The 144179-nt window shown below is 36.7% G+C and overlaps 2 protein-coding genes and 1 non-coding gene across 3 annotated transcripts; 1 reads left to right on the top strand and 2 right to left on the bottom strand.

The window, feature by feature from the left end:
* Positions 1-4968: 4968 nt before the first annotated feature.
* LOC144257161 (broad substrate specificity ATP-binding cassette transporter ABCG2-like) lies at positions 4969-60634 on the bottom strand. Its single transcript, XM_077803122.1, has 12 exons — positions 60401-60634; positions 52462-52670; positions 45859-45918; positions 44906-45020; positions 44056-44215; positions 41768-41790; positions 35848-35984; positions 31742-31893; positions 27544-27633; positions 26972-27219; positions 21716-21798; positions 4969-5131 (listed from the first exon to the last, which is right to left on the bottom strand). Exons 1-12 carry the CDS (start codon positions 60632-60634, stop codon positions 4969-4971), a joined length of 1674 nt encoding a protein of 557 aa, XP_077659248.1.
* On the top strand, positions 60291-60397 carry LOC144257361 (U6 spliceosomal RNA). Its single transcript, XR_013344443.1, has one exon. It is a non-coding gene; the product is annotated as a U6 spliceosomal RNA (small nuclear RNA).
* Positions 60635-77421: 16787 nt separating the features above from the next.
* On the bottom strand, positions 77422-123868 carry LOC144257160 (broad substrate specificity ATP-binding cassette transporter ABCG2-like). Its single transcript, XM_077803121.1, has 9 exons — positions 123678-123868; positions 119182-119241; positions 118374-118488; positions 117668-117820; positions 104976-105112; positions 100670-100821; positions 98617-98864; positions 85630-85713; positions 77422-77472 (listed from the first exon to the last, which is right to left on the bottom strand). Exons 1-9 carry the CDS (start codon positions 123866-123868, stop codon positions 77422-77424), a joined length of 1191 nt encoding a protein of 396 aa, XP_077659247.1.
* Between the last annotated feature and the right edge of the window lie 20311 nt (positions 123869-144179).

The raw sequence follows: 144179 nt of genomic DNA, 5'->3' as shown, positions 1-144179 counted from the left end.
GACAATCTTTAATCCCTCTCTGATCCAAAACCACATTTCCCCCAGTGAAGGTCAAACCAGAGTTTCCTTTCAGATGTCAAATATTATCCATCCCAAATCCAGAACCCTCACAAGAAAAGTAAAACTAGAGGGACAGAAATAAGAATCTGATTGCTTGTACCAAAGTGACTCATAGGGTAGGATGTCTTCACACCCACAGAGCCTTTCTACAGTGGAAAAGTGAACCAGGGGCAAGCCCTGTGAATGGTCCCTGCAACAAGTGGCCTAGACAATTGTTTTAACTTGTGCACAGGTCTCCATAGCAGCAAGTGACGCAGAAACCATGGCAAAGGTCCTTTCTTCTTGGCTGTCTCACCAAGTTGTTACCAAACCAGGCCCATTTTGAACAACACACAATATGCCATTCACTGCAATGACAAGTATAAAAAAGAAAGAGAGGATTTGTGAATTGACAAAGCATGAAGGGACTGGAGACCACACTAAGGTAAAGTTTATGGGTTTTTCTGGGATAAAGGTACAGGGTAATTTAAGGCACAAGGAAAGGTGACTGGAGGTGAAGTAAGCAGTAGTTTACACGTGTGCAATACAATGCCATGGCTCTTCTCAGGATGCATGTTCAGAAGCTATTGGTGTTAGCAGATATGAGTGAGGAATTTATGGCCCTAAAAAATATCAAAATGTCACCCATTTGACATTTGCTCAGGCCCAAGTGGAGTCATTGGCTTCAACAAAAATGGGCTTCAAATTCCTGGAAAGAAACCTAGGCAAATGATTTCACTATGCCCACACACAGGGACATGGCGAAATCATTTGTCTGGTTTTATCTACAGCAAAGCTACTGGGAGGTTAATAATATATTGCTCAGCTCCATGACTTCCAAATGTAGTCATTTTAAAGTCAACTAAAATTATGAAAAGAACAACAAGTGAAGCTGGAGTTTCAGCTGTGTTTCGATTGAGACTGAATGCCAAAAGTAGAGGAGAGTCTTTGTACACAGTATTTACTCCCTTGGTTCTTCTCACTACTACTGTGGACCTCTGAAGAACTTGAGGAAAGTCCTATATAATGGTTCAAGCAGTGATGAGTAAGTAAAGGAATGGAAACAGCTGAAACAATTCATCCTCTTGCTTTCACTAGTACTAGATAGAGATAAAGTATGGCTGGAGGCTGTCTTGGGGCTCAGAGAAAATAATAATTTGGAGTGAATGTGTGCATGCCAAGAGGAAAAGCCATAGTGATATCTCCTAGGAAACAGAATCCAAGGGTGAAAGGAAGATCAGTAAAGTAAGGGAAGGAGAAAAGGAGGAAGGCCAAGGGGAGGGAAAGTGGGCAGGGAAGGGGGGAACTGGAATTGAAATCAAATTCCAAATATATATGATTTTGTAAAAATGAACCCAACCACTATGTATAACTGTTATGTTCCAATACAAAAAAAGAAAAGGTTTCAAAAAAAGTTGATAGAACCAAAAAGATTATGTTTCTTAGTTCAGATCTATTATACAGACCTGATTGCTTTGTTATTCTTGATATTTTTGTATTTTTCTGGCCTAAGGCACATCTTTTCAAAACCCTCTGTTGCTTAATATTGGCTAAAATGAGGTCTTCTGGCAGTAAATCAAAGTGTCACTTCTCCACTGAATTGAGACCAGTAAGATCAAAGAATGGAACAAAGCTTATGTGGCATGGGACAAATATGTTTGACTAATAATCCAATGTCCTTAGAGGACATCGTTCAGAGACTGGGGAATATTATATGGAGAAACCTGTCCAACATCACCAAAATAACTAGCTGTCAAGGCATGGATGGAGTGATTACACAAACTAACAGTAAAGCCCTTCCCCTAGCTGAAGCTATTAAACAACTCAGAACTTGCTTCCTTTAGGAAAATGCATCTGAGTCTTTAATATTCAAGTTCTGCACACTGATGCTATGATGGACAGCCAGCCAGAGGACATGAAGCCTCAACACTGAAGGCTGACTAAACAGGAGAATTTGAAACTGACTCTCTCTAAAATTAAGGAAATGTATTTAAAATTAAGGGTAATTAAAACTCCAACTGTTATAACTTCTGAACTTCCTCATGCTGAGAACAGAAACTACCCTTGCACTGGCCAGGCATCACTGACATGATGATTTCTGACACAGACTAGCTAAACCTTCAGATGTATTTTTCCTGTCTCTTGCCCACTTCATCACCTTCTTCTCTTATAGAAAGCTTTCTTGGCCCTTGAGTTTTCCTAAGATGGAAATTTGAAACAAAAATGTTTCTTTTATCTTTCTTCAAAGCTGGCTTTGAATAATACCCTTTTTTCCTGCCCATTGGACTCTGAGTATTTGTAGAGCATTATAAGCACTAAATTCTAGATTCTTACTCCTCCAGAGTAAGAATATATAAGAAATTTCTTGGGGATGGACCCAAGATATTTGCACATTGTACACATAATCTGAAGGTATTTTATACAATATTTTTAGCAATTTTGTGCATGATACAAAGTTTCATGGTGTAGAATTTTCCAGTTGTGGTGTCATAATGACCAATCAAACATTCTCAGATTTTCAAGCAATTTCAGATTTTGGGGTTAAGGAAGCTCAACCTGCATAAAGTTTGATGCACCTATAGTCATAATATTCAATTCAAACCTCTTTTGTCTACTTTCTCCATAAAAGATTGAGAGAGGTAGGGTTAACTTTCCAGTTGCAATGTGATTTTGCTAATTCTCCTCATATTACTAGTAGGTATTATTTTCTGTGTTAAAGCTCTACTATTCAATCTGATTCATGGTAATCAAATCCTTGAGTATGGTTTCATTTATCGATATTAAATAATCTTTCAACAGGCCCCAGGTTCATCTTATACTGTCATTTATCAAATGACACTTTTATCAAAATTTATCAAATAACACATTTTTAAAATATTTTGTCCTTCATACATCTTTGTAGATTTATTTTTTAACATTATTTTGAACATGTTTTCAAGTTTCTACAGATTTCTTTTTCATTTTGTACCATTTATTGAACTTGTCATTAATAAGAGCTTAATCCTTTTACATTTCTTGCTTTTGTAAAATATCTACCATCTTATTTTTTCTCTTTTCAACACTCTCCTATTATTTTCTCTATTTTTCTCTTCTTAGATATTTTTTGTTTGTTCTTATTCTAGTGATAATAATTTATATAATAGATATGATTCTAAATATTTTGTATTTGAATTTAATATTTGTATGCACATCTTATTAACAATAAGACAAAAAGAATACCATTAACTATTTTTAAATGACAGACCATGTTTTACAGGCAGCATTTGATAGTTTACATACTGTTTGGCTGCTTGTGTTTTGATGTTTTGTTGTAGTGTAGTTTATGGAAAATTGGAAATTTAGCATTAGAACATTAGCCAAATGGCAGAATGATTATGTGCTCATAGATATATGCATGTTCTTGACCTGATATATGTTATATTCTCTCCTTTCTAGCACTCATTTCAGGTTGTCTGGTTGGTTTTTTTTTTTTTTTTTTTTGATAGCTGTGTTGTTCACAATTTCTTTCATTTAGGGACGGTGGATGCCACCTTCTAAGTGGCACTTTCACTCCTATTGAGGAGTGAAAGAAGAAGTGATGGAACCTTCACATTTTCATCACATTTTACAGTGTGCAAATGTCTTCACATTCCTTTAGTTGGGCTTCACAAAAGTCCTAGATATTGTCGGAGGCCACCCTGAACAGGAGCTATGCACACATCTTTTGAGTCTTGAGTAAAGAGGTACTGAACTGGCATTGCACCCACTGTGATACATGTGGACTTACCTCTGCTCAGCCACGTGAGGTCCAGCTCTGGGATTGGGCATCACCCTATGAGGCTGTTTTACACCCACCTGTTTGTTGTAATACTACCCTTTTCCTTTTTTGGATGGAACATTCCATCAAATGCCCCCCCCCCAATAAATTGGGCTTCAGAACATGCTCCCGCACATTCTCCCACCTGCCTCCCGTGATTTTCTCTTGCCTGCCTCGTGGGAGCTTATATCTGAAGTGGAGAAGTCTTCTTGAACGGCCCATGAAAAAGGTATGTATTGTGTGTGTCACCCAACTGACCCTGGTTCAGTAGTCGGCGCTGGACGGGGGCTACACAGTTGGCACCTGAACAGGGACGGCTCGGCTAGAATTTGGAGGGTTTGGCTTTGGTTAAGCATGCTTAGAATTTCAGAGTAGTGGGTTGGTTTGCAAAAGAAAAAGAGATTGCAGCCAGAAAGTGAGGGGACAATAATCAGTAACATGGGGAATCCTTCGTCTTCAGAAAAGGCACTCTATTTCGCAATCCTGTAAACCATGATGAAAGGGAGAGGAAAAGAAATTAGAAGAGCCCAGCTCAAAACATGTTTGGGTTTGCATTTATGTGAAAAAAAGGGCCAAAACAAGGACTTGTTATAGGTAATTTACTCCAAAGCCCATGTTAGAAACCTGTATTAGAAAATGAGATAGGAGGACTGACGATGTGGCTCAAGCAGTAGCACACTCTCCTGGCATGCCTGTGGTCCAGGTTCGATCCTCAGCACCACAAACAAAGATGTTGTGTCTGCGAAAACTAAAAAATAAATATTAAAATTCTCTCTCTCTCTCTCTCTCTCTCTCTCTCACTCTCTCTGTCTTTAAAAAAAGAAAAAACAAAAAAAGAAAATGAGATAGGAAAGGAGAAGAGGCTGCCTAAGTTGCCTTTGTAGGCAACCACCTAGATTCCTCCTCTGACCACATGAAGGAAAGCATTCCATAATTTCCTATCTGAAAAACATTATGCTGGGACATTGCTGCTTGGCCTTATTCTGCTGGTTATGAGTTCTCACCCTTGAAATGCCCCAACACATTTGCTTGCAAGTTGGGGACCTTACCACATAGAAACAGGACTAAGAGCAGAAACGTGGAGAGAGGTGTGGTGCAGGGTGGAGAAGGGATGCTGTTGGAATGAGCTCAGCTCACATGGAACTGCCCATCACAGCAGCAACCAAAAGTGAAGGTGCACAGAGATGTGACAGCACAACAGCACCTACTTCAGCCCACCCCTCATACGATGCAGATCCACTTATGTTCACTTTAAATCCACTCTGGACAGCTTGAGGGAGAGGCCACTTGTAGTTTCTAGAAAACACAACATGGAGAAGTGTAGAGGTTCAGTGGAACTAGCTGGTTCTCATTGTTGATCATAATCACATTTTTCTACATGTGTCTTTCACCATCCTTTCTAGAACTTCCTCATTCTTGGCCATTGGTTCAGCTGTACTCTAAGCTGCTTTCTGGTAAACTTATCCACACCTTTACTCTGGAAGCCTCAGAGACTTGATTGCAGAGAGAACTGAGTTACTTTTGTGAATTCTCTGCCTATTATACGGCAGTAACCCCAGCCTTCAGGATTACAGGGATGACCAATATTATAACTCCTTTCTCTGCTGCTGTGACACCACTGTGGAAATCCCAAAGTGACTAAGTGGCAGACACTGTTAGATTTCATAGAAAATTTCCTGTATGTCCATGTGCCCCTGTCTACCTACTCTTCAGGATTCAGGACCTCTAATACATCAGGTCCTAAAGGTGCAGAGACCTAAAGCATAAATTCTGCAGATGAGTTCATGAAAATGATGCTGAGAGAGGCTGGTATTGCTTGGTTCATGGACCTAAGTATTCCAACTTTGGGGAACAGTTCCTATAGGTTTAATGGAGGTTTTTGCAAACTTATATAAAGTATCAGTAAATACTTTGGACTTTGCAGGTGACAGTGGTCTTTGTTTCAATGACTTTGCTCTCAAAGGGCAAAAACAGCCACAGCCAAAATAAAAACATCACTCCATGAGGACCTATATCCCAGTGCAGTGGTCCCCAAAGGCATTAGAAATAATCATTCAATTATTGCATGTCCTCATTTTGCCACCAAGTTGCTAGCTGACCCAGTCTCCTGGAAGGACATTACCATACTGAAAGCTCAATATCAGCACCTGCTGCTGCCAGCTCAAGCAACAGGAGTGGCCCTCAGTAGATCTACCTTGGCACCAATCCCAGGCATTGTAGGATCCATTGACAACCTCCAGTCTCCATTCCTGCCCCCTAGACAATTCTCTTCTAAAGCCCATTGAATATACACTGGAGTCAGCAAAAGACATTTAAAAAATCATCATTACTACTTTCAAATGTATATAAATGCAATAGATTCTAATAAATTTGAGGTCTAAGGTGCATGAGAATGGCTTCAAAGACAGAGAAAGTGGTACATATACTTCTTCTTTAATATCTCTCCAAATTACCTACTTTTTCTTCCCTTCCTCCCAACATATTGAGGAACCTTTCATAGCAGCAGTCTTCTTGCAGTCTTAAGCGGTATCCCAAGGGAAATAACTGGAGAATAAATATCAACTGACATTTCATTTATTCCCACATAGTAGATTGGTTCCTTCTATTATATATTAGTTTTGACATCCAAGGAAATAAAAATAAATTATATATGTATACATTCATGTTCTTAAGTAAATTTCTATAAACTAATATTTTATCTTTCAGCTTATGAAAAATAATTCACATTTTGTTAAAGTTCCTTCACTTAGAAGGCAACAAAATTATAATTATATTGTGTATTTGTTGCCACAATAAAAAGTACATTAAAAGGCAATTATAGTGCAAAGAATAAATAAAATATGATCTACTTTATTATTAATTTTAAAAGAAGATATTGATAACTTGGGTTGTTTTCAATCTGGCAGGTGTATATTGTGTATAAATATGGATATATATTCCTCTCTGTGTATTGAAATGTGTATGTAGAGAACTGTAACATACAGATACAGAAAAATTCCACCAAAAATAAAAAAAAATTAATTGACTTTGATATCTACATAATAACCTGGTAAAATAGATGTTAGAAGATGCATTAGTCAAGTGTTATAAAAAGAAATAATATTATTTAAAGTAAAGATAAACATCAACAGCCATGTCCCTATATTGACATTGCAGCAATGTGGCAAGGTACCCAGTGATGGCTAAATGATGTTCCAAAACATCACAGTCGCAGGGGTCTACATCTGGAGATTTCTTAGATCCCTTCATTCCTGTATTTTCTTCTGAAAAGGGGAGCTAGACACATTGTGATGTCCTGAATTGGATCCCAGAACAATAAAAGAATATTAATAAAAAATGGTGGAATCTGAAACAATTATGCAGTTTGATCAACAAGGATGTTTCAAGGTTCATTTCTGACCTTTGACTGGTGAAGCTTGGAATGTAAAATGCTAACATTATGGGAATCTAGGAAAAGGACACATGTGGAAATTTCCACACTATCTTTGCAGCTTTTCTGTAAATATAAAATTATTTAAATATTAAAAGCTTATTAAAAGTGGAAGAGAGACTTAAGAATGTACCTGTGCACAAAAAAGAATCAAACAAACTAGTAACTCACAAACCTGAGCAGCAGTGATATTCTGCTAACAAGAGAGGGGAACATAGGAAGAGGATGCAATGACTGAGAAGGTGCATGTTGGGTCTTCTGTGCTGGTCACATTCTAATTCTTGGCCTGAACTAGTGGCTGCCACATGTGCCTTATTTTGATGCTAACTCAATGAACTGTACTTTTTGTTACATCGCCCTTCAATAAAAGAGAAGTTTTAAAGACAAACTTACAGTACTGGTAAATAGTTTTCTACTACAGGTAAAGAATTAAGGGAGAATACAGAAATAAATAAGTGTACAAATGTTCGGGGGGGTCTTGTGTAGGCACAGATATCCAAGTTATTAAACCATAAGCATAACATTTTCAGAACTGAAAGAACATTGGAAAAGGTCACAATCAGCCCTGACAATTCTTCATGGAGGCACCTCTGCAGGTGCTCCTCTAGTGGGAGGGGCAGGACCTGACATCTGTGTCTTAGAAAAGCTCTCAGGAGATTCTGATGCAGCCAGATTATATACCACTGAGACATGCAAGGTGGTAAAGTGAATGTTCAAAGCCAGAATGTCCCAGAAATGGCACAAGAGCCTCATCCCCAGACCCTGGCCCTCAATTAGACCTGCAGCCCAAGGGTTCCAGTTAAGACCCTTAAACCTTTACAATTCCACTAGAGAATATCTGTAAGTTCAACACCTTCAATTACCTTATCCAAGACGTGATTTTTTATCATCATGGATTTTTTTCATTCCAGAAAAAGCACTGATTTTCCAGAGTAATTCAGGTTTCATACTTCCCATACAACATTTACACATTTTATTTATTTAGTGGTAGATCATATTTAATGGTAGTTTTTACAGATTATTAAAACTGGAGGGCTACTAACCTGCCTACTCATTTTGTGCATGGGGAACCTGATGCCAGAGATAATGGAAAGTTGTTATGAGTTTCTAGAGACAAGTTCTCTTTTTTTCAGGTCAATAAATTAGCCTGAATTCTTCCTAATGCTTACATTCTGGTGAGATAAATTGATACAATATGAAATATCATTAGATTTTGAGTTTTGTTCTTTGATGCATAATTCAGTTTGTTGTTATTTTTTGATTTTCTGTTGAAAATAATTGTTCCTGATGAACAGTGTGATGGAACTGAACAAAAGACAAAAAAAAAAGTAAATTAGGGTGCTTTTTAAATGTGAAAGTAATTCGCAGTAAATGAAAGTGAAATTTAAGAATTTCTTTTAAGGTATAACATTCTTAGGTAGGCAATTATGAGAAAGATAAATATCAGAATATCCAAAGCCAGATGATTCCTCCACAAACCCCAAGGTGAGAGATCCATGTCCTGCATTAACAAGAATTCTTCACCAGAACATCTGAAATTAAGCAGAAAATATAACTTTATTCCTAGCATCTGTGAAGTTTTGGTCAATTTATTTGCTTTTCCTTAAAGAAAACTATGGACTAACAATATCTTCAAAATTATCTCTTCACATACAATAGCTATCAGTCATTGAATGCAGACATGTAACTTGAAACTATGCTAAGCAACTTGCATATAATATCTTACTTAATCCTTAAAATGTATAGCTATCATATTCATTTAAGGGGAAGGGAAGTAGGCTTAATGAGCTCAGCCAAGTTTACAGTCACAGCCCAAGGGACTAGCTGAATCTCACTGCAGAAAAAGGAAAATCCTTATGACACTGGACACACACTTACATTACATAGCCAGGACAGTGATTGCCATTTGTTATATTGAGTGTTGGACAGAAGTTTCTTCCCAAAAACTCATTATGCTGTAAAGCCTATATAACACAAAAAGCAAGGCATGATGATTTTAAATTTCGAAAACTTTTCAAAGAATTGTCACAATTGAATCCTCAAGTGTAGTCTTTATAGTAATTTTTTATTTGTTCTTTTTAGATATACATGGCAGTAGAGTGCATTTTGGCATATTATACATACACAGAGTACAGCTTATTCTAATTATGAGCCTATTCTTATGGCTATACATGATCAGAGTTACCCTGGTCGTATATTCAAATACAAAGCTAGGAAAGTTATGTCCAATTAATTCTACTGTCCTTTCTATTACTGTCTTCTGTCTTTTCTCTTCATTTCCATTTGTCTATTCCAATCGACTTCTATTCTTCACCCCTATTGTCCCTAATAGTGGCTTAGTATCTGCATATTGAACAGAACATTTGGCCTTTGCTTTTCTGGGGTTAGTTTATTAAACTTACTATGATATTTAAAGACAAACCAAGTTTCATATTTGCAGTCTGTCACAACAAAGTGACTGAAGTTGTTAATTAAGAGGTCCAGAGTTGGGATGTTGTTTCCAATTAGCCAAGAAGGAAGAACTCTTGCTAGATAACCTCATAGCCCCTCCCTCCTGCTCTCTCTGTGTCATCCTACAACCTTATAATTCTAATGATACATTGTTGTTCATTAAACACTGAAGACTTATTATAATGACATTTCCTGTTCTTTTCATTAAAACCACTTAAAATGATAGGTAATAGACTCTTGGTTACACTGTATTAAGGCACCGTTTTTTTTTTTTTTTTTTTTTTTTTTTTTTTTTTTTTTTTTTTTTTTTTTTTAGTTGATTAGCTTGCTAAACAGGGTTGAGTGTTACATAGCCTTTGTTTCTTTTATAATTTCCCTTTCAACATGATCTATGTATTCTAGTCTCCCATCTCCTCACTTCCTTATTGAATAGAAACAATGTTTTGCATCAGTCAATCTTTCTGCTTTACTATGAGATTTATTCTCCCCACCCTTTCTCATCCTCAAACAACAGGATGACAGAAGGAAAACCCCAGATGACTCCCTGACCTTGTGGTAATGAAGGCTATTAGAGATTCCCCATCCATTTCTCTTGAAAAAAAAAATTCTTGGGTGGGAGATGGTCCTAAGTCAAACCAGGGAAGGTAAAATGGGTAGGTTTTATTTTCTCTGTTCCCATCTTGGAGACACACTCACAAGGACAGAAAAGGACAGCTTACCATAAAGCCATAATAAGGAATGCTGAAGAAGTGAACCCATGAGAATTGAGTTATCCTGGTTCCAAAATACAATGACAGACCCAAAAGAATCTACACAGAGAAAAAGTATGAATTAGAACAGTCCAAGGATTTCAAGAAGAATTATAAGAAGATGCTTTCTAAGAACTCTACAATCTTCTAAACATTTCTGCTAGGAACAACTCTTGAAATTTTTGCACTTATTCTACACATTAACCTTCATTTGCATGTTCAAACCTCTGCATGACTAAGGCTGTTTATAGTTTTAAGTTAAGGAAAATATACTATAAATATACTATAAACTATACTATAAAATAAACTATAAAATAGGATTCTTAAGTTTCTTAAACTACTTTATAATTATACTATGTCAATTCTTTGTCCTCAACTTCCTCTGCAAATGTATATAATAAAAGATTAAGAAGTATACTTGTCTCTTGGTATCTAAAGAGCCCAGGTTCAGGACCCATGCATACAGATACCCAAATCTATAAATGCTCAAGTCCCTTTATTTTTAAATAGCATAATGCTTGCATGCAATCCCAAGTAAATTGTTTATACTTTAAATATATGTATCCTTCATATTTTAAATCACCTCCACATTTATCATAATATGTAATAGCATAGAAATGCTATGTGTGTAGATTTTACCATATACATATAGCCATATATACTAAGTAGCTTAGGGAATAATGAATAAAAAATAGAAAAAATTGAACATATTTAGTACACACACAATTCTTGTTTTGTAAGTTTTCTGTTTGTGGTTGATTGCATCTTAGAATGCAGAATGCATGTACTATGGGCCTTATTGTGCTCACTATTCTAATTATATCCCTACATTGTGTTGCCCCTAATAATCCTGAAAATCTAGAAACATATACAAGAACATTCCTGAGCATCACATACTCCTCTCTACTCCCATATGTTAATAAGTGTTGTTATTTACAGTGTTTGCATTTTGTATTCATGATGTGAATATTAAATTAGGCTTCAGAATTGCAGGCTTCAGGTTTCCCAAAGGCTAGAACTGATAAACTAAATAATGCAGTGTAGTGCACCAGAAAAATGTGGTAAATGTCTCCATTTAATGCTAGAAAAAAGCAGTATAACAATGCTGACTCAGGAAGGAGTGTTGGAGATGAATGAGAGGAAAGGCTGAGTTCCACCTCACTCTTGTCCTAACTGGTGTGAGGTGTGTGGGGATATGCACACCAATGAGAGTGCTGGTGTGCCTGCAAACATCAGACTTGACCTAACAAGTGCCTGATGGACAATATGGACTCTCTGAATAAAATGCAATTTTATGACTGGCTTTTAAAATTCTACATGGAGAGTTTTAAATAAAAAATCAAAGTATCAATAAATCAAACAAAACATCTCTTTTTTTTTTATATTGAAGTACATTTCCTTTACAGTAGATGAAATATAAACAACACTTATCACTTCTCATTAATTATTCATTGGTAGTTGCCAGATTCGGAAACAGAGAACTAAACTTTGGCAAGAGTATGTGCTAAGCCATGCTTGAATGGTTCTGCCAAAATGAACCCTAATATTATGAATAATTATAATTCAATAATAAGAAGTGTTTAATAAAGAGTATGTGCTTTGTGAGTGTCATTGGAAGACATCTCTTCCTACTGTAGTTTGAGCATGTCCCTATAGCTGATGTTGTAATGGATGGAATGTGGACATTTATTCTATTCATCTGTTGATTCATTTATGTTTGTGCTAATTTTGAGAGCATAAATTACAAAGACTTAGTAACCTATATTTTTATAAAAAAAAAAGATTAAAGAAAAATATATTAATGTAAGAGATCCTCAGGATCCAGGACAATGGGGACCTAAAACTATGGATTTTAGAATTTCCAATAATTTTAAAATATTTTCAAAATGCAAGAAGCATTGGAACTAGACTGTCATTACACTTCTCATGGAGCTTCACTTTCACTTTGGGGGGTAGTGAATCCAACCAAACCTCTGCTGCTTACACAGCCTGCAGTTCTCTAACACCAGCATGAAAGGCAGGCAGAGAGCTGTGTGTTTGTGAGGGAATCAGCTATTTTTTCTGTTTTTTGAAGTTCCAATTTATCAAGATTTCATAATATGTCACCAAAAAGTCTCTATTAAAAGATCATTAGTAAGAACATGGTGCCTAAGTTAAGTAACTAGAAACCAGCAAAAGAGATAACACTCCTTAGGAAAGTGTTATCTTCTCTAATGTAAACTATACTTCAGTCTGTGGCCTCCTGAAAGAGTCCCATCTACCAAATCCCCAAATATGGATTTACATGACAGGAAGGTGAAGAAGAAACAAGGGTGAAAATGCATCCCAGAGAAGCACAGTACACACTCACCATCAGAAATGTAAAATAGGAGTCCATGATACGGTTTGCAGTATTTCCATCAGTGTGTCCTGCTACTATGGCCAGGGTCATGGAAATGGATGAAAAAGCCACAGCCAAGAGGGTTAAGAACATGATGAAGAAAGTCTCTACTCCTGGCTTGGATACTTAAAAAAAGAAGGGATTAGTCCAGTGTAGCTCCCTGTGTATTAGGGAATATTTATTGTGCCAATATCAGTATAACATTGAGAAGATATTTATTGTGCCAATATCAGTATAACAGGACAAAAAAGTCACCCACTATTCCAAACAATTTTATTGTTTCTGTCACATAACTGAGAGGATGTATTTTCAGATTTAAGTCCTTATAGACAAATTGCCACATGGTTCTATGGTTCAGAATAGGAGTCTTAAGTTTCTTAAATTACTTTATAATTATCACTAGTTAATGTTCTGTGTCACATGATCTGAGGATTTGGGAACAGCTACAAGAACACTGATGAGGAATCTAGTGCTCTAGATCTTGTGCCTAATTCTTATGCCATAAGTATTATTTGTAAAACGGAAGGTTGTAAACTCCATTATTGGTTCAAATTCTATAATGTGTTGTCAAAGAAATTTCTGATGTGTGTGAATGTGTGTGTGTGGGGCGAGTATTTATCTGTAAAACATATATAAATGATAATTCAATAAGTCTGGGGTGAAGCCAGAGCATAATGCACAAATGATATTGTCTATTTCGTCAAACAAGTAATTTCATTAAATCAATAAACCCCTAAGTTACCATCTTCCTCTCATTTGAAAAGTGAGCAGGGAGAGAATATATATATATATATATATATATATATATATATATAAAGATTTTTTTTGCATCTCTATGTGTCTCTATAGAAACTATAGATGTTACTGCCTATTTATATTTCATATCTATATTGAGATACATGTCGAGAGAGAAAAACAATAGAAAAAGACAATAAATATTCCAGCTCCTCTAACACAGTTTCAAATACTTTAAAAAAGTCAGTCTATGTTTGTGTAAGACAAACAGCATCTGTATTGTTTTATAGGTGGCAACAGGTAAATTATAGTTTTATAAGTAGTTTTAAAAAGTTCATTTAGAAAGTCTAGAAAAGCATGTACATTCTAACTCGCTATTTTAGAGAGGATACAGTAGATGTGTACTTTCTCCCTTATAGCTTCTTTTTACAGTTTTGGGATCCCAAAACATGTTTGCAAACAGAAGTTAACTTCTCCACATATCCAAGAGTAAAGACACATCCTCTTTTTCTTGTTACTTACCGACCATGAAGTATAGTGTACAAATACATACAAAACTTGTCAACAACATCTCGAGTAGTAAATCAGATAAAAGACTTCCAAAGAAATAAGATGACACTCTGTAATACCCACAGGAGGACTCATGTCTATAGAATATAAATATATACCAACACGCCAGGTTAGTTTACAAAGGCAGAGCCCAGAGGAGATGCTGCTGTGCAGACTCTTGCTGCCACCAGGTCTAACCCTGCAGCTGCCCACAGGCCCTGGGCTGATTTCCCAGGCCCTTCCCACCTCAGGTGCAGCTCCCATGGGGCATCAGCACCTCTCCTGCTGCTGCCCACTCTGGCCCCATATAACCCTTCCAGCAATGCAGAGTCTGCATCTCCTCACTCTCCTCAGAGACTCTGCTTTCCCTCTGAGACTGGCTCTGCCAGAAGAAAGGATTAATCTCAGTGGTACAAGGGACTATCTTTTCCTCACTTTGCAATGTGAAAGTGATGTTGCTACCCTCCAAGCCTCCAATGTAGCTGAAGATCCCCCAAACTCTTTTCAATTCCATTCTCATGTTAAAACATGAAAATGATTTCCTTCTTTAGTGATCATGCTTTCCAACAATACATCCTTATTAGATACCAAATCTTAATCTTTGCTATTCCAAACACTTCTCTTTCCAAATTCCAAACTGTCTCATCCGTGTCTTCATTCCTTTCCTTTCTGATGATTCCTGTCCTGGGAATGTGGGCATGGGCAAGTCTTTAAACAGTACAAGGAATAAAACCATCCTGCTCTTTCCTGTAAGGCTCCCCTCTGGCTCTCTCCACTCTGTGACCCACTCAGGGCTGCGCTTGGCCACGTACTTTGTTAACTTCATATCTTATCTCCAATTTGCTGCTAACGAAACACTTAAATGCCTACCAAATCCCCTGAATTTTTCTTGAGAGGGTCCTTATGATGTATTACTTTTTAAAAACAAAAGACAGATCTTACTCTCTTTACTCCTCACTTTCTCTGAAGAATTGGGATTAGTCGACCACACCTCATCCTTGACATTTCTTTTCCCTGGGTAGCAGCCCTCACATGCTCTTGATTTTCCACTCCATTGAAGACTGCTTTTCTCAGTTAATATTGGTAATCCTTATATATACTTCAAAAGTTTGTGTTGTTCATGATAAATATATTCAATTTAAATTTCAATTTAAATAATAAGGAATGGAATAGTAATGAAAAGGAAAGAAATTTTTCAGTAATCCCCATTTTCAAATCCCTGGCCCAGTACAGGATGGAAACAGTTTGCCCACCAGCCAGCAGTGCCCTTTCCCTGAATAGAGGCCAACTCACACAAAACGCTTCTTCTGGAGCACAAAATGCTGTACCGTCCATTTGCTGAAGCCACACTGGTAGGCCATTAGGTAGAAGAGCATCAGTGCTCTGTCAGGAAAGAATGGGAATAAAAGCAGCTCAGTCAAGTCACACTGTTAGGTTGGTTTCTTCCCACAGAACTCCTTCCAGAGTAGAACTCTTCTGGTTTAAACAGACAGGAAAGCATCACCTCATCAGGTCTCTCCCTGTGTGTTCTCGGTGGGGCCCTAGTTATATCACATAATAGCACATGTTGAAATTTCTGTGTGGTTTGCTGTGCACTGACTTGTATTCATTAATTTTTGTTTTTATTTATGTTAAAGAAATAACCCCGAAGGCCATGGTACTAGGAAGTATGTCCTTAGGGGAGTATAAGGTTTAGATGAAGTTATGAGGGTGGAGCCCCTGTGATGTGATTGGTGCCCTTGTAAGAGGAAGGAACCCCAGACACTCTGTGCTATGAGAGATGCAGAGGGAAGGAGCCCTCTACAGTTAGGGAGGGGACCCTCACAGAAGCCTGACCAGCTGGAAGAGGGCTCTGACCCCAGAATTACAGACTGTACAATTGAAACAAAATGAAGGTTTCTCATGTAAGTCACTGAGTCTATGATGCTTTGCTATTACAGCCTGAGCTAACACTTAGATCAGAAAAATACTCTCATCTTCAGTTTAACTCACAAAAATGCTGAGTATAATTCCTAATATATGAAGAGAAACATTAAGTGAAATAAAGCTCCAATGGGTTAAGGTATTCAATTACCCAATTTGGTTTTAAAGTGAAGTAACAAGAGAATAGGGCATGGGCTGGGGATGTGGCTCAAGTGGTAGCGTGCTCGCCTGGCATGCATGTGGCCCGGGTTCGATCCTCAGTACCACATACAAAGATGTTGTGTCCGCCGAAAACTAGAAAATAAATATTAAAAAATTCTCTCTCTCTCTCTCTCTCTCTCTCTCTCTCTCTCTCTCTCTCTCTCCCCACTCTCTCTTTAAAAAAAAAAAAAAAAAAAAAGAGAATAGGGCATGTGGAGGAAAATGCCAGAGAGTGGAGGGCACACACCCAGGACCATCAGAAAGCCTGGACACCATCCTTGAGGTGGGATAGCCTATGGAGTTTCCAAAGTGATAAAAAGGACATCAAACTGATGTTTATTCATAATGAAAATTGCCGGGTTTCTGTTCACATGACTAAAAGGCTCAGGGGTCACTCTAGTTAAACTGGGCTAACTGGGCTGCACGAAATAACCACACAAGAGACACAAATACCTTTTTCTTTGGGGTCGCTGTGATGGCTCCTCTGACCTTAAGGGTCTGCAGAAAGAGAGAGAGCAAGAGCACGCGCTGACCCCTTTTATTGAGGAGAAGCTATTCAAATGAGGCAAGGGGTCAGGTTTCAGGGGCTGAGTCTATCTTCATGATGTCCACTGTCAGCAGGTTGACTGACACCTGGGTAGGCCACACCCAAGGGCACAGTAAGAGGAGGGGACACACACAAGGCACTTCCCTGGAAGATTCTATCCTAAACAGGGCAAGGGTTATATTACAAAGGAACAGGTGAGCATAGCTTCACCCATGGGGCTGTAGCAAGACACACCCATTTCTGTGACTGAGAGCCTCAGCACCCAGCTGGGGAGTGTAACTCAGTCACCCGTAAGGTTGGCCTCCCACAGAAAATGAATTCAATCACCTGTATGAAGAGTATCAATATGTACATCTCTGTAAAATAATTGAGGGGTAGCAAGCAAAGTGTCAAGTTAATTTAAGCTTCAACAGAAATAAGGATTTCATGGGAGCTTGACAACATCCTTGAAACAGGGATGGGGTTCCCTGCCTAAGCAGAAAACTAAACTGACAGGGAAGATAATGGTGTAAACATGTAAAGAGAGGATGTGTGCATCATTCAAAGGACTTAAAAACAAGGAAACTTTTTTTTTTTTTTTTTTTGGTTACCAGGGGTTGAACTTCTAACTTTCATCATTTTTATGATGAAAATGTTTGAAATATATGCTCACTAATTTTGAATTATACATTATTATTTGCTGCATTCACCACCCTGCTGAATATATCTCAAGGAAAGCAAAACCTATCCTTCTTACCTTACTGAGAGTTGTACTTTTGACCTTCATCACATCATTTCCTGCATATTTTAGTTTCTGGATCCCCCCATTCTACTGTTTTAAGAGTCCAATAGTGTCAGAATTTACATATAAGTGATACCATGTGGGTTTTTTTTTTATCTCTTTGGATTATTTTACTTAAGCATAATGTTCTCTCCAATTTCATCCATGTTGTCAAAAATGGTAAAATTTTTTCCTGAGTCTGAACAGCATTCCCTTGGGCATACACCCATTTTCCTTATTCATTCCTCATCTGATGGACACTTGAATTGATTCCTGAATTGACTGTTGTGCACAGGGCTGCAATGAACACAGGGGTGCAGATTCCTCTTCAACTAACTGAATTAAAACATTTTGTGTAAATACACTGAAGTGGGATTACTAGATTTAAATATATTTTTTAAAAATACATCTTTTTCTTAATTTGTTTAGCTGTCATCACAACCCATTAAGGCTATGAATTCAAAGGAGCTCACAGTCTACACTGGATTCAAACCCAATTCCTTAGTTACACAGTTAGAAGATGTGCTATGACACCACTTGATTCCAAAGAAGAGTACTAAACCACTGGCCTTCACAGCAATTTTAAATGAAGGACTGATAATAATGTTCAAAGGAAGCTCTAACCACTTGGTTCCAGAGAGAAAGCGGAGACATCATTTTCTAATCGAAACAATCAATCACTAATCATCTAATCATTAAAGGAGAGTTAGATGAACCACACACAGAGGCCATTTTCACATAGTCCAAAATCTTCTAAAAATGTAGCAAGCGACTTTAAAAAATGCAAATTCAAAAAGGTTAGTGTCCAATTTCTCCAGAAAACATTTGAAAAAACAACTATATTCCTGTATGTCTATGGATTTTTCTACCAAAACATGTGATGGTCAGCTTTTCACTTTTTTAACACTGCAGTTGATGACAGATTTCTCACTACTTTTCCCACTGGCTTCCTGCTGCACAGTATACCTGGTTCATGGCTTCAAAACCCTGTGATTGTGCTTGGCTTGGTTAAGAAATGGCATCTATGCAGGGCATAAATACTAACAGAGTTGTAAAAAAAAAAAAAAAATCCAGAGATTTCTGCCTTTAGAAGGTAAAAAAGTGACTTAACTCTGGAAAACAGATGTAATAATTGTCTCTTCATAGGTAAACACCATCTACTTCAATAAATGGAAAATTCACTATACCTGAATACAGAATTGAATTTTATGGTTATTCTTTCATTCAAAAGCAAACAACAATAAGTGTTGGCGTGGATGTGGGGAAAGAGAAACACTCATACATTGCTGGTGGGACTGAAAATGGTGCCACCAATATGGAAAGCAGTACGATGACTCCTTGGAAAACTGGGAATTAAACCACATTTTTACCCAGCTATCCAACTCCTCAGTCTATACCCAGAGGACTTAAAAACAGCATACTACAGGGACATAGCCACATCAATGTTAATAGTAGCACAATTCACAATAGCCAAATTGTGGAACCAACCTAGATACCCTTCAGTAGATGAATGGATAGAGAAACTGTGGTATATATACACAATGGAATATTACTCAGCAATAAAAGAGAATAAAATCATGGCATTTGCAGGTAAAGAGATGGAGTTGGAGAATACAATGCTATGTGAAGTTAGTTAACCCCACCACAAACCAATTGTTGAATGTTTTTTCTGATATAAGGAAGCTGATTCATAGTGGGGTAGGGAGGGGGAACATGGGAGAAATACACAAACTCTAGATATGGCAAAGGGGTGGGAGGGGAAGGGAGGAGACATCGGGGTAGAAATGATGGTGGAATGAGATGGACACTATTATCCAAAATACATGTATGAAGACACAAATGGAGTGAATATATTTTGTATAGAAGCAGAGATATGAAGAATTTGCCTATATATGTAATATGAATTGTACTGCATTTTGCTGTCATAACAAATTAGAATAAAAAAATTAAAAAAATACAATTGACCTATATCTGGGATTCATTTTAGATTTTCTTTATGCATCTTGCTACTCAAAAGCAGAAGGCTTATTTTAAAAATGACATTTTTTTCTTTTCCTTCTTTCCTTCCTTATCTGTGGGGAATCAAGAATAATATTCTTCCTGTCTCAGGAATGGTTAATTAACAAGAAGAATAAGAAAATCAGTGTCATTAAGATGTTCAGACCTGGGAACTGGTACCAACAGTTCTGACAAAAAGCTACCTCAAGCACCATGTGTACATTATGCATATTTTTAAGAGGCAAACAATGAGTTTGTCCCAGAATTTTCCTTTAATAGCCCTTTGTTCTCCCTGTACAGAAGACAATAGCTCTGGAAATATTAGTCAACTATTTTCTCATATAATAAAAAATAATAAATTAATTTTTTAAATTTTTCTCAAATCCTTCTCACCAGGTGTAGTGGCCCATGCCAAAATCCCAGTGACTCTAAAGGCTGAGGAAGGAGGATCACAAGTTTGAGACCAGCCTCAGCAACTTAAAAAGGGTCTAAGCAACCTAGTGATCCTCTGTTTCAAAATTTTAAAGAAATAAAAAATGGGAAGTGGCTAGGAATGTGACTCAGGGGTTAGGAGTCCTGGGTTATATCCCCAGGACCGCCCCCCCCCAAAAAAAAACCCAAAACAAAACACCATCTCCTCATTATTTGAATTATCATCAGCTCCTCAGGTAAAACCCAAGCTCCACTGTTCTCAACAGTAAAATGGGGATGAGATCATTCACTACTCTGGCCTTTGGGCCTTGGGAGGTAACACAGCCATAATCATGAAGCATGGAGCCCAGTGCCTATCGAGAAATGGTTCTCCATACATGAAGTATGATGAGAATCCTGAGGTCTGAGATGTTGAGAATCTGTTTAGAACATGAGGCAGCTGTTGAAAATGTCATCAGGGGATGAGTTAAGGGCACATTAGGACCGAAACTAGAAAGGATCATAACACTGACTAGAGTGCTTTGCATAGGAGGGTCAGGAACAACTCATTCCCATCCACATATCCTATACTCTCAGGTCACACAAATACAAAAATTGAGGAAACTGTTTTATTACCACCAAAGAAAACATATCAACTTAATTATTTCAAAATTAAAAACATCTTTGCATAAAGGCATTATGAACTCAGTGAAAAGAAACCTACAGAATGGGATAAAGTATATCTAAATCATATATCTGAAAAGGGATGAAAAACTCCTAAATATAAAGAACTTCAATCATCATCAATAACAAAACACCCAAAACCAAACAAAACAATTTCAAAATTGGCAAAGAACTTAAACCAAACATTTCTCCCAAGAGTCTGTGGACCTGTTTTTTTAAAAAGAAAAAATAGTAAGTATTGGTGAGAATGTAAAAAAAATTGGAACTCTGTGTGCTGTTGGTAAGAACTATACATGCAGTAGAAGAGACTTTGGCAGGTCTTGAAAAAATTAAAAAACTTACAACACGATGCAGAAATTCTACTGCTGGGTATCTGCTCCAAGATACAGTTGAAAGAAGGATTCAAGCAGGTGTGTGTATACCCAAAGCAACATCATTCCAATAGCCAAAATGTGTAAGCAACCCAGATTTTCAGCAGTAGACGAATGGATAAATAAAATATAGTTTATACTTATATACAATTTGGTCTTAAAAGAGAAAGAAATTAAAACATGTTCTACAATTTAGATGAAACTTGAGGACTTTATGCTCAGGAAATAAGGAAGTCATGAAAAGACAAGTATTATATGACTTCCACATTGGTGAGATTTCTAGAATGGCCACATTCAGAACAAAAAAGTTACAGATGGTTGCAGAGGTGACAATGATGGGTGTGGGTAGTTACTCTAAGGTGGGTTGAAGATTCACCTGAGAAGATAAACAAATGGTCAAAGTTGGATGGTGTTGACCAGTGACAACATGCATGTATTTGAGGCCACTAACTGTGCACTCTAAAGTGGTTAGAATGTGCATGTAATGTGTGTAATTTACCACCACACACATATATAAATTTTTGAAACTGAAAATTAACTCTTCCATTCAGTTTTCAGTACACTAATATTACCCCATAATAAAAAAGAAATGTTTACCTTGTAATGTCATAAATTTGAAATCTTAATGGATTTTCATGAACTTAAACAAAATGATGGCATTTTCACAAAATGGAGATCCAAATTTACTTACCTATTGTAGATTTCAGAACAAATATCCCTCAGCAAAAAGAACATGACACCGGTAACCAGTCCCACAACAAATGTAGAAATTATCTATTCAAAAAGAAAAGTGAAAAATGAAAGGAAAGAGTTTCAATTACAGGTAAGGCTTTTTATTACCTAATCAAATCTCTGCACTGAAATATACATGTTAAATGGATTGACCATAGTCACTGAGGAATTATCAAACAGTGATTGTTATTAGATACTTTCTAAGTTAAAATTGAAAATGTAAGGATTCTGTTTTTTTGGGTACTGACAGGACAAGGGAGCAGATGACCAGAAAAGCTAAGATTCTTCCCAGTGTCCACCAGGCACTGTCCATAAATGTCACATAGGTTAATAGCATGAGAAAGTCATTTGAAGAAGATGTTTTGGGAACAATATAAGACTTTTGACTTGAACTGAATTCTCATGTTTCATGCCAGTGAATGTGCACAATTTTATATTTCAAGGAGTTCAAATTAAAACTGGATGACTTCACTCCAATTGTTAGAAATAAATGAAATTTCGGGGTTGGGTATGTAGCTAAGCTACAGAATGCTTGCCTAGCATTTGCCAGACTTAGGGTTTGCTCTCAATCACTGCAAAATGAAGACATAAGTAAAATTTTAATACCACTCAAAAATTTTATCAATGGAATTTTGAATGATAAGTAAGTAGTGATATACACCTATTCAAACTGTTTGGAATTCCCACCTGCACAGGAAAAAGAGCATTGTCATAGTCACCAAAGCACATTGCCACCTGGGGGCATCCAAGTGCTTCAGTGACCATCTCCTCTGACATTGTTGTTTTTCAATACCAACCATTGAGGCCTACAGTAAATATGGCACACCTGACTTGCCAATTCTTTGCCTTTATCACCCATCTTCACTTATTCAGTCTGTGTGCTTGTCTCCCAGAGAAAATGGACCAATATTACATTTGCTCTTAGAATAAAAATCTCTTAAGGATGCTTCAGTGGGCATAAGGTCAAAGGTTATATTAGAATACATGTGAGGAATTATTCTTATAATTATACATGGGTTAACTATAATAATACAGAAGGTGGGAAAGTAAAGAAAACAAAACACCTTTCCAGGTATCTTGGAAATGTAAAAGTTTTTAAAAAATCTCAATATTACAACAATATCAAGCCATGAACTAATTTGTAATGGACAGTTGGAAAAATGGCAGCCAAGATGCAAAGAAAAGAACCATGATCTGTAAAGAATAATTGTAAGGAAAAGACTCAGGAAAGAAAATTATTGAAATCTTTCACATATGAGATATCCTTAAAATTCTTTTGCTAAATAAGATAAATATTTGGGGTAGTTTTGGGAATTCATTTCACTGTCATATTTCCAAAACCCTCAGATTCTGCTCTTTCTTTCAACTAGTCAAGCTTCCAAGATCAATGCTGATGTCTCTACAAGGTTCACATGTGTTGTTTATTCTTGCATGAAGAAAAAAAAAAGACATTGAGCAAAGTGAACATTTCAAAACAGAGTAAATGGATCTATGAGATTTGTGCATCTGTCTTCTGGTCTCTGTTCAAAATAGATGAAAGAAAGAAATTATCCAACTACATTATTCTGCCCTGGTTCAGATATACTTAAATAACATTTCTCATAGTGTGTTCTGAGGGATGTTTGTTAATAATTTAATGCATAGTCAAATATTTAATATGCATGTGGAAACAATGAAGCTTAGAAAGATTAGTGGTAATGTTGTCAAGTAGATATAAAGAACAAAAAAACCTCATTTTCAAGTAATCCATTCATTGCAATATCTTCCCAACATATCATCTCATTAAATGTCAAGTTGGAATCATGGCAATAAATAACTAAAATACAATAAGTCAATAAATAAAGGATTATCAGGAAGTCATTAAAACTTTTAATAGCTCCATTTACAAAAACTTAGAGAAATAAAAATCATGCAAGATTAAGAACCTTATGTCAGAGTCAGAAACAGTGGCATATGCCTGTAATCCTAGCAACTGGGAGGCTGAGGCTGGAGGTTCACAGTTTAAAGCCAGCCTCATCAATTTAGCAAGGTGTTTCCAACTTAGCAAGACCCAGTCTTAATATAAAATATAAAAAGTTCTATGGATGTGTCTCAGTGGTAAAGCCTCCTGGGTTAAATTCTCAGTACCTAAAATAAAATAAAATAAAATAAAATAGTTTTGAACAACTAATAAAAAATAAATTAATTAATAAAAAAACTTAAACCAAGTATCAGTAAACTATGGCTCACAGACCAAAAACAGCCACTTATTTGGATAAGCCCACAAGCTAAGAATATTTTGCCAATTTTTTCAATTGCTGGGGTGGGGTAAAATATAAAGAATAACATTTCTTTAAATATGAAATTCAAAATTCAGTGTCCGTGAATAAAGTTTTAGTGGAATGCTGACATGTTCATTTGCTCACATATTAGCTGTGGCTGCTTTTATAATGAAGTGCAGAGCTGACCTTGTGAGAAAAACACCATGTGTGGCTCTGAAAGCCTAAAATATTTATCTTCTGAGCCTTTACCTAAAAGGGTTTGCCTGCTCCTGAGCTAACATTTCAACATTTAAAATCCTGAACAAGAGTTTGTCCCACTGAGCTCAGGGATCTACCAGGTTCTTCCCTTACTGTAGAGACTACTGCTTCCCTGAACATTGCTGGAATTGCTTTTGGAGAACCGAGTTCAATGATGAGACAAGTAGGCTGAATGTGCTACCTGGAGGCTCTGAGCCTGCTGTTTGACTCTTAAGGAAGCCTAGGGCCCACACATGCACACCTGGTGTAAAAACACCTGTGTTCTAATAACGTCTTGCCCAGAACTACCATATGTTTCTTGGATAAGACACTTAAAAATCAATTTTAGAGACAAGTAAGAAAAGCCTAATGAACAAATCACTCAGAAGAATCAAATTATTACAGTGTCTTCCTGTTAAACAGTGGGCTACCAAAGTTAATGCATATAATTGACCTGACATTGTTCCAAATTACCTCAAGTCTATTATCTAAGAATAAAATATTGCTCTTGAACAACAGGAAACAAAAGTGTTTGAAAGAAATGCTAAAACACAAGGACTAAAGAAGTTCTAAGCAATGAACATCATCCCTGAAATGGGGATGCAGACTCTCATGTACATGTGGAGAGCAACACTTAAATACGAAAACTGTGCTACTCATGCTGAGAAGTCAGTTCACTAAAGCCTGCAATATGTCATATCTTAATACTCCACAGAAATACAATGATTGATCATAAAAATAATAAACCAAAATAACCAGCTAAACTGAATTCTCTAAAAATATTGGATAAATGAACTAAGAGAACCAGTATTTAGTGTGACACAGGGGTTAACACTAACTAAAAAACGGGCTAAAGATGTAGCCCAATGGCAGAGCATTGACCTAGTGTGTGTGAAGTTCTGGGTTCAATCCCCAGTATTGCAAACAAAACAAAACAAAATGAAAACCTTGAGGAATTATGAAAATTACCACAGAGTTGATCAAAAGGAGAATAGAACATCATTGAATCTTATTTAAGGGAGTTAAACCCAATGTGAATATAACTTCAAGTATGGTTATTTTCTGTGCATAAAGTGCACATTCTTGGGTTATGTATTGTTTTGCCAAGCTTAGAATCAATTAATGAGGAGGGTCAATTATAAGGAAGAACATTCTGCCCACTGTCTCTCAGACAGTGGACAGAACAAACTACCTTCAGGAAGAAAAAATGACACTAGGTTGCTTCAACACCTGATTTCAATGGCATATCAATTCTCTTCTTCCCACCTCCAGCTCTCTCTCTCCTTCATTTCCATCTTTTCACTCCCTAAACCTTATGCATAGTTCATTCTACCATCTCACATGCACTGTATTTTTTTTTAATTAGGCTATCATTTGATTCCTTCATAAGGAAATAAGATTCACACAAGTAGAAATTTAAATTTTTAACCCATTGTTCACTACTGTAGTAGAGTATTCAAATGAAACACATGATATTGGAATGTATCTTTGGAATGAATCAATAAATGATAATGGACAGCTCCTAGAAAATACCACAATTGGTTGAAAATTGTTTGTCAGAACATTTTTTTAGAAATAAAATTTTGACTAATATTATCCATTAGAGTTTGTATATATCACCGACTTAAAAGATTTATATGAGTAGGAACTTCATTGTTTTTATCACTGTGACAAAATAATTAAGAGAACTAAGAAAGATGATGTTATGATTTGGATATGAGGTAGCCACAAAAGCTCCTATGATAATGCAGAAACATTCAGAGGTGAAATGATTGAATTGTGAAAACTCTAACCTAATTAGTCATTCCTAGCTGGAATGGACTGGGTTTTAGCTGTAGGCAGGTGGGATGTGGCTGGAGGAGATGAGTCACTGGGGGCAATGCAGGGGATGCCCTGAAAGCACTGTCCTTCCTGTGGTCCCTTCTCCCTCTCTTTCTGCTTCTGGACCCCACCATGAGCTGAGCAGCATTTTGTGCTGGACTCATCCTCCACGATGCACTGCATTGTTCCTGGGCCCAGAACAATGCAGTAACTTCTCTATGAAAGGAAATTTCTGAAGCCATGAATCCCAAATAAATAAACATCTCTTCCTCTAAGTTGTTCTTGTCAGGTAAACTGGTCACAACAACACAAAAAACAATTAAAACAAGAGATAAATTTTATTTTGGCTCACAGTTTTAGAGATGTCAGTTTGTAGTCTGCTGGCTAAATTAATTTTGGGAATAAGATGAAGCAGAACATCATGACATATGGAAAAGGAGGAGGAAAGCTGCTCACCTCATGGCAGCCAGGAAACAGAGAGAGCAAGGAAGGGGTCAGGGACAAGATACATCCTTCCAAGGCATGCAACAGTGACCTACTTCCTCCCACTAGGCCCTGAGTGGTGCAGTTACATCACCTCCCAATAATGACATCAAATTGTAAATTCATGAATGGATTAATCTTTTGATGATGCCAAATGATACAGCCACTTCCAAAGAGCCCCACCTCTCAACATTGCTCCTTTAGAGACCAGCCTTCAACCATGAGCCTTTGGGGGACAATTCATACTCAAGACAATACACTAGATTGATTGGCTGTTTTCAAATTCTGAGTGGGAATGGCAAATAAATGAAAGTATGGGTAGAAAACAAAAGAATCCCGAATAAGTCTGTATTAGAAACAAATTGCTCCCACATGGGTATTTCACAGCATAACTGGGAGAATATGTCACTTACCAAAGTTGCCCAGTACTGGGGATTACCCGTAAAATTTTGGAATGAATGTCTGATGAGGCCAATGATCTGATGGACGAAGGAGGTGACATAGGGAATCTCCTTCCTGACCAAGCATCTTCTATTCTCATCCCTCGAGCGTTCTTCCAGTTCAGTTTTTGTGTCATGGTAGAAAGTGGACTTGGAAAAATGAATAGCTAGTTCTTTTATCTCTGAATCGTCTGTCCTTGAACACATTTCAGTCTTGTAAACTTCGGAATAAAAGTGGATAATAGGCCACAGATTACTATACAGATTACTAACTCACTCTTAACAGATTACTACTGATTTCACAAGTTTTTCTGTGATCTCTTATTTGTATAACTCCCAAATTCTAAAGCTTGAGTAGAAAAAGTAATTCACATGCTCATTCATAAGTTAAATAAAAATACACACAGTACTCACTTTCAACAATATCTATTTGTTCATTGCAAATGACATGCAAATTCACAAAGCCATGTTTTAATGTCACCACATTGCTAAACCTCAGCCAAATTAATTAGGCAGAATTATGTAAATGTGAAGATTTTACATACCTTCATAGTCTTCTGAATCTCTCTTTATTACACCATCAGTGATATCCAGGAACAATTCTGCAGGATTATTGTAGAATTTGCAGGGAAAACCTACAAAATAAGACACCCAAATAACTCAAGCTGATAGTCTTGGAAAGTATAGAAGACTCACCTCAGAGGATGCAGGATATGAGGATGCTGGATGTGAGGGTAGGGAAGACAGACTGAACAACTCTTTCCTAATCTTTTTGCTCTTTTCTGCCCTCACTAACTTATCCTTTCCTCTTTTTTATTCAATCACACAACATTTCAACAACTATCTGTCTCCCAGGCAAAACCCCAACTTATTCCAAACCATTTTTGGACTCTTCAGAACATTTTACATTATTTCTTAACTCTCATAAATCTTCAAACCCCAGGAAGCTATCAGTATGCTCTGGTGCTTATCAGTACTTCTTCAAAAATCTAAATGTAGCTCCAAAAATGATATTGCTCTCTGAATTCACCTAGAGAATGCTGGAATGTCAATAGGCAGGTCAGCACATTGCTTTGCAACCTACTAAATTCAGAGATCCCAATGGTCACCTCTCAAGCTACCATAATTCCAAATAGACAACAAATTTTCAGAGCAGCGTTATGAAGAGAATGTGACCAGCACAGTACATGTGACATCTTACCTCAACTTCCTGTGGCACAATCATCTAAACTTACTCTGACCTCTGAATTTAATTCCTTCTAGTTAGTTTTACATGACAATACAATGCATATTGGCACATCATACATAAATGGAGTATATCTTCTCCTTCTTCTGGTTGTACACAATGTAGAGTTGCACCAGGCATGTAATCAGGTATGTAAATAGGGCTAATGTCCAATTCATTCTAATCTTTAATCCAAAGTACCTCTCTTCTTCCCAAGTGCCCACTGTAAATAGGGGTAATGTCCAATTCATTCTAATCCTTAATCCAACGTACCTCTATTCTTCCCAAGTGCTCACTCCCTTATTGTGAATTAGTATCTTCATATCAGAGACAATATTCGGCCTTCGGTTCTTTGAGTTTGGCTTATTTTGTTTAGCACAATATTCTCCAATTCCATCCATTTACTGGCAAATGCCATAATTTCATTCTTCTCTAAGGATAAGTAATACCCCACTGTGTGTATATATACCACATTTTCTTTATCCATCAAGCTGTTGAAGGGCATCTAGGTTGGTTCCATAGTTTAGCTATTATGAATAGAGCTGCTACAGACATTGATGTGGCTGTGTCACTGTAACATGCTGATTTTAAGTCCTTTGGGTATAAAACAAGGAGTAGGATAACTGGGTCAAATGGTGGTTTCATTTCAAGTTTTCTAAGAAATATCCATACTGCTTTCGAGTATAAATCACCAATTTGACGTCCTACCAACAATATATGAGTGTGTCTTTTACTGTACATCCCCACCAACATTTATTGTTGCTGGTGTTCTTGAAATTGTCATTTTGATGGATGTGAGTTAAAATCTTAGAGTAGTTTTGATTTGCATTTCTCTAATTGCTAGAGATGTTGAACATTTTTTCATATATTTGTTGATTGATTGTATTTCTTCTTCTGTAAAGTGTCTGTTCAGTTCCTATGCCCATTTATTGATTAGGTTATTTGTGCTTTGGGTGTTTAAGATTTTTGAGTTCTTCATATATCCTGGAGCTTAATGCTCTATCTGAATTGCACCTGGTAAAGATTTTCTCCCATTCTTTAGGATCTCTCTTCGAATTATTGATTGTTTCCTTTGTGTGAAGTAGCTTTTTAGTTTAATTTCTTTCCATTTATTGGCTCTTGAATTTACTTACTGTGCTTTAAAAGTCTTGTTAATGAAGTCATTTCCTATGCTGACATGGTGAAGATTTGGGCCTGCTTTTTCTTTTATTTTGTACAGTGTCTCTGTTTAGTGCCTATGTCCTTGATCCACTTTGAGTTGAGTTTTGTGCAGGGTGAGAGATAGGGGTTTAATTTCTTTTTGCAACCTATGGGTTTCTAGTTTTTCCAGCACCATTTGTATAGGAGGCTATCTTTTCTCCAGTGTATATTTTTGGTGCCTTTGACTGGTATGAGATAACTGTATTTATGTGGGTTTGTCTCTGTGTCTTCTAGGCTGTACCATTGGTCTACATGTCTGTTTGGTGCCAATATCATGCTATTTTTGTTACTATGTGTCTGAAGTGTAACTTAAAGTCTAGTATTGTGATGCTTCCTCTTCACTTCTGTTGCTAAGAATTGCTTTGGCTATTCTGGTTTTCTTATTTTCCCAAATAAATTTTGTGATTTTTTTTCTACTTCTATGAAGAATGTTTTGTGTATTTAAATGGAATTTGAGCTGTGACTCTTTTTTTTCTTACTTTTTTTATTGAATGGAATGCATTACAGTTCTTTTTACACATATACAGCACAAGTTTTCATATCTCTGGTTGTATATAAAGTATGTTGATACCAATTCATGACTTCATACATGTACTTTGGATAATGATATCTTTCAGTTCATTGTCCCTGGACTTCCCAGAATCTCATTTGTTTGATTTTTTTTTTAGTGACAGAAATTTAATAAAAATAATTTAAGAAAAATTGATTATTTACAACTATATTTGTGGTCATGGAGAAACATCTATAATCATATGCAAAAAGCGCTAAAATTAAGCAGATAGATAAGCTGTTAAAGAAATCATAATATTCAATCTGAAATAAAAAGAACACGGCATCTCAGAAATTTTGGCCCATTAAGTCTGATTCATGACCATAAATTCTATTGAGTAATAGTCACTTATACCACTCAAGACATAAATCTTCAATCTAATGTTACTAGAAAATGCAGTAGTATCTCCATGAATCCTCACAAAGGCAGAGCAAGACCATGTGTCAGGGAAGTACTGGAAAACCACAATGGGTTTCATGGTCAAAAAGGCAATATTTTTGCAAATAACCCAATCAATACATGGACTAAGGAACAGAACAGATACTTCACAGAAGAAATACAATCAACAAATACATGAAAAAATGTTCAACATCTCTAGCAATTAGAGAAATGCAAATCAAAGTTACTCTAAGATTTTATCTGATTCCAGTCAGAATGGCAATTATCAAGAATACAAGCAATAAGTGTTGGCAAGGATATGGGGGCAAAGGTACACTCATATATTGCTGTTTGGACTTCAAATTGATGCAACATGCTGGAAAGCAGTATGGAGATTCCTCAGAAAAGTTGGAATGAAACCACATTTGACCCAGCTAGCATACTCTTTGGTTTACACTCAAAGCCCACTACAGTGACACAGCCACATCAATGTTTGTAGCAGCTCAATTCACAATAGCTAAGCTATGGAACCAATATAGTTGCCCTTCAGCAGATTAATGGATATATAAAATGTGATACATATACAGCCTTCAAGAATGAAATTATTGTATTTGCCAGTAAATGGATGGAGTTGGAGAATATCATGCTAAGTGAAATAAGTCATTCCCCCAAGAAACAAACTCCAAATATTTTTTTTCTGCTATCTAGGTGTGGATCCATAAAGGGGTGGGGGCTAAGGAAGAATGGAAGAACTTTGGATTGGGCAGGGAGAATAAGGGGAGTGGGTGCATGGGAGGGTAGGAAGGATGGTGGAATGAGTCAGCTATTATTACCCTAGGTACATGTATCATTGAATGAACAGTGTGAATCTGCATCATGTAAAGCCCAAGAAATGAAAAGTTTTGCTCCATTCAAGTACAATGAGTTGAAATGCATTCTGCTGTCAAATACAACTAATTAGAACAAACTGAAGAAAAGCAATGTTTTGGGACTTTTCAAAATCTTTAACTGACAGAATAACTAGCTGTGAGTCCAACATGCTAATTATTGACCTTTCAGGGAAAGGTCACCATAACTGGGAAGGAGAACAGATAAAGGTCCATAAGATACACACACACACACACACACACACACACACACAGAGAAGCACACACACCATGCATAGTTGAACAGGAGAGGACAAGGAGAGAGATGTGAACAATAAGCAAGTGCTGCATAATGAAGAAAAATTCAGGCACTAAACTGACCAAAGATGTTTCAGAGAGAAAACTTGCACCTCAGTTAATTCTATGCAAGGTCAAGGAGCATTCCTGTAGCACTCCTGTGGACTCCTCTGCTCTTCCAGAAGTCTGTGAATGAAGGATCTAGTGCGTGAAAAGGTTAATCGTACCTGCTGATTGGAAGTACTCCAAAGCCTTCTGGGCAGGACCATGATACATTAGTTCTCCTGAGGCCAATATGGTAAGACTGTCAAAGAGCTTGAAGATGGAATAACAAGGCTGATGGATGGTGAAGATAATTGTTCTCCCCTGCTGAGAAATCCTAAGTGAAAAAGGGAAATAATGAATCATTAAACATCCGGAATTTGCACTTCTTGATAGAATACTTACTCCTGCCAGTAGAGCTTTTTCTCTCAGTTCAACTTGATTTTCTCTTACAAAATTGTCATCTTAACTCATTATATATTTGGTAATTGAGGAAAATAAAATTCAATGCTTTTATTAAACAACTAAATATTCTTAAAGTTTGGTGCATCAGTAGTCTAGAATTGTCTATAGAGATTGAAAGAAAATGCATTTTCCTAGAGTCTAACGAGACAGTGAATTCAGGGAAGTTGGTACACAATCTCTGATGGTTGGAATAAGGAATCCATATTATTACCAAGTATCTCAGATAATCTCTTAAGTACACCCACTTTCAAGAATTAGTTAATGACCTGGGAGACTACAAATAATACAATATGGAAAAGTCTACAAATAAAGAGAAAAAATTGTATATTGTTATATTCCATCTTCATTATGTGTAGATTGTTCAAATTTTAATTCTTACAAGTCATTATCCTGTCTTATGTTGGCCAATGTCTAGGTAATTTAATCCTTTAAATAAAATTTTTAGTGAATACATGAATAAAAGAACTACTTAATGATTAAGTATTAAAAAGATGGTCATATAACCAATTTTCATTGATCATTTAATTATGCTGAATCTTTAGTAATTGGTTTTCATCCTACCTTGGTAATACATTAACATTATTTAGCACTTAGAATGCCATATAGCACTTAATTAAATGTTTTAGAGATAAATCTTTATTTTTATAGTAAGGCTGTTATGATACTAGTATTTCCTTCTTTTTACAGATAAGGTCTAAATGTTAAGTAACTGGCTAAGCCCTCACAGTTACTCAGGGGCCCTGTTGGGATCTGAGCTCTGGTCAGATTTTATGGAAGAAACAGTTCTAAACTGCCCTTTATAGGAGTTATTACTTAAGGTTAGAAGAAACAAAGGCCAACATCACTTTCCCAATTTTTAAAAAGTATTTCGAGAAAAGAATCACTTCAATTTAATAATTTGATAAGCACCTCATAAATCTATTGTATCCAAGGGGGTTCTGCCTCATGGAGAAACAGGAAGTAAGATCTATAATTTCAATCTGGCTCCTTGTAAAAAAAAAAAAGGAGAGTGATAACCCGTCTGAAGGTGATATATGTAGAATATCCAAATTCCCAGTGATGGTGAGCTAAGAAAAGAGATACAGTGAAAGAACAAGGTGAACAAAGTGAACAAGTCTACTCTCAAAACTGTAAGAAGCAGTTCCATGTAACACGACAGGCAGTGTTTATGTGTTTGCTTGTGTAGGTGTTGTTTTGGGTGAAGAAGATAACTAAGAGAGATGGCAAAACAGGCCTATGGTGAGCACTTCAGACAAAAAGATGGAAATTCAGTCAATAGGCAATAGGAGCTGGGAAAGGACTGGAAGATGGACACGTGGTTCCTGAGAGCTCTGACACTCAAAGTGTGCTCTGAGGACTACAAGCATTAGTGTCAGTAATTCTTCAAATCTCCTGTGAAGAATTTTGAACACTTCCTGAGTCCTACAGAAACAGGATTTGCATTTCAACCAGACCATAGGTGATGGACATGCACAACAGTGTTTGGGAAGGACTGATCAGAGCTCTCTGCATGACAAAAGTTGCCTGTATGCTAAGCAGTGCAAACCACAAAGAAAATGTATATGAATCAAAATATCATACATGAGTTCTGTATTGGGGCCTGAACTCCAGACCCTTAAGTTGGTATCTTCACTTATATGTGCAAATGGCATTTTAAACTTGTGATGTCTAACTCATAAATATTTTCCTTTCTTGCTGTTTCCTCTCTTCTGGCATAGAGACTTGCTCATAGGGCTATGAGCATCAGAGGAAGCAAGGTTGTGACAGAGAGGGGAAGCCTTGAAGATAGTGTGATTGACATCTTAAAACAATGAGGCAGAGGAGTTTCTAGAGGTGGTAGATAAAGGGAGAGACTAGCACTACTTGGAGACTTGTTCCAATAAACAAATAAATTACTTCAGTAAGCAAGTAAGTAAATATTTTGAGATAATGGGAGCCGAAACTCTCCCTGTCTGAAGTCACTTACAAACATGAAAATGGCAAAGACTAAAAGTAAGACAGAGGTGTTAGTTTGGAGTCAGAAATATTATTATGAATTCATGGGCTTTTCAATGTATACACAATAACAAAACAGCAATAGTTATAGATCTCTGTTCATGCATATATTTTTTAGTAAATATCTATGTATACATATATGTGTACCACAATTAGATGATAAAGGCTGACATTACCTGTGCAGGTTGCATTCTCAGGTGTGTTGCACTGAGAATTCAGCATCCTTTCATTCCTGAGTATCATGTAACACTCACTGGGATGGACCCTGCAGGGGGTCACACCATGAATTGCTCCAGATTGGAAGAAGACAAGAAAAGTGTGTTTCTGGAGAGATACTGACAGACAGGAAACAGACACAGTAGCTCTGATTGCATCCTAGCAACAGATTTGAGTAGCCATGATTGGATCCTGGCAAAGAAAGGCTTATTGACTGGAGATTAAAGATGATGGTGCATTCTCCTGGATTGGAGTTTGTAGTAGGAAGTATTTGGGGTGAAAGGGCATGAAGGCAGAAGAAACTATATGGGAAGTAGCAGAGAGAAAAGGAGGGGCTACAGATACAGTGAAATGTAACAGAGGGAAATCCAGGTAAGAAAAGTAGAATTTCATTTGTATTATTATTGGATATTTCCTTTCAGTTTGAAATATGTTTCTGTATTTTTAAAGATGATGTATAAATCTCAACTATTGAAAAATTTCCTATAAACATCCATTCACATTTTTCTTCTTTATAAAAAGAAATGCATTTGTCTACTTTCATTCTTCCACTTTTTGAAGCCTCAAATGTCAGCAGTCATTGTCTCTATCCTCCCATGACAGGTGGAAATCCTGAGCTGATCCTGTTGGTTCCCTTGAAAACAGATCTAGAATCCACCCTCTGCTCACCAGGACCATCCTTGTTGAAGCTTCATCATCCTTCATCAGCTCCTTCACTGGATCTTCCCTCATCCTTGCCTAACTGCAGTCTTCCCACAGCCATTGCTGTACTCCGAAAATCTCAAAAACCTCCCCATTTCCTCTAGTGACAGGAAAAGCCATACTTCTTACATGACCTCTGCCACCAGCCCAACTCTACTTAACATCCTAATCCACCTGTGAAGGGCTAAACTGGGTCCTCCCCAAACTCAGATATTGAAGCCCTATCCCCCAGGGCCTCTGAATGTGGCCACATTGAACATAGTGCTTTCAAAGAGGTCTTTTTAAATTTAAATGAGGTCATTGAGGGTTCTCATCTGACTATGTCCAGTTAGGAGTTGATTAAGACACAGACATACAAAGGGAGAAGGTGACCATCTGCAGCCAATGAGAGGCCAATGAAGAAACAACCCACAGCATACAATTTTTCAAATTTCGGCCTTCAGAGTCATGACAAAATTAATTTTTGTGTTTAAGCCTACAGTCTGTGGTATTGTTGTGACAGTTCACCAAATATCACTCCTCATAGTCTCTGGGTCTGTCCCTCTGGCCTTGCTGGTCTTCCCGACACATCAGACATGCTGTGCTTCAGAGCCACTTGGCTGCCTTTTCTAACCTGAACTCTCTTCTGAATTATAGCACATCTCACTCATTCTCTCCCAGCATATGTGTCACATGATTGTGGCCTTTTCTGATCCTTCTAATTAAAAAGCTCCCTGCCTTCACCTTAGCCTTCCTTTCCTATATTCTTTCTTCATCTTTCTTGAACCACTTCTTGTTTAATGACTGTATCCTGCTAACAAAGAAGAAACGTTTTTTTTAAAAAAACTTCTAAATCTCCTGCACCAGAAATACCAGTAAAATAGAAGTGATCAAAGAGTAAATGAATGAAATAAAATGTTGCCATACTTTTTACCTTTTTAGAAGTGTAAAGACATCATTAGCTGTTCTCCCATCTAAGCCAGTTGTGGGTTCATCCAGGAACAAGATGAGAGGATCAAGGATCAGCTCCATTCCTATACTAGTCTTTTTTCTTTCTCCTTTAGATTCCACCTGAAACATGAATTATTATCATGTTCAAGAATTTCCAAGGTCACTGCTATTTGGTGAATTAACCAGTACCATTCCTGTTAGAGACACTTTATTTCATTTTCCTCATTATTCTGGACAGGAAATAAATGACATCTGGGGGAAAAAATGTTTATCTCTAACCCCATGTGTAGGCTAAGCCTCAGTGCAGAGTAGTCACCTGATTTGAATCCCATTCTTTTAATAGTCCTGAACATGCCTTGACAGTCAAATATTTTAAGAGAGTAAGTTAAAACACTAAAACACCAAACCAAAACAAACAAACAAACAAAAAAAACCCAAAACTATGATGTAGGGAAATATATTTAATAAAGGAGAGCCTGGCACAGTGTAGTATGCCTGTAATCCCAGTGGCTAGGGAGGCTTAGGAAAGATGTTCTCAAGTACAAAGCCAGCCTTAGCAACTTAATGAGGCCCTAAGCTACTTTAGGAGAACCAATCTCTAAATAAAATATAAAAAGGGCTGAAGATGTGGCTCAGTGTTTAAGCATCCTTGGTACAAAACAAAACAAAACAAAACAAAACAACAACAACAACAAAAAAACACAATAAAACAACAAAAAAAAAGAAAAAGAAAAAAAACTACTTACAATGATCTTTTACTGTATTCTGAACATCTCATACAGACACACCACATCTACAAAATATCCCAACTGGACTGAAAAGAAGATAGTCACCTTGGAGCCAGGAGCATATAATTTCCAACATACCATATTAGCATCTTTTAAATTTCATATTTTTCCCCAAATTGATTTTTTTCTATATGTAACTTACCTCAGAATTGCTCACCCTTCTTTTCAGAAAAATCCAGAACAGGGGATATTTCACAAGGCAAGTGGCACAATATTTGCAGCCAGTAAATGTGTGGGGAGGGGATAAAGAAGATTTAGGGGAGGTAGGAAGTAGAAAACACACAACCTTTGAATGGTTTCTATAAAGAACTGATCTTTAAAAGACATTTGGGTACCCGATCAAAGTATTATATAAATGTATAAGTATGGCACAATGAAATATATTATTTTATATAATTATTATAAGCAGAGAAAAAGGCTTTTGGGAACAATTAGGGACATATTAATAAATATAAACATGTAACAGCTCATAATATAGAGACCTTGTTCCATTTGTTCGATAATGGTATCAGTAAGGTAAGATATATGCTCATTTCCTTAGGTTATTGTGGGAGAAAGGGGATACAAATGACCATTGAAGGGAATAGAGGCAGTAATTCATTGTTAGGTTATCCATCATATCATTTGAGTAATCAGACTATTTGTCTACATTTTTGTTATGTTAAAATATCATAAAGAGCTAAAAAATAAATTACTTAAATCAATGAGATTATATGATTCTAAGAAGCCAACAATTAATTACCTTTGTACATTTCCCCTGGAAATCCAAGAAAGCAACACACTAAAGTGCCTGCTTGGAACTAAGTAAGAGTAAAAGAAAGTGTCTTCCTAGAAAGATAAAATCAGTTTAAAAAGCAGCCCCAATCACTCAACAACAACAACCAAAGGGGGTGAAAGGTGGCTCCTGTGCCATCGTAACTCAGGAGAGATCCACGGGGGGAAAAAAATGATGTTTATCTGCTACCTGTCCAAGCCCCATTGGTATCCCAACAAAAATTTAACAAGATTTTCCTTCACCTTGGCATGGTTTACTATGAATAACTCTAACATCAACTATGATCATTTACATAACTCTTTAGCATGAATGAGTGTTTTAACCCCAATAGCCAACATTGTACCTTCAATCCATTTGAATGTATTTCATCTAATGGTTTAAAGTATTATAAGAATAAATCTTCTTATCTTTGTTTTCATATCTCTAGTTTATACTTGTTCCTCTTACCCCTGATTCATTCTCTTGCATTATCTGCTACTACCTCACATACCCACTATTCATCAATTTTACCTTTGTACCTTAGTGCAAATTATCTTTTCTCTCTCTCTTAATTTTTCTCTTTTCCAATCCTTTAGGGCCTATATTCCCCAATTCCCCACCAATCCCTCATTTATGGTTACAGTAATTGTACTAAATTTAATAACTATTATTGGAGCTATTCCAGAACACTTTTAAAGGTTTACATATGTATTTAGGAAACTGTGGAGAAAAATAGCAACAAGCTTTTCTTTCTTATAAGGTTGAATAATACAAGCCTTGGCTCTGGAGTGGTTATAGTAAATAGGGTTCAGTGGCATCCTTGAAACTGGTGCTGATATTAGGATCAGCAGAGGTCACACATTGACAAAAAAAAATTAGCATCTGAATAGGAAATCATGCTAGGGCTCTTAAGAAAAAAAAAACTCATAAGTAGTCATTCTCTTAAAAAAGAAGTGAGAACTATACAAAGAGATGTGCAGGCATAGAAATGCTATGAAAAAAAATCAAGAAAAAACATCATCCCAAAGTCCCTAATATTTCAACAACGGACTCCATAGATACTACTACACAGAATATGTCAGAAAAAAAATTGGAAAGTTAAAAGATAAAATATTCTATAACCTAAAAAGGTATAAAGTGAAATCAGAGAAAAATACAGAAAGTGAAAGATTACTGCAATAAAAATAAAGAAATTGTAAAAGGGAACCAAATAAGAATCCTAGAAGTGAAAGACTTAGAAAACAAACTAAAAGCTCAATGGAAAGCAACATGAATGGATTATGTCACTTTGAAGATAAATCTTTAGGTCTTGAAAACAAAACATATAATCTAGAATAAAAATTGCATAAAGAAAAGATGTTAAGAATGAATAGAAAATTCAATGTTAAGATGTTAAGAATGAATAGAATATTCAAAAAATATGAGATATCACTAAAACACCAAATTTAGTATTTATTGGGATAGATAAAGGCTCTGAAATATAAGCTAAAGGCATGCACATTTTTTTCAATGAAATGATATTAGAAAATTTTCCAACCCTTAGGAATGAGAGAGAAATTCAAATCAAAGAAACATATAGGAATCCATGTATACAAAATCACAATAGATTCACACCAAGAAACATTATAATGAAAATGCCTAGCATATAGAGTAAGGATAGCATTGTAAAAGCTACAATAAAAAAGGGCTGGTCTCATTTAGAACTAAATCAAAACAGATTTCAACTGATTTCTCAAGTTGGAATCTAAAATCTAGGAGATTTTGGAGTACTATAAACAAGGTTCTGAAAGAAAATGGTGTCAATCAAGAATTTCTATACTCAGCATAATTAAGCTTCAGAATTAAAGATGAAATAAAAATATTTCATGAAAAACAGAAACAAAAGAATTCATAACTAGTAAGCCTGCATTATAAGACATATTCAATGAAATTTTCCATACAGAAGAAATGAAGAGTGAAAATGAAAAGAAACATAGGAATGAAGTCCCTGAAATAAAAGTCAATTAAAGGAAAACAAGTCTGCTTTAAACATTAGAAATAGATCAAATGTTTGGAATTATAAACCATTTCTCAATAACAACATTGAATGTAAATAGTCTAAAATCTTCAATCAAATGACAGATTGGCAGACTAGATTAAAGAACAAGACCCAACAATAGTTGTCTGCAAGAGACTCACCTCAGAGGCAAATATATCCATAGACATAAGGTAAAAGAATGGGAAAAGCTATATCATTAAAGTATAACCATGAAAAATCAACCATAACTATTCTAATATCAGATAAAGTAGATGTTAAGACAAAATTAATCAGAAAAGACAAAGAAAGTTACTTCATACTACTAAAGGGAATCATATATCAATAAGATAATGATTAAAAAGATCAATGCCTCAAACAACAGAGCATCTACATACATGAAACAAACCCTTAGCAATATTAAGAATCAAATTGACCACAATACAATGACACCGAGTGACTTTAAATTTCCTCTTTCAACACTGGATAGATCAACCAAACATAAATTAAGATTCTAGTTCTGTAGAGAACTAAAAAATACCATTAATACATGAACCTACAAGATATCAACAGAATATTTTATCCATCAATGACTGAATTCACTTTCCTCACTAGAGCACATGGGAAATTTTCTGAAACAGACCACCTTTTCAGTCACAAACCAAATCTTTGCAAATACAATAAAATAGTGATAATATTTTGAATTCTATGATAACACAACAGAATGAATTGGAAATCAACAATAAGGTAAAAAGCAGAAACCACTCTAACACCAGCAGATAAAATAATACACATTTTGAAGATGAATGGATAGAAGAATACCTCGGGGGAAAAATTAAAAATTTGAGAAGTAAATGAGAAGAGTGATAAAATATATCAAATTTTCTGTGTCGGTATGAAGTCAGCTCTAAAAGGAATGTTCATAGCATTGAGCTAATACATTAACAGAATAGAAAGGTAACAAATAAATAATCTAAAATTACATCTCAAACCCCTAGGAAAACAAGAACCAACAAACCAATTCCCAAATCATTAGACGATAGGACATAATTAAAGTCAGAGCAGAAACCAATAAAATTGCGAATTCAAAAATTTTCAAAAGATTAATGAAACAGAGTTGGTTTTGGAAAGGATAAATGTTTAGCTAAACTAACTAAATTAAAAGGGGAAAAATGCAAATAAGATTTGAGATGGAAAAGGAAATATCAACCTATATGCTACTGAATCCATAGAATCATCAGAAACTATTTTGAAAATTTCTACTCCAATGAACTATAAAATCTTAAAGATATTGACATATACCTTTTATAATGTTGAGATAAATTTTTTCTATCTGTAGTTATATGTGAGCAACCTAAGGCCAACATTATATTAAATGAAGAGAATCTGAAAGCATTTCCTCTATAAACAGGAACAAAGCATGCCCTCTTTCCCACTCCTATTCAACATAGACCTTGAAATTCAAACCAGAGCAATCAGGCAAGAAGAGGAAATTGAAGACATGCAAATATGAAAGAAGAGCTCAAATTATCTCTGTTTAATGATGTCATAATCCTATATTTAGAAGACCCAAATAACTCTAGCAGAAGACTTCAAGAGCTCATATATGAATTCAGCCAAATAGCAGGATACAAATCAGCATCCATGAATTAACCATATTCCTATAATCCAATGATAAATTGGCTAAAAAAGCAATTAGGAAAACAACCTATTCACATTAGCTTCAAAAATCAATCTGAAAAAAAAGAGACAAAAGAACCTCTACAATGAAAACTACAGAACACTAAAGAAAGAAATTGAAGAAGATCTCAGAAAAATGAGAAATTATACCCCATTTGATTCAAAGGTATGATATGTCAAAAAAAAAAAAAAGAAAAGAAAAGAAAAGTAAATGGAAAGACCTTCCATGTTCTGGAATAAGCAAAACTAATATTGTCAAAATGGCCATTCTACCAAAAGCACTGTTCAGATTCACTGCGATTTTCATAAAAATTTCACTGACACTCTTCAAAGAATTATAAAAGGAAGTTATAAAATTCATTTGGAAAAATAAGAGACCCAGAATAGCCCAAGAAATCCTGAGAGAGAAAAGCAAAGCAGGAGGTATCACAATATTGGACCTTAAATAATACTTCAGAGTTATAGTAACAAAAACAGCATTTTATATGCACCAAAACATCTCACTCACAACCTGCATGGGGAGGGAGTGGGTAACTATGAGAGGTGTGGACCAGCTGGAAATAAAAGCTAGGAAAGTAATATAAAAGAAATAAAAACAAGAGGTAAGAATTATATATATTTTCAAAGTGTGGCTGTGATGGGTGGAACACACCTGATGTGGTCTTACCCTAATAAAGAGAAAAACCTGTGCTTACTTATATAGCGGTAAAGACCAAAGGGCATAATAAGTAATTTCATCAGGAAAAACAGGATAAATGTGGGGGAAAAACAGGTTATTTAGTGCTTAGGTGGTTACGCCCACCTCCTGAGGGCTGTGTTTGATCCTATGGCTGTGAGCTAAGGCAGGGCACCAGCATGATCTGGGCTTTCTAGAACCAAGGAAGTTCACCCAGGAGTTCCCAGAAAAGCAGCTTCCCTGCCTTATGCTGGCTCAAACAAACACAAAATTTATCATAATTTATACATGGCTTCCAACAAAAACAGATATGAAGACCAATGGAATAGGAGAGACACAGACAAAGCCACAGAAATACAGTTATCCCATACTAGAAAAAGATGCCATAAACATATATTGGAAAAAAGACAATCTCTTCAACAAATGGCACCAAGAAGACTGGAAGTCCATAAGGAGTAGAATTAAATTTAGATCCTACCTCTTGCCCTGCACAGATCTCAATTCAAAGTGGATCAAAGACCTAGGTGTTAGATTAGAACCCCTTCACTTGCTAGAAGAAAATGTTGGCCCAGCACTCCAACATATTGGCACAGAAAACCTCTTTCTTATTAAGACTCCTAGAGCACAAGAAATAAACTCAACATCAATAAGTGGGATGGCATCAGATTTAAAAGTTTCTGCACAACCAAGAACTAAGAATTTGAAGAGAGAGCCTCAGAAAGGGAGAAAACATTTCTTACCTATTTCTCAGATAGGGCATTAATTTCCAGAAAATACAAATAACCGCCCCCCCCCCAAACACCAAATAAACAAATGAACCAACCATTAAATGGCAAAAGAATTAAATAGACACTTCTCAAAAGACATAATACATGAAAAAAATGTTCAATATCTGTAGCAATTAGGGAAATGCATATTAAAACTACACGGAGATTTCATCTCATTCTAGTCAGAAAGGTGATTATCAAGAATAAACATAACAATAAATGTTGGCAATGATATGGGGGAAAAGGTTCGCTCATACATTGTTGGTGGAGCTCCAGATTAGTTCAACCACTCTGGAGTATGGAGATTTCTCAAACAAACTAAGAATAGAACCACCATATATCAGCTATCTCACTCTTTGTTTTATATATATATATATGTAAACAAAATCCACATATTACTGTGATGCACAGCAATGTTTATAGCAGTATGATTCACAATAGCCAAGTTATGGAATGACACTATAAGCCCAGGCTCTTGCCCAGACAGAAACAGGGGAAACCTAAAAGGCAAAATTGCTAATACCTGGAAATCACTAATACCCTTTAACAATTAATGGGTAAAGAAAAAAATAATATATATATATATATATATATATATATATATATATATATATAATGGAGTATTTCTCAGCTATAAAGAGAACAACTTTGTGTCATTTGCCAGTAAATGGATGGAGCTGCAGAATATCGTGCTAAGTGAAACAAGCCAACGTTTAAAAAAGACAAGGGCTGATTATTTTCTCTGATATGTGGAAGCTAATACAGAATAAAGGATGAGGGGATAAAAATATAGAAAAATTCAGTGGAGTCAACAAAGTGGAATGAAGTGAAGGGAGGGAAAATTAGATAAGTAAAGACAATAGAATGAATCTGATCAAACATTTTTTATGTACATATATGAATATATATATATATATATACACACACACACACACAAGAAATAATGTTAAAAATACTGTAAGTAAATAGACAGATCAGTAGAGGAATAGGAGCAGAGGAGAGAGTGAGGGGAAGAGAAGGGAAGTACCTGGGAATGAACCAGAACAAATTATATTTTCTGCTTTTATAATTATGTCAAAATGAATCCAGTGTTACATATAACTAAAAAAAAACTTTAAAAAAGAATACTTGGATTCTTTTCATTTATGAAATCCAGAAGTATACCTCAAAAAACATGTAACAATATTTCCTGGAGGAAGAGTTGAAGAAGAGCAGCTAAAAGAGGAAAAAGAAGAACAAGAAAAGTCAGTGCAAAGACATCAAACAACCTGTGTCTTGAACAATGGGGGTGGGAGGACCATGGAAACGGCCATGTGAGGGGCTCTCTCCACATAGACCTACTCCCTCTTCAGGACTAGACCACAGGTAAGATTGTTCTCCACGTATTTCCCTCTTCATACTATGTAACTCGTTACCTTTCTCATCACTACAGAAAGCAGCCAGTTTTGACACCATACACATTAGGAAACTTCTGAGCTCCTCTTTCCTGGTTATGACTCTATCAGATTTTACACATTACCTTGGAATCTGCCACTTCCTCCAGACCTAACTCTTTAATGATGCTGTTGATCCTCTCCTTCTTTTCCTGTTTTGTCATAGTTGTTGGAAGTCGAAGAGCTGCTGAGAACCATAAGTTCTCTCTCACCGATAGTGTGTCCATCGCAACATCATCCTGAAGGCAAATGTGATTTCATTGAGAAACGCTGAGTTTTTCTAAGACCATCACTTCTGTGTATGTAACTTAAAATATGAAAATAATAAAACCAGGCCTGTGGTTGTGGCTCAGTGTAGAGTGCTCGCCTAGCATGTGTGAGACATGGGGTTCAACTCTCAGTACCACGTATAAATAAATAAAATAAAGATTCATCAACAACTAAAAAAATAAATAAATAAAACAAACCCAAAGGAAAGTTCTAGCTATTGTAAAGTTTCAACACTAAGGATTTCAGAAATTCTATACAGAGAGCTTTAGAGCCCAAGGGAAGCTATTTGCATACTCAGATGGAGCACACATAATTATGATAACTTCTAGACATTTACAAAATGCTTTCTATGAGGAGTTGCTAAAGTCATCCTTTAGGAGAAGAAGAGAGGTGAATGAAGAGCCAAAAAGACAACAGTAGATGGTTTTGAAAATGATATAAAAAACTAGAATTGATACCAATGCCTAAAAGTCTATATTTCAGGTTCTTTCTGCCTCTCCTTTTGACTCCTACCTCAGTCTTAAAGGAGATTATGTAAAGGTGGTATAAATAAAGTTGGTACTGAGCATCTTCAATTGGAAGCATGCAAAACTATAAGCCCAGTCTCTTGCACATACAGAAACAGGGGAAACCTAAAAGGCAAAATCACCAATACTTACCTGTACCACATACCCTGTATTATATGGGAAATTGGAATCCTCAGGTACTTCATGTACCCAAACATCTCCAGATATACCACTTGGATCCTTCCTTGCAGCCAATATATCTAACAACCTATAAAAGGACACACATGTTCAGAGATTTTTTCCTTCCTACAACGGCCACATCTCTCACCTACTCAGAACCAAGATTCTGTTCAAGTTAAAAATTGAGCTAGTCAAAAAATTCTATGGTTTAACATATGTGTGTGTTTGTGTATGTGCATGCACACATAGAAATTCTTAGCATCCTTTTCTTCATGTGCTATAAGACATTCCAAAATCATTAAAGCAAAATAGTATTGGCTTATCCAGTATAGACTCCCAGTGACCCTCACCTTCATGGTCCCAACCCAGGCAACAGTCTCCTTTATGTCTGATGCATGATCTCCCTGAGAACTTCAGCTCCTTCTGTTCACTTTTAACATTATTCCCTTATCTTCTTTCCACATTAGTTCATAATATGGTGGACTGCTATATTGTGATCACTTCATCATTCCATGTTGTTAAAGCTGAATTTAATAAGACTTCCTGGTCCTTGGATTAAAATCATATGCTAGTCTAAATTGATTTTATCCATAGTACCTAGCACCAGACAGGAAATGCACAGCAAATTCACGTGATTTTTTTGTGGGGTGGGGGCCGGGTACCAGGGATTGAATTCAGTAGTACTTGACCTCTGGGTCACATTTGCAGTCATCTTTTGTATTTAATTTAGAGACAGCAACTCACTGAGTTGGTTAGCACCTCACTTTTGCTGAGGATGGTTTGAACACATGATCCTCCTGCCTCATCCCTCCAAGCTGCTGGGATTACAGGAGTGCACCACCATGCACAACCAATGCATGTGATTTTTTAAAAAGCATACTAAAATGCAGCCAAAAAGGCTTACTTACACCTTCTTTTGTACTCACAAAGTATTGCCTGAAACTGAGGGTCCAACGATGGCATTAAGGCCAGGGTTCATGATCCCACTGTAAACACAAAAATATACTGATTTAGTATTTTACTTTATAAAGAGTTCCATAGGTTTAGGGTCTACACTGAATGCATTTAGGAAAGGTTGATGAAATTGCAGAAAGATAACAAGCACCAAATATTAATGTAAAAATATCATTGATTACTAGAAGTCTAGTCAGGACCAATAAAAAATGTCTGAGATCTCTCAAATATCTTGAAACCCCTAATCTCTTTGGGGGAAATGACATATTTCATGTTCAGACCACAAAATAAGTAGCAATTTTTTTTATGAATGATCTGCATTACTCTTACTCCTTTTAAAACAGTTTCTAAATCATGTTTAATGATCAGCCTCTTCAAATCCCCTCACCTGCTTCCCAATCAAGTTAGACACCATTAATGAACACTGATTTGGAGATTGATTAGCAGTAGTGTTCTCACTTTTAAAATCTAGTCATAACGAAAATTAATATATTTTCAGTAGAAATCAAAGAGTGCAGCAAAGTACTCCAGACTATATAAAAAAAAAATCGCGTGTTCTTCACATTCAAGAAAAATATCTTACCAATTAAAAAAACCAGAGTAGATGATTCACTGCTTTGTTAAGTATCTGATTAATTGACTGGAAAATGTTCTGTGTGTATTGGGTGACATCCCTGTAGTATGGACATCCTTGTGAGATGCACAGTCAAAAAATGGATATAAGTATGCTTCAATCAAATTAAGTGTATTCCTGAGGGTAGTAAACAATCAGAGTAGAAGAGGGTGATTATGGCAGTGTTGACTTTGCTAAGACCCAGGAAGTCAATTTTAGGCTGATTATTATCCTAAACATAAGAGGTGAATCTACTAGGAAGAATTAGGTGGAGGAAGAGAACTAAGGGCAGGGCTACTGCAGGAGCACAGGAGTGCACACAGCAGCCTGGCTTCAGGCATTCAGAACTCTGGTGTGTATGCCAGTCTCTCTTTTGAATTGCTAGGCACATCAAGATGTATTCTACAGTGGAATCAGTATCTATTCCAAGCACAGGATCAAAGCCAACAGCTATGTGCCCTCACATACTGATACCCAGGGAGGTTGATCCTATGATTGCATAGGTGTCATGAAATATGAAAGTCCCAGTGCAACTGCCCCATAGCACACACAGCTAGAATGATCTCATTTTTCTTAGCCTGTAGCATCTGATCTTTAACAAATGAAACCAGGGCTTCCAGAGGCTGAGGTGATATGTACCATTCACTTTGTTTATTAACTGTGGAAACTCTGAATCAGTGGACTATTGAGAGTGTGGTAAACTGGGATTCAGAAAATTCTTAATTCATTTGCTATCCTTCCTCCCACAGTGTAAAGACACACAAATGACTGGGTATGTCTGGGGGTGTAGGTTAGTGCAAGTAGAGGTATTTAGCATGCATGAAGTCTTGGGTTCAATCATTAGCAATAACCCCAATTCACAATGCTTGGGCAAACTCTCAAAGTGTATTTGTCTACAGTTCTTAATGCATTTCCCTTATTAATATCTACCTAGAAACTGCTTCAGAAGTGATCAGGAAAAGCCTTTTTATTTCCTAAGTTTTCATTGCCTAGAAAATTTCCCATGTTTTTAAGATATGTAGTCAAAAAAAGAGCAAGCCATCCTGAATGATTCAACCAGAAAAACAAATGTGAATATAGTCAGGCAAAGCATTTCAAAAGTCCCTTTGTTTGGCTTTCTTTGACAGTAAATCCCAGTGTTACAGAAAACATCAGAATCGTAGAAACCCAAATGCCACAGTTACTATGTAGGGCACTGACTATTTCCACATCCATTCAGCAACACAATTATGTCATGTCTACTATGTATGTACAAGATACTATTTTAGGGCATGGGATAGAGCTGAGAGCAAATCCAGTAGATAAACAAATGGAAATACAAAGTCCTAGCCCCCTGGAGTTCACACTCTAGTCAAGGGAATGAGCACCTACAGGTGGTCAACTATTTTCTATTTCCCAAACACCATGAGTAGACAGAGCCATGCTAATTTGTTTCAATAGAGTCTGGAACTACACTCATGTCAAAAATTCAGTTATGTCCTTCACCTTTCCTGTTCTCCCCATCTTCACCTCCACCTTTCTCTCACCCCTCACAAGCCATTCCCCTCTTATTTTCTGCTTTCCAGCATATGCCTCTCTCCTAAAACTGTAAAACCTTGCCAAGAAGACTGTGTCTTTCTGTAACCACTTCTCCCTCCTGCCCTTCTGCTGCACCCTGCACTACTATTAATTCAAGTTTCCATACTGGGTGGGAGGGTATGGATAAAAGACAAACAGACACCCAAATAGAGAAAAAAACTGGGGGCCTGGTAGATCACTGTACATTGATAGATAAATAGTGACCATGAGCAGGCTCAGCAAATTCATTATATAGGTTTAAACAGCAAAAGGAACAATTGTGAGAAAGTTTCTTCAAGAAAAGCAAAACTGAAATTTTGAATATAAACAGCCCAATTAGAACTATCAGCTTACACCCCTAATTCTCTTCCCCCAGGCAGCTGGTATTTGAACCTAGGTCAGGAACTGATAAATCCATGGCTACTATGAAATTTCCCTTTGAACAGGTTATCACTAAAGAAGCTCTGTAGTCTCAAATTGGCACCTTAGGCCCCTAGAGTTTCCAGGAGGGGCATCGTCTCTGAATCCACACAATTCAAAGATCATAATTCATTTACTGCTCTTGACACCTTCCCCCATTAGACATGGCACACTGAATCCCAAATACTGACTCTACAACATGAAAAGACCCGAAGGATTCCTGTTGGATCTACTACACATTATGAGATCATGGTACACCCTTTGGTCTTGTTTTGCTTATAGTCAAAGGAGTTAAATGCCATTCTTGGGACATGGTCAACCCCTCTCTCTCTCTTTCTGTCTCTCTCTCTCTCTCTCTCTCTCTCTCTCTCCACACACACACACACACACACACACACACACACACACAAAGAGTTTTCACTTTCTGTATCTCCATGTGCCCTCCAATGGAGGATGAGGAGGTTCTGTATTGTCTTTGAATACTTCAATCAATCACAGCAAAAAAAAAAATGCAGGAAAACTGCTCTAGTTTCATAATTCTTCCATCAGACTAAAAGGTTTCTATGAATAGAGGGCATTTCTGTGACTAGCATCTTCAACAACACCAGACACCTACTATTATCCCTATTTGGTTGAATAAAAGAATATCCACCTTAGTTTATTGAGTACATAATTAACTTGCTGGAAGGGATAAGTGAGGTAAAATGAACACTCATACAGTGTGTGCTTTATAGTTGTTTAACTTGCACACATTCAAAGCAAGGTACCTTCTACCTCATTCATCAAAAAATTTGTAGGGAAAATTATTTCATAATTACTGTGTTTCACAAAATGCTTGTCAGCTTTTCAGTAATCAATCTATCTAATCATATAGCAAAAGATCAAAGCCTTACATCCACTATTCCTCTCCCTATTCTAGTCAGGATTACTTAACCAACACAAGAGAAAGACAAAAAGTAGGCAAGAGAGCAGGTATTCCTGCATGGACAGAGTTCCAGTCCTGCACAGCAGCCCTTGCCTCAGCCCAGTCAGCCCTTAAAATCTTGCTATTTCTTTACCTCCAATGACTCAAAAATTTCGATGTTATTTCGTCAATTCTTTGATTTCTAAAGGGAATTGGCTTGCATTAACTGAAAAGTGTAAAATCATATAAAAATATCAAGAAAATAGAACAAACATCAACTTACTTATAGATCTGCAGCCACACTGAGTCAAAAAATTATTTTATAGCCACTCTTCAGCCTTGAAAAGCCAGTTGAAGGTGCTTACTTTGACTAGGAATGATTATTTCCCTTATTACAGAAACAGAATTCATAGGCAATGGTATCTGAGCAAAGCCAAATTATATCATGACTCCATAGAAGGGAAGCAGAGGCTCACAAATATCAGAAAAATGCTGACACTCCTAAGGCCAGCATCTGTGAACTCATAGAGGTACCTCATAGTAATAGGTTCTATAATAACACTCATCTCCTTTCTACTCTAGATCTCACTTCAACACTACACATTGAATTCTGATTATGTTTCTGGATAAAAAGAATAAAAATAAAATTACAATTATTAGGTACTCTATAAAACTACATAACATCAGTGAGATTGTAGGGATCTTAGGTTGTAGGGATGAGATTGTATATGTTCCATCTGTCTTCATTATAGTAATAAGTAAATTGTTATAGAATGTGAAAAATCATAGACCATTCATTTAAAACAGGTCTATTTAAAAAGAAAAGTACTTTCACAATATGCTCTCATTTCAACCTCCTTGTTGTAGACTATAAAGGACATAAAGTGCACAAGTACCTAAAACCAATCTGTTTCAGAAAGCTCATTTGGGTAGTGAAATAGAAACACATTCTGTTTCACTGTTTGGAAAGATCAGAGTTACATTATGTACCCACAATCAAAAAACAATAAACTATCCTGGTGTGATGGCACAAGCTTGTAATCCCATCAGCTCAGGAAGATAAGGAACAAGGATCCTAAGTTCTAGATTAGACTCAGCAAATTAGCAAGGCCCTAACAACACAAGGAGATCCTATCTTAAGTAATATGTGAAAAAGAGCTGGTCTGGACATGTGGCTCCGTGGGTAAGTGCCATGGGTTCAATTCCCAGTACAAAAAAAAAAAAAAAGCAATAAATTATACCACCAGGCCTATTTCAATCAAAACATGTGGTTGACACATGAAAAACTAAGTGGCACATTAATTTGTCAGTTTCTCAAAGATTGAAACACATGGTACAACCACTTTTACAAATGGATTGTTAGTTCAGTTCCTTTCAAAGTTAAACATACACTTGAGATCATCTCACTCCTACTTTAGACAAAAGAAATGAAAGCATTTGTTAATATGTCTAAAGATGTGAACACAAATATTCATAGAGTTTATTGCTAATACAGAAAACCTGGAAGTTCATTGTAGGTCAATAAAGTGGTCCTTTAAAAGGTCATGCACAAGAAGAGTGAGGCTGGAGGCATTTCTGTTCCAGACCTTAAACTATACTACAGAGCAATAGAAACAAAAACAGCATGGTACTGGCACCAAAATAGACTTGTAGGCCAATGTTACAGAATAGAGGACATAGAATCTAACCCACATAACTACAGTTATCTTATATTAGAGATAGGTGCCAAAAACATACACTGGAGAAAAGATTGCCTCAAAAAGATTGGGAAAACTGGAAATGCACATGTAACAAAATGAAGTTAAACTTCTATCTCTTACCATGCACAAAACTCAACTAACTCAAAGTGGATCAAGGACCTAGTAATTAAACCAGAGATCCTGCACCTAATGGAAGAAAAAGTAGGCCCAAAATTCCATCATGTCAGATTAGGCCCCAATGTCCTTAGTAAGACTCATATAGTACAAGAAACAAAATTAAAAAATCAATATATGGGATGTATTCAAACTAAAAAGGTTCTTCTCTGCAAAAGAAACAATCAATGAGGTGCATAGAGAGCCTATATCTTGGGAGCAAATCTTTACCACAAGCACATTGAAAAGAGCACTAATCTCTAGGATATATAAAGCATTCAAAATCTTAACAGTAAAAAAACAAATAACCCAACCAATAAATGGGCCAAGGACCCGAACACACACTTCTCAGAAAGGATATACAATCAAGCAACACACATATGAAAAAATGTTCAACATCTCTAGCAATTAGAGAAATGCAAATCAAAACTAGTCTTAAGATTTCATCTCGCTCTAGTCAGAATGGCAGCTATCAAGAATACAAACAATAAGTGTTGACTAGGAAGTGTGGAAAAAGGCGCACTCACACATTGCTGGTGGGACTGCAAATTGTTGCAACCACTCTGGAAAACAGTATGGAGATTCCTTGGAAAACTTGGAATGGAACCAATATTTGACCTAGCTATCCCACTCCTCAGTTTATACCCAAAGGACTTAAAAACAGTTTCTTACAGGGACACAGCCATACCAATGTTTATAGCAGCACAATTCACAATAGCTACTTTGTGGAACCAACCCAGATGCCCTTCAGTAGATGAGTGGATAGGGAAACTTTGGTATATATACACAATGTAATATTACTCAGCATTAAAAGAGAATAAAATCATAGCATTTGCAGGTAAGTGGATGGAGTTTGAGAATATATTGCTAAATGAGGCAAGACAATTCCTAAAAACCAAAAGCCAAATGTTTTCTGTGATATGAGGATGCTGACTCATAATGGCAATGGTGGAGAGCATGGGAGAAATGGAGGAACTTTAAATAAGATAAAGGGGAGGAAGGGTAAGGGAGGGGGGAAGGGGATAGGAAAGATGGTGAAATGAGTTAGACATCATTACCCTAAGTACATATATGAAGACACGAATGATGTGAAAATAGTTTGTGTACAATCAGTGACTTGAAAAATTGTGCTCTATATGTACAATATGAAATGAATCACATTCTGCCATCATGTATAACAAATTAGAATAAATAAATAATTTAATTTTAAAAAAGGTCATGCACATACTTGATATCTGAGAGTATCTTTTTCTTAGTTATTTTCTGTTTAAACAGGAAGCCTTTCTTCTCTTTTACATGATAACAGATGTTGTAGAAACATAACACAGGCCCTTTCTGGTCACTGGAGGTGGTCCCAAGGAAGCCATCACAGTTTACTGGGAGTAAGTCAATTGAAAATGAGTCCTTATTGGCAGACATCTGCAGAGTTCTGTTTTTCTGTAGAGGGAAAACCAATAGTAAGTTGATAGTTTTGGTAATCAAGATTTTAAACACCAGATAAGAACACATTTAAACCAAGCATCTTCTAAACTGTGCTGCAGTGAGTAGGTTCTTTCCCAAAGAACAGCCCACATGATTGTGATAAGAACAACATTAGAACCTATAATCAGAGGCAGATACAAATTAGAATACTGGCATTCCAGTTAAATATCACATTCCCAAATTCAGGGGTCCTAAAAAGTAAGAATTATGAAAATTATGCAAAACCCAGAAAGGAAGTAAAAGACAGATGATAGTAATATCTTGTCTGACTTGAAATTCACACTATGATACAACTTCAGTTCAGGGATAGCCTACATGATCTTCATGCAGCTCCTGTATTTTTTTAATATTGGAGTTTATAATATTTTGACTACAAAAGGAGCTTAGTATAGCAGTCAGGAGCTGGAAAGATTTTTCTGAATTTATTGTTTCAACTTGTACATCTCTGGTTGTTGCGCACCTTCAATTATCTAAAACGGTAAACTCCAACATTGTTTTGTACTGACATTATTATTTATTTAATGGGCAAACATATGAAAATGGTTAAGTAAATCAAATGAATAGTTAAATAGCTCAAGGCCTTAAAGAAAAATTGAATATTAAGTTAATGTGAAGTGAAAAATGTTTCATTGGAGAGTTACAAAAGGCTCCTTAAATCAATTCAGAATAAGACTTATGCTGAACTGAGATTGTTAAATAGGTTTGAAATACTAACTGCAATAATTAGAGTTTTCACTTGTGAAATCCAAAATCATCCATGAAGAACTTTCTCTTGGCCTATGGAGGACAGCTGCTCCATCCTCCTGAGAACAACCATCAAAGCAGACAGAACATGAGAAGGAGCATGTGAAAAGTCTCTGATGAGAGCAACAAAGCCACAGGAGTGGAGAAACCCAAATCCCAGAAAGTAGGAAGAGCACTGAGCAATCCCAGCACCTCATGCCTTTTCCTCTCCAGGTATTTGGAAATGCAAACTTTATAAACAAAGGGCAACATTGGGATTAGGCAGGAAAAGGCTGCTAGAGGCATCTTCCAGAAGCCCTTAATACATCTGAGCAAATATCTCAGCAGTCTTTAAGCCAGGGAGACAAAAATTGGACATCTGGGTCTGCAGAGGTGATGAAGTTCCCTAAGAACCCAAGCTTTAGCGATCCCAGAAGCATTATTGCCTGGGAATAAGGGAAAACCCAAAATAGACCATTCTCTGCTTAATCGGGGTCATCTGCTCAGACATTGCTAGAAGAAAGTTAAATCCACTTTCAAAGAAGATATCAGCCAAGTGTGCTGGCACACACTTGTAATTATGGGATTCAGGAGGCTGAGGCAGAAGATCATAAGTTTAAGACAGCCTCAGCAAATTAGTGAGGCCCTAGGCAATATAGTGAGATGCTGTCTCAAAATAAATAAATAAATAGGGCGTGGATGTGGCTCAATAGGTAAGAATCCTGGATTTAATCCCTGGTAACAAATGCCAAAAAAGATCATTGCACAAACTTTTAATCTAAAATTCCAAGGCATGCCAGAATATAGGAGCTATAGTTCCAAATCAGAATATAAAGGAAGACCCACAGGTGAAACACACTGGAGTTATCAAACACTGACAGTAAAACCATTTATTAATATGTTCAGGAAAACATAGGTTATCACTAAATAACCAGACCTTAAAAAAGTAAATTAAAAACTCCAGTTAGATGTGATGATCAAATCACTATAACCAGCTACAAAGGGGACTCAGGTAGAACAAGTGGTCAGGAAAGTGCACTCCAATGGGACTGTTGAACTGTCACTGAGGGAGGCCATCTGGAGGAGCAGTGCTGAGCCGAGCAGGAATGTACAAAACCAGCAAAGAGGCCAGAGGGCCTGGTGTGTGATGGAGGGCAAGAAGAGAGGAGCTAAGGTCAGAGGAAGGACAGCTGAAGCAGAGCCCATAAGTAATTTGACTTGGACTAGAAATGAGAATGAGAGGTACCAGGAAGTTCTGGGTAAAGGAATGGCATGATTTAACTATTTTTATCACTCTGACTTTTTTCAGAGGTAGGGATGGAGCAATGAGATCATGTGAGAGGCTACTGTTACAATCCAAGAGCCAGGGGACACTGTTATGAACCCTCCTCTGTCATAAGATCTTAGAAGTCTTCTTTCTCTCTCTGTGTGTGCTGCCACAGTACAATACCACTCAAGAACTCCGAACAGAAAGAGCACCAGGTTTATCAGACACAACATACCAAGAACACACCACCTGAAGAACTCTCTCCTGGCCCAGTAGAAAATGCAGGTGCGGATGGGAAAAGCACAGAACTTCAAGAGGAGGAGAACCTCATTTACCAGCAAGGACCCAACAGAACAGAGGATTTGTAAGGGTTCCTTATGAACTTAACTTGTTCCAAACTATCCCAGCCCATGATTAATTTGGAGACTTAAAAAAGGGGGTAGGAATGTGGCTCAGTGGAAGAGTGCTTGCCTCTCATGCATGAGGCCCTGAGTTCAATTCCCATCACCACCACAAAAAAGAAATTAAAAAAAAAATACAATACATAATAAAGATTGATGTTATGGCCCTTAGAAACTAGAGAAAAACTCATGTAAATGTAAAAGGAAACCCCTTTGTATTCAAATAAGAGGAGTAGGTAACAAGACCTAGGTGAGGGGGTATCTGAGGCAGTTAGGAAGACATCACTGGCAGATGCCCTGGGAAGTCCTCACCTTTTGTCTTCTTTCTGCATCAAGCTAATCCCATCCTACTGGCACAATCTTTAGACCTTCTTTGGCTCCTCTCATTCAGTGCTTCCTCTTTCTTTGAAAAATTTACATCTCCCTTCACCAGTGGGAGATTACAAGACTTGTTCCCTTCTAGAAACATCTATTTTACCTTCTACATGGATTGAATTGTATTACCTAATGCTAACTGAGCCTAAGAACTAAATTCCAGCCAGACCCTGCTCTAAATAACAGCAAGGTCTTCTCCAGTCACAAATCCAAGAAATTGAGGTAGTGATCCATAAAGTATAGGAAAACTGGTTCAACAGCTTCCTTGATGAAGTAGAAATTTCATTCCCTTCTTGTTAAAACAAACTTAACCATAGATGGGAGCAGAAGGTAGAATAGCGATTTTTCTCTGTACTTATCACACCCAATCCTAGCTTAAATGACTGCTACACTACTAACTTTAAATATGACCCCCTGAATATTTTCTCTCTATAAATAAATTTACTGGGTAACTCAAACTCAGGGATCTACTCTTCATAGCCTCCTAGTGAGTGGAGAGAAGGAGTACTCATTTGTATGGGTTTTGTAGGATTATGATGCATGACTGACTTTGAATATATATTAATATTAATAGCAATATATATTAGTAACCACAGAAGTGTACATTAAGTAGGAGAGATATACAGTATAAGAATAAAATTATACAAGACATTATTGAAAAAGAAAAAATTATGGGAACATAATCATCTAGCCATCAATTTTTGGTTCACATTCTGAAGTGAACTCAGCATTGATTATTTAAAGAACAGATGAGGATCTCGTAGGTCTAGAGAGCCTATAGACACAGGTAGGGAGACCATTTGGGCTCTTTCATTTTCATTGAAACCTTTCTTCCTACCCCAGAGTATATGGTTCATTTTTAACATAATATATATCTTCCTCCCTCCTTGATCCAGTCTTCAACTGCTACCAAACTCATATCAAAAACTGTCAGCATACTGTTTGAAGACAGAGATAAACCAATTACCCTCATCTTATAGTTGCACATTGTAGATGTGTAAGAAAATGTCACACCAAACACTTACCTATGTTTAATTAGTGTGGATCAATTGAAAAATATATACATATATTTTTTAAACTAACGACAAACCCATTTATAGACTATTTAAAGAACATGATGCCCACCTATCCCTCTATAAAATCCAGGTTTATTCCCAAATAAGATCCAGCCATCAACAATAGCATGTGGGACCACAGGGTCTTATCATTCAAGTGAGTCATATAACACTTAGAGTAAGGATAGTTACAACTACAAAAATCCTCCTTAGGAAGTGCCCTTAGAACATACACTACTGCATACATATGGATCGCACTGAGGGTGCCCTCCATTGCCATTCCTCTGTCTCTACTGCATGCCTAGGTCACACAAACACACACACACACACACACACACACACACACACACCATATTGCTCAAAAATAACTGCCATGAAAACAGACCACAGATCAATGGTACAGAATAGAAGACTCATAAACAAAACCATTCAGAAATACTCAAATAATCCTTTTAGACAAAGATGCAAAAAACATGCATGGGAGCATGGACAGTCTTTTTAAGAAATGGTTCTTGGAAAGCAGGTTATCCATATATAGAAGAATGAATATACAGTAGAATGGATATAGAAGCATGAAAATGAAGCAACATCCTGTCATTAAGTACACACAAAATGCAACAAAAATGGAGAAAAAAGTTTTAAAATAATAAAAAGTAAACACCAGGAAAAGCTTCTCTCATGAACCAGCTTCAGAGGGAATGACTGATCATTCTCTCTCTCTAATGGCCTTCAGGATACACATTTTTATGTACAGAGGGCCTTTCAGTTCACCTGTGTCTATTGCAATGTGCTCCCTCAGGCAATGTTCTACTCTAGGTGGTAGTTTACTTTATCTTTCACATGCTCACTTCAAATGCTTCATGGGTGCCTAATGATATTAAGTTCAGAAATAGGTTTGCACACATGTGTTTGTATTTTAATACATGTTATGTAAATTAATGTGTTCCCTAAGTGAACTCCTGAATAATGTCCAGGACCCTGGAACAAATAAGCCCAATAAACACACTTGTTGCTATGAATCTGTATATTTTTCTGAAAAAGGAATGAGTAAAACAATTTATATATATATATATATATATATATATATATATATATATATATATATAAATGAACATATTGCTTTGTATACACAAACATTTTAAAACTTATCTACAATTTAGTTTTTGGGCTGAATTTTTTGCATCATTTGAATGTTTTCAGTATTGCTTTTAGTAAGTGTTGTAAATAGTTGGTTCATTTTTACGTTTAATCATCAAAACTAAAATATTTCCATAAAAATTCTGAAAGAGACCTCAAGAACTCTGTAGCATACTACCCAAATTGATGAGAAAAATAACCTGGGAATAAGAAAAATAATTGCTTCGCCAATCCCTTTAAAGTATTAATGCTAATAAATATTTCCTCCACCAGCAGTAATTCCCATGCTCAGGAAAGTTTTCGTTCTTCAATATTAACTCTCCTTATCTTCACACATTTGAGAACAGGCAAGAGTTTTATCTTAACTGACTTGTGCAGGCTTGATTCCCTACCAGACCCAGAATCAGTTGCACTGCCACATCGTTTTGTGAAAAAAATTCTGTATGGACTGTTTTTATTTCCTACTCTCAAATCAAACTGCCAAGGGTACAAACTCAGCCATGTCATTTAAGCAATGTGCTTTTTTTTTTTTTTTTTTTTTTTTAGAGAGAGAGAGAGTTGTAGATGGACACAACACAATGTCTTTATTTATTTTTAAAGAGAGAGAAAGAATTTTTTAATATTTATTTTTTAGTTTTTGGTGGACACAACATCTTTATTTTATTTTTATGTGGAGCTGAGGATCAAACCCAGTGCCCTGGGCATGCCAGGTGAGCACGCTACTTCTTGAGCCACATCCCTAGCCCCAGTGTGCTCTTTTCTAAAAAAAAAAAATACCTACCCACCTTTCCTGGCACACAAACTTGTTCACTTAATAGTAGTTCAAATGACCAAGGGCACAAATTTCTGCTCAGAGGCATAGCATAAAACTCGTGGATATAAAGCACAGATATGGAGGTCAAAGGGAGTCAGCTGGAACTTCCATACAGGCCATGAAACATCAGCTTCTAGTCCACAAGGCCACCAAGCATCTGTACTGCTGTAGAAATCCTCAAGCATTTTCCCCCAGTCCCCTGGCTCCTTTCCTCTGCCTTCCTTTCCCTCCCTCCCCAGTGGAGGGCTGAGTGCTTCCCCTCCCTCCTCTGATGAAGCTGTCTGTGGGGTTGAGGACAGTGCCCACAGCCTCCACTGATCCCTTCCCAGATGGAGATGACCCCACCACTCCCTCTACCCAGAGGAGAAACACTCACCTAGGGGGGAAGGTGCTAGTAGCCCCTCTCAGGGCTGCGGGCAGCAAACTGGACCTCTAGGAGATAGCTTGGATTGGACTTTGGTACAGGAGACTCAGGCTGTGGGGCTAGCATGCCCATGGCCACCTCTCCCTGAAGCTGCATTCCCTGGGCCAGGGTGGAGGCAGAAGGCAAAAGGTGTGGCACCAACTGATAGACTGTGGTAAGCCTCTGTTTTCAAGGCACCAAACCTCAGGGACCACTGTCCCGCTGCGGAGTCCAGTTCATGGAGAAGACTGTCCCTGGCCACACAGGGACAAACCAAAATCCCCACCTCTGGTGCTTTTTCAAAGGAACAGAAGTAATTAGCTCTGGTGGGTACTTCCGAGGCTGATGGACACCTCATGTAACTGGATGGGTTTTGCACTCTTGTTCTCACTGTCCCTGAACACTAGGAGTTCTGACACCTAGGCTTTTCCTCTCACACTTCACCCATCCCACGGGCAAGAGGTGATTTCTGGTCAATGAGTTTGGGACAAATTAGATGGTTGTGTCCCAGGGCCCAATACATCAGGAACTGAATCTAAAGGGATGAAGGGTTTGAATGAAAGTATTCCTGTGGATGGTTTCAATGTTTTCACACTGCTGAAATGACTATTTCTCTGCATTAGTTTGAGACAGGAAACCCTAGAAAGTGATAGCATGGGTTCAGGAGAAGCTCTGGTTATCAGGTTTTGTGAGCAAGTACTGCCATCCCAGCATTCACTCCCTGCCTCTGGCCTCAGAAAGTTACACCTGCATGTGGACAAAATTTTCTATTTGCATTTTACAAAGAAAAACCATGGTGTTTTGCTGTTGACCTCAGGAGTTATTGTTAATATTGTGTCCTATTCAGGAAAATCAGCCGTGAAGGGAAGGTAAGAAAATTGACAGTACATAATTTTTAGAATATCAGAGGTACTATATTGGAGACTTAAAGAACTTCAGGTATATGTCCATGATGAACACAAACATTTTCATGAATTTTTTTTTTTTTTTTTTTTTTTTAGGATTCATTCTGTCACTGGGAAGACTCATATAGAAATACATTTATTCAGGTTTCATTTTAAACCAAAATTAGGATAATGTTCATAGTTGGATCTTAATGAATATTGTGGTATCAGCATTCTCTGAAAGCAACTCAAAGAAAGTATAAACATATGAAAAAGGAGAAAGAAAATGTGATTTTGAGACAAAACATAAATAACAGAAACAGGATATTAGGTTGTATAGGTATTTTGGAATTTATATAAATAAAAGAATTCAGAGTCCTGGGGATGAAGTTCAGTGATAGAGAGATCACAGCCTAGATTTGCTTCCTGCACACACATAAAGTAGTAAATAAATAAATTCAAAATATATACCAAAAACTGTTATGTAGAAAATACTTGAATGAAAATAATGAAATAGTGCTCCCTTCGGCAGCAAATATACTAAAATTGGAATGATACAGAGAAGATTAGCATGGCCCCTGCGCAAGGATGACACACAAATTCATGAAGCGTTCCATATTTTTCACGGAAGGCAGACCACGCAACCCGGAGAAGGGGCCCAGCCGCCCACCTGCGGGTAGGCAGACCACCCCAACTGGAGGCGGGGCCCAGCCGCCTGCCCGGCGGTCACTGGACCGAGCTCTGGACAAACATAAGGTCTCCCCAACACCCCCCACCTTATCAAACACCTTACAAGAAAACTGATGGAACTCATCTTGGAAAATCCCACCAACCCTTAAAATCCACCAACTGGAGGGCATGGCTACCAGCTTGGTTCTGTGGCGGATCAGGTGCCTGGTTTACATCTCAGAGAATAAGAGTAGAGAGGCCACAGGTGGAAGCTCAAGTCCTCTCACACTGGCTACCTCCACCACCCTGAACCCAGAGACTCAAGCTAGGAATAGACAACGCCACCTACTGGAAGAAAAGAAAACAGAGTTCTGAGATACATTTTCTTTTTCTTTTCTTTCTTTCTCTTCTCTCTCTTTTCATCCATTCATCCAGTCTCCTCTACCCTTCCCCCTCTGGTCCTCACAACCTCAACATATGTGAAACCAAGAATTGTGCATGAAAAAGGTCTTTAACAACTGAATCACCAGAATAATATAATAGAGAGGAATTGCATATGCCCCACCTCCCTCCTCCCCTTTATTTCTTTTCTTTTTTCTCTTATTTTCTTTTTCCCACTTTCTCTTATCTCTTTCTTTCCTTTTTTTCTCCCTCTTACTCCCTCTATCCCACTTGCAAACCCCTAAATTTTACTATTTATAAGTAAGGTAATCTTATAAATACAGATAGGAGTTTGCGTGTGCTTTGATGATGTACTATTGATTTGGGGAACTGTAAACATTGTCTTTCTCCATTTTTAAAACAGTTTTGTGGGGTTTTGTGGTGGTGGTGGTGTGTTTTTTTGTTTTTTGTTTTTGTTTTTTATGTGCTAGTTACTCCTTCTAAATGGAGGGGCCTTTCTGAGAGCCACAAACCCTTCCTTTTATGTGGAAAAACTAGGTGGGAGGACTTCTGCTTTCAATGTTTTTTTCTGGGTTAATGCCCTATAATCAGCTCTGTGCTGTCCTTGTTTTGAGGTTTGGCTCTTTAGTGTCTCTGGAAAAGCTCATGTGTTAATGTAGGAATGTTCAAAGGTATAATCATTAGGTTATGAGAGCAATAACTTAGTAGACTAATTCTTTTGAAGAAATAATAATTTGAATAGATTACTTACTAGGTGATAAGAGTAGGTTGGTGAGACACGGCTGGAAAACTTAGTTCATTGTGTATGTGTCCTTGGGGTTTGTATATTGTACCTGGCCTCACTTCTCCTCTCCTTCCTTTCTCTCTTTCTCTCCCTCTCTCTCTCTCCTTCCTGGCTTCCAAGAGCTGCCCAACTTTCTCCATGATGTCCTTCTATGAACTAAACATCTGAAACTTTCAACAATAACAACACGTTTTAACAATATAAACTTTTAGTCCTCTAAGTGTACTTATCAGGTATTTTGGTTATGGTTATAGAAAGCTAACACACCTTGGTTCAAAAAACTGTTTATCTATGTGGACATCTCAAGTTTTGGATTCTCCAAAGGCAGCTCCATTAGGTCAAGATGGTAGGAATAAACTTGCTCAATAATATGGATACAGTTATGAATGGGTACTTTAGCATCAGTGGGAAACACAGAGGCTGGGTTTAAGTCTATCCTGAATTTATGCTAATATTAGAATTGCTCAGTAATATAGTTTGAATGTTGCCTCGCCTTAGTTTGAATGTTGCCTCGCCTCCCCAGGTAAGTCAACTCCCTTCTTTTGTTCACTTTATATAGTGATAATCTGGCTGGAGTATAACTTCTCTGCTTCTTGCAGCAAATCACAGTGGGTGCTACCATACTCAGGCATATGGACATACTTAGTGATTATATCCAGCTGTTTTGAAAAATAGGCTATAGTCTTCTTCTATCCCCTAAATTTCTTATTTAGAAATGACTCAGATGTTGTATCAAATTTCAGCATAACAGAATTTAAGACTTTAAGCAACATGAGGAGTACATTTATAAATATTTAATCTCATTTCTATTCACCTAGTCTATATTTGACAGTTATAACTGCATTGCTGAGACATCAGACAACCATTTCAAGTTATTTTTTAGTCAAAGAAAACCCATGTACTTGATGCACATGATACACAAGTGTGATAAAGCAATGTGAATTGAATAGTTTGTTAAAGGGCATTTCAATCCAAAATATATTTATGACAAAATGGTAGAAGCTAAGATAACCACTTTATATGACTACACTTTAAGATATTCTTTTGTACTCTTAGGAAGATTGTGGACCAATTTTTTTTTTTTTTTTTTTTTGGTAAAGAAGATCTCATAGCAGCCTGATTTCTTAAAAAGACTGTGACCTTTGCTCCTCCTCTTCCCCCTCCTTCTCTTCCCCCTTCTTCTCTTGATTATTTATTTCATCTTTCTCCTTCATTTTCCTTCTTCTCATTTTCAAATGAATTTATGAGTTAACTCTTAGATTTTGCATTCCACATAATAACAGTTATCCTTATTATAAGAAGAAAGTCATTAGAAGTACAAAACAAAAGCTTAAAACTTTAATATATTCACCATATAATTGAAGTTTAAGATTAATTAAAATGCACTCCCAAGAAGTTTGTAAATTAGGCATGCTGATAAAACATTAAATTAGGCTTGCAGACCCCAAAGGAATTTACCAGAAAAGGTAACAAGATATTACTGGGAGTTAATAGTGTTTAAAAAATTCATGGGAATCTCCTGCAAAACAGCAGAGTGGCCCCAGGAACCTCTGCTAAAGCTATTCTTCAGAATTAAGGTGACAGTATACCTGGCAGGTTTAAGTTAAGTTCTTCCCAGTACTGTCTCCAGCAAGCTAATGCTTTCCTTAATTCAAGGAATATGAAGATCAGACAGGATTACAAAAAAAAAATCATTTTTTCTTCTCATGGATTTATAGCTGCAAGTGACCCAGTTGTTGGAGAATGTCAACTAATGGGCTGAATGTGGAGATGTAACTAATATTTCCCATTGTTTTCGAATAGTGACAAAACAGGTCAAAATTATATTCTTTTATTACTTATGTTGTAGTTAGAATCAGGTCTCAGGACACTTGCAATGAAGGCCAAACCAGGACTGACCAGGTTTCTGCAATCTGATATGGTCCATCTCCAACCACAACCAGACCAACCCAGAGAGAAACCAAAGAGAACGTCTGTAGATAGAGGATCCTTAATCCCTCTCTGGTCTGGAATCACATTGCCCCCATGGAAGTTCAAACCAGAACTTCCATTCAGATGTTAAATCTTGTCTATCCAAATCCAGCTCCCTCACTAGAAAAGCCAAATAAGAGGGGGAAAAGAAATAGGAATCTGATTGCTTATAGGAAAGTGACTCAAGGGGTAGGAAGTCTTCAATCCAGAGTACAAAATTGAAACTATGCACTGAAGGTCCACAGTGTTGAGTCAGGAAAAGTCCCAGGGATGGTCCATGGGACAAGGTGCTTAGATACTTGTTTTGACTTGTCAGCCCCTTGCCACTCTTGTTTTTAGAATGGCAAGGGGCTGAAAAGCCATGGCAAATGTTCTTCTGGATGTAATTTTTGGCCATCTCATCAAATTGTTTCCAAACAAGTTCCATTTTGCATACCTCACTGTATGCCAGTCATTACAATGACAAGTTTTGTAAAAAAGAGTGTATTTGTAAATAGACTCAGCACAAAGAAAGAAGAGACCCTCCTGAGACTAAGGTTTATGGTGTTTTCTGGGATAAAGGTGCAGGTGATTTAATGCATGAGAAAGGTGACTAGAGGTGAAGTAACCAGTAGTTTACACATGTTCAACTCAATGCCATGGCTCTTCTCAGGATGCTTGTTCAGAAATTATTGGTGTTAGCAGATATGAGCATGGAATTTCTGGCCTGGGAATGTCAAAATGTTACCCATGCAATACTGGTGCATGTCCAAGTGAAGTCATTGGCTCCAACAAACATGGGCTTTGAATCCCTGGGAAACAACCCCAGCAAATGATTTTACCATGCCCCACATGTCCTTGATTTTAACTACCGCAAAACTAGTAGGAGGCTAATGATAATATTGCTCAGCTCCATGACTTCCAAAATCATTGATTTTTAAGTCAATTAACTAATAAAGAAAAGCAAGTGAAGCTGGAATATTTATTTAGACTTTCAACTCTGTTTCACAGGAACAGGGACTAAATGCCAGAAGTGGAGGAGAGACTATGTGACAGCATTCACTCCCTTGGTTCTGCTCACTATTACTGGGGGCCTCTGAAGAACTGGGCAAAGTCCTCTATGAGGGTCAAGAAGTGATGAGGAATAATGGAATGGAAACAGCTGAAAAAACTCACCCTCCTACTTTCACTGGTAGCAGGAAGAGAGATCTCCTCTGAATTGAGCCCATTGAGATCAAAGAATAGGACAAGGCTCCCACACCATGGGATAAGTAAGCTTGGCAAATAATTCACAGTTTCTTCAAAGAACATAGTTCAGAGACAGGGTTGAGATTGCATGGAGAAACACATCCAACCCACCAAATCAAACAACTGAGAAGGCATGAAAGGAGCAATTACACAAACTAACACTGAAGCTCTTTCCCTAGGTGGAAATACTTGATAATTCAGAATTTACCCCTTTAGGAATAAGCATCTGACTCTTTATGTTCTAATTCTGCACACTGATACAATGTTGGACAGCTAGTCAGATGACATTGGAACACTAATTTCCTCAACTCTGAAGGCTGACTAAACAGGAGAATTTGAAATGACTTCCTCTAAAATTAAGAAAATGCATCTGAAATTAAGAGGGATCAAAGCCCCAAATTGTTAGAACTTCTGAACTTCCTCATGTTGACAAGAGAAACTAACCCCACCTTGGCCAGGCACCATTGACATGATCTCTAACACAGATTAGCTAAACCTTCATATATATTTTCCCTACCTTTTTTCCTCTTTATCACTCCTTCTCTTATAAAAGCTTTCTTGGCCCTGGAGCTTTCTGAAGATGGAAATTCAAAACAAAGAGCATTCTTTTATCTTTCTTCAAAGCTGGCTTTGAATGAAACCTATTTCCCTGCCCATTTGACTCTGAGTAATTGTGGAGCATTATGAGCAATAAAATCTAGATTCTGACTCACTTGGGGCAATACTTCTGCTGGGTAAAAATTGGGTAGAGAGGGTTAAATACACTTATGCAAAATATTAGGAACCAGGAGTGTTTGGGTTTGGGAATTTTTTCATGTGTTGAGATTATATATATAACATATAATATATATTATATCACAATATATAATACATATTTAGATACAATAAATATAATATATATTATAATACATTTATAATATATAATATATTATAACATATATTATATATTATACATAATATATAATAATATCTGATATATAATATATAAAATATAATATCTCATATCTGATAACACCAATAATTTCTAAACAAGCATCCTGAGAAGAGCCATGGCATTGAGTTGAACAAGTGTAAACTACTTGTTACTTCTCTTCCAGTCACCTTTCTCAGGCCTTAAATCACCCTGCACCTTTATATATATATATATATATAATATCATATATTATATTATTTATAATATATAATTATTATAATATATAACATAATATATAATATATATATAGCATATAATATATAATATTATACCATATTATACATTATATAATCTCAACACCTGAAAGTATATATATGCATTTCTTTGGGATGGATCCAAGATATCTGAAAATTGTACAAATCACCTGAATATAAGTTTATACAATATTTTTTAGCAATTTTGGGCATTAAACAATGTTTCATGGTGTTGAATTTTCCACTTGTGGTGTCAAATTGACCTATTACTTTCAGATTTTCATATAATTTCAGATTTCAGATCTGGGGGGATGGTTAGGGAGGCTCAACCTGCATGAAGTTTGATGTACATATAGCAAGTCACATATTCAATTCAAACCCTTATTTCTAGGCAATTTTTGTCTACTTTCTCCATCAAAGATTGAGAGAGGTAGGTTTAAATTTCCAGGGAAATATTATTTTGCTAATTTTCCTCATATTACTAGTAGGAATTATTTTCTGTGTTGAAGCTCTACTATTGAATCCATAAGATTCATGATACTTAAATCATTTATTATCATACATATATTAACATTAAATAATGTTCATAAGGACCCATGTTCATTTTATACTCTCATTTATCAAATGAATATAGTATCACCTAACACATTTAAAAAATGTTTTTGTCCCTCATACATCTTTGCAAAGATTTGTTTTTTAAACATTATTTTGAGGGTTTTAAAAATGTTGTACAGAAGTCATTGTCATTTTCTACTATTTATTGGAATTTGTTCATCAATAAGAGTTTTTTCATTTACATTTTATGCTTTTGTTAAATTTCTCTTGTTTTTCCTCTCTTTTGCACACTCTCCTGTTATTTTCAATATTTTTTCTCTTTTTAGATTAGATATTATTTTGTTTAATCTTTCTAGTGACTAATTTATGTAATAGATATGATTCTAAATATCTTTATTTGTATTTAATATTTGTATTGCATTTTCTCAAGAATATTAAGAACAGAAGAATAACCATCAACTACTTTTAAATGATTAACCATGTTTAAAGGCAGCTTTTGGTAGTTTACCTACTATTTGGTTACTTGTGTTTTAATGTTTTGCTCTGGTTTCATTTATGGAAAATTGGAAATGAAGGGTTAGGACTTGAGCCAAATAGCAGAATGACTATGCTCACATGGATATATAAGTGTTTCCTGCACTCATTTCAGGTTGTCTGTTTCTTCTGAGCTGAGGCCTTCACAATTACATTCATGTGGGAGAGTGGGTGCCATCCAAGTGGCATATACCATCAAAGACTGACCAGAGAAGTGATGGAAATATGAAGTTTCAATTGCATATTAAGAGTGTGCAAATGTCTTTACATTTCTTTATTTGAGTTTTTCCAAGTCCTAGATTCTACTGTATTCATTTCCTACAAAAAATAATTTAAGCACAGGAGAGTTATTAGCTAGCCAATATATCAACATCCCCAATCATGAATCCTAGAGGCAGATATTCAGGCTGGAGAAAAGTTGAAAGCCTTGTTCCTATCATCTGACTTCAAATCCAAGGGTCATTTAACTGCTACCAACACAGACTCATTGTGTTGCTGATTCATGACCAAATGTAGAACTGTCACTCAAGGATATTTGGGCTGCCCCAGGAAAAGGACCAGGTTCGTGTTTGATGAACTGTGTTAAAATAATCATTCTTCAGGGCTAGAAGACATTGTTTCCCAGTATGTCCAGTAGATGGCATGTCATAATCAAAGCAATCCATTCCTACTCCTTTACTGAAGTAATGAAAGCTAAACAGATCCTCAGACCTTCAGGATCAAAATTCAGTACTGGATCTTAAGCACAATAGGAAAAATAAATAAAATATATATTTAATTGATGACTGTAATACTTATATTTAATTGTTAAATGAACAATATAATATTTAGAAATTAAAATTTTAAAATAAATCATCAATACTTGGGGGTGGTGTTAGTAATCAGGGATTGATCCAAGGGACATTCAACCACTGAGCCACATCCCTAGCTCTGTTTTGTATTATAGTTAGAGGCAGGGTCTCACTGAGTAGTTTCCTCCTCGCTTTTGCTGAGAGTGGCTTTGTACTCATGATCCTCCTGCCTCAGCCTCCTGAGCTTCTGGGATTATAGGTGTGTGCCATGGTGCCTGGCCAATATTTCTTTCTGAGAATAACAAGGTCAATGGTAAAATACCTCCAGGGTGCTCTCTATTAATCCATTCAGATTACAGTTTTATTTTATGTTAGTTGAAAGTAATCAACTTAATCACTTAGTTGGTATTTTGAGCCTTCACTTTGTTCTTATTCTTTCATGTCAGCTTTTTCCCCCTCCATAGGCTCTGGATCCATGAAAAGTCTCTACAGAGTGTTTCACACTGTCAGTGCCTCTCTCAGAGATGGGCAGGAAGCATGCTCCCTATCATGTCAAGCATGATAGAAAGAACAGGAGATTTGACAAGAATAGGAATCCTCACTTGTTACAGTTTCTCCTTCCCTGGTCATCTCTGGAGCTTGTGTGGGTGCTTATGGCCCATGGCCCATGTGGGAGATGGAATCGGCATCATTCTGCATGGTTTGGGCTGGCAATGAAAAGACTGCAAGGACACAGAAATACTTTTTTTTTCACAAAGTCTGGGGTTCTCGGGGGGCTCTACTGACCTCAAGGGTCCTCTTCCACGCGGAAGGCAAGAGAATGAGAGCACCTGGAAGCCCTCTATTTATCAGGGAAAAGACCTTGGATAGAATATTCCACCCATATATGGTAGGGGATAATGTTTCAAAAGGGGGGGGTGCTCAATCTCATTGGGCATTCCAGAGCTGAAGCATTTCCTTGCAGAGTGAAGGTAAGGCCACTTGCTTTGCACAATGCGTGGTCGTGGCCTTGTGATACCCGCCCAATACCCCCTTTACTCAAGGCTGGGGGTGGTGGCAGCTTAGCTCCTGCGTGGGATGGCCACCCACAGGTGCTACAACTTAGACTCCAGGTGTGGCCTCCCCTCCAGTACTAGAGGAGATAGTGTTGCCTAATAGCTGACCAGGGGCTTGTAAATATCTGAAATTATGGAGCTAGACATTCTATTTCTAGATTGGTAGGAAGATGCTACCATTAAGTAATTCACCTAACTTGACACCTATGAAATTGGAATTTGGCAAGAAAAATCCTCACCTCAGTTTCAGGAAAGCACTAAAGATTAGTGGCATCAGCATGAGTGTGAAATCTACATGTTACTGTTTCAGCCAATACACATTTACTGAGAACCTATGAACCATCAGGCTGTGTGCTGGAGCACCCCAGCGGCAAACTTCAGATTTGATCAGGAGTTGTCTACTGATTTAATGAAAGAGACACTTGGTTTATGGATATATATAAATATATCCATCCCTCTTCTCCACTAGATGATATTTATTTTCAGTGCATTGTTTGTGTCTCCTTTATCTTCTTTCTACCTCGTAAAATGTCTTTACATCCAAAAGAAACCTTAGAGTTTTTTTTTTTGTGTGTGTGTGTGTGAATTCTTCATTTAAGAAAATTGTACAATATTTTGGGCAGTATAAGTACCAGAAAGCTAAATGGAGGCCTGAAAAGGATGAAATCCTTTAGGAAAGAGGCCTTGAGAAGTCTGGTTTTGTGCTTACTGCAAGATTCCAAAAGTCTGAAGGTATTGGCTCTCATAAAATGACTTGCAGCTAACTTGGAATAAGCTGCAGGTGTAGATTTTTACCTTATAAAGGCAGGGGAAAAAAGAGATAGAGACTCTTTTGGACATATCTATGTATTTTTGTTGTTTTAGTTCTTCCTATCGAAGTTCAGGTTATTGGTTGAATTACCAGCAAGATTGATGTGGTTCATTCTTGGAAATTATATTGGTCAAGTTCATCTGATATATCACCAATTTTGGCTCCTTCCTGGAAAACGGTGATTTTTTTGCCTCTTTCTCTTTTACTGTAGTTGGAAGAGATATTGGACATCTACACTCCCAGAATATAACTTTTCAGGGTTTCTGAAATTGTCTGGATATGGTGATATTTGTGGTAGTTTGAAGAACAACAAATTTCCTACCCTATTATAAAATGTTAATTATAATCTTTTATTTCCTTAGCATTTTGTTTCCCAATATCCCCAGAAGAGAATCTGATGTTTTCTTTAAATTATGTTTGTGAGATAACACATATTTGCCAATTCCTGAGGTGAAACCTCTCATAATCGACAGGCATTTACAGTGATCTCTCAACTAACCTCAATCATCACAGAAAAAAAACTTGCTGATTCATAGTTGGCTTTGGCCTGCCATATGAGATATGAGAGAAATTATTTATTTGGGGATTTTGCTAGTGACATTTTTCTCCACCTTCTGAAAAAAAAATTGTGTATCTCTGCACACTTGTCAGATTTGAAAAGAAAAAATATTTTGAAAATATGTGGAGTATCAGGATAAATTTCCTGCAGTTTAATATTTCCTTCAAATAGTCCACAAAAACAAAATTTTAGATATTTCCATCAATGTTCTCTGTATAAGGTACAAGAAATCAAGGCAGAGACTGCAATCAAGATCAGGCCCTCTTTCATGCTGTGCCTGCCATTGACTGCATTGTAGCTCTAGAACTTGTCCAGTTGGTTTTCTATTCCTCTGTACTACTTAATTAATTATGTTCCATCTCAATTACTTCCTTCCACAGGTCTCAGTGTAAAACTGAAACTTAGCAATAGCTCTGGAAATAATTTCCCCAAATAATTTTAATGGCAGAGTGCAGTGCACATAGATTATCAGTTATCTCAGAGCACAGTTATTTTTGTGACTCTTAAGGATATATACCCTGCTTCTTGATCTATGTGGATTTAGTTTTATTTAAGTTATTGAGAATCTGATAAAAGTGCAAGTATTATATTTTCTAAGGGAATAGCATAATTATTTTCTTTTTATCAAATGATTTCAATATTGACCAAAGACTAGGCAGTATAATTCCACATTTTAAACTTGCATGTGTATTAGTGAAAAGTTTGATTGCATGTCCCAATGTGTGTATAAATTCTCATATGTATTGGAATAGTGGGCATATCTGTAAAAACATACACATTTAGAAGAGCAGAATATAGATAATTATAAATAGAATTCTAACTCTTTCTCACCACATCTCTACATGTTTTCATATTCTCTTCCCTTACTCCAGTGAGTTGCCTTGAACCCATTATGCACACACATGGGAAGATAGCTAATCTCACAGGAGTCATGACCAGATTCTTTAGCTTAGTAGTCGCAGCAGTATGAATTTTTTTTAAAGTTGCTGCATTTTGTTTTCTTTTTTTATTAACTCTTTACTCTGCAAAGGTAAGAAATCAGAGTGCTTTTGTGAAGAACAGGGAAGGGTGACTGCCAATCCACTTCTCCTTTAGAAGGCTTTCAGATCAAGTAGAATAAGAATTGTATTTTGCTCCCCCAAATGCATCCTACACTTCATAACACCATCAAACCTGTGAATACGGACAAGGCATTGAGTTTATCTGGCTCAAATTTTTTAAGTTCACCTGAAACCTAAGCAAAGTAATTGCATTCTATACATTGCACCTTGACATCACTTTGAGATTCTGTCCTCTATTTTCCTGTTTTATTTCTCCAGTGCATGCTCTGAAGTCTACAGGATTGTGTCAATCATATGTTTGTCTTAAGCAGTAGTCTTTAAAACCTAGAAGAATTTCTTGGTTTAGTAAAATAAAATAGTCATTTTAAGACTCTTTTTTATTTGTATACTACAGGAGTAAAATATAAAACTTTTTTTTCCCAATTCTTAGAGAGATTTTCATTTATATCTGGTCAAACTAGTGGGTCTCTTGTGACCATTCTTCTGGGCATGGGTAATTCTATTTCTGGTGCCAAAACTCTTCTACCATCTGACAATATAGGTTTCATTTACCACATGCAAAAGAGGCCTTTCCATTATGTAGCTAGGCTGGGAAACCACACACTCTAACTCAGGGGCAGATTTGAGTATCCCATGATAGTGGGTACTCAGGGAAGAAGAGGAAGCCAGAGTCAGAGAAGTTCTTGTGCAGGTGAGGGAGAGATGTTGCACTTGAAGATGTTAGAGGATCCTTTCTTCCAGAAGGAGGCCAGAGAAAAAAACTAGTCAGAACCTATGCTGGCACAGAAACTTCTTCTCAAGAGTTCCTCACTCACATGTTTCCCTCTGTTCTCAAGATATAATGTGCTTTTCCAAGTGGGTGATAGATTGGGGCATTTAATGTACAGTGATCATCATTTCTGGAATTGCTGGAAATTTTAATACTTCTGAGGAAGCTCCTAATCTGTTACCACCTCAGGTTCTTATTCTGCTGTGTAGACAGTGGCCACTGGCTACAGGTGGCTATTTACATTTAATTTTCAGTGAATTAAGTTTATATGCAATTAAATATTCAGTTCCTCAGTCCCATTAGGCACATTTTAAGTGTTCAATGTCTAATGTTGCTAGTGGCTACTATAATGGGAAATTGAAATATTAGAACAATTCCTTGATCACTGAAGTTTCTCTTGAACAGCTGTTCCAGAAGGTTCTTACCAAGCACTATGTGTTTTCCTGAATTGATGTTTATACCTAGAAAGCCTGAGGTTCATCATAAGGCATAGACTTCACCTTTTGTTGTTCATTCTGCTTACTCAGCAATATTTCTGTTCAGGAGAAACCATAACTAACATTTCAAACCTTTATCATGAAATAGTAAAAAAAATAACCAGGATATTGAATGAATAGCATCTAAGGGACATCAAGAGTAATGTTGAATTACATGAGCATTTACATTTTTCTTTTACTGTGAAAAAAAAAAAACTTTTATAAGAGACCTTAAGCAAAATACTTGAGTTTTTTTTTCCATCATAGGCCTAAGGTGGTTGTGCTTAATTTGGGTTGTTAATTCTTTCAATTCCCAAAACTTGACCCTCAGGTTCTTTGAGGCAGGGATCCTGACTGCACTTCTGATATCCCCCAGGTGCTCTTCCATAAGGCCTCTCCCCAGAGCTGTGCAGATGTCCTGCCCCCAGGGCTGTGAACTGTACAACCTGGGCAGAGGTTCTTGAGCCTTGTCTAGAGCAGTGCTCCAGGTGGCTTTCCATAAGGCACAGCAAGTCCCTCTTGGCTCTCAACCCAGCCTAAATCTGGGGATAGAAGGCCAGCATTTGAGTCATGGTACAGATTCAAAACAGTGACATAACTACTGTTACATCCACACCATTGATGCAAACATGAATGACAGTTACTAATACACAAATAGCATTTCCTAAAAATTTGTTGTGGTTTTTGGCATAGCTTTTTTCTCTTTTATTTTGTCTTTTGAGACTATCACTAGTGGATGTAACTAAAAGGAAGACCATTTTCATGATATTTTAATCATTTTGGAAAATTGTTGCCACTTGAGCTTGCAGCTGTGTTCTGCCTCCTGCTTCCTCCCAGCAACAAGAACAGTGCCTGTCATGGGGTAGGGACTCAGCAAACCCTTCAGGAAAAAGAGAATAGAAGTTCTGGGTTCAGAAAACAACAACAAAATCAGTCCTTTCTCTCCTCTCTCCTAATCTTCCTGTGATTAACTTATAAAACACAAAATTGCCATTGTCACATTTTAACGTGTGGAGTGAAGTGGCATAAAGTATATGCACAGTGTTGGACCACCATCGCCAGTGTGCACTACCAGAGCTTTGTCATCATCCTAAGGTGGAACTCTGCCCATCAGCACTGACTTCCCATCTCCCCCTCACCTCAGGCCCTGGTAACATACTTTCTGCTTTCTATTTATGAATTTTACCACTCTGAGTGCTTCATATGAGTGCAGTGGTACAGTTTTGACCTTTTATGACCCACTATTTCCCATTGCATAATATTTTCAAGGTCTGCATGGTACGAGGTGCCCAAATCCCATTTCTTTTTGTGGCAGAATCATATTCCATTGTATTTATGCACCACATTGTGTTTATTCATTTATCTGTGGATATCTTCTCTCTTTTATAGCTCTTCAAGTTTATCAATCCTAATGGGACTATGAGCCTACTGCCCACACTGTTTCTTCGTTTGACAAAGACTTCTTTGGCTTTGCCATTATGTTCTTTATCATTTTCTTAGCATAGGCTCAGTTGGCATACCTCTTCTTTGGTGATCTGGTTGATGATCTCAGTACTTTCCAAGAATGTATGAAAGTACACATAAAATTAAGAAGAAAATTATAATCAGATAAAATAAAGCAGTCATCCCAAGGACCAAAAAATCTTCACTGTTGCTCTGTGCACCATGACAGTGTTAAGAATATTCAAGATAATAGTCACCTTTCCCCAACATCTACTCAGTAATACAAAGTTGTTGATCCATTCTGAAATGTTGATGCCCTCAAGTAATGAGATATAGGGGAACAATCACAGAAAACCAACATGATTCCAAGGCCAAGCACGAGGTAGTGCCCATTGCATAGGAAAGGCTCTAAAAGGCCATTTGTGTATATTTTTGTTCTTGTTGAATATGTTGCCTTACATTTTGAACTTCAAGATATAAATAAAGTAATAAGTATTCATAATATTCTAGAAGAAATTTAGAAATGCACAGAAATTTTCAGTCTTCTCCCCAAAGTTTCCAAATATGTGGCAAAACAAAACTACAAAAAGAGCCAGTATCAGATTTCTGTTCCATTTACAAAAGGCTTAGTATTGGGAATATGAGAGATATACATAATGATTAAGTTGACAGGACTTGGTGCTTGGGGAGACCTAAATCATTGCTGTTTGGTAAAAGTCAATATGGAAATGATTCTTATTAAAACCCAGCACTTATAACATCTAGCTACATTTCCTTCACTTTGAGTGAGTGTGAGAATATTGGACTTTTGAACAGATACAATTCTGGCCATCCTTTAGAAAATATTTTCCTTTTATTTCTTTTAAGAGATATTGTCTTCAGGCCCAGGGTTACCATTGTAGAGATATAGAATTGCAAGAGGGATCTAGACACAATGTGATACCCAAAATTTGATCCCAGAACAATAAATGAACATTAGTTTAAAAAAAGCGGGGGTTAATTTGTAACCATTATGCAATTTGAACACAAAAATGTCCCAGTGTTAATTTGTGACCTTTGACTGGTGGAGCTGGAAATATAAAAAGTTAAAATTAAATGAATCTTGGCCAAGAGCACATGGGAGATTTCCACACTCTCTTTGCAGCTTTTCTGTAAATATAAACTATTTAAATATTTAAAAGCTTTTTAAAAATGGAAGAGGGAATTAAGCATGTAGCTTTCCACAAAAAAATACAAACCCGAGATGCAGTGATGTTCTGATAATAGCAAAGGAGAGGAATATACTTAAATCATTTCAAAAGCAACCCATAGAGAGAGGGGGAGAAATCAGTGATTAGGAAGGTACATGCAGGACTCTCCTGTCAGATCACATTCTACTTCTTGGCCTGGACTGGTGGCTGCACATGTGTCATCATTTTATGGTAACTCACTGAATTGTATTTTTTGTTGTTGTTGTTACATTGCCCTTCAATAAAAGAGAAGTTCTTAAACACAGTCATAGTACTGGTAAATAGTTCAGGTAAAGAATAAAATGAGTATACAGAAATAAATTAAATGTACAAGCATTGAATGGGATCTGGTGTAGGCAAAGATATACAAGTTATTAAACCACAAGCATAACATTTTCAGAGCTGAGAGATCATTATAAATGGCCAAATTCAGCCCTGACAAGTTCTTCATGGAGGCGGCTCTCCAGGTGCTCCTTCAGTGGGAAAGGCAGGACCTGACATCTGTGTCTTAGCAAAGCCCTCAGAGGTTCTAATGTAGCCAGATTATATACCACTGAGACATGCAAGGAGGCAAAGAGAAATTTCAGAGGCAGAATGTCCCAGAAAGGGCACAAGAGCCATAACCCCCGACCCTGGCCCTCAACTCCACCTGCAGCCCAAGACCCCAGCTAAGACTCCTGAACTCTTACAATTCCATTAGAGAATATCTGTAAGTTCCACCAATCTAAATTATCTTATTTAAGACATGATTTTTTATCATCATGGATATGTTTCACCCTAGAAATAGCATTATGTTTCCAAAGTAATTTAGTTTCATACTTCTAATACAACATTTACACAAGTTATTTATTTAATGGGATCATATTTAATGGTAGAGTCATAGAATATCAAAACTGGAGGGATACTAGCCTGCCTACTCATTTTGTACATGAGGAACTTAATGCCAGAGATAAGAGAAACTTGTCATGAGTTTCTAGAGATAAATTCTCCTTTTTCAGGTCAATAAATTAGCCTGGATTTCTTCCCAACACTTAATGTCTGAGGGAGATAAAGTAATATACACAAAGAAATACCATCAGATTTTGGCTTTGGTTTTTGGATATATAATTCAGTTTGTTGTTGTTTTGTGATCTTTCCTATTGAAGATGATTGTTGCTGATCAGCAGTGTGATGGAACTGAATAGAAGACAATAAAAAAAAAATCATTAACTACTGAAGCCAATCCAGGTACTTTTTAAATGTGAAATTAATTCATAGTAAATGGAAGTAAAATTTAAGAATTTCTTTTAAGGTATAACATTCTTAGGTAGGCAATTATGAGAAAGATAATCATCAGAATGGACAGAGCTACATGATTCATCCACAAGCCCCAAGGTGAGATATCCATGTCCTGCATTAACAAGAATTCTTCACCAGAACATCTGAAATAAAACAGAAAATATAACTTTATTCCTGGCATCTGTGAAATTTTGGTCAATTTATTTGCTTTTCCTTAAAGAAACCTATGGTTAACAATATCTTCAAAATTATCCCTTTACATACAATAGCTATCAGTCATTGTTACTTGATGCTATGCTAAGTAACTTGCATATAATTTCTTACTTATCCCTAAAATGTTCCAAAGGGGTATAGATATCATATTCATTTAAGAGGAGGGGAAGAAGGCTTAATTAACTTAGCCAATATTACAATCATATTATAAACCAAATTTCTAGTGTAAGTAGAAACCAGATTCATTTGTTTCCAAGTATATAATGCTACCCTCTTCAAAAACCAGAAATAGGCCAGGTGCGATGGCACAAATCTGTAATCCCAGCAGATCCGAAGCTGAGTAAGGAGAATGGGGAGTTCAAAGCCAGCCTCAGCAACTTAGTAAGGCCCTAAGCAACTAAGTGATTCCCTGTCTCTAAATAAAGTATAAAAAGGGCTGGGCCTGTGGCTCAGTGGTTAGTTGCCTCTGGGTTCAATCCATGGTGCCAAAAAAAAAAAAAAAAGCACAAATAATTATCAACAGATCTTTCACTGACTGCTGATGGGGACAACTTGCTCACCCACGAGATAGCCATCCTGAAAAAAAAATTGGCTAAAAATTCTGAAACCAAAAGGGAGCAAGGGCTTGTAGGCAGAGTCAAGTCTGTCAGTTGTCAGTCAAACACTGTGATGAGCATCACAGATACTCTGCTACAGGATGTTACCTGCAGGCACAGAAAAAAGACTCAGACCTTAAGAACCAGCTGAAGCAGGCCAGAATGGAGCATTCCTGCCACATAGAAAAGTACCTGATACTAAAATACATGATGCAGCCACAGTTGTTGCCTGCTGCCATTTTTGTGCATGTTGGCATTTAGCAGTTCCTAAAATAGCCATGCCCTCTTTCTGCCTAGAGGAGAGATTCCTCCTTCCTCTTGTGAGGATAGCTCTTTGTGAATAGTTAGGCTGTGGTGGCTCCTGCTTATCTGTTCCCCTGTTTCCAACCACTGCATCCTGCCTAGCAGCCTGATGGTGACTCTGTGTTACAAAGACACCACACCCAAATGAAACCCCCAGGTGAAGGGGGCCCAGGAGAGAAAACTCTATTCATAGAGGTTTTACCTGTCAGTAATTCAAAATAGGAACTTGTCTGATTATTACAAATTATTCTATGTTATTTGAACATTCAAAAGGGATTAAGGACATCAGCATTCTCTCTTCTCTCATTAATAGGCACCTGGCCTATTAGCAGCAATAATAGAAAAGTAAAATATTAAAATATAAAACAAGGTCTTTTAATTTTTTAAACCCCTGCATTTCTGTTTTAAGGACATGATGCAGAAATAATATTTACTTCTCAATTGGCTGAAATATGTGTTTCTTTCACTGAAAAACATAGCCACTGTGAGAGAATATTCCATTTCAGAACACATACACACACAAATACACACACACACACACACACGCACACACACTCACACATGCACTATGTGGCCTTGATTTTATGTGTCTTCCAATGGCCTGAGCAAAAGGAAGGGCCAAAATCTTGGGGACAATGTTCACTCCATGTATACTATGGCTGCCCTGAAACTTCTTACTAACATGAGCTCAGCTGACATGTAGCACAGAACCCATACACTGAGAGATTAAAACCTTTGCTAAACTGTCAGAACAACCCATTTTCAACTTAAATGGTCTGAAAACTGAGAACTCAAAATTACTCAAAACTCAACTGTAAATTAAAAAGTCAACATGATCTTTTGAAAGGGCCCAAACATTTCTCCACAATAAGTACAATTTTCACTGTAGCAGAATATAGCATGTTCATATTGATTAATGCACAATGACTCAATTTATGAGGGGGAAAATATAGGCTCAGAATGTTTGTTGACCTTGAAAGTTTTCATACCAGCTATAAGCCCAGGGAACTTGCTGTATCTCATTACAGTATTATGTAAACCCCTGATGACACTGGACACAAACTTACATTACATAGTCAGGACACTTATTGCTGGTTGTTGTATTGAGTTCTGGACAGAAGTTTCCTCCCAAAAACTCATTATGTTGCAAAGCCTATGTGACACAAAGAATAAGACATGATGATTTTAAATTTCAAAAACTTTCCAAAGAATTATCACAATGAAATCCTCAAGCTTAATCTTTACTAGTCTTTTTTATTTCTTCTTTTTAGTTTTATATATGACAGTAGAATGTATTTTAATATATTATAAATACATGGAGTATAACTTATTCTAATTAGCATCCTATTCTTGTGGTTGTACATGATGCAGAGTTACACTGGTCATGTACTCAAATACAAGGCTAGGGAAGTTAGGTCCAATTAATTCTATTGTCCTTCCTATCCCCTCTCCCTCTCTTCTCTTAGCTTCCCTTTGTCTAATCCAATGGACTACTATTCTTCCCCTCCCCACTCTCCCTTGTGGGTTAGCATCCACATATCAGACAGAACAGTCAGCTTTTGGCTTTGGGGGATTGGCTTATTGAGCTAAACATGATATTTAAAAGACAAACTAAGCTTCATATCCACAGTCTGTCATGGCAAAGTGATTAAAGTTATGAATCAAGAGGTCCAGAGTTGGGATGATGTTTTCAATTAGCCAAGAAGAAAGATCTCTTGTTAGATGACCCCATAGCCCCTTCCATCTTCTCTCCCTGTGACCTCTACAGCTTTATAAGTAAAATGATACGTTGTTGGTCATTGAAAACTGAAGACTTATTTTAATGACACTTCTCCTTTTCAATAAAAGCACTTACAATGAATGATAGGTGGTAGGATCTTGGTTGCACTGTATTAAGACACTGTTTTCTTTGGAGTTGGTTAGCTTACTAGAGCCAATAGGGCTGAGTGTTATATAACCTTTGTTCCTCTTATAATTTCCCTTTCAACATGATCTCCTATTCTAGTCTCCCATCTTCTCATTTCCTTGTTGAATGCAAACAATGTTTCACATCATTATTTCTGCTTTACTATGAGATTTATTCTCCCCACCCTTCCTCACCCTCAAACAACTGGATGATAGAAGGAAACCACAGATGATGCCCTGAACTTGTGCTAATGAAGGCTATTAGGAAATCCTCATTCACTGCTCCTGAAAGGACATTCCTGGGTGGGAGGTGTCCACAGGTCATAGCAGGGAAAGCTGGGTTTTATTTTCACTGTTCCCATCTTGGAGAAACACTCACAGGTGTAGTAAGGACAGCTTACCATAAAGCCATAATATGGAATGCCGAAGTACTGAAGCCAGGGGAACTGAGATCTTCTGGTTCCAAAATACAAAGACACACCTGAAAGAATCTGCACAGAACAAAACTATGAATTAGAAGAGTCCAGAGATTTCAGGAAAAATTGTTCAGAAGATGCCTTTTGAGATCTCTACAAACTTCTCCACATTACTGCTGGGAAGAACTCTTGAAATCCTTTGCACTTATTCTAAACATTAACCTTCCTTTACATGTGTAAACCTCTGCCTGGCAAAGGATGTTCATGGTTTTAAGGTAATAAAAATATACTAACATCTATATTATATATTCCATTTATTTGAAAGATCCTTATTGTCAATACTTTGTACTTAACTTCCTCAGTACCAGTACACAATGGAAGATTAAGAAGTATACTTTTCTCTTGGTATGCAAGGGAGATCAACTCCAGGACACATGCATACAGATACCCAAATCTGCAGATACTCAAGGCCCTTTATTTCACAATAGCATAGTATTTGTGTGTAATTCCAAGTAAATCCTTCATATTTAAATGTATATATATCCTTTGATTTTAAATTAGCTCCATATTTCTTACAATACCTAGTAGCATAGAAATGCTATGTATGTATTTTATACCATAGATATATAACTTATACATACTAAATAGCTTAGAGAATAATGAATAAAAAAGAAAAATTATGCAGACACAGTACTTGTTTTGTAAGTTTTGTTTGTAGTCAATTGCATCTTATAATCCATAAAGTATGTATTTGAAGGGCTGACTGTACTCAATATTCTAATTATATCTCTACCATGTGTTACCTCTAAAAATCTTAGAAATCTAGAAACATATACAGAACATTCCTGAGCAACACATATCCCTCTCTACTTCCATACATCAATAAGTGTTGTTATTTACAAAGTTTGCATGTTGTATCCATGATGTTAATAATAGTTTGGGCTTCAGAATTACAGGTTTCAGGTTACCCAAAGCCTAGAACTGATAAACAGCAGAATGCAGTGTAGCACAGCAGAATACATAGTGAATCTCTTCATTTAAAGCTATGAAAAAGCAGTATTGTAATGCTGACTCAGGAAGGAATGCTGGAGATGAACTAGAGGGACTGCTAAGGAATCCACATAATACTTGTCCTAATTTGTACAGGGTATGTTGGGATATGCATAGCAATGATAGTGTTTGTGTACCTGTGCATATCAGAATTGACCTAACAAGTGCCTGATACATAACATGGCAATCCTGAATGAAATGCAATTTCATGACTAGCTTTTAAAATTCTACATGGAAACCTTTAAATAAAAAATCAATCAAGTATCAAATAAAACAAAACATCTTATTTTATTGAAGTACATTTTTGTTACTGTAGATGATATAAAAACAAGACATCACTTTTTAAATGATATTCATATTCATATTTATCTCCAAATTCAGAAACAGAAGAACTCAACTTTGGCAATAGTGTGTGCTAAACTATGCTGGAATGGTTAAACCCAAATGAACCCCAATATTATGACACAGTAGTGGAGGGAATTTGATAATTTGTTCAGTTTATCTGTTGATTCATCTAAGTGAGGGCAAGATTTAGGAGCATGATAGATTAAGCAACTTTTTAAAAGCATAAAACAGAAATATATTAATGTAAGAGATTCTCAGTAACCCACACAACAGGTGACCTAATACTATCGACTTTAGAATTTTCCAATAAATTTTAAAACGTTTTCAAAATGCAAGAGGCATCTGGCTAGACCCCCCTAATACACTTCTCAGGGAGCTTGACTTTCACCTTGGAGAGTAGTGAATCCAACCAAACCACCCCTGCTGCTTACACAGCTGGCAGTTCTCTAACACCAGCATGAAAGGCAGGCAGAGAGCTATGATTTTTTTGTGAGGGAATCAGCCAATTTTTCTGGGTTTTGAAGTCCCAGCCTATGAAGGTTTTATATGTCACCAAAAAGTCCCTTTCAAAAGCTCATTAGTAAGTACATGGGGCCAAAGTTAAGTAACTACATTAGAAACTGGCAAAAAAGACTGGATAAGAGGAAGAAGAAAAGTTGCACATTCTCTAATGTAAACTGTATTTCAATATATAACCTCCTTGAAGCATCAGAGGCCCACCCCACAATCCTCAAAGCTGGTTTTACATGATAGAAGGTGAAGGGACAAACAAGGGGAAAAATTCTGACCCAGAGAAGCACAGTTCATACTCACCAGCATAAATGTAAAATAAGTGTCCACAACATTTCCTTGTATAGAGACTTTGCTATAACCTGCTGCTAGAGCCAGGGTCATGGAAATGGATGAAAAACCAAAGATAAGGAGGGTAAAGGTCATGACAAAGAAAGTCTCCGTCCGTGGCTTTGATCCTTAAAGAAAAGAAGGGATAAGTCCAGCTGGTGTAGCTCCCTGTGTACTTGTCAATATTTATTATGAAAATATCAGTATAATATTAAGCAAACAGTAAAAGAACAAAAATAATCATCCTCTGTCCTAACACCCTGGGTCACCAATTTCATTATTTCCCTCCATATAACTGAGAGGGGGTATCACTAAGTCCTCATAGACAAATTGCCACATGACTGTGATTGCGAATAGGGCTGTTAAGTTCTTAAAGTAGTTTATAATTATCATGAGCTAATGCTTTGTGTCATATGATCTGAAGATTTGGGAACAATTGCAAAAACACTGATAGGAGTTCAGGGCTCCAGATTCCATGAATAATTCTTATCACATACATATATTTCTAAAATGGAAAGTTTAAGCTCCATCAATGATTCAAACTCTATAGTGGGTTGTTAAAGAAACTTTTGTTGTGTGTGAATGTATGTGTTTGTGTGTGTGTTTGTATGTGTGTATCAGTGAAAATTATGGAAATGATAACTCAATGAGTCTAGGGTAAACCCAGAGTATAATTCACAAATGATATTGTCCACTTCATCAAACAAGTAATTTCATTAAATCAATAAACCCCGAAGTCATCATCTTTATCTAATTAGAAAAGTAAACATGAAGAGAATATAAGTGTATAATGATTTCTTATCTCTATATATATGTCTCTACAGATATTAGAGGTAACACTTCCTATTGATATTTTATCTCTATATTGAAATATATACAGAGAGAGAAAAAAAACGTAGAAAAAGGCAATAAATATCCTGGCTCCTCTAACACAGTTTCAAATAATTTTATAAATTTGGACCATATTTGTGTAAAACACACAGCATCTGTATACTTTTATAAATGGTGATAGGTAAATTACCATTTTATAAGTAGTTTTAATAGTTCAGTTGGGAAAAGTCTAGAAAAGAGTGTCCTCATTAACCAGCTATTTATAAAGTACTCAATAGACACATGCTTTCTTCCTTATAGATTGCTTTGCCATTTGGGGAACAAAATACATGTTTGCAAACAGAAGTTAACTTCTCCACATATCCAAAAGTAAAGACACATTCTCTTTGTCGTGTTACTTACCGGCCATAAAGTATAGTGTATAAATAAATACAAAACTTGTCAATATCATCTCGAGTAGTAAATCAAGCAAAAGACTTCCAAAGAAATAAGATGACACTCTGTAATACCCACTGATGGACTCATGTCTATAGAATAAAAATATACACCACACATGCCAGGTTAGTTTAAAAAGGCACAGCCAGGGGAGGGGAGGGGGGATAGTAGAGGATAGGAAAGGTAGCAGAATACAACAGTTACTAATAGGGCATTATGTAAAATTGTGGATGTGTAACCGATGTGATTCTGCAATCTGTATTTGGGGTAAAAATTGGGAGTTCATAACCCACTTGAATCTAATGTATGAAATATGATATGTCAAGAGCTTTGTAATGTTGTGAACAACCAATAAAAAAAAAAAAGAGAAAAAAAATAAAATAAAAAGGCACAGCCCAGATAAGATGCTCTTCAGACTCCTGCTGCCACCAGGTCTAACCCTGCAGCTGCCCACAAGCTCTGTGCTCATCCCCCCATGTCCTTCCCCATCGCAGGTGAATCCTCTCTGGGACATCAGCCCCATACTATGAACCTCTCTCATGGCAGCACCCTTCCTGCTTCCATCCCCTCTGGCCTCACATTACCCCTCCAGGAATACAGAGTCTGCATTTCCTCATTCTCCTCGGAGCCTCTGCTTTTCCTCTGAGGCTAGCTCACTGGAAAGGGCTAATATCAGTGGTAATAGAGGCTTGGTAAAAGAGGCTTTTCTGGCTTGGCTTGGCACTGGGTGTATGCCTGTAATCCCAGAGGCCCTCAAGGCTGATACAGAAGGATTGCAAGTTTAAAGCCACCCTCAGCAAAAGAGAGGTGCTAAGCAACTCAGTGAGACTCTGTCTCTAAATAAAACACAAAATGGGCATGGGGAGGTGGCTCAGTGATCAAAAGCCTTTGAATTCAATCCCCAGTACTCCTCCCCTCCAAAAAAGAAGCTTTTCTTCCTCCCACCAGTGAATATGAAGGTGAACTTGTTATACTCATGACAAAGAGAGTCTCCATCCATAGCTTTGATCCTTAAAGAAAAGAAGGGATGAGTACAGCTGGTGTATCTCCCTGTGTACTTGTAAATATTAATTGTGCCAATATCAGTATAATATTAAGCAAACAGTAAAAGAACAAAAGAATCATCTCTATCCAACATAGATGAAGATCCCAAAACCTCTTTTCAAATCAATTCTTATTTTTTTTTTTTTAAAGAGAGAGTGAGAGAGGAGAGACAGAGAGAGAGAAATTTTAATATTTATTTTTTAGTTCTCGGCGGACACAACATCTTTGTTGGTATGTGGTGCTGAGGATCGAACCCGGGCCGCACGCATGCCAGGCGAGCGCGCTACCGCTGAGCCACATCTCCAGCCCATCAAATCAATTCTTATGTTGAAGCAAGAAAATGATCATGCCTTTCAACAAGATACCCTTGTCAGATACCAAACCTTAATCTTTGCTATTCCTAATGCCTCTCTTTCCAAATTCCAAACTCTTTCATCACTACCTTCATTCCTTCCCTCTGTGGTGATCCCACTCCTGGGCATGTAGGCACGGGCAAATCTCCTCCATCTTTGAAAACTACAATGAACAAAACCATCCTGCTTTTTCCTGTAAGGCTGCCCTCTGGATCTCTCCATTCTTTGATCCACTCAGGGCTGCGCTTGGCCACATACTCTTTGTAAACTTCATATCCCATCTCCAGTTTGATACTTAACACTTAAATATCTACCAAATCTCCTGAATTTTCCTAGAGAGGGACTTTATGACCTATTACTTTCTCAAAACCAAAGATAATTCTCAACCCTTTTATTCCTCACTTTCTCTGCAAAATGGGGACTTGCTGACCACACCCAAACCTTGATACTTTTTTTCCCTTAGTAGCAGACCTCATATGCTCTTGGTTTTCCACTCCATTGAAGACTGCTTTTCTCAAATAATATTGGTAAACTCTATCTACTTTAAAAGCTTTTGTTGTACAAGATAAATAGACACAATTTAAATATGACAATTTTAAACATAAGATATGGGAAAGAAATGAGAAGAAAATAAATTTTCCAGTTATCCCCATTATGAAATCCTTGGCCCAATTCTGGATGTGACCAGTTTGCCCACCAGGCTGCAATGCCCCTTCCATGAACAGAGTCCAACTCACACAAACCGCTTCTTCTGGATCGTGAAGAGATCCACTGCCAATGTTCTTCTGCGACACAGGTAGACCATCAGGAAGAAGAGCATCAGTGCTCTGTCAAGAGAAAATGGGAATAAAAGCAGCTCAGTCAAATCAGGGCTCTTAGGCTGGTTTCTTTCCTCAGAACTCCTTCCAGAAGTAATGTAAAATCAAAGACATTTTTTTAAAAAGTGGAACTTTTCCATTTAAATAGACAGGAAAGCATCACCCCATCAGGGCTCTCCCTGAGTGTCCTCAGTGGTGCCCTGGTTACTCCACACTATAGTACATATTGAAATTTCTGTGTGGACTGCTGTGCACTGACTTATATTCACTAAAATTCATATGATAAAGAAATAACCTCCAACGCAATAGTACTGGGAGGTATATTTTTAAATTTTATTTATTTATTTATTTATTTATTTTGTAAAGAAATGACAGTGGAATGCATTACAATTCATATTATTACACATATAGACCATGATTTTCATACCTCTGGTTGTATATAAAGTATGTTCACACTAACCCGTATCTTCATACATGTACTTTGGATAATGATGTCCATCACATTCACCATCATTTCTAACCCTATTTCCCATCCCTTCTCCTCCCACCCCTCTGCCCTATCTAGAGTTTATCTATTCTTCCCATTCTCCCATCCCTACCCCACTATGAGTCAGTTACCTTATGTCAGAGAAAACATTTGGCACTTGTTTTTTTGAGATTGGTAACTTAAGTAATGAGGTTTAGGCAAGGTCATGAGAGTGGAGCCCCCATGATGGGACCAGTGCCCTGGTAAGAGCAAGAAACCCCAGAAACTCTATGCCATGAGAGATGCAGGGTGACGGCGCCATCTATAGGCAGAGCGGGACCCTCACAGGAGCCACTGCTGGAAGAGAGCTCTGAACCCAAACTCCCAGACTCTACAACTGAAACAAAACAAAGTTTTGTCCTGTAAGTCCCCGAGTCTGGTGCATTGCTATGACAGCCTGTGTTAACACTTAGGTTATAAAATACTTTCACCTTGAATTTAACTCACAAAAATCCAGAGTATCATTCCTAATGTATGAAGAGAAACTTTAAGTTAAATAGAGCTTCAAAGGGTTAAGGTATTCAATTCAATTTGGTTTTGAAGTAAAGTAACAAAAGAGTAAAGGCATGTGGAAAGAAAATGCCAGAACTACACAAGACCACAAGAAATCCTGGACACCATCCTTGATTTGGAACAACCACCTTCCTATGGGGTTTCCAAAGTGATAAAAAAATCAAACTGATGTTTACTCATAATAAAAATCAATTAGATCACCTGTGTGAAGACTGTTAATATGTATATCAGTAAAATAATTGAGGGTTAGAAAGAAAAGTGTTCGGCTAGTTTATATTTCAAGTGAAATAAGGATTCCATGGGAGTTTGCCAACATCCTTAAAACATGGGCTTCCCTGCCTAATCAGACACCTAAACTGATATTACTATAAACATGTAAAGAGAGGATATATGTACATCATTTAAATTACTTAAAAACAAGAGAAAGTTTTTCAAATGTAAACACAAGTGAACAATTCCAACTGCCTTAAAGAGTTTATAGAAAACTTTTTATTCATGCACATGAGAATGTTTATTTGAAACCTATACATCATCACGTTTTCCCAGCCTATATCCATGTTATAAAAACAGCTATCCTCCCTACAAGCAGTAAGTACACTTTACTTCATTCATATGTGGGTGTGAATGTGTACTTTCAATTTAAATAAACACTCTACATCATCTCAAATCACCCACTTAAGTCCATCCTTTTCCACAACAGCCTCTCATCAACAGAAAATTATGGTGCAGCCTGGCTTCTCTAGAGAGATATTTATCGCACCTAAGAAATGAAGAACTAAGAATGCAGGCTGTTTTAAATATGAAAGTTCATCAATAATTAAAAGAATAGAAAATAGTCAGGTGCAAGAGACAAACGGCCAAATAAGTTTTAGTACATAGTAAACCTAATATCAAGCTGAAGGTCCATGGGGAAACAATGGAATAGAAGAAAAATTCAATTAATTTTTTTCTCACATTTAATGATACAGTAATATTCATAATTCTGAAAAAGGAAACAGTAAAATCCTTTCTAAGACAGAAGATGATTTACTTCATAATAAACAGGTTTTTATTATGAAAAATGTTTAATGCACTCAATGATTTTTAAGGTGGCAATTCATGTGCCATGTATAAATACAGATCAGATTTATTTTTATTTGTAAATTGACAAACTATACTCATACATTTGTGGGGCACAAAGTGAAGTTATCCTTCAAGAATTCAATGCTAGTTGGGTATGGTGGCTTATACCTGTATTCTCAGGCACTCAGGAGGCTGCATCAGGAGGATCACAAGTTTAGGGAGGCCCAAATCAACTTAATGAGACTCTGTCTCAAAAAATGAAAAAGACTGAGAAAAAAACATCCCTAGAGAGTAAAATGTCAAAGAATAATGAAATGAGTCTATTATGGAGATCCATTACTTTTAAAGTTCATATACTTTAATTTCCATCATTTTTATGGTGAGAACATTTGGAGTTTATGCTCAGCAATTTTGAATTCTACACTATTATGTACTGCATTCACCACCCTGTTCAATGTATCTCAATAGAAAGAAGATCCTATTCTTCCTGCCTTCCTGAGATTTGTACCTTTGCCCTTCACATACACCATTCTGGCATACACCATTCTACTCTGTCTTTAAAAGACTAAAAGTGTCAGAATTTACATATAAGCAAGAACATGTGGCTTTTGTCTTTCTCAGTCTGGATCGTTTTACTTAGCATAACGTTCTCAATTTCGTCTATGGTGTCACAAATGGTAAAATTCCTTTTCCTGTGGCTGAACAGCATTCCCTGGGGCATTCACCCATTTTCCTTATCTGTTTATTAGCTGTCAGACACTTAGATTGATGTCCAAATTGACTATTGTGCACAGGGCTACAATGAACACGGGAGTGAAGATCCCTCTTCAACTAATTGACTTCAAATATTTTGTGTGAACACCCTGAAGTGGGATTAATAGATCCATTTTTTTAAAAAAAAAACATCATTTTCCTAATTTGTTTACCTGTCAAAACAACACATTAAGGCTATAAAGTCAAAGTGGCTCACGCTCTACACAGGATTCAAACCCAGTTCCTCAGTTACATAGGTAAGAGGAATTGCTAAGATACCACTTGATTCCAAGAACAGTCCTAAACCACTGGCCTTCACAGCAATGTCAAATGAAGGATGGATATTCCTGTCCAAAGAAAGTTCTAACCCCTGGTTCCAGAGAAGAAGCTGAGACTTCATTTTCTTACCCAAACAGTCATCACTAATCACCTGATCATCCAAAGCAGAGGTAAATGAACCATACACACAGAGGCTACTCTCACATAGTCCAAATATTCTAAAAAAGTAGGTAATGATAGTCAAAAATGCAAATTAAAATAATGTTAGTGTCCAATTTCTCCAGAAAACATCTGAAGAAACGACTACACTCATGAATTTCTCTGAAGTTTTTGACCTAAAGCTGTGATGGTCAGGTTTTCACTTCTTTCAAACTGCAGTTGATGACAGATTCCTCAACACAGTCTTCTTGCTGCACAGTATACATGTTTCATGGCCTCAAAACCCTGTGATTCTGCTGATCTTTGTTAAGAAATAGCATATACACAGGGTACAGACACTAACAGTTGTAAAAAAAAAAAAAAAAAAAACAAATCCAGAGATCTCTTCCTGAAGAAGGTAAAAAAGTGACTTAACTCTGGAAAACATATGTAATAGTCATCTTTTTGTAAGAAAACACCATCTACTTCAACAAAAAGGAAAATTCACTTTAATAAATAAATTGAAATAAAGAATTTTTATGGTTATTTTTCATTCAAAAACAATTTGCTTGTATCCAGAGTTCACTTCAGGCTTTTGGTATGCATCTTGCTGCTCAAACACAGGAGGCTTTTTTAAAAACTGACATGTCTTCCTTTTCTTTTCCTTAGTCTTTTCCTTTCCTCCTTCCCTACCTGTGGGGATCAAGATTAACACTGTTTCTCCCCCAGGATAGTTGTCATGTCCTTCAATTCTTGGGTTCAATTCCCAGCACAAAAACAAAAACAAAACAAAACAAAACAACAAACAAAACACCATCTCATTATTTGGATCAGAATCAGCATCTGGGACAAAGATCAAGCTCCAAAGTTCTCAACAGTAAAATGGAGGTGAGACCACCCACTTCTCTGGCCCTTGGGAGTTAACATTAGCTATAGATGTCAAGCATGAAGCTCAGTGCCTAGTGAGAAGTGCTTCTGTATACATGAATTGTGATGAGAACCATGAATTCTGAAATGTTGAGAATCTATGTTTAGAACATGAGCAGCTGTTTAAAATGACACCTAGGAATAGAGTTTTAAGGGCACATTATGACTGAAACAAGAAAGGAGCACGACACTAACGTAAGTGCTTTCCATACAGAGTTAGGAACAACTGATTCCCATCCATACATCTTACACTCCCAAGTCATACAAACACCAAAATTGAGGAAACTCACAAACCACCAAAGAAAAGACAGCAAAAGTATATTTGAAAATCAAAAACATCTCAGCATAAAAGGCATTATGAACTGAGTGCAAAAAAAACTCCCACAAAATGGAATAAAATATTTGTAAATCATATATCTGAAAAATGAATGAATAATCCATAACTATAAAGAATTCCAATCATCATCAACAACAAAACACCCCAAAACCAAAGAATGCAACTTAAAAATTGGCAAAGGACTAAAAACAAACATCTCTCCAAAGATCATGTGGATCTCTGTTATTTGAAAACAAAGTAAGTTTTTGTGAGAATGAGAAGATATTGTAACTTTATTGCTGTTAAGAATGTAAAATGCAGTAGGAGAGGCTTTGGCAGGTATTCAAAAAATTACCACATGACCCAGCAATTCCACTGCTGGGTATCTGCCCCAAATGACTGTTGAAAGAAAGATTCAGACAAGTGTGTGCCCACCCATAGCAACATGACTATAAGAGCTCAAAGGTGTAAGCAACCCTGATTTTCAGCAATGGATGAGTGGATAAATACAATGTTGTTTCTACACATATATTATTTGGCTTTAAAAAAAGTATATAACCCATGCTTCAACTGGAAGAAACTTAAGGACTTTATGCTGAGGAAAATAAGGCAGTCATGAAAAGACAAGTATTGTATGACTTCACATTGGTAAGTTTCCTAGAATGGCCACATTCAGAGACAGAAAGTTGCAGATGGTTGCAGAGCTGGCAATGATGAGTATGGGTAGTTACTCTAAGGTGGGTTGAAGATTCCACCTGAGAAGATAAAGAAAGGGTCGGCAGTTGGATGGTGTTGACAGGTGACAACATAAATGGACATTTTGGTACTAAACTGTGCACTTCAAAATGGTTAGGATATGTCCGTGACGTGTAATTTACACACGTACATACATATGTGAAACCGAAAATTAACTCTTCCATTCACGTTTCAATACACTATCTGATCCTACCCCATAATAAAACAGCAATGTTTGCCATGTATTGTCATAAATTCAAATTCTGAATAGATTTTCATTAGTTACATCAAAGTAAGAGCATTTTCACAAAATTGAGATTCAATGGGACTTCATAACCCACTTGAATCTAATGTATGAAATATGATATGTAAAGAGTTTTGTAATGTTTTGAACAACCAATAAAAAATAAAAATAAATAAATAAAAAAATAGAAATTATAAAATTCAAAAAAACAGAAAAATAAAATTGAGATTCAAATTTACTTAACTATTTCGAATTTCAGTGCAATCATCTCTCAGCAAAAGGATAATGGTGCCTGTGACCAGTCCCAAAAACAATGTGACAATTATCTTTTCAAAGAGAAAAATGAAAATTAGAAAGAAAAAATTTCAATTACACGTAAAACTTATTACCTAGTCAAATCTCTCCACTGAAATACACACTTTAAATGGATTGGCCAGAGTAACTGGGAATTATCAGACAGTGGTTATTATTAAAACATTTTCTAAATTAAATTGAGAATGTCAGGATTCTGTGTTCTGGGTACTGAGAGGACAAGACAGCAGATGACTAGACGAGATAAGAATCTTCCCAGTGTCTACCAATCTCTGTCCACAAATACCATACAGGGTAGTTGTGTGAGGAAGGCATATGAGGGAGATGTTTTGGGAACAAAATAAGAATGCTGACTTAAACTGAATTTTCAACTTTCATGCCAGTGAATGTGTACAGCTTTAAATTTCAAGAGATTCAAATTAAAACAAGATGACTTCACTCTAATTGTGAGAAATAAAGGAAATTTCAGGGCTGTGGATGTAGCTAAGCAATAGACTGCTTGCCTACCATGTGCCAGACCTGGGGTTTGATCCCCATCACTGCAAAGTAAAGAAATACATAAAATTTTAATGCCACATTCAAATTCTAAGAATGGAATTTTGAATGATAAGGAAGAAGTGGAATGCACCTAGCTAACATGTGGGGAATCACCACCAGCACAGGAAAAGTGCATTGTCACTGTCACCAAAGTACTTGGCCAGATGGGGTTACCCAAATCCTCCCATTACCATCTCCGCTCATATTTCTTGTCTTTCATTCCCAGCCCCTGAGACTTACAGATAACTTGACACACCTGAGCTGCCAATTCTTTGCCTTTCCTACCCATCTTCACCTACTCAGTCTATATACCTCCCAGAGAAAATGGAATAATATTACATTTCCTCTTAGAATAAAAACTCTCTTAAAGGTGCTTCAGTTGGCAAAAGATCAGGGTTACATTAGAACATATTTTATGTAAGGAATTCTTATAATTATGTGAGTTAAATATAATAATACAGGAGATAGGAATGTAAAGAAAACTAAATACCTACCAGTTATCTTGCAATAATCAAAGTTTTAAAAAAATATCTCAATATTACAACAGTATCAAGCCATGAACTAATTGGTAATGGATACTTGGCAAAAATGCAGGCAACATGCAAAGAAAAGAACAATGAATTGTAAAGAATAATTTGTGAAGACAGGACTCTGGAAAGATTAGTGAAATGTTTCACCTATGAAATGTCCTTTGCTAATAATACAGAAATTTGGGGTGGGCATAGGAATCCATTCCCCTGCTATATACCCCAAGACCCTCAGAATCTGTTCATTATTACAACTAATCAAATTTCCAAAATCTATGCTAATGGCTCTACCAACTTGCAGCATGCGCATCTATGCAAGAGTCTATGCTTTCCCATTGTATAACTGTCAAGATATTCAGACTTCAAATTAGACACTCTGCATCCTTCATTTCTCTTGCATTCACACTTCATTTCTTTCACTGACTGAATATTATCATTTGGATATTCCTTAGTGATTTTTAGCCAGTTTTCAAATATATTGACAAAATGATGAATCCATGATCATTCCATGCTTTTAAGAAGTTCACATGTATTGTATCTTCTTGCATGAAGAAAAACAAAGCCATTGAGTAAACTGAACATTTCACAACAGAGTAGATGAACCTAACTATGAGCTTTTTGTATATGTACAAATGGTCTCTGTTCAAAACAGATGAAGATGAGAAATTCCTCAACTATGTCATTCTCCCTTTTTCCAGAAGTATTTAAACAACACATCTCAAGATATGGATTGATGGATATTTGTAGCTTGCACTAAAAAAATTAAAAATTGAATGCATAATATTTAGCAAGAAGAGTGAAGCCGGTGGTATTACTATTCCAGAACTTAAACTATACTACAGAACAATAGTAACAAAAACAGCATGGTATGGCACCAAAACAGACAGGTAGACCAATGGTACAGAATAGAGGACACAGAGACAAACCCACATAATTATAGCAATCTCATATTAGACAAAGGTGCCAAAAACATATATTGGAGAAAAGATAGCCTCTTCAATAAATGGTGCTGGGAAAACTGGAACTTCACATGTAACACAATGAAATTAAACCCCTATCTCTCACCATGCACAAAATTCAACTCAAAGTGGATCAAGGACCTAGGAATTAAACCAGAGATCTTGTGTCTATTGGAAGAAAAACCAGGCCACATCTTCATTATGTTGTATTAGGCCCCAACTTTCTTAATAAGACTCCTATAGAACAAGAATTAAAACCACTAATCAATAATTGGGATGGATTCAAGCTAAAAAGCTTCTTCTCAGCAAAAGAAACAATCAGTGAGGTGAATAGAGAACCTAAAGAATTGGAGCAAATCTTTACTACAAGCCCATCAGATAGAACACTAACTCTAGGATATATAAAGCACTCAAAAACCTTATCATCAAAAAAAAAAAAAAAAAAAACCAAATAATCCAATCAATAAATGAGCCAAGTACCTGAACAGACACTTCTCAAAAGAGGATATACAATCAATCAAAAAATATATGAAAAAATATTCATCATCACTAGCAATTAGAAAAATGCAAATCAAAACTATTTGCATAAGATTACTTATGCAAACTAAAGATTTCCACTCACTCCACTCAGAATGGCAGCTATTAAGAATATAAACAACAGTAAGTCTTGGTGAGGATGTGGGGAAAAAGGCACACTTATACATTAGGACCGCAAATTTATACAGCTAATATGGAAAGCAGTATAGAGACTACTTGGAAAACTTGGAATGGAACCACCATTTGACACAGCTGTTCCACTCTTCCGTTTATACCCAAAGGACCTAGAAACAGCATACTACAGGGACATAGCCACATCAATGTTTATAGCACCACAATTCATAATAGCTAAATTGTGGAGCCAACCCAGATGCCCTTCAGTAGATGAATGGATAGGGAAACTTTGATATATATACACAGTGGAACATTATTCAGCACTAAAAGAGAATAAAATCATGGCGTTTGCAGGTAAATGGATGGATTCAGACAATAGAATGCTAAGTGACGTAAATCAATCCCCAAAACCCAAAAGCTGAATGTATCCTTTGATATGAGGATGCTGTCTCATAATGGCAATGGCGCTCAGAGCATGGGAGGAATGGAGGAACTTTAGATAGGGGAAAGGGGCAGGGGAGGAAGGAAGGGGGTTTGGGGGTAGGAAAGATGGTGAAATGAGTTAGACATCATTACTATAAGTACATATATGAAGACACGAATGGTGTGAAAATATTTGGGTACAACCAGAGACTTTAAAAATTGTGTTCTATATGTGTAATATGAAATGAATTGCGTTCTGGTATCATATATAACAAATTGGAATAAATAATTTAATTAAAAAATTGAATGCATAGTCAAATATTTAGTATGCAAATATAGGCAATGAATCTCAGAGAGATTAAGGAGAATGTTGTCAAAGTAGACTTAAATGAACAATAAACCTTTTTTTTCAAATAATCCATTCATTCCTATACATTCCCAACATATCTGGTTAAATGTCAAGTCTGAATCATGTCAACAAATAACTAGTTTACAACAAAATACAAAAAATCAGGCAATAAATTAAGGAATGTCACCAGGAAAGCATTAGTTTTGATTTGAATTTTTCTAATTGCTAGAGATAATGAATATTTTTTTCATATATTTGTTGATTGATTGTATATCTTCTACATTTAAATAACTCCATTTCACAAAACTTACAAAAATAAAAATCATACAAGATTAAGGACTCAATGTCAGAGCCAGGCATGGTGGCACATGCCTGTACTCCTGGTGTATTAAGAGGCTAAGACAGGAGGATGGCAAATTTAAAGCCACCCTCAGAAATTTACCAAGGCCCTAAAACATATAGCATCACCCTGTCTTAAAAAAATGTGAAAAGGTGTGGGAATATATCTCAGTGGTATAGCCTCCCAGTGTTAAATCCTCAGTACCAAACAAAACAAAACAAAACCCCACTTATATCAAGGATCAGTAAACTATGGGCCAAAACCCAATAGTTTGGTTTTTCCATTTTTTTTTTACTTGGGAGGTAAAAGGTCAAGAATAATATTTCTTTCAATAAGAATTTCAAAATCAGTGTCCTTAAATAAAGTTTATTGGAATGCTGCAATATTCATTTGCTCATATGTTAGCTGTGGCTGCTTTAATCATGAAATGGCAGAGTAGACTTTGTGAAACAAATGAAATATGTGGCCATGAATCTGAGCCTTTACCTAAAAGGGTTTGCCTGCTCCTGAGCTAACATTTCAACATTTAAAATCCTGAACAAGGTTCTTCCATTATGGTAGAGACTATTGCTTCCCTGAACATTGCTGGAATTGCTTTTGGAGAACCCAGTTCAATGATGAGACAAGTAGGCTGAATGTGCTATCTGGAGGCTCTGGGCCTGCTGTTTGACTCTTAAGGAAGCCAAGGCTCAAAACACTCATAATCCTGATGTAAAAACACCTGTGTTCTAATAACATCTTGCCCAAAATACCATATTTTTCTTGGATAAGACACTTAAAAATCAGTTTTAGAGACATGTAAGAAAAGCCTAATGAATAAATCACTTTGAAGAATCAACTTATTATACTGCATCTTCCTGTTGAACAATGGGCTACCAAAGTTCATGCATCTAATTGGCCTGACATTTTTCCAAATGATGTCAAATTGATGATCTAAGAATAAAATTTTGTCCTTGAACAATGGGACACAATGAAATGCCAAATCACATGGACTAAAGAAGTCTGAAATAATGAATATCATCACTGAAATGGGGATGCAGGCCCTCAGGTACACCTGGAGAGCAACAATACTTAAATATGAAAATGTGGTGCTTATGCTGAGAAGTCAGTTTATTAAGCCAACAACATGCCATATCTTAATACACAGAAATGCAATGATTGACAATGAAAATATCAATAAAATAATAACCATCTAAATTGATTTCCCTCCAAATGTTGGACAATATTAACCAGCTAAATTGATTTCCCTCCAAATGTTGGACAAATTAATTGAAGGAACAGTGTTTTGTGTGACATAGGGATTAAGATTAACTAATAAATAGGCCAGAGATATAGCCCAATAGCAGAGCACTGGCCTAGCATGTGTGAAGTTCTGAGTTCAATCCTCAGTATTGCAACAAACAAACAAGCAAACAAAACAAAATAAAATAAAAACCTGGAGGACTGAAAACACCTACCACACAGTAGATCAAAAGGAGAAAAGAACACCATCATATCTTATTTAAGGCAATTAACCCCACCATGAATATTCTTGTTGTATCTGGTTACTTCCTGTGCATAAACCACACATACTTTGAGTTATCTATTGCTTTGCCAATATTAAAATCTCTCAATGATGAGTTTCAATCCTAAGGAATAGCATTCTGCCTACAGTCTCCTCCCTCAGACAGTGGACAGAACAAACTACCTTCAGGAATATAAATGACACTGGGTTCCTTCAACACCTGATTTTATTGGCAAATCAATCCTCTTCTCCCTATTTTGAGCCTTCTCTCTTCTTCATTTCTATGATTTCTCTCTTTCCTTCTGCATAGTTCATCCTACCATCTGACATAGTCTGTATTTTCTTTATTCATCTATCATTTCCCTTCCCTCATATGGAAAAAGATCTACACAAGCAGAGATTTTTATTTTTACTTATTTCATTCACTAGTGTAGTAGAGTCTCCAAATGGAACACATGATATTTCAATGTATCTTTGGAATGAGTCAATAAATGACAATGACAATGGACAGCTCTCAGAAAATTCCATATGTGGTTGATATTATCTGTCTGAACATTTTTAACAAATAAAATTTTGACTAACATTATCCATTATAGTTATATCTACTACATTATATCTACACACGATAATTATATATATATATATATATATATATATATATATATATATATATATATATATATCTCATCAACATTTTTGAGTTATATAGTACAAAAGCCACTTAAAGAGCTTTACATGAGTAAAAACTCAATTGCTTTTTACCTGTTGTGTTTCTCAACTTTTCACTGTGACAAAAATAAAAATTTAAAATACCAAGAAAGAACATGTTATGGTTGGACATTAGATGTCCCCCCAAAGCTCCTATGATAATACAGGAAAATTCACTGGTGAATGATTGAATTGTGTAATCTAATTTGTCTGTCCTAGTTTGAATGGACTGACTGGGCACTAACTGCATGCAGGTGGGCTGTGGCTGAAAGAGATGAGTCTCTGGGAGTAAAGCAGAGGGTGCCCTGAAAGCATTGTTCTTCCTGCAGCCCTGCTCCCTTTCTCTGCTTCTTGACCCCATCATGAGCTGGACAGCATTTTATGCTGAGCCCTTCCTCCATGATGTGCTGCCTCATCATGGGCCCAGAACAATGCAGTCACTTCTCTATGAATTGAAACTTCTGAAGCCATGATCCCCAAATAAATGTTTTTTTTTTTCCTCTAAGTTGTTTTTGTCAGGATCCTAGTCACAGCAACATGAAAACCAAGTAAGAGAGAAATTTTATTTTGACTCACAGTTTTAGACATGTCAGTTCAGATTCTGATGGTTTAAGAGTAAGGTGGGGCAGAACTTCAAGGCATGTGGGTGTGGAGGCTGATAGCTGCTTATCTCATGGCAGTCCAGAAACAGAACAAGGAAGGTGTCAGGGACAACATAACACTTCCAAGGCAGGCAACCTTGACCTACTTCCTCTCACTAGATCCTGATTGGTACAGCTTACATCACCTCCTATAATGTCATCAAATTATGAATCCATCAAAGGATTAGTCCATTGATTATGTCAAATGATACAGCCACTTCCAAAGAGCCCTACCTCTGAATATTGTTCCTTTGGAGACCAACCTTCAACCATGAGTTTTGGGGGACTATTCATATCAAAGATAATACACTAGATTGATTGGCTGTTTCTAAATTACAAACGGAGGGGGCGTGACAAATAAATGGAAGGATGGGTGGAAGAAAAAATAATCCTGCATAAGTCCATATTAGAAACAAATAGCTCTCAGATGGGTATTTCACAGCATAATTGGAAGAATTTGTCACTTACCTCATTTATACAGTGCTGGGGATTACCCGCAAAGCTTTGGAATGAACGCTTGGTGAGACTAATAAGCTGATGACCAAAGGAGGTGACATAAGGAATCTCCTTCCTGACCCAGCACCTCTTATTCTCATCCCTTTTGAATTCATGCAGTTCAGTTTTTATGTCTTTGTAGAAAGTGGACTTGGCAAAATTATTAGCTAATTCTTTTATCTGTGAATCATCTGTTTTTGAAAGCATTTCAGTCTTGTTAGCTTTGGAATGGAAGAGGATAACAGGTCACAGATTACTGCATAGAGTACTAACTCATTATAAACAAAATACTCCTGATTTCACAAGTTTTCTCTTGACCTTTTATTTGACTCCTATATTTTGAAGCTTGAGTACAAAAAGGAATTAGCATGTACATTCACAAATAAAAATGCCCACAGCACTCACTGACAATGTCTATATACTCATCACATTAATATGTAAATTCACAAGGTCATGTTTTCATGAATCACCTCTTTGCTAAACCTCGGGCAAAAAATGTGAAAATGTGAAAGGTTCACATACCTTCATGTTCTTCTGACTCTCTCTTTATTACACCATGAAAGAAGTCCAGGAATATTTCTGCAGGATTAGTGTAGGATTCACAGGGAAAACCTACAAAATAAGACACCCCAAGAACTCAAGCTGATAGTCTTGGAAGGTAAAGAAGACTTACATGCAGAGGATGCTGGAGGTGAGGGGTAGGGAAGGCAGACTGAACAAATTTTTCCTCATCTTCTTGCTCTCTTCTGCCCTCTCTAATTTATCCTTTCCTCTTCTTTATTCAATCACATAACATTTCAACAACTGTCTCTCTCAGGCAAAAAAAAAAATAAACAAAACAAAAAAATGTATTTCAAACTATTCTTGGACTCTTCAGAACATTTTACATTAGGGCTTACCTTTCATAAAAATTCAAAATCCAAGCAGCTATCAATATGCTCTACTGTTTATTAGTACTTCTTCAAAAATCTAAATGTAGATCCTAGAACAGATATTAAGTTTCTGGTGAACTGTGCTCTCTGAGTTCACCTAGAGAATACTGGAATAGCAGTAGCTATGTTAGCAGATGTTGCTTTGCAACCTACTAAATTTGGAGTTCCAAATGACCATCTCTCAAGCTGCCATAATTCCAAATAAACATCAAATTCCCAGAGAAGCATTATGGAGAGAACATGACAAGCACAGCAAACCTGACCTCTCACCTCAACATCTAAATTTGGCCTGAGCTCTGACTCTTTAGTTCATATTCCCTGGATTCCCAACTCACATGTGTTTGATGTTTTTTTTAAGTGACAGATATTTAATAAAAACAAATTAAGAAGAAATGCTTATTTACAACTTCAATTGGGGTCATGGATAAACATCTATAATCGTATTCACAAACCCTTGAAGTGAAGCAGATAGGTAAACCATTAAAGAAATCAGAGTACTCAGTCTGAAATAGAAAGAACCAGACAGACCAGAAATTTTGGCCCATTATATCAGTTTCAGGGCCAACCATTCAAGACTTAAATATTCAATTTAATGTTTCTAAGAAATATTTCCAGGAGCCCTGAAGAAGGCAGAGCAAGATTATGTGTCAGGGGAAACACTGCAATATCACAATCTGTTACATGTTTAAAAAGGCAATGGTTTGGAACTTTTCAAAAAAGTTCAACTGACAGAATACTAAGTGTGAGTCCAACATGTTAATTACTGAACTTTCAGGGAAAGGTCAACATAACTGAAAAGGAGAAAAAAGTCCCATGAAACACACACACACAAACACACACACACACGCGCACACACACACACACCATGCATATTCAAATAAGACAGGAAAAGGGGAGAGACCTGAAAAACAAGCAAATGCTGCAAAATGAAAAAGAATTCTGGCATTGAACTGACCAAAGATGTTTTAGAGTGGAGGCATCCCAGTTAAGTCTATGCAAGATCAAAGAGCATTCCCATAGCACTCCTGGGGACTCCTCTGCTTTGCCAGGAGTCTATGAATGAAGGATCTAGGGCATAAAATGTTTAACGGCACCTGCAGACTCAAAGTACTCTAAAGTCCTTTGGGCAGGACCGTGATACATTAGTTCTCCTGAGGCCAGTATGGTGAGGCTGTCAAAGAGCTGGAAGATAGAATAGCGAGGCAGATGGATGGAGAAGATGATCGTGCGTCCCTGCTCAGAAATCCTAAGTGAAAAAGGAAAACAATAAATCGTTAATTATCTGAAACTTGCTGGTACGGTGGTGCGCGACTATAATCCCAGTGGCTCAGGCGGCTGAGGCAGGAGGATCAAAGTTCAAAGCCAGCCACAGAAAAAGCAGGCACTATGCACTCAGGGAGACCCTGTCTCTAAATAAAATACAAGATAGGGCTGGGGTAATGGCTCAGTGGTCAAGTGTCCCTGAGTTCAATCCCCAGTATCCCCCATCCAAAATATCTGAACCTTGCAATATTTTGTAAAATAGTTATTTCTGCCAGTAGAGCTTTTTCTCTCAGTTCACCTTAGTTTTCTCTTACAAATTTCTCATCTCAACTCATTACATACATGGTAGTTGAGAATATTTAAATTCAATGCTTTTATTAAAAGACTAAAGAATCTTAAAGTTTATTGATTTAGCAGTCTAGAATTGACTAGAAATTGGTGAAAATGCAGTTTTCTAGATAGTTTTCCAAGACAGTGAATTCAGGGAAATTGGTATACAATCTCTGGTGGTTGGAATAGAGAGTCCATATTATTAACAAGTATCTTAGATTATCGTATACTCACTTTTGAAACTAGTTATCAATGAAGTATTAGAAGGATGGTCATATACAAATTTTCATTGATCATTTAAGTATCCTGGCTCTTTAGTAATTGGTTTTCATCCTACCTTAGTAATACATAAATACTGTTAAGCACTTTGAATGTTATTTAGCACTTAGCTATATGTTTTAGAGATAAATTGAATTTCCACAATGTTTTCACAAGGCTATTATAATATTAGTATTTTCTTCTTTTGAAATATAAAGTTTAAAGGCCAAGTAACTAACCAATGGCTTACGGTTACTAAGTGGCAAGGATGGAATCTGAGTCTGGTTTGATTTTATGGAAGAAACATTTCTCACCTACCTGTTATAGGAATTATTACTTATGGGTATAAGAAACAAAGGCAAAAAAAAACTTTCCCAAACTGTTTTGTAAATATTTTATGAGGAAAATTACTTCAATTTAAGAATTTGATAAGCACCTAGTATATCTAATATATCCAAAGATGATCTTCCTCAAAGAGAAAAAAGAGATAAGGTCTATAATTTCAATATGATTGGATTTGAAGAAGTTAATGGCTCCTTATAAACAAAAAAGGGAAAGTGATAACCCATTCTGGAGGTGATAAAAGTAGAATATCCAAATTCTCAACAATAGTGAGCTAAGAAAAGAGATACAAGTGAACAAAGTGTGAAGTGAACAAGTCTAAAATTCAAAAACTATAAGAAGCCTTTCTGTGTAACACAACAAGCAGTGTCTGTCTGTATGCTTGTGTTGCAGTTGTTTTGGGTGAAGAAGATAACTAATAGAGAGGACCAAACAGGACCATGTTGAACCCTTCCACAGGAAACTGGAAATTAAGTCAATTGACAATAAGAAGCTGAGAAAGGACTGGAAGATGGACATGGGATACCTGAGAGCTCTAATACTCAAAGCAGAGTCTGAGGACTAACTGAATCATTGTCAGTAATTCTTTAAAACTACTGTAGAGAACTTTGATTCCTTCCAGGAACCTAGAGAAACAGGATCTGCATTTCAACAAGTCCCAGGTGATGAGTATGCTCAGCAGTGCTCTGTGAAGGACTGACCAAAGCTCTGGGCATGAGGAAAGAGGACTGTGTGCTAAGAAGAGCAACCCACAAAGAAAAGGTCAGTGAATAAAAATATCCTACATATGTTCTGTAATGGGGCCTGAACTCCAGACCCGTGTCTTGGCATCTTATATGTGTAAATGACATCTTAAACTTAAGAAGTTTAAACCCATACATATCTTCAGTTCTTGTTGTTTCCTCTCTTGTAGCATAGACACTTGCTCAAAGAGTCATGGGCATCAGAGGAAGCAATGTTGTGACAGAAGGGAGACCATGAAAGTAGTGTGATTGGCAGCTTAAAACAATGGGGCAGAGGAGTTTCTAGAGGTGCTGGACAAAGGGAGAGACCATAGCTACCGGGAGACTGGCTTCCTTAAACAAATAAATTGCTGCATAAGAAAGTAAGTACATATTTTGAGATAATGAGAGTTGAATATCTCCATGTCTGAAGTCACTTACAAATGTGAAAATGGCAGAAACTAAAAGTAAGACAGAGGTGTCAGATTAGCATCAGAAATGTTGTTATGAGTTCCTGGGCTTTTCAATATATTCAATAACAGAAATAGCAATAAATATAGATATATCTCTACTCATGCATGTATTTTTAGGAAGCATCTATGTATACATATATGTGCACCACACTTAGACAATAAAGGCTGTGTAGGTTGCATGCCCAGGTGTATTTCACTGAGAACTCAGCATCCTTTCATGCCTGAGTCAGCTCATACAACATGCACTGGGATAAACCCTGCAGAGTGCCACACCATTAACTTTTCAGATTGAAAAAATACAGGAAAAATATATTTCTGTAGAGGATCCCAAAAAGGCAGGAAAAAGAGACAGTAGGGAGAACTGGGGAAATTTGAACAGCCCTGATTGGATACTGGCAAAGCAATATCTGTGGAGTGAACTGTGGAGTGCAGATGATGGCATGTCCTCCCTGATTGGAGGTTGTAGTAGCACATAATGGCAGAAAAGTCTACGTGGGAAACAGCAGAGAAGAAAGGAGGGGCTGCATATGGAATGAAAAGTAACAGAGGGGAATCCAGGTGAGAAGAGTAAGATTTCATCTGTATTGTTCTTAGATACTTTCTGTCAGTTTGAAATATGTTTATATTTTTAAAGATGATGTATAAATCTCAACTATTAAAAAATTTCCTATAAACATCCCTTCCCACCTTCCTTCCTTCCTTCTTTCCTTTCTTTCTTTCTTTTTTTTTGGGGGGGGCAGGGATTGAGTACAGGTACACTCAACCACTGAGCCACATCCCCAGCCCTATTTTGTATTTTATTTAGAGACAAGATCTCACTGAGTGCTTGGAGTCTTGCTTTTGCTGATGCTGGATTTTAATGTATGATTCTCCTGCCTCAGCCTCCAGAGCCACTGGAGGGACCCCACCTGGCCATTTTTCTTTCTTGATAAAGGAAATCCCATTTATTTAGTTTCATTCTTCCACTTCTTCAAGCCCCAGATCTCAGCAGTCATTGTCTTAATCTTCCCATCCCAGGTGCAAATCCTGACTTGATCCTATTGGTTCCCTTGAAAACAGAAACCACCTTCTGCTCACCATGACCATTCTGGTTGAAGCTCAGCAGCTCCTTCACTGGGTCTTCTCTCATCCTTGCCTAACTGCACAGTCTTCCCCACAGCCATTGCTGTGCTCTAAAACTCTCAAAATATCACTATGTCCCCTAGTGAAAGGAGAAGCCATACTTCTTTGATAGTCTATGAGATCCATGAAATCTGCCATCAGCCCAACTTCACTTCACATCCTAAACACATTTCATTGGCTGAACTTTGTCTTCCCCAAACTCAGATGTTGAAGTCCTATTCCCCAGTGCCTCAGGATGTAACCACATTGGACATAGCACCATCAAGGAGGTCTTTAAATGAGATCATCAGGGTGTCCTCATATGACTATGTCCAGTTAGGAGGAGATTAGGACACAGACACACAAGGGAGAAGGTGTCATTTACAAACTAATGAAGAAATGACCAGAAGACACACTAGTTTCAACTTTCTGTCTCCAGAGATACAAGAAAATTTTTTGTTGTTGAGCCCCCAATCTGTAGCATTGTTGTGACAGTTCATCAGGCAACCTCCACTCCCCTTAGTCTCTGGGTCTGTCCTTCTGGCCTTGCTGATATTCCACACACATAAGACATGCTCTATCTCAGGGCCACTGGCTGCTTCTTCCAGCCAGAACACTCTTCTGATTTATAGCACATCTCACTCTCTCCCAACTCAGGCGTAACATGCTTGTGGTCTTCTCTGACCTTCCTGTTTAAAACGGCTCCCTGCCCTCACCATGACCTTACTTCCCTATGTGATTTTTTCATCATTCTTGATATACTTCTTGTTTATTGACTGTAATTTGCTAAAAAAGAAGGAACACTATTTTTTTTTTTTTTTTAGCTTCTGAATCTCGTGCACCAGGAATACCAGTACCTGGAAGTGATCAGATAGTAAACAGATGAAATGTAATGTTGCCATAGCATTTACCTTTTTAGGAGTCTGATGACATCATTAGCTGTTCTCCCATCTAAGCCAGTTGTGGGCCTATCCAGGAACAAGATGAGAGGATCAAGGATCAGCTCCATTCCTATACTAGTACTTTTTCTTTCTCCTTTAGATTTTACCTAAAACACAAAATATTATCATTTTCACAAATTTTCATCATCACTATCTTTTGGTGAATTAACCACCAGCAGTTCTGCTAGAGACACTTTACCTAATTTTCCTCATTATTCTGAACAGCAAGTAAATGAGACATAGGAGAAGGGGGAGTTAGTTTTCACTCTAACTACATGTGGAAGCTGAGCCCCAGTGCAAAGTTCTCAAGTGATTGCACCTGATATGAAGCTCATTATTTTAATAGTCCTGTGAATTCCTCACCAAATAGTTTTAAGAGAGTAAGTTAAACACTAAAAAAAGAAAGAAAAGAAAAGCCTATAAAATGGGGAAATGACTACTAAGATAGGAGAAGAGCTGTTCTCAGTGGAGCATGCCTGCAATCACAGTACTTTGGGAGGCTGAGGCAGGAATTCATGAATACAAAGCCAGCCTGAGAAACTTAGTGAGGATCTGAGCAACTTAGTGAGGCCCTAAGCAACTTAGTGAGATCCTGTCTCTAAATAGAATATCAAAAAAGGGCTGGAGATATAGCTCAATGTTTAAGAACCCTTGGGTTCAATACCTAGTATCAAAGATAAACAAACAAACAAATAAAATAGAAGGAAATATAAGGACACTACCTATAATGATCTTTTACAGTGTTGTGACCACTTCCTACAGACACACCATCTCCACAAAGGATCCCAATTGGATTGAAAAAAAGAGAATCACCTTGGAGCAAGAAACATATACTACCCATCATACCATATCCACATCTTTTCAATTTCATAATTTTTCACAATAATTCTTTCTACAGTTTAAGGTACCTCAGAATTGCTCATTCATCTTTTCAGAAAATCCCAGAAGAGGGGATATTTCACAGGGAAACTGGCCCAATCTTTTCACCAGTATATGTGTGGAAAGGGAATAAAGAAGCTCTGGGGGAGGTAGGAAGTAGCAAACACATCTAGAATTTGGAGTCTCTAAACATATCATTATCGAATGCTTCTTATGGCCCTTGATTAGTTTCCATTAACAATTGTACTATAAAAGACATTTGGGTAACTAGTTCAAAGTATTATTTAAATGTCTAAATATACCACAATGAAATCTATTATTCTTTATAATAATTATAAACCAATAAATAAGGCCATTGGGAACAATTACTGAAATGTGAATGGATGTAAATATAGTCATAAAACAGTTGTTAATACAGAGACCTTGTCCATTTTTTCATTGATACTGATATTGGTAAGGTAAGGAAATGTGCTTATTTTCTTATGTTAGTAGGGGAGAAAAGGGGGAAAATGAGCAATCAAAGTGAATGATATTATTACTAATACAGTGGCATTAATACTTTAATTATTAGGTAATTGTTCATATCATTAATCAAACTATTTTTTACATTTCTGTTATGTTCAGATCATAAAGACTAAAAAATAAATTATTTCAATCAATGAGACTTTATGATTGTAAGAAGCCAACAACTTTGAACATTTCCCCTGGAAAACTAAGCAAACAACCAATGGAAGTGCCAGCTTGCAGCTAAATAAGAGAGTAAAAAAAGTGCTTTCCTAGAAAGACAAAATCAGTTTAAAAAATAGCAGCTCCAAAGTAAACCTGACTCAATCGCTCAGCAAACAAAAATGGTGAAAGGTGGCTCCTACACCACTGTAACTCAGGAGAGATCCACAGCCAAGGAAAGGTGTTCATCTGCTACAGGTCCAAACCCCTCTGAAATCCAAACCAAGATTCAGCATCTTTGTTCTTTACCTTGGCATGGTTTACTATAAAAAACTCTAACATCAACTTTGATAATTTACAGAATTCGTTAAAATGAATGAGAGTAGTGACCCCAACAGCCAACACTCTACCTTCAACCCATTTGAATGTATTTTATCTAATGGTTTAAAGTATTATTTGGTGTCAATCTTCCTATCTTTGTTTTCATTTCTCTGGTTTATACTTGTTATTTATATCCCTGATTCATTCTCTTGCATTATCTAATACTACCTTAAATACTCATCATCCATCTATTTTGCCTTTGTATCTGGGTGTGAATTATATTTTATATCTTTTTTCTCTCTCTTTATTTTTACAGCCTATCTTTTCTCAAATTCTTTTTGGCCTATCTTTCTCCCCTGCCCTTATTCCTCTTTTAAGGTCACAGTAATTGTACTAAATTTAATAACTATTAACTATTTTTTGAGCTGTTCCAGAACTTTATTACAGATTTACATGTATATATGGGGAACTGTGGGAAAAAAATAGCAAAAAGTTTTTATTTCTTATAAGGTTGAATAGTATGAAACTTGGCTCTGAAAAGATTATGGTAAATAGGATTCACTGGCATTTTAAAAAGTGGTGCTGATATTAGGATCAGCAGAGGTGACATACTGAAAAAGTAAATTAATATTTGGATATTATATCAATCCAGGGCTCTTAAGAGAAAGAAACTCACAAGTAGTCCCTCCATTAATAAAGAAGTGAAAACTATACCAATAGATGGGTAGTCATAGAAATGATATGAAAAAGCAAGCAAACAAATCAACCCCAAACCAATGATGCTTCAACAATCGGCTGCATGGACACTACCATGGAGGATATGTAGAAAAATAATTTAGGAATTTCATAGTTAAAATGTTCTATTACCTAAAAAGATGTAAAAAGCAAAATTGGAGGTAAAATACAGGAGGTGAAAGATTACTTCAGTAAAGATAAAGAAATTCTAAAAATGATATTCAAGAAATCTGGGATATTATTAAAACACCAAACTTAAGATTCATTGAGATAGATAAAGGATAAAGGGATTCATGATATTTTCAATGAATAATATTGGAAAAATATTCAAACCTTAAGAATGAGATAGAAATTCAAATAAAAGAGACAAAAGTACTCAAATTATACAAAAATTACAAGGCATCCATACCTAGAAACATTATTAAAAAATGCACAACCTATAGAATAAGGATAAAATTGTAAAAACTTCAAGGGAAAAAGGATTGGTCACATTTAAAACTAAACCAAGGAGCAAAGATGGCGCAGTAGAGGAGATACCGCTTCTGGTGGCTCTGCGCACGATTCAGTTCTCTGTACACCACCAGAAATGGTATGGTTTTTATGAAAATAATGACTATATTTTAAATAATGATTGAATCCAACATCTGTAGACATAGAGACTAACTATAAATGTATTAATAATGAAAACCTGTTAATAGATGATGGATTGTTGATATTGGAAACTGTTAACATTGTCTTTACCCACAAAGGAGAGATTTTGGAACTATACAAGTGCAATATAAATATATAGGGGAAAAACAATAACACAACACATTCACAGAGCTGGAAAGAAACATGAGCAGCATGAAAAGACAAAGAAAGAAAGGACCACAAACAATGCAAGACAATACAACATTAGAAGAGGTAACATCTAGAGCAGAAAGAAAGTCAGATAAAGATTTCAGGATATTCATGGTTCAGATGTTCTGGAGTCTCAGGAAAGACATCAGACAACAAATGCAGATAATGAAAGATCACTTCAACAATGAATTTCATAAACAAATCCAGGAGGCAAAAGATCACATCTACAGGAAGATAGAGGTTCTACAAAATAATCCTAGAAATGAAAGAAATGATAAACCAAATTGAAATTAAAAACTCAAATGAGAGTATCATCAGCAGAGTAAAACACTTAGAAGAAAGAACATCAGACAATGAAGACAAAGTATATCATCTCAAAAAGAACGTATACAGCACAGCGAGACTGATAAGAAGCAACAAGCAGAACATTCAAGAAATATGGGATAGAATAAAGAGACCGAATTTAACAGTTATTGGGATAGAGGAAGGTATTAAGGTCCAAACCAAAGGAATGAGCAATCTGTTCAATGAAATAATATTAGAAAACTTTCCAGAAATGAAGAAACAGAAATCCAAATTCTAGAAGCCTACAGGACACTGAATGTGCAAAATTATAAAAGATTCAAACCAAGACACATTATAATTAAAATGCCCAACATACAGAACAAGGAGAAAATTTTAAAAGCCACAAGAGAAAGGAAGCAGATTACATAGAGGGGAAACCAACTAGGTTAATGACTGATCTTTTCACACAGATCCTGAAAGCTAGAAGATCCTGGAACAACATATTTCAAAGGCTGAAAGATAACGGGTTTCAACCAAGAATCTTGTATCCAGCAAAATTAGGCTTCAGATATGAAGATGAAATAAAAACCTTCCACAATAAACGAAAGTTAAAAGAATTTGCAAATAGAAAACCAGTGCTTCAAAACATCCTTGGCAATACATTTCATGAAGAAGAAATGAAAAATAACAATAAAAACCAACAGTGGGTGGTAGAACACTAAAGGAAAAAAGTAATCAAAGAGGAAAATCAAGTCAAGTTAAATAACAACAACAACAAAAAACCACAAATATGGCTGGAAATCCAAACCATATCTCATAGTAATCCTAAATATTAATGGCTTAAACTCACCATTCAAAAGACATAGGCTACTAGATTGGGTTAAAAAAATATCCAACAATATGCTGCCTATAGGAGACTCATTTGATAGAAAAAGTCATACACAGACTGAAGGTGAAAGTTTGGGAAAAATCATACCACTCACGTGGACCTTGTAAGCAAGTAGGGGAATTCATACTCATATCAAATAAAGTAGACTTCAAGCCAAAGTTAATCAAAAGGGATAAATAAGGACACTAAATATTGCTCAAGGGAACCATACAACAACAAGACATAACAATTATTAATATATATGCCCCAAACAATGGTGCAGCTATGTTCATCAAACAAACACTTCCCAAGTTCAAGAGTCAAATAGTCCACAACACAATAATCATGGGTGACATTAACACACCTCTCTCACCACAAGATAGAGCTGAAATCAAAACAAAAGAAACAATTGAAAAAATTGACAAAACTAAAAGTTGGTTCTTTGAACAAATAAATAAGATTGACAGACCCCTAGCCATGCTAATGAAGAGAAGACAGAGAACCCAAATTACTAGCATATGTGATGAAAAAGGCAATATCACAACAGACACTACAGAAATACAGAAGATAATTAGAAATTATTTTTAAACCTTATAGTTTAATAAAATAGAATATAGTGAAGGCATTGATAAATTCCTAAAGTCGTATGACCTCCCCAGTTTGAGTCAGGAGGATATACACAACTTAAACAGACCAATATCAAGTGAGGAAATAGAAAAAGACATCAAAATATTACAAAACAAGAAAAGCCCAGAACTGAACACATATACAGTCAAGTTTTACAAGATCTTTAAAAAAGAACTAATACCAATTTTCTACAATCTATTTCAGGAAATAGAAAAAAAGATTGTACTTCAAAATTCATTCTACAAGGTCAATATCACCCTGATTCCAAAACCAGACAAAGACACTTCAAAAAAAGGAAACTTGAGACTAACATCTCTAATGAATACACATGCAAAAATCCTCAATAAAATTCTGGCAAATCAGATACAAAAACATATCAAAAATATCATGCACCATGATCAAGTGGGACTCATCCCCAGGCTGCAAGGTTGGTTCAACATATGGAAATCAATAAATGTAATTCATCACATCAATAGACTTAAAGATAAGAACCATATGATCATCTTGATAGATTCAGAAAAAGCATTTGACAAAATACAGCACCACTTTATGTTCAAAACACTAGAAAAACTAGGGATAACAGGAACTTATCTCAACATTGTAAAGGCTGTCTATGCTAAGACTCAGGCCAACATCATTCTAAACCGAGAAAACTGAAGTTATTCCCTCTAAAATCTGGAACAAGACAAGGATGCCCTCTATCTCCACTTCTATTCAACATAGTTCTTGAAACACTGGCCAGAGAAATTAGACAGACAAAAGAAATTAAAGGAATAACTGTAGGAAAGAAGAACTTAAAGTAGCACTATTTGCTCTATACATAGAAGACCCAAACAATTCCATCAGGAAACTTCTAGAAGTAGTAAATGAACTCAGCAAAGTGGCAGGATATAAAATCAACACCCATAAATCAAAGGCATTTCTGTATATCAGTGAAAAATCCTCTGAAAAGGAAATGAGGAAAACTACCCCATTCACAATATCTCAAAAATAAATACCTCAATAAAATACCTCAATAAAATACTTGGGAATCAACTTAACAAAAAAGGTGAAAGATCTATACAATAAAACTACAGAACCCTAAAGAGAAAAATAGAAGAAGACCTTAGAAGATAGAAAGAGCTACCTTGCTCATGGATAGGCAGAATTAATATTATTAAAATGAACGTACTACCAAAAGCACTATAAAGGTTCAATGCAATTCTGATCAAAATCCTGATGGCATTCCTCCTAGATGTAGAAAAACAATCATGAAATTCATCTGGAAAATAAGAGACCCAGAATAGATAAAGCAATTCTAAGCAGAAAGAGTGAAACAGGTGGTATTGCTATACCAGACCTTAAACTATACTGCAGACAATAGTAACAAAAACAGCATGGTACTGACACCAAAACAGAGTGGTAGGCCAATGGTACAGAATAGAGGACACAGAAACTAACCCACAAAATTACAATTATCTTATATTGGACAAAGGTGACAAAAGTACGCACTGGAGAAAGGATAGCATCTTTAACAAATGGTGCTGGGAAAACTAGAAATCCATATGCAACAAATGAGGTTGAATCCCTATCTCTCACCATGCACAAAAGTTAACTCAAAAGGGATCAAGGACCTAGGAATTAAACCAGAGACTCTGTGTGTAATAGAAAAAAAAGTAGGCTGTAATCTTCATCACGTGGGGCTGGGCCCCAACTTCCTTAATAAGATGCCTATAGCACAAGAATTAAAACCAAGAATCAACAAATGGGATGGATTCAAATTAAAAATATTTTTTCTCAGCAAAAGAAATAATCTGTGAGGTGAACAGTGAGCCTACATTCTGGGAACAAATTTTTACCCCTCACACATCAAACAGAGCTCTAATCTCTAGGGTATATAAAAAGCTCAAAAAGATACGCACCCAAAAAAAAAAACAAAAAACAAAAACAAAAACAAATAATCCAATCAATAAATGTGCCAGGTACCTGAACAGACACTTCTCAGAAGATGATATACAATCAATCAACAAATATTCTAAAAAATGCCATTATCTCTAGCAATCAGAGAAATGCAAATCAAAACTACTGTAAGATACCATCTCACTCCAATAAGAATGGCAGTCATTATGAAGACAAACAACAACAAGTGTTGGCGAGGATGCAGGGGAAAAGTTACACTCATACACTACTGGTGGGATTGCAAATTAGTGCAGCCATTTTGAAAAGCAGTATGGAGATTCCTTAGAAAGCTGGAAATGGAACCACCAATTGACCCAGTTATTCCCCTTTTGGGACTATACCCAAAGGATCTAAAAACAGCATACTACAGGGACACAGCCATATCAATGTTTATAGCAGCACAATTCACAATAGCTAAACTGTGGGACCAATCTAGGTGTCCTTCAGTGGATAAATGGATTAAAAAATGTGGCATTTATACATAATGGATTATTACTCAGCACTAAAAAAGAATAAGATTGTGGCATTTGCAGAGAAATGGATGGCATTAGAGAAGATTATACTGAGTGAAGTTAGCCAATCCCCAAAAAATAAATGTCAAATGTTTTTTTCTGAGATAAGGAGGATGACTCAAAGTGGGTTAGGGAGGGAGAGCATAGGAGGAAGATTACTTCTACACAGGGAATAGGGGTAGGAGGGAAAGGGAGAGAGAAGGGGAATAACAAGGGTGGTGGAAAGAGACAGTCATCATTATACAAAATACAGGTATGAAGATGTGAAAAAAAAACTAAACCAAAACAGATTTCAATTGATTTCTCAAGCTAGACCCTAAAAGCTAGAAGTACTTGGTATAATGTATAAACTTCTAAAAGAAAATGGATGTAAACAAAGAATTTCTACACCCAGCATAATTAGGCTTCAAAATTGAAAAATTAAAAAAATTTCATAAAAAAGAAAACCAAAATAATTCATAACTAATAAGAATGCACTACAAGACATACACAATGAAAGTTTACATGAAGAAATGATAAATGAAAATGAAAAGCACCATAGGAATGAAGTGCTCAAGAAGAATAGTCAATTAAAGAGGAATCAAGTCTTCTTTAAACATTAGAAATAATTGAAATGTTTAGAAATATAAACCATCTCCTAATAACAACATTGAATGTAAATAGTCTAAAATCATCAATCAAAAGACATAGGATTAAAGGCCAGAATAAAGAACAACATCCAACTGTATGTTGTCTGCAAAGGACTCACCTCACAGGCAAAGACATTCTTAGACTCAAGGTGAAAGGAGGGGAAAAGATATACCATTAAAGTTGGACTAATGAACAGTCAAGTGTAACTACTGTCATATTAGATAAAGTACATTTCAAGCCAAAATTAATCAGAAGAGAGAAAGAAAGGCACTTCATATTGTTAAAGGAAATTATATAGCAACAAGATAATGATGGCAAAGATTAATGCCTCAACCAACAGAGTACCTATGTACATGAAACAAAAACCCTTATCAATATTAAGAATAAAATAGACCACAATATATTGATACTGGGTGACTTTAAATTTTCTCCCTCAACACTGGATAGATCAACCAAACCAAAACTAAGTAAAGATTCTACAGAACAAAAAGTTAAATTAATTCATAGACCTAAGAGACATTTATAGAATACTTCATTCATCAATGCCTAAATTCACTTTCCTCTTGATAGCACATGGAACATTTTCTGAAACAAACCATATTTTCAGTCACAAAACAAATAACTGCAAATATCGGAAAACAGAGATAATATCTTGAATTTTATCATAACATACAGGAATGAAATTAGAAATCAACAATAAGATTTTTAAAAGCACTGTACAGATTTAATGCAATTTCAATTAAAATCTCAATGGCATTCCTCATATAAATAGAAAAGGCAGTCATGAAATTCATCTGGAAAAATAAGAGACCCAGAATAGCTAAAGCAATCCTGGCAGGAACAGTGAAACCAGTGGCATCACTATACCAGACCTTAAACTATACTACAGAGCAATAGTAACAAAAACAGCATGGTATTGGCACCAAAACAGACTGGTAGACCAATGGTACAGAATAGAGGACACAGAGACTAACCCACAAAATTACAATTATCTTATATTAGACAAAGGCACTCAAAACATGCATTGGAGAAAAATAGCCTCTTCAACAAATAGTGCTTGGAAAACTGGAAATCCATAACAAAATGAAATTAAACCCCTATCTCTCACCATGCAAAAAACTTAGCTCAAAGTGGATCAAGGACATAGGAGTTAAACCAGAGACTCTGCTCCTAATATAAGAAAAATTAGGTACTAATCTCCATCATGTGGGATTAGGCCCCAACTTCCTTAATAAGACTTCTATAGTGCAAGAATTAAAACCAAGAATCAATAAATGAAATGGAATCAAACTAAAAAGTTTCTTCTCAGAAAAAGAAACAATTTGTGAGGTGAACAGAGAGCCTACATCCTGGCAGCAAATATTTATCCCTCACACATCAGATAGAGCACTAATCTCTAGGGTATATAAAGAACTCAAAAAACTAAGCACCAAAAACAAAACAAAACAAAACAAAACAAAACAAAAACAAAACAAATAACCCCATCAACAAATGGGTCAAGAACCTGAACAGACACTACTCAGAAGAGGATATACAACCAATCCAGTCAACAAATATATGAAAAAAATGCTCATCATCGTTAGCAATTTGAGAAATGTAAATTAAAGCTACTCTAATATTTATCTCACTCCAGTTAGAATGGCAGCTTTTATGAAGACAAACAATAATAAGTGTTGGTGAGGATGTAGAGAAAAAGGTACACTCATACACTGCTGGTGGGACTGCAAATTGGTGCAGCCAATATGAAAAGCAATATAGAGATTCCTTGGATAATTGGGAATGGAACCACCATTTGACCCAGCTATCTCTATCCTCGGTCTATACCCAAAGGACTTAAAAACAGCATACTACAGGGACAAAGCCACATCAATGTTTAGAGCAGCATAATTCACAATAGCTAAACTGTGGAACCAACCTAGATGCCCTTCTGTAGATGAGTGGATAAAAAAATGTGGCATTTATACACAATGGAATATTACTCACCAATAAAAGAGAATAACATCATTGCATTTTCAGGTAAATGAATGGAGTTGGAGGAGATAATTTTGCTAAGTGAAGTTAGCCAATCCCAAAAAACTAAAAGCTGAATGTTTTTTCTGATATAATGAGGCTTATTCACTGTGGGGTAGGGAGGGGAGCATGGGAGGAATAGATGAACTCTAGATAGGGCAGAGGGGTAGGAAAGAAAGGGAGGGGTGTGAGGGAAAGGGAGAGGGCTTGGGGTTAGAAATGATGGTGGAATGTGATGGACATTATTATCCAAAGTACTTGTATAAAGACATGAATTGGTGTGAATATGCTTTGTATACAACCAGAGATATGAAAAATTGTGCTCTATATGTATAATATGAATTATAAGGTATTCTACTGTAATATATAAATTTAAAAAATAATAATAAAAAATTAAAAAGTGAATGAAAATTTAAATTATATAAAGATAAAAAAACAGAAATCACTCTAACACCAGCAGATTAAATAATACTCTTCTGAAGGTGAATGGATAGCAGAAGAAATAAGGGGAGAAATAAAAAAAAATTAAAAATAAATGAGAATATTGATAGAACATATCAAAATCTCTGGGACAGTATGAAGACAGCTCTAAGAGGAAAGTTTGTAACATTGAGCTAGTGCAACAAGTAAGTAATCTAAAATTACATCTCAAGGCCCTAAGAAACAAGAACAAACCAACACCAAAATCAATGAAAGATAGGAAATAATCAACATCAGAACAGAAACCAATGAAATTGAGAATGAAAAGTAGATCCAAAGATCAATGAAAAAAAAGTGGGTTTTTTGAAAGGTAAACAAAATAGATAAACTCTTAGCCAAACTAACTAAAAGAAAGAGATAAAAAAACTTAAACAAAATTTAAGATGAAAAACGAAATATCACTACAATAAATTAGAAAGACTATCTTATTCACAATAGCCTAAAAAAAACCTTATAATAAATCTAACAAAGGAAGTGAAGCATCACCTACAATGAAAATAATAGAAAAATAAAAAAAAAAAAATTGAAGTAGACTTCAGAAGATGAAAAGACATCTCTTGTTCTTGGACAGACAGAATTAATATTGTCAAAATGGCCACTCTACCTAAAGCACTGTACAGATTCACTGCTAGTGAGAAAAGCAGGAGGCATCACAATATTGAACCTCAAATTATACTACAGAGCTATAGAAAGAAAAACAGCATGGTACTGGCATCAATGCAGATATGAAATCTAATGGAATGGAGTACAAGACACAGAGACAAAGTCCCATAAATACAGTTACCTCAAACTAGAAAAAAGATGCCAAAATCATGTTGAAAAAAAGACAGCTTCTCCAACAAATAGTGCTGGGATGACTGGAAATCCATATGGAGTAGTATGACATTTAGGTTCTATCTCTCAGACTGCACAAAGCTCAACTTAGTGGATCAAGGACCTAGAAATTAGAAACGCTGCATCTGCTAGAAGACAATATTGGCCCAACACTCCAACATGATGGCACAGAAAACCACTTTCTTAACAAGATTCCTAAAACACAAGAAATATAATTAAAAACATCAATGAATGAGATGGCATCAAACACAAAAATTTTGGCACAGCAAAGAAAAGAACTAAGTGTGAAGAGAAAGCTTCAGAATCGGAGAAAATATTTCCTACCTGCTTCTCACAAAGGGCATGAATTTCCAGAAAATACAAGTAACTCAAAAACTATAACACCAATTGAAAAAAATGAACCAATCAGAAAATGGGCAAAAGAATTAAACAGACACTTCTCAAATGAAGAAAGACAAACAGAAAACAAGTACATGAAAAAATATTCAATATCAGTAGCACTTAGGGAAATATATATTAAAACTACTTGGAGATTTCATCTCACTCTAGTCAGAAAGGTGACATTCAAGAATACAAATAATAATAATTGTTGGTGAGAATGTGGAGGGAAAGGTATGCTCATACATTGTTGGTGGGATGAGACTGCAAATTTGTGCAAACACTATGGAGTATGGAGATTCCCCAAAAGCCTGAAATGAAACCCCCATATAAACCAGCTATCCCACTCTTTGGTATATATCCAGGAAAATTTAAATCAGCATACTACAGTGATGCACAGCAGTGTTTATAGTAGCAAAATTCACAACAGCCAAGCTAGATAAGCAAACTAAGTACCCATCAACAGGACAAGACAGAGTTAAGATTGTTTCTTCACATAATTTCCCTCTTCTTAGTATGTAAATAATCACTTTTCTCATCACCACAGAAAACCACCAATTTTGACAACACAAACTTTGGGAAACTTCTGATTAAGGTCACATTGCCCACGTGGGAGCCCCTCCTTCCTGGTTATGATTCTATCAGGTTTCTTACATTACCTTGGAATCTGCCACTTCCTCCAGATCTAATTCTTTAATGACCTTGTTGATCCTCTCATTTTTTTCCTGTTTTGACATAGTTGTTGGAAGCCGAAGAGCCGCTGAGAACCATATATTTTCTCTCACTGACAGGGTGTCCGTCACAACATCATCCTGAAGGCAAATGCGATTTTCTTGAGAAACAGTGCGTCTTTTCTAAGACTATCAATTCAGTGTATGTCATTTAATATATGAAAATAACAAACCCAAAGGAAAGTTCTAGCTACTGTGAACATTCAACTCTAAGGATTTCTGTAACTTTACACACACAGCCTCAGAGCCCAAGGGAAGCATTTTCACTCCCTATTTGCATACCCAGGTGGACCACACAAAATTATGCCTTCTAGACACTTCACTTACAAATCTTTCAATGAGGAATTGCTAAAGTCATACTTTAGGAGAAGAAGAGAGGTGAATGAAGGGCAAAAAGGACAACAATAGATCCTTTTGGAAATGATAGGAGAGTTAGAATTGATACCACTGCCTAAAAGTTAATATTGCAGGTTCTTTCTATCTCTCCTTGTGACTCCTCCCTCAATTTTCATAAATGTGGAGTAAATAAAGTTGGTTCTGAGCATGTTCAATTGGAAGCACACTAAACTATAAGCCAAGGCTCTTGCCTTACAGGAACAGGGGAAATCTAAAAGGTAAAATCACTAATATTTACCTGTACCACATAACCTGTATTATGTGGGAAATTCGAATCTTCAGGTACTCCATGTACCCAGACATCTCCAGATAAACCACTTGGATCTTTCCTTGCAGCTAAGATATCTAACAACCTATAAAAGGACACATATATTGTAAGATTTTTCCTTCCTACAAAGGCTACAACTCTCACATACTCAGAATCCAAATTTTGTTCATGTTAAAAATGAACTAATCAAAAAATTCTATGGTTTAACATATGGTCTGTACACACACATACACACACTCTCTCTACCTCTCTCTCTCTCTCTCTCTCTCTCTCTCTCTCTATCACACACACACACACACACACACACACACACACACACATACAGAAATTCTTACCTTCCTTTTCATCATGTACTATACAAAATCCCAAACACATTAAAGCAAGAGATCATTGGCTTATCCAGTATAGAGTCCCAATGACCCTTACCTTGATGATCCCAACCCAGGTAGTAGGATCTTTTTTATCTCAGATGCATGTGCTCATTGAGAACTTCAGCTCCTTCTCTCCATTTTAATAGTATTCCCTTATCTTCCTTCCTCATTTGCTGATAACAAGGACAGCTGCTATGACTTATCACCTTATCATGTTGTGTTATTCATACTGAATTTTAAAAAGACTTTCTGGTCCTATGATTAAAACCACAAGCTAGTCTAAAAGCAAGTGATATACACTACTTAGGATCAGACCAGGAATGTCCATCAAATGCCTATGATTTTTCAAAGAACATTAAAACAGCAGCACCAAAAGGGCTTTGAATTATACTTTCTATTGTACTCACAATGTTTTGCCTCCACCTGAGGGTCCCATGATAGCATTAAGGCCAGGTTTCATGATCCCACTGTAAACACAAAAATATACTGATTTAGCATTTCTGTTTTTAAAGTGTTCTATAGTTTTAGAGGCTGCATTGAATACATTTAGTTGATGAAATTCCAGATAGATAACAAGCACTGAAACTTAAAGAAAATAAGTCATTCTTAATAGAAGTCTAGCATACATAGGATATCATCCAATAGTCAGGAATAAAGAAAAATCCCTCACATTCCCAAAATATCTTGAAACCATTAATGCTGTTTGGGAAATGACATATTTCCATTTATGTTCACAGATCACAAAATGAATAGTAAATTCTTGTCAATTATCTGTATTATTCTTATGCCTCTTACAACAACTTCTGAATAATGTTTGATGATCAGTCTCTTCAAATCCCCTCACGTGCTTCTCAGTCAAGTCAGACACAATGAATGAACCACTGATTTGGAGACTTATAAGCAGCAGTGTTCTCACTTTTAGAATCTCATCAGAACAAAAATTATTGTGTCTTCAGTAGAAATTCAAGAGTGGAATAAAGCACTCCAGAATATAAGAAACCATTTTCTCTCAGAAAATGGATGCAACTATGATTCATAGTGTATGCCTGAGGGCAGTGAAAAATCAGTGCAGAAGGGGTAATTATGGCACTATTGACTGTGCTAAGGCCCAAGAAGTCAAATAGGCTCAATGCTGTCCTAAATGTAAGAGGTGAAACTACTAAGAAGAATGAAATAGAGGAAGAGAACTAAGGGCAGGGCTACTGGAGGGGCAAAGGAGTGCACACAGCATTCTGGCTTTATACATTCAGAACTCTGGTGTCTATGCCAGTCTCTCTTTAGAATTGCTAGGCACATCAAGATGTGTTCTACTGTGGAATCAGTATCTATTCCAAGTGTAGGATCCAAGCCAACAGCTATATGTCCTCATATACTGATACCCTATGAGTGTACAGCTGTTATAAAATATGAAAGTCCCCACACTACTGCCCCACACCAATCACATCCAGAATGATCTCACCTTTCTTGGCCTGTAGCACCTGATCTACCACAAAGAAACTAGGGTTGCTAGTGGCTGGGGTGAAATGTACCTTTCACTTTGTTCATTGACTGAAGAAACTCTAAATCACTGGACTAGTATAATGAGAGTGTGGTAAAGCAAGAGCCAGCTGTGACTCAGAAAATTCTTAATTCATTTGATATCCTTCCTCCCCCAGTGTAAAGACTCACAAATGACTTGGTAGGTCTGGGGGTATAGGTCAGTGCTAGTATGGGTGTTTAGCATTCATGAAATCTTGGGTTCAATCATTAGCCATCCCCCAAATGCAAAATGTTTGGTTAAATTCTCAAAGCTCATTTCTCTACAGTTCTTAATACATCTCCCTTATTAATATCTACCTAGCAAGTGCTTCTAAAATGACCAGGAAACATTATTCCCTAAGTCTTCATTACTTGAAAAACTTCCCAAGTTTAACATACTTTCTCAAGGAATGATCAAGCCATTCTGAATGATTCGATCAGGAACAAAATGTGAATGTTAAGGCAAAGAATTTCACAGATCCTGCTATTTGGCTTTCTCTGGCACTAAACCCCAGTGTTACAGAAAACAGCAGTACTGTAGAATTGCAAATCCAACCGTTCCTATGTGGAGCAGTGACTGTTCCGCAATTCATCAGGCAATACAATTATGACGTGTCTACTGTGTGTGTACAACATACTCTTCTAGGAGATGGGATACAGATGAGAACAAATCAAGTAGATAAACAAATGGAAAAACAAATTCCTAGCGCCCTGGAGTTCACATTCTAGCCCAGGGATCAGCCCCCTATAGCTGGTGACTTATTTTCTATTTTCACAAACACTGTGATTTGACAGAGTCTTGCTCATTGGTTTAAGTAGAGTCTAGAGCTACTTTCATTCCACCAAGACAGTTATGTCCATCAACTATGGTCCACTATTTCCTGGTTTCCCCACCCTCCATCCACCATTCTCTGACCCCTCAGAAGCCATTCCCCCTTAATTTTCCACTTTATAGCATGTGTCTGCAGAGGCCCTCTTTTTTCATACTGTAAAATCTTCACGACCAGCCTGTGTCTTACTGTAACCACTTCTCCCTCCTTCCTTTCCCTATTACCCACCGCACCGCACACTGAATCTCGAGTACTGAGTACAAAAGATGAAAGTCTCCTGAAGGATTTCTGTTGGTTCTATTGCACATTAGTAGATAATGGTACAACCTTTGGTCTTGTTCTCTTTATGGGCAAAGGATCTAAATGTCATTCTTGGGGCATGGTCAACCTCCTCCCCCAATACACACACTTATCAAAAATTCAATCTCCTTACACCTGGCCCTCAATGCAGGGTGAGGAGCTTTTGTTCTGTCTTTGAATACTTCTGTCAATCACCACAAGAATGAGGGAAAATGCTCTAGTTTTCTGATTCATCCATCAGACTAAAAGAGGATTTATCTCTGTCACCAGCATTTTGTACAACACCAGACACCTACTAGAAACCCATATTTTTTGAATAAGTAAATCTCCACTTTAGTGTATTGAATCCCTAGTTGATTAGCGGGAAAGGATAAGTGAGGTAAATGAACCCCTATGCAATGTATGCATCATATATATATTCAACATGCACATATTCAAAGCATGGTACTTTCTACCTCTTTCATCACAAAATATGTAAGGACAACAATTTCTTAATTATTGTGTATTTTACAAAAGACTTGTCAGCTTTTCATAAGTCAAATCTATGTAATCATGTAGCAAAAAATCAAAGCCTTCCATCCACCATTCCTTTCCTCATTCTCCTAGTCAGGATTTCTTAACCAACAGAAGAGAGAAAAGAAGTAGGCAAGGCAGCAGGTTTTGTTGCATGGACAGAATTCCAATCCACACAGAAGCTCTGGCCTCAGCCCAGTAGCCCTCAGTTCCTTGCTATTCCTTTTCCACCTGTGCCTCAACATTTCTATGCTATCTTGTCACTTTTTTTATTTCTAATGGGAGTTGGCTAGCATTAACAGAAAAGTAGAGAGTTGCTTGAAAAATATCAAGGAAATACAACAAACACCAAATTCTGTATAGATCTTCAGCCAAACTGAGTCAAAAGATTCTTTTATAACCACTCTCCAGCCTTGGAGAACCAGGAGAAGCTGCTTGCTTTTTCTAGGAATGATTATTTCCCTTATAACACAAACAGAACTCATAGGTCATAGTATCTGAGCAAAGCCAAATTACATTGTGACAACATCAAAAGGAAAAAGAGGCTCACAAAATATCAGAAAACCACTGACACTCCTAATGCCCAGCATCTGTGAACTCGTGGAGGTACCTCTTAGTGATAGGTTCTAAAGTAACACTCATCTCCCTTCCACTCTAGATCCCACTTCAACATCGCACTTTGAATTCTGATTTTGTTGCTGGATGAAAAGAATAAAAACAAAATCACAATTTTTCGATATTTTAAAAATTAGATAACTTCAATTAAATTGTAGGGATCTTATATTTAAATATGTTCTACCTGTTTTTATTAGAGTGAGTAATGAGTAAATTGTTATAAACTGTGAACAACTATAAATAGACCATTCATTTAAAACAGGTCTATTTGAAAATAAAAATACTTTCACAATGTACTATCATTTCAACCTCTTTACTTCTAGAACATAAAAAGGACATATACTGCAAAGGTACCCAAAACTAAAACTTGTCTGTTTCAGAAAACATGTTTCAGTAGTGAAATTGAAAAACATTCTGTTTTAGAGTTTGGAAAGATCAATTATATACCTACAACCAAAAAGCAATAAAGTAGCCAGTGTGGTGGCACATGCCTGTAATCCCATCAGTCCAGGAGGATGTAACAGGAGGATCATGAGTTCAAGGTTAGCCTCAGCAACTTAGTAAGGCCCTAAGCAAGACAGGGAGAACTGTCTCTAAATAAATCATAATAAAAGGCTGAGTAGGAGATGTGGCATAGTGGTTAAGTGCCATACATTCAATGCTGGTATGAAAAGAAAGAAAGAAAGAAAGAAAGAAAGAAAGAAAGAAAGAAAGAAAGAAAGAAAGAAAGAAAGAAAGAAAGAAAGAAAGAAAGAAAGAAAGAAAGAAAGAAAAGAAAGAAAGAAAGAAAGAAAGAAAGAAAGAAAGACACCACCAGGCCTTTTCCGCCATGTGGCTTACATAAGGGAAACTAAATTGCACATTAATTGTTCATTTTCTCAAAGACTGATGTACATGGTACAATCACTTTAATGAATGGATTTTAGTTCAGTTCCTTTCAAAGCTAAACATACACTCAACAAGTGATCCAATCATTTCAGTCCCAATTTAGCCAAAAAGAAAAAAAGCTCAATATGTCTAATTAGATATTTGAATGCAAATATTCATAGCAGTTTATTGGTAATAGCCAAAATCTGAAGTTCACTGTAGGTCAATAAAGTGATCCTTTCAAAGGTTTATGCACATACTTGATATCTGATAGTTTCTTTTTCTCAGTTGTTTTTCGATTAAATAGAAAGCCTCTCTTCTCTTTTACATGATAACAGATGTTGTGAAAACTTAGCACAGGCCCTTTCTGGTCCCTGGAGCTTGTCCCAGGGAGGACATCAGAGTTTCTTTGGAACATGTAGTTTAAAATCGGGTCATTGTTGGAAGACATTTGGAGAGTTCTGTTTTTCTGTAGAGGGAAAAGCAATAGTAAGTTGACAATCCAGGTAAATAAAATTTTTAAACACGAGATAACAAAACATGAACACATTTAAACCAACCTTTTTTTAAATTGTGCTGCAGTGAGTAGTTTCCTTTCCAAAGAACAGCCCACATCACTGTGATAAGAACAACTTGAAAACCTATAATGAGAGAAGGATACAAATTAAAAAACCTGCACTCCAATTAGATGTCATATTTCCAAATTAAGGGGTCCTAAAAAGGGACAACCAAACAGAGGATTTCTAAATGTTGTTTATGAACTTCTTCCAATCCATCCCAGAGTCCTGCCTCTCCCAACCAATGACCAATCAGGCAAATGAAAAGAGTACAATATATAATAATAGTTGACAATATAGCCCTTTGAAACTAGAGAAGAACTCATGTAAATTTAAGAGAGATTGTACTGAGAAACTCCTGTGAATTTAAATAAGAGAAGTAGGTAACAAGTCTTGGGGGAGGGGTGTCTGTGGGAGTCAGGGGGGCAACACTGGCAGATGAGAAGTCCTTACCCTTTGTCTCCTCTCTGCATCAAGCTGACCCCACCCTACTGACACCCCATTTAGACCTTCTGTGAGAGGGTAGATAAACTTGGCACCTCTCAGTGGTGCTTTGTACAACTTTATAAAACTCACCTCCAGTGGCTTCAGTCAAAGATCACAGACTTGTTACCTTCTAGAAAAGTAAATATATAATGACATAAATTGATGTGAACATACTTTATATACAGAGATACGAAAAATTGTGTTCTATATGTGAAATAAGGATTGTATGCATTCCACTGTTATCGTGGATTTAAAAAAAGTAATTAAATCAATTTAAAATTTTTTTTAAAAAAAGAAACTTCAGTTTCACCCTCTGGATAAATTGAAGTGGATTACCTAATGCTAGCTGGACCTAAGAACTAAATTCCAGCAAGACCGTGCTCTAAATAGCAGCAAGGCCTTTCCAGTCACAAACAAAAGATATTAAGGTAGCGATCAATAAATATAGGAATATTGGTTCAGCAGGGTCTCTGGTGAAGTACACAGTTGATTTTCTTGTGAAAACAAACTTATTCATAGACACCAGGATGGGAACAGAAGGTTGGATAGCAATTTTTCTCTGTATTTATCAACCTTTTCTCTCTTAAACAATTGCTACACTACTGACTTTAAATAAGATGACATTGAATATTTTCTCTATATAAATCAACTAAATGTATGACTTAAATGAGGTATTCACTCTTCTCAGCTTCCTAGTGAATAGGGAGAATGAGTACTCATCAGTATGGATTCTGTGGGATCATGATGCATGAATAGCTTTGAATATATATATTAATATTAATGCCAATATATATTGATAACCACAGAAGTGTACTTTAAGTAGCAGAGATATGTGGTATGAGAATAAAATTATACAAGACATTATTTAAAAGGAAAAAAGTTATGAGGACCAAATCAATTAGACAATCAACTTTTGGTTCACATTCTGATGTGAACTTAGCATTGATTATTTTAAAGAACATATGAGGTTCTCATAGGTCTATAGAACCTATAGATACAGGTAAGGAGACCATTTGGGCTCTTTAATTTTCATTAAAACATTTCAATCCTAACTACCTACCCCACAATATATGGTTCATTCTTAACACTGTGTAAACCTTCCTCCCTGGTAATGTCTTCAACTGCTACCAAACTCATATCAAAAAGTGTCAGCACGATGTCTGAGGTGACAGATAAACAATTACCCTCATCTGATCATTGCACACTGTAGATGTATAAGGAAATGTTGCACCAAACACTTACCTATGTTAAATTAGTGTGGGTCCATTGAAAAACATATACATATATTTTTAAAACGAAGGACAATATATTTACATGTTATTTAAAGAACATGAGGGTGACCTATGCCTCTATAAAATGTAGGTTTATCCCCAATTAAGCTCCAGCCATCAACAGTAGCATATGAGACTACAGGCTCTCGGTGTCCAAGTGTGTCTTGTTACAGCTAAAACAATCTTCCTTAGGAAGTACACGTAGACCATGCACTACTGCATGCATATGGGCAGCACTGAGGGTGCTCTCCATTGCCATTCCTCAGTCTCTTCTGCACCCTCATGTGACACACACATAATACATATTCCTCAAAAATAACAGCCATGAAAATAGACACATGGACCAATGGTACAGAATAGGAGACTCATAGACAAAATCGTTTAGGAATACTCATCTGATCATCTTTGACAAAGACGCCAAAAACACACATGGGAGAAAGGACAGCCTGTTGAAAAATGGTGCTTGGCAAACAGGTTATTCATTTAGAGAAGAATGAACATAGAATGAAAATACAGAAGAATGAACATGGAAGCATGAAAATGTATCAACAATTCCTGTTGTTATATACAACTAAAATGCACCAAAAACATAGGAAATAAAATAAAACAAAAAGTTTAAAATTAAAAAAACAAAAACAAACAAAAAAAAAACAGGTAAAGCTTCTGTGAAGAACCAGCTGGAGAGGGAATTATTGATCATTGTCTTTCTACTATGGCCTCCAGGATACAATTTTGTTTTAAAGTGCAAAGGCCTTTCAGTTCATCTGTATCCATTCCAACATGCTCCCTCTGTCAATGTTCCACTCTAGTTGGAATTTTATTTCATTTTTCTTATGCTCACTTCAAATGCTTCATGGATGCCTAATGATAATAAATGCAGAAATGGGTTTGCAGGCTCCTGTGTGTATTTTAATACACCTTAAGAAAAATAATGTGTTCCCTAAGAGAACTCCTGAATAATGCCCAAGGCCCTGGAACAAATAAGCCCAATAAACATTTGTTATTATGAATCAGTATTATTTTCTGAAACTGGAGTGAGCATTTACAATTCATATATATATATATATATATATAATATATATATTTATAATTTTTATTATTACATATTATACATATATAATATATAATATTATATATTAATATATAATTAATACAATATGTTAGCATATATTAACATTGTATATTAATATACATTATATATTAATATATATTTATAATTCATATATAATACATGAATATATAATATGCTCTCTTCTTATACAAGCACTTTTTAAAAGCTGATTTATAATCTAGTTTTGAGTCTGAATTTTGTGGACTATTTGAATGTTTTCAATATTATTTTAATAAGTGTTGTAAATAGTTGGTTAATTTTTAAATTTAACTATCAAAACCAAAATGCCCACAGAAAAACTCTAAAAAAGAGCTCCAAAACTCTAGAAAACTACCCAAACTTGTGAGCAAACAGTGTTCTGGGAATAAGAAAAATAATTATTTGTCCAATCCTTTAAAAATATTAATGCAAACAAATATTTGCTCCACCAGCAGTAATTCTCATGTTCAGTAAGTTTTCATCCATCAATATTAACTTTCATTATCTTCACATATTTAGGGTCAGGCAAGAGTTTTATCTTAATTGACCTGTGCAGGACTCACACCAGACCTGGAATCAGTTGCACATCAACATAGTTTTCTGAGAAAACATTCTGAATGGACAGTTTTTATTTCCTACACTCAAATTAAACTGCCAAGGGTACAAAGTCAGTCATCTCATTTGAGCAGTGTGCTCTTTTCCAACAAAATGTGCACCCAATACCCACCCACCTTTCCTGTTATACAAACTTGCCCACTTAATAGTAATTCAAGTGACCAAGGGCTCCAGTCTCAGGACGCGTGTGCTCCGAGGCAGAGCATAAAATTGGAGATATAAAGCACAGATATGGAAGTTGAAAGGAGTCAGCATGAACTTCCACACAAGCTCTGTAACAACAGCTTCCACAAGGCCACCAAGCTTCTGGGCTGGTGTGACAATCCTGATACACTTTTCCCTACCTCTTTCTTCCTGCCCCTCCTTCCTCAGTGGAGGACTGAATGCCTCCCCTTCGCCTTAGCTCTCTAGCGACAAGATCTGCAGGGAGCCAGGACACTGCCTGCAGCCTCCACAGAGCCCTTCCCAGGATGGAGACAACCCCATGGTGCTAGATGCCCTGAGGTGGAGCACTCACCACAGGTAGGTGCCTGCGAAGGTGCTAGCAGCACAGCTCAGGGCTATGGGCAGCAAGCTGGACTAGGAGAGAGCCTGAATGAGACTTCTCTATGTAAGGCTCAGGCTGCAGGGCCAGAATGCCAAGAGCTTCCCAGACTCTGGAGTCAGGCTAGCCCAGAACAGGGTGGGGACAAGAAGGCAAAAGGCGTGGTGCAGCCTGACAGACTTTGATAACCTCCTGTGCTCAGGGCACGCAATGTCCAGGACCACCACCTTCCCGTGGAGTCATGTCACAGAGAACATTTTCTCTGACCACAAAGGGACAAAACAAAACCCCAGCCTCTGGTGCTTTTTCTAAATGAACAGAAGCAACTTATGTCTGGTATCAGTGGGGACTTCCTGGGCTGATGGACACCTCTTGTGGCTCTGCTGCTATCCTTGGCCCTGAGCGCTGGAGACTCTGACACCTAGGCTTTTCCTCTCACACTTCACCCATCCCAAGGGCAATAGGCAATTTCTGGTCAATGAGTTTGGGACAAATTAGATGGTTGCCCCAAGGCCAAATACATCAGGAAATGAATCTAAGGGGGTGGAGGATTAGAATGAAAGTATTCCTGTAGCAGATTTCAATGTCTTCACCCTGCTGAAATAATTACTTCTCTGCAAGAGTTTGAGACTGTGGAAACCCCAGAAGACAGTGTTGTTCAGGAGAAGGGCTGGTGGCCAGACTCTGTGAGTGAGCACTGCCATTCCAGAATTTACCCTGGCCTCTACCCTCAGAAAGTAGTACCTGTATGGAGAAATCCTTCTATCTGCATTTTACAAAGAAAACCACACAGGTATTATGTAGTTGACTCTGAAAATTATTGTTAATATTTTGTCACATTCAGGAATATTCAGGCATGAATAGAAGAAAAGAAAATGGACAGTACATTAATTTTTAGAATATTGAAGATACTGTATTGTAAACTTAAAGAGCATCAAGTATATGTTATTCTTTTAGCATTTATTCTGTCAATAATAATAAAGACACTGGGAAGGCTCATATACAAATGCATTTTATGAGATGGAAGCCTCGGCCCTCGCTCGGCGCTTGCTCAGCGCAAATGGAAGATGGCGCAGAACAGAGGCTTTGCTTATGGACCGAGCTCTGGACAAAGCACAGGGTCTCCCCGGCACCCCCCACCTCAGCAAACACCCTATGTGAGTAACATATGGAATCCATCTTGGAAAACCTTACTCACCATCTATCGGTGCACGTGGCTACAAGCGCCTTTCAGCAGCTGATCAGGTACCCAGTTTCCAACTCCCCCACCCCCAGTTGTGATAACTCAAAATTTTTCCAATAAGCTTTTGGGGGGCATAGGTATTAATACAGAACAGCAACGGTACAGGCACCTGGTTTCCAACTCAGAGACTAAGAGTAGGGAGGCTCCAGGTAGAAACTCAAGCCCTCCCACACTGGTTACCTCCACCACCCTGAATGCAGAGACTCAAGCCAGGAATAGACAACTCCACCTACTGGAAGAAAAGAAAACAGAGTTCTGAGACTTTTTTTTTTTTCTTCTTTCCTGGCTCTTCTCATCCAATCTCCTCTACCCTTCCCCCTCTGGTCCTCACATATGTGAATCCAAGAACTTTGCATGAAATTGGACTTTAAGAACTGAATCACCAGAATAATATAATATAGAGGAATTGCATAGGCCCCACCTCACCCCACCCCTTTATTATTTTTCTTTTCTTTCTCCCTCTCTTTCTTTCCTTGTTATTTTTTCTCTTTTCTTCTTTTTTTCCTTCTTTTTTCTTCCTCTCTCTATCTCACTTTCAACCTCATAACTTTTACTATTTATATGTAGGGTAATTTTCTAAATACAGATAAGGAGTTTGAATTTATACATTCTTCCATAAATTACCCCTGTCTATTCATTAGAGTTCTCCTCACCATGCACAAAAGTTAACTCAAAATGGATCAAGGTTCTAGGAATCAAACCAGAGACTCTGTGTCTAATAGTAGAAAAAGTAGGCCCTAATGTCCATCTGTGGGGTTAGGCCCCAAGTTCCTTAATAAGACGCCTAGCACAAGAATTAAAACCAAGAACCAACAAATGGGATGAATTCAAACTAAAAAGTTTTTTCTCAGCAAGAGAAATAATATGTGAAGTGAAAAGGGAGCCTACATTCTGGGAACAAATTTTTACCTCTCACACATTAGATAGAGCTCTAATCTCGAGGATACACAAAGAACTGAAAAAGTTAAACAACAAAAAAACAAATAACCCAATCAACAAATTGGCCAAGGACCTGAACAGACTTCTCAGAAGAAGACATAGAATCAATCAACAAATACATAAAAAATGCTCACCATCACTAGCAATCAGAGAAATGCAAATTAAAACTACTCTAAGATACCATCTCATTCTAATAAGAATGGCAGCCATTATGAAGTCAAACAACAACAAGTACTGGCTAGGATGTCGGGAAAAAGGTACACTCATACTTTGCTGGTGGGACTGCAAATTCGTGCACCCAATTTGGAAAGCAGTATGGAGATTCCTTGGAAAACTTGGAATGGAACCACCATTTGACCCAGCTATTCCTCTTCTCAGACTGTACTCAAAAGACCTAAAAACAGTACACTACAGGGACACAACCACATCAATGTTTATAGCAGTACAATTCACAATGGCTAGACTGAGGAGCCAAACTAGATGTCCTTCAATGGATGAATGGATTAAAAAATGTGGCATTCATGCACAATGGAATATTACTCAGCACTAAAAAATGATAAGATCATGGCATTTGCAGGGAAATGGATGGCATTGGAGCAGATTATGCTAAGTGAAGATAGCCAATCCCTCCAAAAAAAATGCTGAATATCTTCTCTGATATAAGCAAGGTGACTCAAAATGGAGTAGGGAGGAAGAGCATGAGAAAAAAAAATTACCTCTAGATAGGGAAGAATGATGAGAGAGAAAGGGAGAGAGAATGGGAATTGCATGGAAGAGGGAAGGAGACTCCCTTTGTCATACAGAATACAGGTATGACAATGTGAGGGGGAAAAAAGAAGAAGTGGGTCACATTAGATTGGTTAGAGAGAAGTGATGGGAGGGGAGTGGAGGGGAAGGCAGGAATGGAAGGACAGCAGAATAAAATAGATATTACTATTGCTGAGGGTATATACGTGATTGCATAACCAATGTGATTCTGCAACCTGTACACTCAGAAAAATGAGAAATTATATCCCATCTGATTCAAATGTATGATATGTCAAGATCATTGTACTGTCATGTGTAACTAATTAAAAGAAATTTAAAGAAGTAAATACATTTTATTCAGATTTCATTTTAAACCAAAATTATGATACATTGTTGATGATCAGATCTTAGCCAATATTGTGGTATCAACATTTTCTGAAAGTAGTTCAAAGAAAGTATCTATAAAAAAGAGAAAGAAAATGTGATATTGATATAAAGTATAAATAAAAAACAGGATGATAAGTTTATATAGTATTTTGGGATTATATAAATAAAAGGAATTAGAATGCTGGGGATGAAGCTCAATGATAGAGGGCTTGAAGCCTGAAAGTATCCCCTAGACACATGTAAAGAGATTAATAAATAAATCCAAACATATACCCAAATTCTCTGTGTAAAAAATAGTTGGTTGAAAATAAAATTCTAGTGTAATTTTTTTACAGTTGACTTAATGCAAATATACAATTTTTATAATGAGAAAATCATTGTTTTTAAAGGTGAGATCAATTGATAAAATGAACATATAAAGAGACACTATTCTTAGAATCACACCTTCACTCAAAACAGGGCCAAACAAGAGAATCAAAAAGTTTTCACTTTATTTTTCATCTAATTCATAAAATAGGTTTCTTTTAATTAAATTTTTGTGGGCCAGTTATTCCACACCTCAGTGTAGTGGCCTGCTCAGAGCCACAAGCTCCTGCCTTGTGTGTTAAGGAACTAGGTGAAAGAACTTCTGCTTCCAGAAATTCTTATACCACCCTATAATCATCTCTGTGCTGTCTTTTGTGGTTTGGATCCTTCGTGTCCCAGGAAAAGCTCACGTATTAATCCAGGAGTGTTCAGAGGTGAAGTCATTAGATCGTGAGAGAAATAATATTGTTCGTAGATTAATCGTTTTGAAGGAATAATAATTTGAATAGACTGTTGGGTGACAATAGTAGGCAGGAGGGACATGGCCAGAAAAAGTAGTTCATTATGTAAGTGTCCTTGGCTGTCCTCCTCTCCTGTTTCAGGAATAATGAAGGATTGTTACAAAGCTTGTCAAAATTATATTCTTTCATCTCCTTCTCTCCTCTCCTCTCTTCCTCTCCCACTGGGCCCTTGTATTCCAAGAGCTCGCCAACTTTCCTCCACCATGTCTTTCCTTTCTGCCTCACATAGAACTCTAGGAAAAAGAGTTAGCTAACTATGAACTGAATATCTGAAACTGTGAGCCCAATATAAACTTTTACTCCTCTAAGTATATCTTATCAGGTATTTTGGTCATTGTTATAGCAAGCTACCACACCTTGGTTGGAAAAACTGCACCTGTATGTGGAAATCTCAAGTTTTGGACTCTCCAAAGGCAGCTCTATTAGCTCAGGATGGCAGGGATAAAGTTGTTTAATAAGTGGATATAATCATGAATGGGTTCTTTAGCAATAGTGGGAAACACAGTGGCTGGGTGTGAGTCTATCCTGAATTCAGGGTGATATTAAGATTGCTTAGTAATATAGTTTGAATGTTGTCTCGTTGGCCCAGGTAAGTCAATGCTGCCCTTTTTTGCTGCAAAGGGAGTAGGTACAATGAAAACCTGGCTGGAGTTCAACTTCTGATTCTTGGAGCAAATCACAGTGGGTGCTACAACACTCGGACATATGGGCATCCTTTGTGATTATATCCAGGTTTTTGAAAGATAGGCAACAGTCATCTTCTATCCCCTAAATTTCTTATTTAGAAATTACTCAGATAGTTTATCATATTCAGCATAAGAGAACTTTAGGACTTCAAGCTACATGAGAAATACATTTATAAACATTTATCTCATTTCTATTTACCTAGTCTATCTTTTGACTATCTGCATTACTGAGACATCAGACAAGCATTTTAAGTTTTTTCTTTGTCAAAGAAAACCCTTATAAGTTAACTTGATGTTCTTGATACACATGATGCACAGGAGTGATAATGCAATATGAATTTACCAGTTTATTAAAGGACATATCAATCCAAATTATATTTATGACAAAATGGAAGAAGCCAAGGTAACCTTATTTCATTCAAATAAATTTTAAGATATTCCTTTGCAGTCTTATGAAGTCTATGGACCAAATTTTTTAGGTACAGCAGATCTTATAGCAACCTGATTTTTTAAAAAGACTGTGACCTTTCTTCTTCTTCCTCTTCCTCTTCCTCCTCCTCCTCCTCCTCATTTTCCTCCTTCTTCTCCCCCTTTTCCTCTTGACTCTTCTCTTCATTTATTTCCTCTTCCTCCATCTTCTTTTTCATTTTTCTCATTTTTAAATCAATATACAAATTAACTCTTAGCTGTTTGCATTCATGTAGGACTGTGAAATAAGCCTGCAAGTGGCCTTGAAGAACAGTTATCCTTAGAAAAAGAAGAAAATCAGCAGAATAAAAAATAGAAAGCTAACATGTACAAAGTGACTCTATAATTGCAGTTTAGGATTCATTTTAAAGGTATTCTCAAAAATATTTTTAATTAGGCATGCTCAAATAAACAAAATATTAAATTAGGCATGTAGAACACAAAAGCAAATTCACCAGAAAAGGCCACAAGATGTTACTGTGAGTCAGTTGTGTTAAAAAGTGCAGGAGAAACCCTGGCAAAAGAGCAGAGTGACCTTAAGAATGCCTGATAAAACTATTCCTTGGAATTAAGAGGACAGTTTGTCTTTACAGGTTTAAGTTAAAATCTTCCAAATGCTGTCTCCATGGCCTATTTTGAGGCTAATACTATCTTTATTTGAAGGGTGAAGATCAGACAGAATTAAGTATCAAATATTTTTTTTTTCCTTTTCATGGATTCATAGCTACAAGTGACCCAGTTGGAAAATGCCAACACATGGGCAACATGTGGAGATGTAATTATTATTTCCCATTGTTTCAGAATTGTATCAAAACATGTCAAAATTATATTCTTTCTTTACTTACACTGCAGTTAGAACCAGATCTAAGGACACTTGAAATGAAGGCCAAACCAGGTTATCACCAGATTTCTGCCATCAAATGTGGGCCATTTCCAACCAGAACCAGACCAAATGAGAGAGAAACCAAAGGGAGCATCTGTAGACAGAGAATCTTTAATTCCCTCTGATCGGGAACCACATTCCCCCAATGAAGGTCAATCCAGAGCTTCCTTTCAGATGTCAAATCTTGTCTGTCCATATCCAACCCCCTCACAAGAAAAGCCAAATGAGAGGGAAAGAGAAATACAAATCTGATCACTGAACCAAAGGGACTCACAGGCCAGGACATCTTCAACCCAGAGAGCAAAATGAAACTATGTATTGAAGGTCCACAGTGCTGAACCAGGGAAAGTCCCAGGGATGGTCTATAGGACAAGTGACTTGGACACTTTTTAACTTGCCCAAAGGTCTCTTTAGCAGCAAGGGGATGATAAGCCATAGTAAATATTCTTCTGGATGTTATTTTCGGCTGTCTCATCAAATTGCTACCAAATAAAGTCCATTTTGCACACGAAGTAGTATGCCAGTCATGGCAAGGACAAGTTTTGTAAAAGAGAAAAAGCATATTCATAAATTGACTCAGCACAAGGAGAGACCCTCCTGAGACTAAAGATTATAGGTTTTTCTGGGATAAAGGTACAGGGTGATTGAAGGCATGAGGAAAGTTGACTGGAGGTGAAGTAAGCAGTGGTCTGCACATGTGCAATCCAATGTCATAGCTATTCTCAGGATGCTTGTTCAGAATACATTGGTGTTAGCAGGTGTAAGAATGGAATTTCTGGCCCTCTGATGTAAAAAATCTCAACATTCAACACCTGTGCAGGTCCAGGTGAAGTCATTGGCTTCAACAAAAATGGGCTTTGAATCCCTGGGAAACAACCTAGGCAAATGATTTCACCATGCCCCACATGTCCCTGGGTTTACCTATATCCAAGATAGTGGGAATCTAATAGTGTATTGCTCAGATCCATGATTCCTAAAATTACTGATTTTTATATTCAGTTAATAAGAAAAGCAAGTAAAGCTGGAATATTTATTTAGATTTATACCTCTGTTTCACAGGAATTGGGACTGAATACCAAAGTTGGAGGAGAGGCTATGTGCACAGTGTTCACTCCCTTGGTTCTTTTCACTACTACTGGGGGCCTCTAAGAACTTGGGCAAAGTCTTCTATAGTGGTTCTAGCAGTGATGAGCAAGTAAAGGAATGGAAACAGCTAAAACACTCATCCTCCTGCTTTCACTAATAGTAGAAAGAGATAAAATGTGCATGGCGTCTGTCTTGGAGCTCAGAGAAAATATTAATTTGGTGTGAATTAGCCCAGAATGTGCATGCCAAAGGACAAGACATAGTGAAGTCTCTTAGAAGGCAGAATCCACAGGTGAAAGGGGAAGTAGATAAAAAAGAGGGCCAAAGAGATGGATAACAGGCAGGGAAAAGACTGAATGGGGAATGAAATTAAATTCCATGCATGTATGATTGTGACAAAATGAACCCAACTACTATGTATAACTATAACGTTCTCATACAAAAAAGAACAAGATTAAAAAATGATAGGACTAAAAAGATTGTGTTTATTAATCCAGATCTGTATAACAATAATATTATTGTTGATATTTTGTATTTTTCTGACCTACAGACAGATTTTTCCAAAACCCTCTGTCATTTAACATTGGATAAAATGAAGTCTTCTGACAGTGAATCAAAGTATCACTTTCCCTCTGAATTGGGACCATTGAGATAAAAGAATGGCACAAGGTTCCCATAGCATGAGACAAAACATGCTTGGCAAATAATCCTCAATGTCTTCAGAGGACATATTCTGAAAACCACTGTAGTTTTCAGACGCTGGTTGAAATACTACTTGCTTTTGTGCTAATTTCTTAAAATATAAAAGTAATGCTTTGCTGTATTGTTTGTTGTTGTCTTAGCATGATCCTTTCTTGCCCTATGTATGCCTTGTCCAGTTACCTGCCATCTGCCACTGTGGGCCACTGGACTGCTCCAATGCTGAATGCCCTTAACTGTCCATGCCCCACCTGATAGAGAACAAAGACTTTGTGTTAATTCCCCCAACTCTGCCCTCTTTCATCCAGAAGCAGCTTGGAGATTCTGTGGCCCAGAAATGGAATGTAGAAATTGACAGTGTGAAAACGTAACAGTAGTCCACTTTATGCTTTGAATATATCCATTGTTGCTCTGCCACTGAAACTTATTTTTAAAATCAACATGTTTCTCTTCCTCTCTCCCTGTTCTTCCCTATACTCTCCCTCTCCCTAATCACAGGGGAAACTGCATTACTTTTCTTTCCCATCCTAGACAGAGTTATCTATCCTTGAGTACACACCCACCATAGAAAGGAAATAACCCAGACCCTGAGGATGGTACCAAAAGATCTCAGACGTGACTATCTCCAAAATTAACAAATGAATTACAACTTCAACAGAAAACTTGTGGAATGCAGCCTTTGAATCTTCTCTTTAAAAGCTTCAGTGGATGAATGGATTAAAAATGTGGCATTTATACACAATTGAATATTACTCATCACTAAAAAAAGAACAAGATCATGGCATTTGCAGGGAAATTTATGGCATTAGAGCAGAGTATGCAAAGTGAAGTTAGCCAATCCCAATAAAACAAATGCTGAATGTCTTCTCTGATATAAGGGGGGTGACTCAACATGGGGTAGGGAGGGAGAGCATAGGAAGAAGATTACCTATAGATAGGGAAGAAGGGTGGGAAGGAAAGGGAGGGAAAAGGGGAATAGCATGGATGGTGGAAGGAGACCCTCTGTAAGGGTCCGGCGAAACGTTGGAGGAAGAGACCACAAGAGACTGGCTTCATGCAATAAGCAGGAGGGAGTTTTATTGAGGAATTCCAATTCAGCGCACTGAGGCTCAAGGCTCACTCAGGAAGGGAGAGTGGCCCAGAGCCCAGAGCAGAGGTCAAGCAGAGCTTAAGTACACTTTTTGGGGAGGGCAGGGGGGCTTTGCATACATCAGAACAAATCATCATGAGGCACGGGGAAATTGAACAACAACTCTGAGACATGATTAGTACATTCATTGGCGGAAACAGGCTGGACGGGGGTGATTGGTCACTTCTAAGTGGGGTACACATTTAAACTGATTGGTTTTAGGGCCTCAAGGACTACGTGACATACTACACAGAGTCCCAGGTTATTAGACAACCAGTGGAAACAGTGGAAATATTTACTGGGCAGTTCCAGTATTGTCCTAACAGCTACAGGGATTACAGGTTCTGGGGGTAGCAGGGGAATTTTAACAATACCTAGTCTTTCACTTTTTAACTCAGGCCCTGCAGTTTAGAAACTTTACAATGCCAGTCTTTTATACTTTAACCCAGGCTTTGCAGCTTGGAATCAGCTTAGAAATTTTACCTTTACACCTCATCATTATACAAAATACATGTATGAAGATGTGAATTTGGTGTCAACATATCTTATATACAGAGATATAATAAATTTTGGTATAAAGGTGTATTAAGCATTGTAATGCAAAATAATAATAATAATAAGAGGGCTCATGTAAAAAAACCTCCACTGTTCTTGCTGTAGGGCAGTACCAGAGCCTCTGGTACAGGAGTCCCCTGTGTTTCTCCTTTGCTAGCAAAGCAATAAACCTTCTTTTTTCCTTTTTCTAAAAAAAAAAAAAAAAAGAAAAGAAAAAAGAAAAAGAAAGAAAGAAAAGAAAAGATAAAACAATAAAATCTTGGTTTAGTTTTTTCTTCATTTGTATTTGCTTTATCTCATTTATAGCATTAGAATCATAAACCCATTGCCTGGAGGAACTTGGTCACTCAAGTGCATGCTGAATGAATGAATAATGGACATATTCTTAGTTTTTCATAAAACTAACAGGAGACATCAAGGTGCCCCACAATCCAAAGCACCATCAATGTGAGAGGGTGACAAAGGCTTTAGCATCTGCATATTTATCAACAATAGGAATAAGACACTTAGGAGGATTTAGTTTTAAATCAAGCCATCATGCTTGCACACAGCAAGATACGAATGAACTTGCTTGAGAGTGCTGTACCTTTGGTCCTGCTCAAGAGCATCATGACTCCATCATTGAATGCCATCTGCTAACCAGGAAGACCTGGCCTGCTACCCAGGAATACCTGGGCCCACCTCCAGGACGCTACCCTCAATTACCGAAAACATCATCATTAAACCTTTTACAAATGATTTTTACAAAATTTATGGAAAATGGAAACTGTTGTGGTTTGAATGTGAAGTGTCCCCCAAAAGCTCATGTGTGAAGCAATGCAAGGAGGTTTAGAGGAGAAATGATTGGGTTATGAGAGCCTTAACCCAATCAGTGAATTAATCCCCTGATACTGAGTGGTGAAAGTGGGAAGGGTGTAGCTGGAGGAAGTGGATCACGGGGGCGGGGGGGGCATGGCTTTGGGGTATATATTTGTTTCTGGTGAGTGTAGTTTTTTTCTCTGCTTCCTGATAACCATGTGAGCCATCTCCCTCTGCAACATTCTTCAACATGTTCTTCTGCCTCATCTGGAGCCATGAAGAATGAAGCCAGCTGCCTGTGAAACTCTGAGGCCACAAATAAACTTCCTCCTGTACAATTGTTCTGATGGGGTCTTTGTGTCACAGCAGTGAAAAAGCTGACCAAAACAGAAGTAATTTATTTAATTTTTTAAGATGACTCTTAAGGAAAGCATGAAATGTTAGTGTTAGATGAAAAACACCAGGTACCTAAGTTAAACTGACATAGTTGAATAGTTTTCAGTGGACTAAATGAATGCACAAATGTTAAGACAAAACCACTATCTTAATAAACTTAGACTAAAGTGTTAAAAGTTTCAATTTGTACCACATCAAAAGACTCAAAAAGTTTTTTTTTTTTTAAAATACTTGTTAAAGCAATTACATTAATTATTGGATTGAGTTTTATAGGTAATATACAGGTTTTACAGGTAATATATGCATATTCCTTGTAGGTAGTCTCAGGTTATCAATAAAATGTGAAATATGAATGAGTTAAAAGAAAATATCTTTATCTTGGCATGCAATAATTCACTTAAACACTTCCTGTGACATCTTGAATATCACAGTTCCTATTTTTTTAAAGAAAGAGTGAAATGAAAAGTCATGATACCAGTAACTATGAAGTGTTGATATTTCTGTTTAAAACCATGTTATTTAACATGTACTACTTTTAAGATAAAGCACTGTAATAGATAACTTTATTAACAAATACTTCTAAAAATTTTTTTTTGCATTGAGTAGAAACATATATATATAGAGAGAGATGAATGAAAGGCAATATTATAGATTATTTTGTTATGACTTAAGACTCTGAATGAATGTAAAGTAAAATAAATTTTCCAAAATCCACATTTTTTTCTACTCCTGTTCTTTATTTGAATTAATGAGGAATAAAGTATGAGGAAAAAACAAAGAAAATGATTTATGAAAATTAAATCTGACTCTTCTTACTATTAAAATAAGTGTACATATCAAAGAATGAATAACATAAAGAACACAAAGGTTGTGAAACATGGTGGTCATGTCTTAAATCACCCTTTATCTTTATTTTGGCATTCTCCCAAATTAGGTAACTTGCAACTATGAATCCATAAGAAGAAAAAATATTTTTTTTTGGTAATTCTGCCTAATCTTCATATTCCTTGAAATAAGGACAGTATTGCCCTCTAAATGGCCCATGGGGACAGCATTGGGAATATTTTAACTTAGAACTGTCAAGGTAAACTGTCTGCTTAATTCTGAGGAATAGCTAGCAGGGGTTCCTGGGGCCACTCTGCTCTTTTGAAGGGGTTTCTCCTGCACTTTTTTTAAAGGTGTAGATGGACACAACACAATGCCTTTATTTTTATGTGGTGCTGAGGATAGAACCCAGGTCCCACCTGTGCACTAGGTGAGCACTCTACCACTGAGCCACAATCCCAGCCCCTGTCCTGCACTTTTTAACACAATTGACTCATACAAATATCTTGTAATCTTTTCTGGTGAATTCACTTTAGGTTCTACATGAATTTAATATTTTATTTATTTGGGAATGCCTGATTTTAAAGCTTCTTGGAAGTACCTTTAAAATGAAACTTAAACTGCAATTATAGGGTCAGCATGTAAAAGTTCGAAGCTTTCTATTTTCTCTTCTACTGAATTTCTTCTTATATTAAGAAAAACTGTTCTTAAGGTTGCTTGCAGATTTATTCATTTCACAGTTTTGTGTGGAAAGCAAATATCTAATATTTAACTTGTAAATTCACTTGTGAATTAGAAGAAGGAAAAAGAAGAAGGAGGAATAGGAAATCAATGAAGAGAAGCATCAAGAGGAGAAAAGGGGTGAGGAGCAAAAGGAGGAAGAAGAAGGACAAGGACATAGGAGAAGGACAAGGAGGAGGAGGAGAAATAGTCACAGCCATTTTAAGAAATCAGGCTGTTATGAAATCTGCTTTACCTAAAAAAAATTGTTCCATAGACTTCATAAGACTGCAAATGAATATCTTAAAGTTTAGTAGTATAAAGATGTTATCTTAGCTTCTCCCATTTTGTCATAAATATAATTTAGATTAAACTGTACTTTAATAAACTGGTCAATTTATATTCCATTATCACTCCTGGGTATCATGTGTATCAAGTTAACTTTTAGGGGTCTTCTTTGACCAAGTAATAACTTGAAATGCTTTTCTGTTATCTGAGTAATGCAGGTACAACTGCCAAAGATAGACTAGGTGAATAGAAAAGATAAATGTTTACAAATATATTCCTCATGTTGCCTAAAATCTTAAATTCTGTGATATTGAATATTGATAAATCATATGAGTCATTTCTAAGTAAGAAATTTAGGGAATAGAAGGCAGTTGCCTGTTTCTGAAAAAAAAAAGACAGATATTATCATAAGGGTGGTAGTACTCCCTGTGATTTGCTGCAAGAAGCAGAGAAGGTAAACTTCAGCCAGGTAATCAGTGTACATACTCCCCTTGCAGGAGCAAAAGGAGGTTGTTAACTCACCTAGATATACCAGGAAAGTATCAAACTGTATTACTAAGCAATATTAAAATCACCCTGAATTCAGGATAGACTTAAACCCAGCCTTAAGTACCATTCATGATTATATCCAGATTATTAAACAAATTTATTCCTGCCATCCTGAGCTAAAAGAGTTGCCTTTGCAGAATCCAACACTTGCAGTGTCCACATACAGAAGCAGTTTATCAAATCAGGGTGTGTTAGCTTGCTATTACCATGACCCAAATACCAGATAAGAATACTTAAGAGGAGTTAAAGTTGTGGGCTCCCAGTTTTAGATGTTCAGTTCATAGTCAGCTAATTCCCTTGCTTAGAGTTCTATATGATGCAGAACATCATAGAGGAAAGTTTGTCAGCCCTTGCAAGGCAAGAAGGGAAAGAGAGAGAGAAAAAAGCAAATAGAAGAGAGGAGAAGAGAGAGAAAGGAGATCCAAGGACAAAATACAATCCCCAAAGATACATACTTGGATGAACTACTTTTCCAGACATGTTCCACCTGCCTGTTCCTGTCACCCCCAAAATGTATTCAAATTATTATTCCTCAAAAGAATTAGCCTACTAAGTTATTGCTTTCATAATCTAATGATTTCACCTTCAATATGCTTGAATTAACACACAAGCTTTTCCAGGGACACTAAATATCCAGAGCATAAAAGACAGCACAGAGATGGTCATAGGGTGGTAACTCAGAAAGAAACACTAGAAGCGGAAGTCCTTTTATCTAGTTCCTCCACAAAGAAGACAGAAGCCTGTGGTCTAGAAAGCCATTCCATTTAGGTAAGGAATAACTAGCAAATAATTTTAAAAAACCACAAAGAAAACTATTTTACAAAGTAGATAAAAAATGAGGTGAAAACTTGGTTGATTCTCTTGTTTTGGCCCTATTTGAGTGGGGGTTTGACTTAAAGCATTGTGTCTCTTTAGATGTTCATTTTATCAATGGATTTACCTTTAAAAGCAATGTTTTTTTTTCATTGTAAATGTATATTTGCATTAAACCAAGTGTAAAATAAATTGCACTAAAATAATTATTTTCATCCAACTATTTTTACATAGGGAATTTGGTTATACGTTTTTATTTATTTATTTACCTCTTTTATGTATGTACAGAGCACAAATCTAGGGTGTAATCTATCATTTTCAGTGCTCTGATGTCTTACTCTTAAAAATATTTATTTTTTAGTTATAGGTGGATGCAATATCTTTATTTTACATTTATGTGGTGCTGAGGATGGAACCCAGGACCTTGTGCATGCTAGGTGAGTGCTCTACCATTGAGCCACAGTCCCCAGCCCCTGATGTCTTTCATTTATATAATTCAAAATACTATATACAACCTGTTATCCTGTTTGATATTTTTGCTTAATCTCAATATCACATTTCCTTTATCCTTTTTTATAAATAAATACTTTCTTTGAACTGCTTCAGTGCAGTTGAAATGAAACCAGAATAAACTGTATTTCTGTATGAGTCATCCCAAAATTCATTGACATTCATTCATTGACAGAATGAATCCTAAAAGAATAACTTTATGAAAATGTTTGGGTTCATCATGGATATATATGGATATGTATGGATATATCCTTGAAGTTCTTTAAGTCTAAAATACAGTATCTTCAATATTCTAAAAGTTAATGTACTGTCTATTTTCTTTTTTTTTCCTTTTTGCCTGAAATTTTCCTGAATGGGACACAATATTAACAATAATTTTCAGGGTCAAAAGATGATACTGTGGATTTTCTTTGTAAACTGCAGATTGAAGAGTTTCTCCATGCAGGTGCTACTTTCTGAGGATAAGGGGGAAAGCAGTACTCATTCACAGAGTCTGGAAACCAGCTCTTCTCCTGTACCCATACTGTCTTTTAGGATTTCTACAGCCTAAAAATATTGCACAGAAATAATTATTTCAGCAGTGTGTTAACACACTGAAACCATCCACAGGAATACTTTCATTCTAACCCTCCACCACCTTAGATTCATTTCCTGATGTATTTGGCCCTGGGGCACAACCATCTAATTTGTTCCAAATTCATTTACCAGAAATCACCTATTGCCCTTGGGATGGGTGCAGAGTGAGAGGAAAAGCCTCGGTGTCAGTGTTCCCAGTGCTCAGGGGCAAGGAGAGCAGCTGTGCCAAACACTTCTGGCCAGAAGAGGTGTCCATCAGTTGGGGAAGTCCCCACTGATACCAGACCTAATTGTTTATGTTCATTTAGAAAAAGCACCAGAGGAGGTGCTTTTGGTTTGTCCCTGTGTGGTCAGGAAAAGTCTTGTGGATGATATGTACTTCCCAGGAAGTGGGTGGTCCCCAACCTTGGGCGCCCTGAGCACAGAGGTTCATCAAGTTCTGTGAGGCTACATTCTGCCTTTTGCCTTCTTGTCCCCACCCTGGCCTTTGAAGCCCAACTCCAGGGATGGGCAGCTGCTGGCATTCTGGCCCTGCAGCCTGAGCCCTACATACAAAAGTCACTTCCCAGCTGTCTCCTAGTGGCCCAGCTTGCAGCCCACAGCCCTGAGCTGGGCTTCCAGCACCTTCCCAGGTGGCTGCCCACAGTGAGTGTCCTACCTAACAGCAGCTGGTACTGTGGGGTTGTCTTTATCCAGGGAAGGGCTCAGTGGAGGCTGTGGGCACTGTCCTGAGTCCCAGCAGACCATCCTCCAAGTACACAGTGAGGAGGAGGAGGCACTCCATCCTCCACTGAGGAGGGAAGGGTGGGTGGGAAGGAGGAGACTGGGAAAAGCCAAGGAAAGTGCTTGAGGATTTCCACAGCAGCACAGATGCTTAGTGTCCTTGTCATAGGGAACCTGCTGTTTCAGAGCATGTATGGAAGATCAAGGTGACTTCTGTTGACCTCCATATCCCTGTTTTAAATCCAAGAGTTTTGTGCTCTGCCTCTGAGCACATGCATCTTGAGAATAGAGCCCTGAGCCCTTGGTCCCTGAACTACTATTAAGTGGGCAAGTTTGTGTGACAGGAAAGGTG

The sequence above is a fragment of the Urocitellus parryii genome, chromosome 10 (genome assembly GCF_045843805.1).
Source record: "Urocitellus parryii isolate mUroPar1 chromosome 10, mUroPar1.hap1, whole genome shotgun sequence".
NCBI classification, from domain to species: Eukaryota; Metazoa; Chordata; class Mammalia; order Rodentia; family Sciuridae; genus Urocitellus; species Urocitellus parryii.
This window is presented reverse-complemented; position numbering and strand designations above follow the sequence as displayed.

Bases quoted from the DNA above. Each gene is read 5' to 3' on its own strand.
- LOC144257160 (XM_077803121.1), bottom strand. From the start codon at position 123,868: ATGTCTTCCAACAATGACCCGATTTTAAACTACATGTTCCAAAGAAAC. The intron at 98,865-100,669 runs GTGCCGTTAAAC...TCCATTCCAAAG, and splicing joins AGAGTACTTTGAGTCTGCAG to CTAACAAGACTGAAATGCTT. The intron at 77,473-85,629 runs GTTTGTGTGAGT...CTGTGCCTGCAG, and splicing joins TTCACGATCCAGAAGAAGCG to GTAACATCCTGTAGCAGAGT.
- LOC144257161 (XM_077803122.1), bottom strand. From the start codon at position 60,634: ATGCCCTCCAGTTGGTGGATTTTAAGGGTTGGTGGGATTTTCCAAGAT. The intron at 35,985-41,767 runs GTAAGACCACAT...TTCATGTTTCAG, and splicing joins AGGTTTTTCTCTTTATTAGG to GTGGAATCTAAAGGAGAAAG. The intron at 27,220-27,543 runs GTATGTAAAATC...TTTATTCCGAAG, and splicing joins AGATTCAGAAGACTATGAAG to TTTACAAGACTGAAATGTGT.